The 144,179-nt window shown below is 36.6% G+C and overlaps 1 protein-coding gene and 1 non-coding gene across 2 annotated transcripts; both read left to right on the plus strand.

Annotated features, from left to right (window-relative positions):
• The first annotated feature begins 3,117 nt into the window (after positions 1-3,117).
• SMC2 (structural maintenance of chromosomes 2) lies at positions 3,118-60,394 on the plus strand. The gene is made up of 25 exons (XM_077752256.1): positions 3,118-3,248; positions 4,288-4,516; positions 5,424-5,573; positions 7,489-7,611; positions 8,637-8,675; positions 11,386-11,496; positions 11,681-11,725; positions 12,828-13,061; positions 13,268-13,417; positions 16,000-16,233; positions 17,778-17,937; positions 21,251-21,368; positions 22,068-22,206; positions 22,575-22,694; positions 24,443-24,647; positions 32,262-32,397; positions 34,528-34,652; positions 38,811-39,004; positions 39,973-40,116; positions 42,396-42,590; positions 44,520-44,720; positions 46,864-46,980; positions 52,583-52,743; positions 56,677-56,824; positions 57,820-60,394. The coding sequence occupies exons 2-25, from the start codon at positions 4,349-4,351 to the stop codon at positions 57,976-57,978; spliced, it is 3,576 nt and encodes a 1,191-aa protein (XP_077608382.1). The 5' UTR covers positions 3,118-3,248; positions 4,288-4,348; the 3' UTR covers positions 57,979-60,394.
• On the plus strand, positions 30,597-30,722 carry LOC144221769 (U6atac minor spliceosomal RNA). The gene has a single exon (XR_013332176.1). It is a non-coding gene; the product is annotated as a U6atac minor spliceosomal RNA (small nuclear RNA).
• Positions 60,395-144,179: the final 83,785 nt, after the last annotated feature.

Below are 144,179 nucleotides of genomic sequence, written 5' to 3' on the forward strand. Positions count from 1 at the left end.
AAGTCATAATGAAAGAATATAGGCAGATTTCACAAAGAACCAGACAGAACATGTAGTACTGAAAACGGTATTGTCACTCTGACTGGTGTGAGGTGGTATCTCAGTGTGGTTTTGATTTGTATTTCCCTGATGAGGAGGGATGCTGAACATCGTTTCATGTGTCTGTTGGCCATCTNAACGGTATTGTCATTGGAATGAAAATGAATGGGTCTAACCAGATCCCATAAGTGAATATAGTCACCTCTTTTTTCCTCTTTATTTTGAATTATGCTCAGCTATATTTCTTGCCAAACAGGTTATATGTGGTGTATTCAAAATGTGGTGCTATGCAATACAACTTTACAATATGAACCTCCTGTCATTATCAGTTTATGCCCTTTAACTCCCTGTTAATCTCTCTACAGAATGAATCAACCTTTCCTTATGTCTGCAGTCAAGGTAAAGTCCTTTTATTTTTTTCTTCTGTCCTAAATTGCAGGGTGAGAAGATTCATCTACATCCCAAGAGCTACTTTAGGACTCTAAACTTAGAAAGGTGAGTTCAGGGAAAGGTCCTTTCCAGTGCCCTAGAAGAAAATAAGACCAAATCTTTTTCCTATGTCCCTCTTATGGTTTGATCAGTGCCCCTGTGGATGCCGCTGCCTCTTACATAACGACTAAAAACTCCACTAGCCTGCTGATCTTGAAGCTTTCGAAAGATCTTAGTCCATGGTAATGAAACAACAGTGCTCTATTTTTACTACATTTACCCTACAATCTATTTTTACTTTCAGCCTTTCCCTTTCCAAATTAGGGGAGTATTAGTGGCTTTGTGCCTTGGTCTTCTCCACTTCCCTGTGATCTCAGGAGGCAGTTGTAAGTAAGCCTTTTGTTATTTCCTCATCATTCCGTACTAACAGAAATTCCTTACTCTTCCTGGCCTGCTGGAAGACAAAAACGGGTATATATCTCTCCCTTTATAAGCAATTTTCATTTTAGTAAATCCTTTCAGGTATGTATAGCCTTATAACTACTCAGAAGTGCTCATCCAGCAAAAGTGTATTTGCATATGTTTTCATCCATTTGACTTAAATATATAAATGAATTATCAAATAAGTGCGAAGGCTAAGTGTCCATTTTCACCCCAAAGAATTATTTATTTCACAACTTGGTAAAACCCATTTTTAGATTTGTTGGAAAATGAAAATTCTTTACTCATAAAGTGATGGAGACATAGTTGAAAATAAATGTATATAAATGTATATTAAAATTGAATTTGTAACATATTAGGATGGAGCCAGACACTATAAGGCTAAGTGAAATAAATCAGAGAGAGACATACCTTATGATTACACTCATGTGGAATTTGAGAAACAAACGAGCAAAGAGACAAATGAAACCAAGAAACAGACTCTTAACTAGAGAACAAACTGATGGTTACCAGAGGGAAGGTGGGGGGGGGCATGGGTGAGATAGGTGATTAAGGAGTGCATTTGTTGTAATGAGCACCGAGTGATGTATAGAAGTGTTGAATCACTATACTGTATACCTGAAACTAATATAACAATGTATGTTCACTATACTGTAAAATTAAAAACTTAATTTAAAAATTGAATAGAACCAACCTACGTGAGCTGTAAAATGTAGGGGATGCAGAAATCAAGGCAAAGATAAATGCTTAAATGAAAGATGTTAGGCCAGTAATCAGTGACATTATAGAAGGGGGTGGGATATGAGAGTAAATAGTTCTTTAGTAAACCTAACCCCCTCGCAAACTTATTTTGTCCTCTTAGAGAATAATTTCAAAACATAGGCCCATTATTGGCGGTTCTTGAGAGTTTTACTGGTGTCCAATGATGCAAAGCCATTCTTGGGTGAAGAAAATTTAAATGGTTTAAATAAGAAATAAGAAAATAAAATGGTTTAAAACAGCACACCAGCTACACTATCTTTTTATACATCACACAGGAATAGATGACGCTATCCTCCCTACTTATAGGAAGTATGCTCAACTTGAGTATCAGTATGCTCAACTGTGAGTAAATTGGTCAGTTTTGAGAACAGCACACACTGATAAATAAAGAATCTTATTAATGGTACTGGATTCTGAACATGAAGAGGAATAGTATATAACCATTTAAGAATACGCGATATGAAGCCAGACTGCTTGGAAACAAATCCCAGCTTCTCCACTTATTACTTGGACTAAGTTGCTTGACTTGTGTTCGCTCACCTGTAAAATGAGAACAATATGACGGATTTCAGTCACTACAGAATTTGAAAGCCCTTTGAACCCAGCCTGGCACACAAAGCTCCATAAATATTACTGTGCTGTTTCCAAAGAAATTCTGTAAAATGTTAGTTCTGCCATTGCTTTCACTTAGTGCAGGGAACACCTCTTTGCCCACCACCTACTGCAGGCCCCACACAGTTTCTCTTCCGGGATGAGCACAGCTCTCGAGTCCTAACGAGCGAGTCCTAACGTCCCTCCCACACGCAAAATTTGAGCTGAAAAAGCCCGCCAGGGATCGGAGCAGCGAGGGGCGGAGCCAGAACGCGCCCCACAGTGCCCCGAAGTTCCGCGCCTTCTAGCACCGACAAAGCACAGCTTCCATTTTTGATAAATCCGAGACAAATCGGGCAAATTCTGAGACTTCTGAAATACATTCCTAACACCGGTAAGAAGCATTCCCGCCTCCTGGGCTCCAGGGCTGTGAGAATGCTGCAGTCCACACCAGGCAGTCCCCCAAAACCCGCGAGACTCTGGACGGGGCGGAGCCTCCACGACCGCCGAAGGCCAGATGGGACCTGATGTGGGGCGGGGCCGACGAAGCGCGAGGCCCCGAGGCTGCGGTATGGGGCTGCCCGAGGAGTGCCGGACGCCGAGCTCATCATATGCCACTTTCTCCTTTAGTCCTCAGGCCCCAGCTCTTGCATCCCTGCAGTTGCTACTGTCGTGGCGCTCTTTCCTATCCCCCTGTCACTTTGAGTGTCTGATGGGAGGGAAAAATGGAACCTCTAAGTCAGGCATCTCGTAGGCACCAGCCAATGAAATAGGCAGGGGAGGTGGGGTCCTTTGCTCGCGCCGAAATTCAAAGGTATAAATATTTCCGGCCAGGGTGTAGATCGCGGTGAGAGTGTTTTGGCCACTATGTTGGAATTCGCGTGGTAGCGCCCGAGGCCGGGCAAAGGTGGATCTGCTTTTCGTTTTTGTGACCAGGAGTAGCTTCTGGGGAATCTTAAGCCAGGAGGGCCTGGCGCAGCGGTGAGGTAGGTGGGTGAGCGGGGCCGGTTAGGCCTTGTCTGGCATTCCTGGCGAAAGAGGAGGGTAAGGTTTTATTTGTGTGCGCGGAGGGAGAGGTTAGTGTGAGACTGGCCCTCAGACTGAAATTAGCCCTAAAGAGTTCCTGGCAGAATCGCTCCTTCCTCTCCAGCCTTGGAGTGCTGCAAACAAGTTTTAGAAAGGCCTGCTGGGGCAAGGGAAGAGGCTGAGTGAAAACAGAAGCTTGAAGATATGTGGGATTCATCTATTTAGTAAATATTGACTGACACCCCGGTTTCCCCGCGCTCTCGAGTCATACACTATTAGGGTGTACAGCGTAGATGTAGGCGAAGATTTTACAGGAACTTCATTATGGTAGTTTGGATAGACGAATACATAAGTACTGTGTAGCGTCATACTTTTTTAAAAAAATTTTAAATGTTTGTTTTTGAGAGAAACAGTGCGAGCTGGGGAGGGGCAGAGTGAGAGAGAGAGAGAGAGAGAGAGAGAATCCGAAGCAGGCTCCAGGCTGTGAGCTGTCAACACAGAGCCCCATGCGTGGCTGGAACCCACGAACCTGAGATCAGGGTGCTTAACCGACCAAACCACCCAGGCGCCCCTGTTTAGTCTCATCTTTAAGTACAATCAAGGAAAAAGCAGAGTGAGAGGTTGGGGACAGGTGCGTTTTTATATAGGTAACATTTAAGCAAAGTCTGAGTGTAGTAAAGGAGAGTGAGTCATGTCAGTATCAGGGAGAAGGACATTATGGGCAAGAGAGTGAGATATGAAATAATCAGTTTCAGTTAAGAGTATGGTAAAGATGGAAAGTAAGCCTGGAAAATTAAGTCATTGACTTCCAGGTTGAAATAATGGTTAATTAACTTCTAATTAAGTTGGAAAAAGTGTCTTTACATCAGAGGAAAGAGCTCAGCAAGTGGCTTTTTTAAATTTCTCTTAAGCTATTAAGTCATTTTTATGTTTTAGTCTTTCTGCAGACATTATGATTTCAGATTTCTGTTCCACGTATTGTATTTCTGTTTTGTACAGAACTGCTTTGTGGCCTGTTTGATTCCTAGCGGAAGTTTACCTGTCCAAGTCAGTAGTGAAGATGCATGTTAAGTCAATCATTCTTGAGGGATTTAAGTCCTATGCTCAGAGGACTGAAGTCAATGGTTTTGACCCCCTCTTCAATGCTATCACTGGTTTAAATGGTAGTGGGAAATCCAACATACTGGACTCCATCTGCTTTTTGCTGGGCATTTCCAACCTGTCTCAGGTAAACTTGCTGATATATGTGAACTATAAGTTGAGGAGCCTCAAGAGACTCCTCATTGAACTTGGAGACTATTGTCAGTGTTCTCTTCATTTGCATTTTATGTTTATGTGAATTATCTTTTTTTTCTTCTATTGGGTTTTTATTGGACTTAACCTACCATTCTTTGTTTAAAATTAGACTAAAGTTGAGTTTTTTATAATCCAGGACACTTTTAAATGAAATATAGTTGACATTATCTAGGGCACTTTTAAAAGCCTTGGCTGCATTCACCATTAGGAGGGGGCTCAGTAAAGTTTTTTGTAAGAATCAAATAACTTGTCTTATAATATCAAACAGCTTACAAGTACTTTAGGACTGTTATGTATCAAGTTCTGAAATAACCATACAGAATTATTCAGTATGTTTTCATACAGAGTTTAAGTACAGTGAATATACTTCACTGCAGTCCTTTAGAGGTAGATATTATTTCTCTATTTTTTAGATGAGAAAATAGAAATTTAGTGTTGCCTAAGGTTCATCCCCTTAAGATGTTTGGGGCAACCCTCAAACTCAGGCATTTGGCAGTCTTATTCCAGAGGCTATATTCCTACCTACTCACCGTGCATTATAATGCCTCTTCAGGATTTTATGGGATTGGATGAGTATTGAAATCCTTAGGTGCTGTCTTCCTAAATCTTTCAAATGAACCCTAGCTAAGAAACGAATAGAAAACAATTCATGGCAGGGTTGGAACAGTTTTGTGGGGAAAGGCACTCGGTTTAGGTGGTTTCCCATTTTCCTTGCAATCCTTGCCTGGCTGGCTACTTAGTGAATACATCAGTGGTTTTCTAACAGCAAGAAATCCATTTATAGTGCCATTTTATGCAACATGGGGTTTTGTAATTGACAAACTTTTCTTTTGTTTTAGGTTCGGGCTTCTAATTTACAAGATTTAGTTTACAAAAATGGGCAGGCTGGTATTACCAAAGCCTCCGTGTCAATCACATTTGATAATTCTGACAAAAAGCAAAGTCCTTTAGGATTTGAGGTTCATGATGAAATTACAGTAACAAGGCAGGTGAGTGACAACTAAATATTTGTATGTCTAAGAACTTCTGATACTTTTTTTTTTTTTGGCAATAAGCCTTTGCTGAAGAAAGTTGATGAGCAAAATTGATCAAAAACTGACTAGATTTCTTAAAAATATCTTTTTTATGTGAAAAATTTGATCATGCAAATTCCACCATTTACCAAGAAGGTTGAAAGGTATCTAAAAAGCCGTCAGTCAGGATGAGCACTAACTGCTTTAAATCTTGAACCATACTTGAATCTTCTCTGTACTGGAATACCTATAGGACTTGGGATCTTGGGATCTTCTGAGGTAACCTATTCTGTCACTGGACACGTCTAGTTAGAAAGTTACTCCTGTAAAATGAGCTGAAGTACTGTCATCAGATTTTACACATTAAATCTGATTCATTGGGAGCATCAAAAAACAAATCTAATGTTTTCCATATTTTAATATTTAGGTGTTTAAATATTTAATATTTAAGCTAAATCTCTCTAGGTCTTTCAGTTGATAATTGTTTCTATTTCTTTCACTTGTCTGATCACACCGAATACAAATTTGCTCCAGTTTTTTATGCCTTTTTTAAAATTATTTTTAATGCATGGTACCAAAAATTGCACGTACCAGATCTGGTCTCCTAAGGACAGGATTAAGCTGAATTGTCACTTCTTTCATTTTACGTACTCTCCAATTTACCCCAGTATGTCTTCGGAGGGTTCATAATACATTATGAATTCATATCCACTTAACTTAAAATCATTCTGATTTTATAGATGTGTGTTATTAGCTGTGTTACTGCCATTTCTGTGTGTAAGCAGGGTTTTGAAACCGAAGCAGGGAACATACATGGTCCGTTTTTCTTACTATAGTCATACAGTGTTTCTACTTTGTCAGTTTTATTTTTTAAAATTCTGTTAAGTCCTGTTGACTTTCCATCTTAGCATTATGTAACTTATAGATTCCCTTTTCTATTTTAATAAAAACCTCTAGTTAAAAAAAAATAAGGCATTGACTAGTTTGAGACAAAATCCTGTTCTGTGTCCTTAAGCATCCATCAAATACCACCTTTTAGGAATTTTTAGTAAGTCTGTTACTAATCTACCTAAAATTCCAGTCCTCATATAGCCCATATGCCTGTATTTTCACCAAAATTTGGTTAGAAGGACTTTGTTAAAATACTTATGTGTATCCTAGGTTTATTGTTCCAAATGTAGTATATGATTTATCAGCTTAATACTTCTGTCAAGAAAAGAAATGAATTAACACTTACTTAGTATTTTATTAAGTGTTTGGTGTATGCTGGCAATCTTGAAGGCCCTGGGAAATACAGATAGAAGAAGAACCTCAAAATAGGATGAGTGAGATGATTATATCCAATAAGTGACAATGTAAGTGCTTTAGTAGAGTGTGACCCTGCTAGTGTCTGGTTGGTATAAGTTGTTCTTTGAAGCTCCATAATCTCTCTTTTTCTCTCAAGTATTCACAAGTCATGTCTTTTTTGACTACTTTTAGAATCTTGTCAAGGATCAAACTATCACACTGCTATCAAACTATGTGACTTCTGTTCTTTGGAAGTTAAAAAGTAGAGGAAGGGGGGGTTAACCTCTGAGGGTGAGAAAATTCCAAAGAGTGATTAGGGATAGAATATGTTTTATACATACTAGGAAACAAAGTCAAAAGACCTTAGAGCTCTAGTCCAGTGCCTGAGAGGTTAGGCTTGTGCGTGTAATGTCCTTGGATTAGAAACCAATTGTCCTGACTCTGTTCTTTTTGACCATGTCATACTGCTTCCATTATTTATTCAGGACTGATTTTATTTATCATTAGTCAGACAGAACAAACAAGTGAAATATATTTGGAAATGTATCATCTTACTTCAAGACATATATATTCATTTATATCTTTTAAAATATTTCCGTTTTAGGTGGTTATTGGTGGTAGAAATAAATATTTAATCAATGGAGTAAATGCAAACAATACCAGAGTACAAGATCTCTTCTGTTCTGTTGGCCTTAACGTTAACAACCCTCACTTTCTCATCATGCAGGTATTTTGTTTGTGGCCTTCATATAAGCTTTGACATTGTTTATTTTTTAAGTTACTATAATAGAGGAATTGCTTCTTTTGGGTTTTCCATTTTTTATATTCCATTACACTGCTGTTTGGGCACCTGTTAGGAGGTTGATTTAGTTATATGTACTGATGCGTTCTAATGTATACATTTGAAGTTTGAAGAATGTCTAGAAATAATTTTCCTTGATTTATTTTGTTATTATAAGAAGAATACATGGTCACAATAAAATTTTTAAAAAGATGTTGTCATAATATATTCTTTTTAAAGTGTTGGACTCTAGCATTTTATTGTTTCAAATATAAAATTTTAAGTAATTTTCTTATATAGAGACCTCAAATGAAAATTAAGTGCTAATATTATCTTGTCCTTACTTTACCTTATTTGAACCATCCACCTATCCTCTTAGAATGTCACTGCAAGGTCAAAGGCAGGATCCTGATGGGACCAAAATAACATTTTCAGTATATCACAGCCTCAGAGCTGGAAATTTACTTCAAACGGATCTAAAGCCTAAGTAATGTGATGCTCTGAGAGTTGGGTAGTGGGATTTTGTTTCTGGGTTTTTTTTTGGTATATTTTGGCATTGAAATAAAACATTTTACTATTCTATATGAGGCCCAGAAGTATGCAGTCTATTTCTAGAAATTATCTTGGAGCTCAGCAAGTAAAAAATAAAAAATCAGGCAATGTCCAACAATTATGCTAAATTGTATATGTGTATGTATTTATATACTTACTGGAGATTGGAGACTTCTATATCATTAAATTATTTCAGAAATATGGTCTGAGTTGACTTTGTATTATTTAATAACCGCATATTACTGATAAATAAAAATGTGAATAGCACAATTCTAGAAGAGGCATCTTTTCATGTAGGTAAGAGAAAAAGTCCGCGAAAGATTGTGTTAGGATGTAACAACTTCATTGCAGGTGAATATGTATGCCTTTAGGTGACTCTAATTTGTTATTATTATAGTAACTGCCATTTTATTTTTCAGGGCCGAATTACAAAAGTATTGAACATGAAACCTCCAGAGGTAAAGATACTATTTATAGACAATAAAAGTAATAATTGTAGATACTGTTTTAATCTTCTTAATCAATTTTTAAACAGTTTCTTCCATTCTTAAAATTCTTAAGAACATTAAAAGTGACTTGTAAAAAGTTTTTTTTGTTTTGTTATTATTCGGCACCCTACCTTTTTAAAGCTATATGACATAACCTTCTGAGCTTTAGTTTCCTCATCCATAAATTAGAGTCAAGAATCCTTACCTCAGGTATTTTCTGAGGATTAAATGGAAATGTACAAGAAAAAGCACAGGCAGGACATTGTCGAGCAGACGTTTTTAACATTTTTTTAATGGAGGTATAAGTGACCTATTTGTTTCAGGTGTGCAAAATAGTGATTCAGTATATATAGACATTGCAAAATGATCCTTATAAGTCTAATAAACATTCATCACCACATAGCGTCAACTTTTTTCTTACAACTTTTAAGGTTTACTCTCTTAACAACTTTCAAATATACAGTACAGTATTATTAACTGTAGTCACCATCCTGTACATTATATCCCCAGGACTTTACAACTGGAAGGTTGTATCTTTGATCACCTATACCCATTTTGCCCACCCATTAACCCCCATTTCTGGAAAACCCTAATATGTTCTCTATGAGCTTGATTTTTTTTTTTTTTAAGCTTCTCCATACAAGTAAGACTATACAGTATTTCTCTTCCTCTTTCTGACTTATTTCACTTAGCATAAAACCCTCCAGTTCCATCCACATTACAAATGGCAAGATTACATTTTTTTAGTAGCTGAATAGTAGTCCATTGTGTATACGTACAACATTTTCTTTATCCGTTCATCCCGACGCTTAGGTTGTTTCCATGTCTTGGTATTGTAATGCTGCAGGGAGCATGGGGATGCAGATTTCTTTTCAAGTTAGTGCCTTTGTTTTCTTTGGATAAATAACCCAGAAATGTAATTGCTAGGTCATATGATAGTTCTATTTTTAATTTTTTAAGGAACCTTCATAGTTTTCCATAATGGCTGCACCAGTTTACATTCTTACCAACAGTGTACAAGGTTTCCCTTTTCTCCACATTATCTCCAACACTTGTTATTTCTTGTCTTTGTGATAATAGCCATTCTAACAGAGGTAGTATCTCATGGTTTTTAATTTGCATTTCCCAGATGATTAGTGACGTTGAGTACCTTTCATCTGTATATCTTTTGTGAAAAAAATGTTCACATCCTCTGCCTGTTTTTTAATTTTTTTTTTCCGATTGAGTTATATATGTAAGTTTTTTATGTATTTGGATATTAACCCCTTAGCAGATTCATGATTTACAACTGCTTTCTTCTATTCCCTAGGTTGCCTTTTCATTTTGTTTATGCTTTCCTTTGCTATCCAGAAGGTTTTCTGCTTGATATAATCCCACTTGTTTATTTTTACCTTCGTGGCCTTTGCTTTTGGTGTCAAATCCAGAAAAAAAATCCTCACCATGACCAATGTCAAGGAGCTTAATCTCCTGTGTTTTCTTCTAAGAGTTTTGTTGTCCTGTATTAAAAGAAATTTTGACTGTATAAAGCAGCCTTTCTCAGCCAGTGTTCCATGTCAGACTTAAACCCTGCAGAAAAAGATTTGAGAGAAATTAATTCTTGCATTTAGTGGATTGCTTAAGGTATTAAGACTAAGTTTGTTTCTTGGAGCCCCCTTGTATGAAAGGGGGTATGAAAGAATGAATGTTTTCTACAAGAACAAAGGCTCTGTAGTTACTATTTTCTATTGAGAAGAACTAAGGAGAAAACTGACAATTGATAATAGCAGTCTGATTTGAACGAAGGTCATGCATATTTTCTTTAGACAAAGTCTTAAGGGAAACTTCTAACTTTAAACCTGCCGAATACATAGAAATCAGAATAGTTTTGAGAGAAATAATCCTCTTGAGATAAGGATTGATGGTGTGTAGAAGCTTCTGAAAAAGGAGTGCTGGTAAAATTGTTTTCTTTAGAAAATTGTAATTGATAAGTACTTGCCTTTTTCAGAGTGTTTTTCACATGAATTATTTTGTGTGATTCTCAACAGTGTTGTGAGATACTATCCATACCCTATGGATGAAGAAACTGCAGCACAGAGATAATTGTTACTTGCCCAAGCTCTTAAAGCAGGTGTCACAGTTGGGATGCACATGTTATGTCATGCTTCATCCTGTTGGCACAAAATGGCTGAGGTCTCTTGGAAAAATTTTAAGTAGAAACTTTTAAAATGAAAACTGAATGTTGGCAGGTTTTACTTTTTTTAGACTTATGTTTGAAGGGAAAGAGGAGAGCGGAATTATTGACTTAAATTTTTTTTATTTTTGAATTTTTATTTTTAAGTAATATACATACCCAATGTGGGGCCCAAAGTCAACAACCCCAGGATCAAGAGTTGCACACTCTACCTGCTGAGCCAGCCAGATGCCGCTGGCTTCAATTTTGAAAGAGATTTATTTACTCTGCCTCAGTGTAGCATGAAGTTCAATTTTAGAATTGGAGTAAAGGCCAGAAATGTTTCTTGAATGTTAGGGCTGTGGGTAATATATACATTTTTTTATGTACTTAATGTCTCTGGTCCAGTTGGGCCATTATTTTGGTAAAAATACTTATTCAGGTTAAGACCTTAAATGATATACATAATGTAAACTCCAGTGAGATTCTTTATCTTGTATTCTTGAAACATTAATATAATTGTCTTTCCAGATTTTATCCATGATAGAAGAAGCAGCTGGAACCAGGATGTATGAATATAAAAAAATAGCTGCCCAGAAAACTATAGAAAAAAAAGAGGCTAAGCTGAAAGAAATTAAGACGGTAATTAAATTTATATAAGCTGTTTTTAGAGAAGAGAGCAATTTTGCATCTAGAGTTTCTCTGCTTTTATAAAGAGGAAATTTCCCCTGGCCCAGTTTTCCTTAAACTTCCATGCTACTTTTCCTTTCAAAATTTTTAATAGTACTTTACATACTGAAAAATTTGATTTTCCTTTGTTTTCCAGATACTTGAAGAAGAGATTACTCCAACTATTCAAAAATTAAAAGAGGTACATACTGTGTATGTAAGGACAGCCAGCTAGAATGTCTCTGAAACTTGGTGACAGTTTTTCAGTGTATTCAAGATCATGCACATAGAGATGAAATGTACACCACTTCTCAGGAATTTTTCTATGGGATGAGATAAGGAGTTAGAGTTGGTACTTGTTAATCATACTTCTGCTTATAGAGGACATGTTCTTCATATCTGCTAATCATAATGATTTTGGAGATTGCTCTTCATAATCTCAGAAAATGATCTCCCAGATTATATTACTTTGTGAAGAGAAGTCTGGATTTTCCTGGAGAGGTAGAATTGAGCAGAACAATATATCTTGAGGATATGGCCCTCCTAGTAATCCTTTTGGTAGAGTGAATAATTTCTAGAATAATAGGGGCTACCACTGCAATTACTGCTGTCAAGACCATTGGTAAGTGAAAGGTACTGAAACAAATGTCCAGGTTTTCCTATCATTTTAGCCTCTGACAATATTTCAGTGAAAAAATGCATTTACAGCACATTGGTTTTAAAGTTACACATTTAGAATTTCATTAAGTGCTGATTAAAACTTGATACTTCTCAGTTGTTTTCTGAATCCATATAGTAATGTGGATGTTATTGGAAAATCTGAAAAGTTGTGGTTAGGGATTTTAGTTATTACCCTGTCTGGCCTAGCAGGTCCTTATCAGAATCAAGTTTAGTAATGTGTGGGCAAATGTTTATAAATAGTTACATGATTGAATGTTGGGTAGGCATCTTGGTAACTAGTACTTCAAAATACATGTAATAATGTATCATTGGTGGTTGTGTACTTTGTAGACTGTGTACTACTCCCAGTCTAATGCACCTTATGTCTACATTTCTTTGTTAATCCCAACTGCCTGCTTATATATTAGAGGAAACAACCACATAGGATTCACTGGAGATGGTATGATGCTATCTGAAAAGCCAGAAGTCTAATGTTAAAGATTCTATAATCCATAATCAGTAATCTAAGACAAAATCTATTATGTGATGGGAAGTTTTATACATGTTGTTGTAGTTTGAGTCTTTATAAGTTTGTTTGAAAATATGAAGTTTGAGTTATGCTTTATTGGTGATTTCTCTTCCAGGAAAGGTCTTCCTACTTGGAGTACCAAAAAGTAATGAGGGAAATAGAACATTTGAGTCGTTTATATATTGCTTATCAGTTTTTGCTGGCTGAAGATACAAAAGAACGCTCAGCTGAGGAGTTAAAAGAAATGCAAGATAAAGTTGTAAAGCTTCAAGAAAAATTGTCTGAGAATGATAAAAAAATAAAAGCACTTAGTCATGAAATAGAAGAGTTGGAAAGAAGAAAAGATAAGGTGAGACATATGTAAGAATAGATCATATATTGTGAAAAAATTTGCAGTAACTAAAATTTACTGACATTGTCTTCTGTAATGATTTGTTAATCTTAACATGTGATAACATAGCTTATAAAAAGTAAATCTTACAGAAGTCCTACAGGAAAATGATGACATGAACAAATTATAAGTATGCTGATTGGATTGGGTGCATTTGATTATAGGAAATTGGAGGTATACTACGATCTTTAGAAGATGCTCTTGCAGAAGCTCAGCGAGTTAATACTAAATCTCAAAGTGCCTTTGATCTCAAGAAGAAAAATCTGGCAAGTGAAGAGAACAAACGGAAAGAGCTAGAAAAAAATATGGTTGAGGTAAGTAAATAAGCTCGATTTAATTTCACTAGGGTACATTTATCCATTTTATTAATATTTATTGAGTGTGTGCTGTGGAACAAGTTTGGTTGTTAGGGCTGGGGATATAGCAGTGGACAAAATGACAGATGGACAAGAAGCCTTTTGGGTCTTCATTCTAATGAGAATGATAAAATAAGGGAAATCTATAGTGTGTTATATAGTGATAACAGATTTGGAGAAAAAGCAGGGGACAGTTTTAGGAATATAAGGGAGATGGGTACAGCGTGGGATTTTAAATTGGATAACCATTGAAGGTCTCATTGAGAGAGGGTGATATTTCATTAATAAGACTTGAAGGAGGTCAGAGAACTATGTAAATAAATTGGCTGTGGGAGAAGATGTACCAAGGCTGAGCAGCAGTTGCCCCGGGTGCCAAAGGTATTGGAAATACAGGGAGATCAATCAGTGTGGCTCTTTGGCACTAAGGAGTAGGAATGCAGAAAGATAAAAGGTGTAGGATCACATGTGATTTTAGAAGACATGTGAAGGACACTGACCTTTATTCTGAGTGACATGGGAAGACACTGGAGTTGGCTGAGCAGAGGAACATTTTTTATATTTTATATAGTACTTTTTTTGATGTTTAGAGAGTAACCTGAAGATAAAGGGAAGAATAGGGAGGGAATCCAAGAAGTAGGTACCAGTCTGGATGATAGCCCTTGGATAAATGCAGTTTAAGTGGGTGTATTGAGAGAAGTTTCGGAATTTTATGAGTATTATAAAGGTAGGTCCAACAAGATAGACCTGGCAGGTTGGTTGTTGTATTAGTTGTTGAAAGAAGGGATTGAAGGATGCTTCAGATTTTTGTCTTTGACCATTGGGAATATCATTACCATTAGCTTAGCAGAGAATAGGAAGAAGTACAGTGTGAACATAATAGGCTTGAGGTGCCTTTGAGACATCTAAGTAGACCTGTTGATTAGGTAGTTGAATATAGGAATATTGAAGCCAGTCTGGAAATACAAATCAAAATAACATGTTGGCATGCCCCGAGGCTAGGGCAGACTTCTTTTATATATACTCCTTTCTTAGCTAATCTCCGCCAGCCCTGTAGCCCTAAAATATTATTTGTATGTTGATGCCTTTCAGATCTATAATTAACCTTGACTCCTTTACTGAATTCTAAATTTATTTGTCCAGTGATTTAATTGACATTTTTACATAGATGACTAACAAAATGTCTAAAACTTAACATATCCAAAATAAAACTCTTATCTAAACCGCCTTGAGTTACTGAATTTTCCCGTGTTAGAAAATGGCATCACTGTTAACTTAATTGTTCAGTCCAGAAATCCTAGAGTCCTCCTGCATTCCCCCTTTTTTCTCAAACTCTGTATCTAATCAATCAGTAAATTCTCTTTACTTTAAATGTACTTCCTGAATACAGCCACTTTTCATCATGTCCATCACTGCTAACCTGCAGGCCATCCCCTCCTGTGAGGGATGCTGTAGTGGCGTCCTTATTAGTTGCCCTGCTTTTACTCTTGCCACTGTACAATCTGTTCTTTACAGAATCTAAAATATAAATTGGATCACATCACTCTTGTGCTTAAAATTCATTAATGGTTTCAAAGTCACATGTGTAATTAAATTTAGTCTTTACCGTGGCCTACAAGACCCTGGTCCTTTCCACTTGCTCACTGCGTTCCACCACAGTTCCTCAAACACCCAAGCATATTTCACAGAGCTTGCCTAGTGTGTGTCCCCATAGTATTAGCGTGATCACTCCTTTTATTTCACTTAGGTTTTTTTTGCTCAAAATGTCATTACGAAAAGGCCTCCCTTCATTGTTCTTAAAATAGTTCCCATCAGTTTCTGTCACGTTACCTTGCTTTATTTATTTTTTTAGTATGTCTGCTTCTTTAAAATATATGTATGGTCTCTGAGGAAACTGTGTCTTTAATGTCTAAAACAATACCTGGTACATGCTAAACTTCTAGTAAATATCTAATGAGTCATGAATTAAACATATGGGCCAAAATTTCTGGTCACTTTCATGTAAATAATATAGCTGGATTTTTTGTTGTGTTTTTTTCCAGCACTGGTCTGTTCATGTTTATGGTGTTAGTGTATGTAACTTAAAAGGTGTTAAGTATTAATAATGCTGTTTCCACAAGTATTTAATATTTAAACTTTATAGTTTTAATAGTTTATAAATATGTTTTCATGTACATGCTCTTTATCCTACAATCTCTACTTTGAGGCTTGGAGTAGGATGGTTATTCAATTTTAGAGCTTTAGAAAGTGATTTTTAGTTGCTTCAAATAGTTTGTTTATGCTATTTTAGCTAATTTCTAGATTAGACCATCACACACAGAATGGACGTATTTCCAATAGTAAAAGAATACATTTATCCTAAAAACAGAGAGGGTGGATTTCAAAATGAGCATTAAGTATTTAAAGTTGGGATGGTTAAATTATTTTCCTTTTAACCATGCCCAGTTCAAATTGCTATGAAATTTGATGACACAAGGGTAGATTAGAAAAAATGGATGTATTTCCTAAAACATAATACTTTTCAATCTGAAACTCTCCTAAAGGATTCTAAAACTTTAGCAGCAAAGGAGAAAGAGGTTAAAAAGATAACAGATGGGCTGAACGCCCTTCAAGAAGCAAGTAATAAAGATGCTGAAGCTTTGGCTGCAGCACAGCAGCACTTCAACGCTGTTTCCGCTGGACTGTCTAGTAATGAAGATGGAGCAGAAGCAACTCTTGCTGGTCAAATGATGGCCTGTAAAAACGACATAAGTAAAGCTCAGACAGAAGCCAAACAGGTAAATATAGACATTAAACACTGTGTGATTGCATTTTTTTCAAAAGCTGCTTCACATTATGCTGTGATCTGATTGTTTTCAATGTTTTGTAACAATTGCCAATGTCAAGAAATTTGTTACTCTGCTACTCAGTAGCACTCAACACAGTGAAATTCAAACATGCTAACTGCTAAATATTGATGATAGTTTAAGATGCTGTAAAATATTAAATACCCGTATAGGTTAGTTGAAATTGTAAATGCAATAAATGCTGCTTTATTCTATTTGTAGTATTATATGGAATATTTGAGGTTGATTTCTTCTTTTCCTGGCTCTCTCTGTTGACAACATTAAGTCGAAGTTGTAAGCTTTAACAGGAAAACAAACATCCTCTCCATTTCTATGGCCACCACACTTGGTTCTTACCTTTTATCCTTGGAAGTATCTCTGCCTCCCACTTACCACTTCTAGTCTACTGATTTCATAACCTTTGAGGCTTGTCAGTAAAGGCTTTCTAATTTGTTTAGAGAGTTGTGCATCTTTTAAATTTTTTTAAAATGTTTTATTTATTTCTGAGAGAGAGAGACAGAATCTGAAACAGGCTCCAGGCTCTGAGCTGGCAGTCAGCACAGAGCCCGACACGGGGCCTGACCTGAAGTCCGATGCTTAACCAACTGAGTCACCCATGCGCCCCAGTTGTGATCTTTTAAAGTCCTGTGAATGTAAGAGTTTTGATGACAGAAAAACATTTATATACACACACATTTTTTTTTTTTAACAGAGGGCTTATCTTGACATACATACACATGTTCGTGTGTGTGTTTGTATCAGTCCTGCTCAGCATTTTCTGTTACATATATGCAACTTTTCCACTCAACAATGAAGGTCACAAAAAATTTGTGAGAAATCAATAGCAGAAAAACTTTCAAATCCTCAAAGTTTTTCTGTTACTTATTAGGAAAAAGCCACCAATAATTCAGTTTTTGGGGAGAAGAGACATCCAGCCACATCTCAAGGTTCATGCTTTCAAGGAACAGTACTCATTTATATAAACTAGCATTTGCATGTCAGACTCCTAGCATTGAAACTTCTCTTGTCAGCTTAGGTTCCCTTTCCTGCATAAGTTGCTTAATGTTCAATACAGTTTCTCCACTGTTAATTGAACAACACTCACAAAGGGTATCCAAGTACAAATATGCATACCCAAGTGGAAAGGAGAGAACTAGAGATCTATTACTAGCTTTCTGTTGTGTTTTTAATTTAACAAGCTAATGACAATTACTCTTTCATATAATTTTTGGACTCATTGATGTCATCTTTTGTAAGTATTAAAAATATGGACTTAAATTATTTAATGATTTATGTTAAGCATATATTCGTTTTATACTCTGAGTAGTTTTATGAGCAGAAAATACTGGGAAATGATTGATCTCTTGAGATATTAATGCAAGTGACCAAACAGTTAACATTTTCCAGGCTGAAGTTTCTTAAGCCAATCTGCATCTGTGATCATTTAATCACTAGCACTATCTGCCTCACATAGTCTATTAAATTTTCAATAACAGGCTCAGATGAAGTTGAAACATGCCCAACAAGAATTAAAGACTAAACAAGCTGAAGTTAAGAAGATGGATGGTGGCTATAGGAAGGATCAAGAAGCTTTAGAAGCTGTGAAGAAACTTAAAGAAAAACTTGAAGCTGAAATGAAAAAGCTAAATTATGAAGGTTTGCATTGAAACACATGATATTAAACCATTAGGAGGTAGTGATTGTTGATAAAGAACAAATAAAGGAAATAGCAAGTGGGAGTTTTGTTTTTTTTCTTACCCTATTAATGGGTGTTAGTATAAGAAATATTCATAAATACAGTTGATCCCTGAACAACAACATTTGAACTTGCATAGGCCCACTTACTTGAGGCTTTTTCGTTTTTTTTTGTTTTTTGATAAATACATTGAGTACTGTAAATGTATTTTCCTTATGATTTTCTTAACATTTTCTTTTTTTAGCTTACTTAATTGTAAAAATACAATATATGATACATGTAACATACAATATACATGCTAATGTTCATGGTACCAGTAAGGCTTCTTGTCAACATTAGGCTATTGGTAGTTGAGTTTGGGGATCAAAAGTTAAACATAGATTTAGGGGCGCTTGGCTGGCTCAACTGGTAGAGCATACAGCTCTTGGTTTCAGAGTCCTGAGTTCAAGCTCCATGGTGAGTGTGGAGATTATTTTTTAATTTTTTTTTAAGGTTTTATTTATTTCTGAGAGAGAGAGAGAGAGACAGCGTGAGCAGGGGTGGGTCAGAGAGAGAGGAAGATACAGAATCCCAAACAGGCTCCAGGCTCTGAGCTGGCTGTTAGCACAGAGCCCGACACTGGGCTCGAATCCACGAACCGTGAGATCATGACCTGAACCGAAGTCTGACACTTAACCTACTGAGCCACCCAGGCGCTCCTTGTGGAGCCTACTTTATAAAAACAGTTAAACGTGACTTTGGAACTGTGTAGGAACGGGGTGTCAGTGCCCCTGATCTCCTGCCAAACTACCCAGTTGTTCAAGGGTCAACTAAGTTATAAAACAGGTCTTTGATTTTTTTATTTTTCTTATTTATTTTTTTACAGTGCTATATTAGTTTCAGGTATAAAACACAGATTCAACAGTTCTATTCATTACTCGGTGCTCATCATGATAAGTGTACTCTTTATCCCTATCACCTATTTCATTTCACCCATCTACCCACCTCGTCAGTTTGTTCACTATAGTTAAGGTCTGATTTTTGGTTGTCTCTCTTACTTTGTTCCTTGAGTTATACATGTGAGTAAAATCATATGGTAATTTTCTTTTCCTGACTGATTTATTTTACTTAGCATTGTAATCTCTAAATCCATCCACATAGCAAATGACAAGAATTCATTCTTTTTTATGACTAATATTCCGTTGTATATGTATAACACATCTTTATCCATTCATCTTTTGATAGACGTGGGCTACTTCCCAAATTTGGCTATTGCAAATAATGCTGCAATAAATGCAGGATGTTTATGTTTTTTTCAAATTAGTGTTTTCATTTTCTTTAGGTAAAAACCCAGTAGTGGAATTACTGGGTTTTATTATTATCTTTCTTCTGTATTACATGGTAATTCTACTGGTAATTTTTTGAGGAACCTCCATACTCTTCCACAGTGGCAGCACCACTTTGCATGCTCGTAAACCATGCATGGAGGTTTCTTTTTCTACATATCCTTGTCAATATTTGTTTCTTCTGGTTTTGATTTTAGTCATTTTCAGATAAGAGGTGGTAACTCATTGTGATTTTGATATGCATTTCCCTGGTGATAAGTGATATTGAGCATCTTTTCATGTGTTTATTGGACATCTGTATGTCCTAATTAGAGATATGTCTGTTGATGTCTTCTGCCCATTTTTAAGTGGATTATTTGTTTTTTTTGGTGTTGAGTTATATAAGTTCTTTGTATATTTTGGATACTAACCCTGTACTGGCTGTGTCATTAGCAGATATCTTCTCCCTTTCCATAGATTGTCTTTCAGTTTTATCATTTGTTTCCTTTGCTGCACAGAAGCTTTTTATTTTGATGTACTCCCAAGTTGTTGTTGTTGTTTTTTACTTATTTCCCATACCTCAGGAGATTTATCTAGAAAAATGTTGCTGTTGCCTATGTCAGAGAAATTACTGTCTGTGCTCTGTTCTATAACTTTTATGGTTTCAGGTCTCACATTTAGGTACTTAATCTATTTTGAATTTTTTTTTGTGTATGGTGTAAGAAAGCATCCTGTTTCATTCTTTTCATATAGCTGTCCAGTTTTCTCTACACCGTTCTTTGAAGAAACTGTCTTATACATTGCATATGCATTGCTCCTTTATTGAAGATAAATTGACCATATAATTATGGGTCTTTCTGGGCTCTCTCTTCTGTTGCTCTGTGTGTCTGTTTTAGTGCCTGTACATACTGTTTTGATTCCTATGCCTTTGTAGTATGTGTTGAAATTTTTGGGATTGTGATATTCCCAGTTTTGTTCTTCTCTTTCAAGATTGCTTTCACTATTCAGGGTCTTTTGTGGTTCAATACCATTTTTAGGATTGTTTCCTGTAATTCTGTTGATATTTTGATAGGTATTACAATAAAACTGTAGATTGCTTTGGGGTAGTATGGAGATTTTAATGTCATTTATTCTTGTAGTCTATACACATGGAATATCTTTCCATTTGTCTTCAGTTTCTTTAATCAGTGTTGTATAGTTATAAGAGTACAGGAGTTTCATTACCTTGGTTAAATTTATTTCTAGGTATTTTATTGTGGTACAGCTGTAAATTTTTCTTTCTGCTGCTTCATTATTAGTATATGGAAATGCAACAGATTTCTGTGTATTGATGGATTTTTGTATCCTGCAACCTTAGTGAATTCTTTGATCTGTTCTAATAGATTTTTGGTGGAGTCTTTAGGATTTTCTATATATAGTATCATGTCATCTGCAAATTTTACTTCTTTCTTACCAGTATGGATCCCTTTATTTTTGTTGCCTGATTGCTGTGACTAGGACTTCCAGTACTATGGTTCATAAAAGTGGTGAGAGTGGGCATCCTTGTCTAGTTCTTGATCTCAGAGGAGAAGCTCTGTTTTTCCCCACTGAATATGATAGCTGTGGGTTATTCATATAGGGCCTTTTTATGTTGAGATATATACCCTTTAAACCTACTTTGATGAGGGCTTTTATCAGGAATGGATGTTACACTTTGTGAAATGCTTTTTCTGCATCTATTGAAATGATTACATGGTTTTTATCCTTTATCTTGTTGATGTGATGTATTAAGTTCACTGATGTGTGAATATTTAATGTCCTTTGCAACTCAGGAATAAATCCCCACCTGATTGTGTTGAATGATTTTTTTTTTAATGTATTGTTGAATTCTAGGAATGCTTTGGAAATAGAGGTTACTGATAGTTTCTTTAAAACAGAATATTTGTATTTTTAAATTTTCATTACAATTTACTTGTGATTTACTATTCAGAAAACAAAGAGGAAGGACTTCTGGAAAAGCGCAGGCAGTTATCTCGTGATATCAGTAGACTGAAAGAAACATATGAAGCTCTTTTAGCCAGATTTCCCAATATTCACTTTGCCTACAGGTAAGAGATTTAAACCTTAAATTTTAGTGTAGTAATAGCCAAGATATATTTTTATTTAAGCTGGGAAGACACTCTGGACATTTCATTTACATCAAGTTTCTTGTATGAAAAATATCGTAAGCTGCTTTTCCTTAATTTGTATATTTTCCCCTAAACATTTATTGAAATGTTAACCAAGATATATTTTCATTAAGCTGGAAGGCAGCCTGAAAATTTTGTTAACATTAAGATTTTTGTATGAAAAATATTGTAAGCTGCTTTTCCTTAATTGGTATTTTTTCTTAAATGTTTATTGAAACGTTTCAAATGTTGGCAGGAGGAATTCTCAAGACCAAAATGAGGGAAATTTAATCTCAGTCCAAAATTTCTGTAAATATCTGCATTAACATTTTACAATTTGTTTTACTGCATGGGTTTTTTTTAATGTAATACTTAGATTAATATGTGCATTATAATGAATAGGACATCAACATTATTTTTGTTACATTGAAAATAATGTGTACTGAAAGATTTTTTTGATTGACTTAAAGCAGTAGCTGACCAGTCATCTGAAACATTTAAAATTTTTTGTTTTTCTTAAAACTGTATATGCATCTCTTTCAATTTACTGTGTTGTCAGAAAGAGCTCTTGACTAGGAAAATATCACTTTATCTGTTTTATTGTTTTAGATTAATTATTTGTCATCTCTTCAATTTTAGGGATCCAGAGAAGAACTGGAATAGAAATTGTGTGAAAGGACTTGTAGCTTCTCTGATTAGTGTGAAAGATACTTCTGCAACCACAGCTTTAGAATTAGTGGCTGGGGAACGGCTCTACAATGTTGTAGTAGACACAGAGGTAAATTAATTATAATTTTAAAAAATTTACAATTGCTCTTTAGCTGGAAAAATCATGAGCTGCTAGATGGAGTACTTTCTTGATGTTTTAAGCTGTTCCTAAGGTTGCTTATCTTTACAAGCACAGTTATTCAGATAATGACTTTTATTATATTATTGATTATATTGTATTTGATTAACTGTTCCCAAAGAAGTCACATGCTTATTCAGGAACCCAGAATGCATATTATCAATCTTAGACTTTTGATTGTTCAGGATGGTAGGCACTAAACGTTTAATTGTGGATTCCTAAACTTGTACTCTTTCCATCTGAATATTTTCTGTCATTAATATTTTATATCTTTATTTCAAATGCACAATGTTTTTTAGGTTACTGGAAAAAAGCTACTAGAAAAGGGGGAATTGAAGCGTCGATACACTATAATTCCACTGAATAAGATTTCAGCCAGATGTATTGCTCCAGAAACTCTGAGGGTCGCACAGAATCTTGTAAGTCTTTTTATTTATATGTTTTATCCCCTATATCTTACTTGGTTTATTTAGTTAGAAGACATTAACTTGGGGGACATAATCATATGTAGAACCACGAAATTGTATTGTTACCATGCTTTAAACAGTTAAGCTACAAAAAAAAATAAGAGTTGGCTTATGTGAAATTAGATGGAAAGAGAATAGAAATGGTGGAAGACAAACTTCCTTTGATATTTCAGAGTTGTAAAGTTAAAATGTCTTTAAACCTTAAGTGAGGTCACATGACTATCATTAAATTATCACATGATAACATTAAATTTCTGATCTCTGAGATGTTAGATTTACAGAGCTTATAAATACCAAAATTTTTAGTTTTTTCATGTCAGGCACAGTTAAAACTGTCCACAGTGCAACTATTTTGGAAGGTATATATCAGTCTTGCAGAGATGCTTCTATTAAAGTATTTCTAGATTGCCTTCCAACCTCTGGGCATAGAAAGGCAGGAACTGGGATACCTAGTCAGCTGCTAAGGTGGACCTAAAGTGGTATTGCTATTAAATAAATACACCCCCCCCCCCCCAAGAGGAGTACATTAAAAGGCTGTAATGGTTGTGTGATTGTAGTAATAACATGAAGCCAATCCTAATGTTCAGAAGTGATACCATTGTTTTTATTGAGCATCAGTTGAAATGGCAATTAGGAAACCTAGAAATGCATTTGTAGTTAAGATACTAAATGGGTACTCCGTGTTCTTGTTGATACTGAGAAGCCTTCAATGAAAATTATTTGTAAATACAGTTGTACTGATATGTATATTATTAGGAGAAAGAAAATGAGTGCAGAGTAATTAAAAGGTGGTATTCTAGTTAGTACTTTGTTTACTTTGAAAAATCACCAATGGGTCTGGAAGGTTTTGGAAGTTACTTCAGCTTTCGGACTAGTCCCAGTGTAAGTAGTAAATTTTGATTTCAGGTAATGGCAAAAATACTTATATCCACATCTCTTAGACTTTGTAACGGTAGCTGCTGTGTCGGAGGACAGTGCTGAACATTTGTTAAACAGAGCTGCCTTCATTTTGATTTCTTTTGCTAATACTAAGCTCCTTAAAGGATGCTTAGCTATTTTAAAAAGATGAGCAGAAGAAGACATTATAAACAAAGGTTGAGAAAAGGTAGTTGGATCAAAAAAACAAAAAACAAAAAACACTGAGGAATTAAAAAAATTTTTTTGGACTCTTACAGTTGTTAGTTGTGTTTTTACTTCAGTGATTGGTAGGTGGCTGCCATAGCATGTGTTTTTGTTGGTTTGTTTGTTTATGTGCCCTAGCGTGTTTAATTTGAATGAAAAAGTATTCACTATAGAACAGCCAAATTACTAATAGTTGAAACAAAACATTTTATTTTGTTGATCCAGCAACTGCTGTACTTTAATTTAAGAGAATGTATCCACATAGTCCATTTTGAATTTAGAAACTTGGTACTGGCTCCTGCTTAATAGACACTTTCATAATGCCTGATGCTTTAGCTGAATATTTTATGTAGCTATAGAACTTTTAGTGTTTAAACTTGAAAGTTTTTCTAAAACTCTTAAATTCCCCATAGCTTTTAGAAAGTTCAAAAGGAGTTTGAACCTTCTAAATAATTAGCGCCTTAATAGTGCTAGGTAAGTATTATTTAAATTTCTAGTATAGCACTTCTGTTTTATAAAATAATATCCGAAAAGAAAGGAGTGGTATGTACTGTGATATATCTGTTGCTTTTTCACAGGTTGGCCCTAACAATGTTCATATAGCTCTTTCCCTTGTTGAATACAAACCAGAACTTCAGAAAGCAATGGAATTTGTCTTTGGAACAACATTTGTTTGTAATAATATGGATAATGCAAAAAAAGTGGCCTTTGATAAAAGGATAATGACTAGAACTGTTACTCTAGGAGGTGATGTATTTGATCCTCATGGGACATTGAGTGGAGGTATGTTGTTTATGCGTTTTGTTTTTTTGCAAAGAATAAAAATAGCTAATATTAATTGAATTCATGTTATGACAGGTGCTCTACAGTTTGGTCTTTTTTTTTTTATTTTTTTTTAACATTTATTCATTTTTGAGAGAGAGACAGACAGACACACAGAGCATGAGTGGGGGAAGGGCAGAGAGAAAGAGGGAGACACAGAATCTAAAGCAGGCAGCTCCAGACTCCGGGCTCCAAGCTGTCCACAAAGAGCCCAATGTGGAGCTTGAACTCACAAACCACGATAACATGACCTGAGCCGAAGTCAGACACTCAACTGACTGAGCCACCCAGGCACCCTTATATACATATTTGCTTTTTTTTTCTCATTCCTTATAGCTATTCTATAAAGTAGGAATTTTTTCCCATTTTTTAAGGGAATTAGGAAAATTTAGTAATTCACTCAGTGGTAGATAGCGTTAGAGCTAGTATTTTAACTCAGTTGGATTTCAGAGCTAATGTTGAAATACTACTATGGTTTCCTCTGTATGTTTATTGAGAGCTTATGATATGCCAGGAACCATGCCATTAATTCACTTAACGTTTCAATAGCTTATCTGTGAGATAGGGAAGATTATAAGAAGTAGAAGTAGAAAACAGTTATTAAGCATACTCCTCCATCACCCAGTGCTCATTCCAATAAGTACACTCCTTAATAATCCCTGTCACCTATTTGACCCATAACCTTACCAACCTTCCATCTGGTAGCCATCAGTTCTCTGTAGTTACAAGTCTGTTTCTTGGCTTATCTCTCTTTTTTTCCTTTGTTCCTTAAATTGAACATATGAGTGAAATCATATGGTATTTTTCTTTCTCAGACTTATTTCACTTAGCATTATACTTTCTCGTGCCATCTATGTCCTTGAAAATGGCAAGATTTCCTTCTATTTTATGATTGAATAACATATCATTATATACACACATACCACCTCTTTATCCATTCAACAGTTGATGAACACATGGGCTGGTTACATAATTTGGTATTATAAATAAAGCTGCAATAAACATAGGGGTGCATGTATCACTTTGAGTTAGTGTTTTTGTATATGTTTGGTAAATACCAAAATCGCACCCGTAGTGCAATTGGTGGATCATAGGGTAGTTCCATTTTTAACGTTTGGAGGAACCTCTATACTGTTTTCCACAGTGACTACACCAGTGTACATTCCCACCAACAGTGCAAGAGAGTTCCTATTTGTCCACATCTTCTGACACACTTGTCTCCTGTGTTTTCATTTTAGCCATTCTGACAGATGAGAGGTGATACCTCATTTTAGTTTTGATTTGCATTTCCCTGATGATGAGTGATTTTGATGAGCATCTTTTCATGTGTCTTTTGGCCATCTATATTTCTTTGGAGAAATGTCTCTTCATGTCTTCCGCTAATTTTTTAGTTGCATTTCTTTGGTTTTTTGGGTGTCACATTTTGTCAGTTCTTTATATATTTTGGATACCAATGCTTTATCAGATATGTCAGGTACAAATATCTTCTATTCTGTAGATTGTCTTTCAGTTTTGCTGATTATTTTCTTCATTGTGCGGAAGTTTTTTATTTTCATATAGTCCCAAATATTTATTTTTACTTTTATTTCCTTTGCCTCAGGAGACATATGTAGAAAAATGTTGCTGTGACTTATGTCAGTGACATCACTGCCTGTATTCTCTTCCTGGGTTTTTATAGTTTCAGGTCTCACAGCTCTGTCTTTAGTCCACTTTTGAGTTTGTTTATTTCTGCTCTAATATTTATTTTCTCCCTTCTAGTTTGGGGGTTTTTTTTGTTTGTTTTTTTTTTTTTTTTTTTTTTCNTTGTGTTTTCATTTTCATTTGTTTCCATGTATTTTTGGAATTCTTTGATTCCTTGGCTCACCCATTCATTATTTAGTAGCATGTTTTAACCTTCCATGTATTTATTGTTCTTTCTAAACTTTTTTTGTGATTGATTTCTAGTAACATAGTGTTGTGGTCAGAAAAGATGCATGATATGACTTCAGTCTTCTCAATTTGTTGGGACTTCTTTTGTGGCCTAGTATGTGATTTATTCTGGAAAATTTTCCATGTGTACCTGAAATGAATGTGTATTCTGCTATTTAGGATGGAATGTTCTAAATATATTTGTTAAATCCATCGGATCCAGTATGTATGTCATTCAAAGCCACTGGTTACTTGTGGATTTTCTGTTTGATCTTTCCATTGATTTTAGTGGGGTGTTCAAGCCCCCTACTATTATCATATGACTATTGATTAATTCCTTTATGTTGTTATTAACCATTTTATATATTTGGGTATTCTCATGTTGAGTGCATAAATATTTACAGTTGTTAGGTCTTGTTGGATAGCTGCTTTTCTTATTATATAGTGTCCTTTGTCTCTTGTTACAGTCTTTGTTTTAAAATCTTTTTTGTCTGGTATGTCTACTTAGGCTTTCTTTTGACATCCATTTACATGATAAATGTTTCTCCATTCTGTCACCTTTCAACCTTCAGAGGTCTTTAGGTCTGAAATGTGTCTCCTGTAGGCAGCATATAGGTGGTGGGTGTCTTTTTTTTTTTTTTTTTTTGCATTCTGTCACCCTATGTCCTTTGATTGGAGCATTTAGCCCATTTACATGCAAGGTGAATATTGATAGGTATGTACTCATTGTCATCTTATGTCTTAAATTTTTCTCTCATGCTTTCTCTTCTTTGTCTTTCATGGTGTGCTGGTTTTCTTTAGTGATATATTTGTAATCCTTTTTCTTTATGCTTTGCATGTCTATTGCTTTTCTATGTGGATACTATTAGGTTTGTGTATAACATCTTTTGCATGTGATGATGTGATTTGCTTAAGTTTGAACCCAATCTTTACTGCTGTCCTCCCCATCTTTTAGGTATTTGGTGTCATATTTTACATCTTTTTATTTTGTGAATTCCTTGACTGATTTTCTACAGAAATATTTATTTTTGTTACTTTTGTGTTTACCACTTCCATATGGTCACTTTTAGTCTTTTCTTGCAGTTTCCTGCAGGTCTGATTTAGTGGTCATGAAGTCCTTTGATTTTTGTTTCTCTGGGAAAGCATTTCTTCTATTCTGAATAATAGCCTTATTTCATAGACTATTCTTGGCTGTCTGTTTTTTCCATTTAACACTTTGAGTGTGTTATGCCACTGCCTTTTGACCTGCAAAGTTTTTGCTAAGAAAGCTGCTGATAGCCTTATGGAGTTTCCCTTGTATGTTACTGTCATTTTTTTTGTCTTACTCCTTTTTAAAATTGTTTATCACTACATTTTGGCATCTTCTTAATTACAACATATCTTTGTGTGGATCTGCTTTTGTGGAGTTTGTTGGGGGTTCTCCATGTCTCTTGGAAATGGATATGTTTCCTTCCCAGATTTGTGGTTTTCAGGTATTATTTCTTCAAAATTTCTGCCCCCTTTTCTCTGTCTTATTCTTTTGGGATCCCTGCCACACAGATGTTATTACATTTGATAGAGTCACTGAGTTCCCTAAGTGTATTCACTTTTTGCATAATTCTTTTATCTCCCTTCTGTTCAGTTTTATTATTTTCTGTCCCTCTGTCTTCTAGGTCACTAATTTGTTTCTTTACCTCTTCCTTACATCATGGGTGTTTGTAATCTCATTTATTGTACTCTTCATCTCTGATTGGTTTCCTTTTATATCTGTGTTAAGGGTCTCACTGATGTCTTGCGCTTTTTTCTCAAGTGCAATATCTTTTTTTTTTCCACACTAAGGCATTTATTTTTTTAATGAATTTCATTGTTTTGTTTATGTTTTTTAATAGTTTATTGTCAAGTTGGTATCCATGTAATACCCAGTGCTCATCCCCACAAGTGCCCTTCTCCATGCCCATCACCCCCCTTCCCCTCTCCCCNACCCCTATGAATCAGCACTCCTATATCCCTTGGGTAAATTCCTAGTAGTGCTTTTGCTGGGCCCTAGGGGAGTTTTATTGTTAATTTTTTGAGGAACCTCCACACTGTTTTCCAGAGAGGCTGCACCAGTTTACATTCCCACCAACAGTGTAGGAGGGTGCCTGTTTCTCCACATCCTCGCCAGCATCTAGAGTCCTCTGATTTGCTCATTTTAGCCACTCTGACCGGCATGAGGTGGTATCTCATGTGGTTTTGATTTGTATTTTCCTGATGATGAGGGATGCTGAATCGTTTTATGTGTCTGTTGGCCACCTGGATATCCTCTTTGGAGAAGTGTCTGTTCATATCAAGTGCAATATCTTTATGATTATTACCTTAAATTTTCTATCAGTCATGTTACTTGTATTTGTTTTGCTTGGATCTCTGGCTGTGGCCTTGTCATGTTCTTTCATTTAGGATAAATTCCTATGTCTTCTCTTTTTGTCTAAGTCTCTACCTGTTTCCATGTGTTAGGAAAGTCAGTTACATCTCCTATTCTTGATGGTAATGGCCTGATGGAGAAGAGGTCCCTGTAATGCCCAGCAGTATAGCATCCCCTGTTCTCCAGGTTTGGAGTCTCTGGGAGTGTCAACAGTGTGTCATGTGTATGTTCTGCCATTGTGTTCCGACCTCTTTATGCTTAAGGCCAGTGGTCTGCAGCAGCTCTCTTTGCCTGTTGTGGGCAGTGTTTGGTCTCTGGCCCGAATGTGGAGCATTTAACTAGGTATGCTCTGGTCTCCTTCTGAAATAAGACCTACTGCCAGTGGAATTGAGGCTGTGTAAAACTCCTAGGTCTGGAGATCTATGTTGGCAGGGGTGGGACTGGTCTTTTCGGGGTAGGAGCCTGCAGTGATGGGACTTAAGGCAGGCGAGACTGGGAAGGGTGCATACACCTGAGCAGGGGAGATGGCGCTTGGTATAAGCATGTTAGGTAGCAAGTGTCTGTGCTGTATTGGTTCCCACAGGTGGCCCTGTGTTTATGCTGCGGACCAGGGGAGGGAAATGGTGCCTACTAGTTCTTTGTCCTAAAGGGATCTCTGTGTGAATGCTGCCTCTCTGGGAAAGCTTCCAGATGAGCTCACAGCCTTCCCACCATGTGCCCCAGATGCTCTTCAGAAAGCAGTTACCGTACTATTGGTCAGCTTGCTGTTTGCCTCACTGTCTCCAGTGAGCAGTTCTAATACCCTTGGGGCTTTCCCAGAGCCAAGCATGCTGACTTTTAGAGCTCCACGTTTTAAGCCCTACTGGTTGCCACAGCTCACAAAATTTGGTCCCTCTTGCTTTTGAAGCCAGTTGCTATGGGGATTTGTCTTCCCTGCATGGCCTCCCCTATGTGCTAGTCCACCTCTGTGACTGCAGCTCCCACCCCACCACAGTGGCCACAGTCTATTTCTCTCCCAAACCTTGTCTCTACACTTCCTACCTTTTTTGATGTCTCTTCTCTCTGCCTTGTGGAGTTTGTTCTGCCAGTTCAGGTACATTTCTAGGTTATTTTGGATGACTTGATTTGTATACAGGGGCCAAAATGAGCCTAGGGTTCTCCTACTCTGCTTCCATCTTCTCTGCAAATCTTAAAGGTAGGTTTTATATCATTTTGAATTCAGAATTCTGTGTGGTAAATAGGATGGTGGTGGTTGTTTTGTTTGTAAAATAGGAAATTGTGGGTTTGGAATGAGTTAGTCCAGAGTTTTATTCCTAACTTAAGGATTGGGTTTTCTTTTGAATACTTACTGTGTCACCACTACTTAATAACACTGAAAAATTATAGAGTCCTAGCCCTCAAGGAGCTCACAGTGTAGTATCAATCTTGCTGCTTTCTTTTATTCTTCTCAAGTACGTCTGTTCCTGTTTTGTTTTGTTCTTACATTTTGCCCTATTAGAATATTCTAGCCACTGGGAAAATTTTTTTTTTTTATTAAGTACGTTTTTATTTCACCCACATTTTCAGGAAACACTAACTTCTAATTTTTGTGTATGTCACTTCTCCTTTCAAAAGTAAAACAAGTGTTGTATGAAAGAAGAGAAGGTTAGCACTCCCCTTGACAAGGATGGAAGAGGCCCTCGGGCCTGACAACACGCATACGGTTAAGGCATTGCCACCTACTTCGTGGCATCTAACCAACGTTTTTTTGAGGGTGTTATGCTTAGTGAAATAAGTCAGGCAGAGAAGGACAAATATCATATGTTTGCACATATAGGGGGATTAGNAATTAAATCTACCATTGAATAAGTTACTGATCATGTTTTTCTTATATTTACCACATTGAATTTGCAGATCTATGTTGAGTGAACAAATAAACTGAATAGTACTTAGTTTGGACCAGGCAACACTATAAGACTGTGCTGTCCAGTACAGTAGCCATATGTGGGTCTTTACATTTAAATAAGATTAATAAAAATCATTTCCTCTATTGTACTCGTCACATTTCAAGGACTCCCTGATTAATAGTTAGTGGATAACTGGGCAGTACAGCTAGAGAACATTTTTATCATTTAATGAAGATCTATTCTCAGTGCTTTTTCGTCCTTATAGCAACCATGTGGGGGGTGTTTTGCTATCATCTCCAGTATGCAGTTAAATAACTTGCTGGTAAGTGGCAAAGCCCAGGAGTTGAATTCAGCTAGTCTGTTTTTACAGCTTTGTGCTTTTAACCAAACCGAGAGACTGTATAATGCCTATTAAGTTACTAAGTGACATTTCTTTCTAGGCCAAGAAAACAATAGCCTACAAAGAATACAGTAAGAGGATTAGTGTCTGCAATTGGAGGATAAAGAGAGATCAGATATTTTTAAATATCTAAAATAGGAGAAACTTTTTAGATTTCATTGATTTGGATGTTCTTGAAGCTGCTACTTTAAGAATGCCAAATAGGGGCGCCTGGGTGGCTTAGTCGGTTAAGCGTCCGACTTTCACNGCCAAATATACAACTCTGTATCATATTAACAAATAACAAAGTGCTCATAATAGCATTGCTAATTGACCTTTGTATTCTCCCATCAAACCTAGAGGAGTATTGCCAATGTAACCTATTACTATCAGACATTCACAGTTGTTTGTAAAGTGAAACCAATTTACCCTGCTTCCTCTGCTATATTAAAGTTCAGGCCAGGTTTTGATGTGGTAATAAATAGTTCCCAAATTTTAATGGCTTACAAGTTTATTCCATAATTATGCTGCTTTACCTGCAGATTAGTTATCTCTGTCAGTGTTATTCTGGGACCCAGACTGAAGGAAAAATAGCCCCTATTTTGAACATGCTTTTATCATTGGAGAGGGGAGACAAATGGTGAGTTATGTGCTGCCTTTTAAAGCTTACTTTCAAAAAAGGCACATTTTACATCTCACTGGGCAGAGCAAATCATATGGCTAAGCTGATATTATTGGAAAGAAAAGTGGCCCTGGGGGGGGGGGGGGAGGGCGCAGNGCCCAGAAGGCAGGGGCAGTGATTATTTGAATAAATAATCCATCACATCTTAGAAGTATTTCTTATCAAGTATGTATGTCCTGAGATGCCAATGATGCATTGAAATAGTTATCTTCATAAGCTTACTATAAAAGATTTGCTGTTGAATCTTTTCAACTATGATTCTCTTAGAAAGTTTTTTTTATTGTTTACTAAATATGTGGTAACTTAATGTCTAAGGTCTGTTTCAATTTACTTCTATCAGGTGCTCGATCCCAGGCAGCTTCTATTTTAACCAAATTTCAAGAACTGAAAGATGTTCAAGATCAGCTGAGAATTAAGGAGAATGAGCTACAGGCTCTAGATGAAGAATTAGCAGGTCTTAAAAACACGGCTGAAAAGTAAGACTTCTGTTGGATTAAGTTGTATTTTTAAGTTTCTTTTTGGTCAAAGATTTGCATGGTAGAAGATGAAAGAATTTTAACTAAAGAAATACAGCTGCTGACTTTAATTAGTTTTTTCTGATAAAAATAATGTCATTATAAGAAATTAGGGAAAGCTAATTAAACAAAAGGAAGAAAACAATATCAGCCAAATATTTTTCTTTTCCTGTTGAGACACACAGTTAACATTCTGCTGGGATTGGTGGGGAAATCCATACTCTGGAGACTGATACCAGAGTCTTTGATTTGAAAGGGTACACAGGATAGCGTTGATCAGATATCAACATTAAGTTTAGCACCATTGTGGCTATCCTATAGACATTAAAGATCGCTGAGTTACCTACTGAGGCATGTCAGAAAGTCACTGTTAAACTGTTTCCTTACAGTGTTTCTTCTGTGTGGGTATGGATATGTATGTGTACTTTTCAATATTACTTCTGTTTGTGTAGTATATAGGTAAATACATATTCTTTTTTTTTTTTAATTGGGATCATGCTATTTAATGTAACCTCTTTTTGTCACTTAACGTCATTTACTACTGAGTGCCCCCTGTGTGCCAAGTACTCTTGTAGGAGCTGAGAATACAGCAACAAACCAGACAGATAAATCTCTTTCTTCTTCTTGTTTCCTTCTTCTTGTTTTCAAAGTTAAATTGGTAAAACAGGTTAAATAATGCTAAGTTCTAAGAGGAAAAATGCCACAAACCTGCAGTCTCCAAAGATGACAAATGGGAACTGAGTTAAAATTAAAGTCAGACATTTTATTCAGAATTCATAATACTGAATAAAGATTAAAAAACATGTATAAAAAACTTCAAAATATATGTGGTTTTGTTAATTTTAAGCATTCATCTTTTGAAATTATCAAAACTTAGAATGTTCCCAGGACTTTTTTGGAATATTATATGTATAGAAGAGATGCTCATAATTAGTCAAAGTGGTCATTCCAGGATAGACATTATATCGAAATGTCCACTTTCAAACATATGAAGACTGCTTTTTACCTTCATTCACATAAATTACCAAAAAGTGAATGAACTTTTCTTTGTGAAAAAAATGGGGAGAAAATTTCTGAAATCTGCGGAAGCTCTGGCAAGGCATGAGTTTGCAGTTGCATGTGGCTTGGAGCTGTTACGTGTATTCGGTAGTATTGGGTCATTTATTTTGCAGAGTTGTCTGGTGGACTGATAGTGGCATGGAGGTCAAGGAAAGGAAATAGAGTTTTAAAAATATGAGAGTGGAAGTATCAACTAGGGCCATTCTTTCATGGACCCTATCAGGAAAATAGCTTTTACATATATTTTTTAAATTTCTATACTCCCTTTTTTTAACTGAGTTGAAAAATGGCTTTAAAATTAGTTTTAATTGCTGTCAAGCATCCTTGGCCAAGAATACTCAAGGAAGTATTTATGTTTTATAAGATGCTTCCTTTTTCCTCAGACCTCATGAATTCTAGTGTCAAACTGCCTTGTGAATTTATTACAACTTGATATTTCACTGTGGCTGAATTAGCTAAATACCTTTCAAAGAAAGAATTTGAAGCAGCTAGAAATGGGCTTGATTACAGGATTTGCAAGAAGAGTACCCTGTATGTTTAGTTCAGTACTAGGTCTTTTAGAACTATCAGTCTCATTGCAAAATCTTGGGAAACTTTTTTTATTAATATTTGAAAATAGGAATTAATAACCAGGTTTTTGAAATTTTGTGTGATTATTGCATATTTATGTATTCTTGTGGTGGGGAGCTATTGTGGACTTGGGGGCTTTTCTTCTTGATAAGACTCAGTAGAAGAGACCATTTTCAAGGAAACCTATTTATTGAAAGTTTAAATTTAGTGCTTTGTAAAATTAAGAGTGTTTCTGTAAATAGTTGTCAGTCTTGGTCGTTTAGAGTATTTACCTTCAGTGATCAAATCATACTTGAAGCTGACTCCTCAAAAACAGTCATCAAAACTATTCTTATAAGCAGTAGCATCTTAACATCATTGATACTGTATGTGAGTTTATTTTAGGTAAGAGCCTATAGTTTGAATGCACATCTCAAATATCAGAAAAGTTGTGGTCATTTATTGTAAACGTCTTTTTCTAAGGTATCGCCAATTAAAACAGCAGTGGGAAATGAAAACTGAGGAGGCAGATTTATTACAAACCAAGCTCCAGCAAAGCTCCTATCACAAGCAACAAGAAGAATTAGATGCTCTTAAAAAAACCATTGGTAAGATAAAAACATTCTGTGTTTTATCTGTTTATACTGATAACCTTACTTTAGATACTTAGATTTCATATTTGTTGTATATGTATTTGAATTAGTTACCTTAATAATTTTAGTTATTAGATATTTTTATATTGCCAAGTTCTCCCCCTTTGGAGCAGTATACATTTTCACCAGTGGCATATGAAAGTTGTCAGTTCTCCAAATCCCTTCTTTTCTAGAAAGTCTTTAACACATCTCTGATCTGATTGTTATGAAGAGGTAGCACATTACTATTTTAACCTGCAGGTATTGCTGGTGAAGCCTAGGATAGATTTGATCTGTTCCTCAGACTTTTTGGTTTCTACTTCTATGAATATTCTATTTCATTCACCCATTTTTCTGTTGAGATGCTTTTGGTTTCTATTGTTCTCATTACTTAAGACTTATGAGTACCTTTTATTTATGTGCTTGTCTTTTAAGTTTGCTTGTAGTGTATTTGTGAAACAGATTTTGAATGTTCAATTTATAGCTGCTTCTACCCCTAATTTTAAGAATTTGCTTAGACTTTTAATTAGAATTGTACGTGGTAGTTTTAGTTTTTCTCATTCCATAGGACAATATCCACTTACCTATTCCCCACTAATATGTTTTCTTTTTAATAAAATTTTTAAAAATTACCCATGTTGTTTACTCCCTACCTCTGGCAACCACTAATCTGTTCTCTGTGTATATTAGCGAAGATTTTTAAAAATTGGTTAAGATTCCACATGTAGGTGATATCAAATGGTATTTATATTTCTGTTTCTGTTTTCAGTTAGCATAATGGCTTTGAGGTCCACCCATGTTATAAATCTCAAGATCTCATTCTTTTTATGGCTGAATAATATTCCATTGTATACACACACATTTTCTTTATCCATTATCCATGAGTAGATGCTTATTTAAGTTGTTTCCATATCTTGGCTATTGTAAACAGTACTGCAATGAACATAGTGTTGTGTATGTATTTTTGAGTTAGGGTTTTTGTTTTCTTCAAATACCCAGAAGTAGAACTTTTACATCCTGTCTATTAAATTTTTTGTGCCACTTTCGTACTGCTTAACATAGTTGCTGCACTTATTTGCATTCCTCCCAACAGTGCATGAGGGTTCTTTTTGCTCCACATCATCTCCAAAGCTAGTTATTTCTTGTTTTGTTTTTGATAATAGCCCTTCTAATATGTCTATCTATCTTATTTTGGTTTTGATTTTCATTTCCCTGATGCTTAGTGATGTTGAGCATCTTTTCGTGTACGTGGTGACTATGTGCCTTTTGTAGAAAAGTGTCTATTCAGATATTCTACCCATTTTTTAATCAGACTCTTTGGCCTTTTCTTTTGAGTTGTATGAGTTCCTTACATATTTTGGGTACTAACCTCTCATTGATACATGATTTGCAAATATTTCCTCCCATTAATTAATTTGCCTCTTCATTTTGTTGATTTTTTTGTTGTTGTTCTACAGAAGGTTTTTAGTTTGATAATTGTCCCAATTATTTTTGCTTTTGTTGTGTTTGCTTTTGGTGTGAAATACAAAAATATCATGGTTAAAACCAGTGTCAAGGAGTTTATCACTTATGTTTCCTTCTAGGAGTTTTATGGTTTCAGGACTTCCACTCAGGTCTTTAATTCATTGAGTTGATTTTTATGTGTAGTATAAGAGAGTGGTGCAGTTTCATTCTTCTGCATGTGGCTGTCCAGTTTTCCTAGTACCACTAATTGAAGAAACTGTCCCATCTTCATTGAATGTACTTGTCTCCTTTGTCTTAAAGCCATGCATGAATGGTCAGTTAACTTATTTTTGGGCTCTGTATTGTGCCATTGATTGGTGTGTCTGTTTTTAATGCCAATTCCATACTGTTTTGATTATTATAGCTTGGTATTATAGTTTAAAACAGGGAGTGTGATAACTGTGCTGTTGTTCTTAAGATGGCTTTGGCTATTCCATACAGATTTTAGGATTGGTTTATTTCTGAAAAAATGTCATTAGAATTTTGATAGGGATTTTAATAGATCTGTAGATTGCTCTGGATAGTATGGACATTTTAACAATATTCTTCCAGTCCATGAGCACTGATTATCTTTCCATTTATTTATATCTTTTTCAATTTCTTTTATCAGTAAGTACATTATAGCTTTCTGTGTACAGGTTTTTCTGTTTCCTTGGTTAAATTTATTCCTAGGTATATTATTCTTTTTTGATATAATTACAAATAGATTATTTTCTTATTTTCTCTGATCGTTCATTATTAGTGTATAGAAATGCAACATTTTTGTACATTGACTTCATATCCTGCAACTTTATAGAATTTGTCTATTCTCACAGTGTTTTAGTGAAGTCTTGAGGGTTTTCTATATTTAATACATCATCTACAGATACAGTTTTACTCCTTTCCAATTTGGATGCCTTTCTTTTTCTTTCTTTCTTCCTTTGTTGTTGTTGTTTTTGCCACATAGGTCTGACTAGGATTTTAGTACTAGAAAGCAGAGAGACTCAGTCTTGTCTTGTTTTTGATCTTAGAGGAAAATTTTTCAGCTTCTCATTGTAGAGTATGATGTTAACTGTGGGCTTGCCTTTTATGGCCTTTTTCATGTTAAGATTCATTTCATTTGTACCCACTTTGTTGAGCTTTGTCATAAATGGATGTTGAAATTGGTCCAAGCTTTTTCTGCACCTATTGAGAGCATTCTTTTTAGCCTTCATTTGGTTAATGTGGTGTAGCCTTGCATCTTTGGAATAAATCCCACTTGATCATGATGTATCATCCTTTTAATGTATCGTTTAATTCAGCTTGCTTATATCCGTTGAAGATTTTTGTGTTCGTGTTCATCAGGGATATTAGGCTGTAGCTTTTTTCCTCTGGTATCCTTGTCTGGTTTTGATATCAGGGTAATGCTGGCCTTATAGAATGAGTTTCGAAGTGTGCCTTCCTCTTCTGTTTTTTGAAAGACTGAATTCACTAGTGAACTCATCTGGTCTGGGACTTTTGTTTGCTAAACAGAGATTTTTGATTACTGATTCAGTCCTTGTTAGTAATTGGTCTGTTTAGATTTTCTGTTTTCTCATGATTCAGTCTTTGTAGGTTGTAGGTTTGTAGGAATTTATCCCTTTCTTCTAGGTAATCCCATTTGTTGGCATATAATTGTTTATAATAGTCTCTTGGGATCCTTTGTGTTTCTGTGGTAGCAGTTGTCATGTCTCCCTCATTTTTCTGATTTTATTTGATTCCTCTCATTCTCAGGCTAGCATGAGGTGTGTCAATTCTATCTTTCTAAGAAGTAGCTTTCACTTTCATTAATCTTTTCTATTTTTTAGTCTCTCTCATTTTACTTTTGCTTTGATCTTTATTTTCTTCCTTCTACTAACCTTGGGCTTTGTTTTTTGTTTGCTTTTTAGTTCCTTTATGTGTAAGTTAGGTTGTTTGAAATTTTTCTTCTTTCCTCAGGTAGGCAGTTAGCACTATACACATTACTCTTAGAATTGCTTTTGCCGCATCACATTAAGTTTTGGTATGTTCTGTTTCCATGTTCATTTGTTTTAAGGTACTTTTTAAATTTTTTTTTATGTGATATTGTGCACTGAAAAGTAGCATAGGACTTATGTAGTTAGGGTCTCAAGGGTTGTATTTGTATCTATATTCTAACACAGTTTATGGCAATTGTGACAGTAATGTACTCATTTTATCTTGCTTTTTTTTCTTATATAAATTAGAGCTAAGTAGGCAAAGAATACATCGTAAGTTTATAAAATTAACTAAGCTTTTTGTTAACTAATTAAAGGAAAAGTATCGTACGAACACTCTACGATTTTGGTTTAGGAAGCATGTTAGAGGTATATTAAAAAGATAGTCTATGATCTCTTTAATAAGTTAAAGTTTATGTTACTTAGTTTCATATGCTGGGAAATAATTTCTTCATAGTCTCTAGATAATTCCAGTGTGGTTCTTAGGCAAGATTTGTGTTTCTCAACATAGCATTTCTGGAATAAGGTTGAGACAGTTATTTTTAAATTTTAGCTTCCATTTTTTCAGATCATATCCTCTATTAAGAGGTGAATTCATAAGGCATTTATAAACCATTACCTATAACTGCAAATAGTTTGAGGACCTCATTTAGCTACATTTGCCTGCTTTATGATGCAGAGGAAAGTGAGGAGACTTTAAAAAACACCAAAGAAATTCAGAAAAAAGCAGAAGAAAAATATGAAGTATTGGAGAATAAAATGAAAAATGCAGAAGCTGAAAGAGAGAGAGAACTGAAGGATGCTCAGAAAAAACTGGATTTTGCCAAAACAAAAGCAGATGCTTCTAGCAAGAAAATGAAAGAAAAACAACAGGTAATACCTTTCCTGAAATGGAACCAATGTTTAACATCAATATAGAGCTGAAGGTAGTAGAGCATCTTTGGTTAGCCTTTCTCATCAGTACATCACAAAATCTAAAAGCACAGTGTGTTTCTTTAGGCAATAATTATGCATTTTATAAGTCAAATTAAAATATATTCCTTTCTGAAAACTCTGTAATGGAGGGTCATAATTGTAAGGATGGGTTGCATTGTCTTGCTAATTTTAGAGAAAGAGCAAAATTGCCTTTTTCTAAATGCTTCACTTAAGAGTAGACCAAAGCTTATATCATGTGGTGGAGTTACGTCCCGTCATCTCGAGTGCTGACATTTCTATTTGGTGATCATCTACATGAGTGGCTCCTGTGAAAGATTGATATAAGACAAAGCATGTTAAATTTACAAAGTACCATTCAGTTGTAGACTGGTGATATCTGATTTTATCTTTTGATAGTGCCATAAATGGAATTTGAACCTAGCCTTTTCTGTCTCCAAAGGCTTTGTTCTAAATCACTTTTCTATACCATTCTATTTAAATCTACTTTTCTTCATATTCTGTCACTAAATAGCTGCACAAAGTATTCTGTAACAAACTAAAGGCTATAATGGGAACAAAGAAAATTGAGCAGTGAGATTTTTTGACATTTAAAAAAGGCTTTCCTCTGCTAATTTATTGGTTATGTAGAATTCTATATTGTTTTTCCCTGTAGGAATGAAAAAATAGTTTATGCCCAGTTCTTTGAACCTGTAAATACTGTACATACATTTGTCTTTTTTTTTTTTAAGTATAGGAAAATAAATATCCTTTCTCCTCCCTTCTTATGGGGAGGCAGCTTACATGTGTTTTGGTAGTTGAATGAGCTGTAGGTCTTAGCTGCTTGAGAATCTTAACTGATTTTGTTGATATGTATATATTTATTTTTCAGTAGTTAATCTGTTGAATGTCTAAATAACTTTCTGTAGGAAGTTGAAGCTATCACTCTGGAGCTGGAAGAGCTCAAGAGAGAGCATGCATCCTATAAACAGCAGCTTGAAGCTGTAAATGAAGCTATCAAATCCTATGAAGGTCAGATTGAAGTAATGGCAGCTGAGGTGGCTAAAAATAAGGTAAGATTTACTTACAGTGTTAGAGAAATTACAAATGTTAATCCACTTAAGAATGTTGGCTTGAAGATGTCTGACTTTAGAGATCTTGGTCTCTTCCATTCTTGTCTTTATTTTTGAGAGAGAGAGAGAACATGATTGGGGAGGGGCAGAGAGTGAGAATCAAGTAGAGTCCAACCTGGGGCTTAAACTCACAAACCCTGAGATCATGACCTGAGCTGAAATTTAGAGTCAGATGCTTAACTAGCTGAGCCACCCAGGTGCCCCTCTTCATTCTTGTCTTGTTGAGAGGCAAAACAATGATTCCTGATCCAGAAAAGAGTCCTGAAATAATATTACTAATTGTTTTAGTCTGGGTCTACTCAGAAGACAAAAACTATACAGTAATTTGAACAGGTAGAGTTTAAGTAAAGAATTTAACTACAGTAGGAGTTTGGAATGTTATGGGATGATCACTAAAGAATAAAGAGAATTCTGAATTATATAGGAACAGCAGATACAGGGAATAGCCATTACCAGCCATAGGGCTGAGGGCATGCACCCATGGAAAGAACAAATCCGGGAAAGAGCCATAGCACCAGTAGGCTGAAAACCAGAACTAGTTGAAGATGTAACTGTGGCCCCCTGGTGGTGAAATTTGCTGGAGTGCCAGGGGAAATCCAGCCATGTGAACATGTTGCAAAGCCCTGTTCCCCTCTCCCCATCCACTGGATGCCAGGGAAGCCATGTAGGTTGCTAGCCCTTGCACATGACAAACTTGCCTTCTGGAAAAGCACACCAGAACTGGGAAGTAAAGCCTCTTCGTTCTACAGTTTCCTGACAGCATCCTTTACCGATGAGGCTTACTATACTTGTAGCTGGTTGGGGGGGAAATGTTCTGCTATCAGAAGCAGGGAAGAGAGGAATGGATTCAGATCTTAGGGTATGAAGACATTCTGTCACCTGTAAATTCATACTGTGGTATGTCTTTATTAGAGAGTGTCCCTAATAAGTATTGGATACCCTCTAGCCCCTTCCTTTGATTTTTGCCTTTGAATTTTGTTTCATATTGAGGTATAATTGCTCTGTATTAGTTTTAAGTGTATAACATAATGATTTGTTTTTTGTATATGTTGCAAAATGACCACCTTAAAAAGTCTTGTTCATCTCTCACCACACAGTTAAATATTTTTCTTGTGATGAGAACTTCTAAGATATACTGCCTCAGTACCTTTTAAATATACAGTATCACTGACTATACTCACCATGTTTTTTAAGGTTTTTATCATGTTGCTAATTGATACTGTCCATAAATAACATATATCATTGATTTTTATGTTAACTGAGTGTAGATTGTTTTCATTAGGGGAGTTCCATACAGTTTCCATTGTGGTATTTTTGCCTTGCTTATGTCATCTACTTCTACATATTCTTTCATGTTTTTTCTTTGAAATAATTGTTGTGATTGTAGCCTGTGGTGTTTTGGGGAAGTTGGTCTTTCCTCTTGATTCTCTTCATGGATAAATTCAAGTTTTTTGTTTTTAACACATTATCAAATCAATAGCAGGATAACAGTTTTTAACTACTTTTTTTGAAATTTAGAGAATAAAATGCTTCTCAGCTTTGTGTTCTGCGTTACTGATGAAATTTTCTAGTATCTGTTCACTTTCTATTTTGCCTCCAAAGCAAATTTGCAGGGCAGGTTGGTAATAGACTGAATTGCAGTTATAATTACCACTTCGGAGATTGAGTAGCTCCAACTGTGTGAGGTAAAGGGATAGTAAAAGTCAAAGCAAGAAACTTTTTATTTTTCTGTTTTGACCCCTGTGCTAGAACCAAACACTGTGACCTTTCATTGTCACTGATAAATAATGGCTTATATCTACAGAAGGGAACAGCAGAAAACCCAGCCTGCATCCTTTCCCTCCTGATACATGACATGGGGGGGATCTGGCATATTATCTTGTTAACTACCCAGAAATGCCACTTTACTCTGACCTCACAAGTCAGTTTCCTATAGTTCTCTTCCCTTTCAGTTTATCCCAGCTACACTGTATCCCCCAGAAACTTTGTTGCTTCCATCATGAACACTATTTCCCACCTTTTTTCTAGTGGTAGAACAAGTTTTCTCCTGTACATAAATTAGTCATTTTAATGGGGATATAAAATGTAGAGGATTAGGGGACCATCTGCTTGTAATCACATTGCTGTCTTGCCCAGAAATTTGTTAGATGATCTCTTAATAAACTAAAAATATGCCCATATTACCTTGCTATATATCATCTTCTAATTATTTGTTTCAGGAGTCCGTAAATAAAGCTCAAGAGGAGGTGACCAAGCAGAAAGAAGGGATAACAGCCCAAGACAATGTAATTAAAGCTAAATATGCCGAAGTAGCAGCACACAAAGAACAGAATAATGATTCTCAGCTTAAAATTAAGGAACTGGACCACAACATCAGCAAACATAAACGGGAAGCTGAAGATGCTGCTGCAAAGGCACGTTTGTGTTGTTTATTTTTACCCACAATCAGATTTTTGCTTCTGAGTCGTTGAAACATGCTGGTAAACTGCTCAATGGAGAATTCAGTATAAATGGCAGAAATGCCGTGTAACAGAATTTTGAGGCTTACAGCTATTTTATTGGCTTCTCAACAATGCTTATTTTCACCAACTGGCACAAATATTTCTAAATTTCAGTTATTCCTATCTACAAGATGTTTTAGTGGTCTCCCATAGAACTGAACATTTTTTAATCCCCAAATATTTATATAACGATTAACATAATAGTTGTGATTATATATTTTATTGCCTAGGAGTTTTCAGTTTATCTTGAAAATAAGGAAAATAACATGTATTTACATGTAATCTTTAAAAAAGGATTTAATTGGCTTCTGGATGTCCTTATGAGGATCACTATAGTCAATTTTGCAGCCTCATCTGAAATCTGATGTTTTGCTAAGCAGCTATCTTTTTGAAGTTATCTCAGTTTTTTGTTCATTCCTAAAGGCTTCTTTCTGGGGCTTCTTGGTGGCTCAGTTAAGCATTGTGACTCTTGGTTTCAGCTCAGGCTGTGATCTCACAGTTTATGAGTTTGAGCCCTGAGTCGGTCTCTCTGCTGACAGTGAGGAGCCTGCTTAGGATTCTGTCACCCCCTCTTTCTATCCTTCTCATCCCCCTCAAAAATAAGTAAGTAAACATTAGAAAAAAAGTTTTTTCCTTCCATGTATCCACAGTACCGTAAGTAATTTAAAGAGAATACATGCTTTTGCAGAAATTCTCTGCCTGGTTAAGTAAGAGGCTGTACCCATGAAGTCTTAGTAATTGCCCATCATGTTTTCTTATGTGTGTGTAACAGTTTGATGCTTTTGCACATCTTAAAAGTATAAGAGATTTAACTTAAAAAAAGTCAGAAAATACAAAATAGTCACCCCACCTGTGTGCCTGTTGAGGTTAACACTTAGTTTAAAGAAAATGTTTTTTACAGCCACATCAGTGAAATATTACCAATGTTAATATTACTGTTAATAGTTTTTCGGTAATTGAAAGCGCTCGTAGTGGTGTTTGGTAGGGGATTTTATTTATGGTTAAGGTGACAAGGAGACTTGAAAGTAGAACTGCTAAAAAGTCCAGGATTCTTTCAGGTGTATAGTTTATCAAATATTTATTGCATACCAGCTAGTATCAGATAGTAGGCCAGTCACTGATGATAAGGATGAGCAACATGGACCCAGAATGCCTTCATTGAACCTATGGACCAGCAGGGAAGATAGTTTGGAAATGATCATCTTGGGATCCTGGAGGTGAGACTGTACCCATGGAATTAGTGAGGATAAATAGACTGACAAGGATTAGACTCTAGCAGTCAGAACCAACCTTAAACAGTTTTAGTACAAGAAAGTCTTTCAGCACTATGCTCTAAATTTTTTGACTCTTTCTATATAAATAAGTATACTACTGTGCCTTGTCAAAAGAGGGTGACTAGGGAATGGAGTCAAAGTTTAGGGCAGCTTTTTATTTACCTAGTACATTTTAGAATTTTAATTAGGCTTTCACAAATTTACCAAATCTATGACTTAAGTATTCTCATGAGAGTTTTGATTTTCACAAATTATTTTTGAAGCAGTAGATTGAAGGAGCCTTATCTTACATTTCATTCTAATGGAAAGGATTCTCATGTACGGATTTCTCTGACCTAGCTCTTTTTCTAATGCTTAAGTAATCTTTTTTCTTCTATTTAGTCTATTCTCCAGGTAAAAATATTCATACTTAGTATATGTTTACTATTAACAGTGAACCTCATTTTTGAAATGAGTCATTGTGGGGCTTTTCTCCTAACTACTTAAAATTAGTAAACGTTTAAGAAACTAGTTTTTAAATGTCGATTTGTAAACAATGATAGGTTCTTCCATTATCCTATGTGGCTAGGTCTCCAAAATGTTGAAAGACTATGACTGGATTAATGCAGAGAAACACCTCTTTGGGCAACCAAATAGTGCCTATGATTTCAAAACCAACAACCCTAAAGAAGCTGGTCAGAGACTTCAGAAGTTGCAAGAAATGAAGGAGAAACTAGGAAGAAACGTCAACATGCGAGCTATGAATGTATTGACAGAAGCTGAAGAGCGGGTAAGTCCTTTTCCTTGGACTGTCTGGCCTCCTTAGGGCATGAGTAGCACTGATAGCTCTCTGTGACCCCGGTGGCAATTACTAGAGTCAATCTTTCGCTTGATGCCCTTGATACTGGATTTGTTTTCTTTTTCTCCCTTTTCAGTTCTCTCTTATTTAACTGTTTTGCATCAATTATTTATATATTCTATTGTCTCTTGAATAACTTTTCTACTGGCTTTGCCCAGAATATGGTCTATCATTTTCTTATTCTTAGTATAAATAAAAACTTTTTTATGTTAACTCCTCCCATTTCTATCATTTCTTTCAGTTGCCTTGAAAAATAAGGCATACTGTTGTCTGCCTCACCAGTCATTCCATAAATACTGTCTTCCTTTTGACTCTAGGGTATACTAAAACCATTACATAAATAATGACTAAATTGTTACTTGCATAACCACTCCTTTACTAATCTGTAAATCCAGTACCATCTTCTGTTTCGATGCTTACTTACGCGATAATGTTATACATCTCCCCAACCCTGACAGAACTTTTAGAGTCTGCTGTGTCACTACAAGAATCCACAGGGAAAGCAATTTATTGCTTTATTCTTGACAGCTCCATAGGAGATAGCAGCCTGAGTAATTTTACGTTATGCCTTATACTTTAATTTTTGGAAGATTCTGTTTGAATTTGTATCAGAGAGTTATGAGAACTCTCTAAAAGTGGTAATACTTATGAGCTCAATTACATTTAAGAAGTTTTGCTGTAATGGGTTTTTTTTTAATTGTTATTGACATTAGTATCTACAAAGAATCTGTATTATGTTAGATACCAAACAGGCTAATAATGCCCCTGTTGTGATCTATCTATAAATGTTCCTGCTGGTTTTTATTTCTCCATTAAAGCTTGGCAATATATGTTTTGTGGAAGAAAGTCTTTGGTCTGAATTTGAAATGCATATCATCGTGAAACTTGTTCACTTACGTGCTTTTATTAGATAATGATAATTTTTTTTTTTTTTTTTAAAGAATTCACCAACTGCCATTTCCTTACCAGAGGGGAAGGCCCTATTGTTAAGCAAGATGGCCTTTTATTTTATATTTGTTTATTTTGAGAGAGAGAGCATGGGGGAAGGGCAGAGAGCAGAAGACAGAGTATCCTAAGTAGGTTCCTTCCTTACTGTCAGTGTAGAGCCTGATACGGGGCTAAACTCACAAACTGAGATCATGACCTGAGCTGAAATAGAGCTGGATGACTGACTGACTGAGCCACCCAGATGACGCTTGTTTTGTTTTTTGTTGTATTTTGTATCTGTCCACATAAGAAATTACATGGAATTATGCAAGGAATAAGAGGAAAAGATAGAGTGGGTTTTAGGAGCTTGGCTCTAAAGGAGAGAGACCGCAGGGAAGCTAGTAAGACTGGCTACAGTGTAATATAAGGGAGAATTTGCAGCCTCCTTGAAATGCGAGGCTTTGAGGAGAAATGAGTGAGGATTTTTATAAAGTTCTACTGCTACCCATGGTGTAAATCTCCCTTTGCAGCTTCCGTTAATTTTTTTTCAGTGAGTTTCTACATTCACCAGGAAAGACTACTATGATGTTTGAGCTGAAACCTGAAGGACCAATTATGTCAGATACAGAAAAAGAGCAATCAGGAAAGAGAACAATGCAAGGGCTATAAGGCTATAATGAGCTTATTATATTCAAGGAACTGAAAAAAGACCATATGGCTGGAGCCTGGGGAGGTTTGGGATGCCAAAAAGTCAGAGATAAATAAGGGCCCAATTATGTAGGACTTGTACATCCCAGTGAAAAATTGAAACCTTGTGTTACTGCTAAGACGACTCAAGGAGAAAGCATGCAGGGCTACTTTGGAGTTTACATACATTTTCTTTTTTGCCTTGGCTGCTAGAAAGATATGGGTATATTAGTATAAAAATACTTCAGGAGCCTATCCTATAAATTCTCAGTTATAACAGCTAAATTTTACACATAGATGATATATTTACCTTCCTCATAATTTGGTTTACGTTAGGACTTTTAATGAAGTAAATAGAAATGTATATGTTCTATATACAAACTAAACCTCTATTCCTGACTGAATTCCAGAGTAGAAAACTTTACATTTTTTTAATTAAGCATGCTTTTTATCTTACCAGTATAATGACTTGATGAAGAAGAAGAGAATTGTAGAAAATGATAAATCCAAAATCCTTGCAACTATAGAAGACCTTGACCAGAAGAAAAACCAAGCCCTAAATATTGCTTGGCAAAAGGTATTTGAACCAAAACTATTATCATTTATTCTATATGATGGAGAATATTATCAACGGGTTTATACTCTAAGATGAATTTGAAATGGCTGAATGTGTTTGAATGAGGCACATGCCTCAATTAAATCCTGACTTTTAAATTTTGTCCTTTTGGACTTGACCACTGCTTGTATGCAAAGAGGTAGGTTTGTGTCCTGCCTTCATAGTCTCAATAGCCTATTTCTCTGGTCCCTACATTACATTAAATGTCCGACTTTCTAGATTTCTTTATTTTTCATTCTTGTTTCTAGGTCTGTGTTACCTTTAAAGGAGAGATACTATTTGTCTGAAACCTTAGAATCTATCCAATATGTGCCGTACCCCACTCTCGCTGCTTAAAGCCTTGGGCAAGCTTAGTTTTGCACTGGGAAATCTCTGGTCATTGGAAACTTCCCAGGGACCCCTTTGGTTCTAACTTCCTTGATTTCTCTTTCCCAGACTCACAGAGGTCAAATATTCATTCTTAGGACATCTCTCTAACAAGATTGGCATATTCCTTACCACTCACAAGTTAATTAATTGTATTTCAGAATTCACATTTATGCATTCTGTAGTTTTGTGGCAAAGCGTTTTATACATGTTAATGTTAGTTAACACATATGAAGTAGTTACTGTTTTCTCTTAAAACAATTCCATAACTGATAGTTAACCATCCATCCATATTTTATAGATGAAGAAATCAAAGCTCAGAAAGATTAAATAGATTCTCAGCAAGATACTAGCCAGCCAGATCCAACAATACATTAAAAGAAATATTCACTACAATCAAGTGGGATTTATACCAGGGATGCAGGGCTGGTTCAATATCTGCAAAACAATCAGTGTGATACATCACATCAATAAAAGAAAGGACAAGAACCACATAACCCTCTCAATAGATGCAGAGAAAGCATTTGACATGATATAGCATCTTTTCTTGATAAAAAGAAAAGCATCTTTTACTTGATAAAGTAGGGATAGAAGGAACATACCTCAAGATCATAAAAGCCATATATGAAAGACCCACCACTAATACCACCCTCAGTGGGGAGAAACAGAGCTAATCCCTTAAGGTCAGGAACATGACAGGGATGTCCACTGTCACCACTGTTATTCAACATAGTATTGGAAGTCTTAGCCTCAGCACTCAGACAACACAGGAATAAAAGGCATCCAAATCGGGAAGGAGGAAGTCAAACTTCCGCTCTTCGCAGATGACAGGATACTCTATATGGAAAACCCAAAATACTCCTCCGAAAAACTGTGAAAACTGATCCATTAATTTAGCAAAGTTGCAGGATACAAAATCAATGCACAGAAATCATTTGCATTCATATACATACACCAACAATGAAGCAACAGAAAGAGAAATCAAGGAAGCGATCCCATTTACAATTATACCAAAACCACAAAATACCTAGGAATAAATCTAACCAAAGAGGTGAAAAATCTATATACTGAAAACTATAGAAAGCTTATGAAAGAAGTTGAAGTCACAAAAATCGGAAAATATTTTATGCCCATGGATTGGAAGAACAAATATTGTTAAAATGTTGATACTACACAAATCAGACTACATATTCAATGCAATCCCTATCAAAACAACACCAGCATTCCTCACAAGCTAGAACAATCCTAAAATTTGTATGGAACCAGAAAAGACCCTTAATAGGCAAAGCAATCCTGAAAAAGAAAACCAAAGCTGGAAGCATCACAATCTCAGACTTCAAGATGTATTACAAAGCATAATCATCAAGGCAGTATCGTACCAGCACAAGAATACGCAAAACAATGGAACAGAATAGAGAACCCAGAAATGGACCCACAAATGGCTATCTAATCTTTGACAAAGCAGGAAAGAATATCCAAGGGAATAAAGACCGTCTCTTCAGCAAGTGGTGCTGGGAAAACTGGACAGCAACATGCAGAAAAATTAACCTGGACCACTTTCTTACACCATTCACAAAAGTAAACTCAAAATGGATGAAAGACCTAAACGTAAGACAGGAAGCCATCAAAATCCTCGAGGAGAAAGCAGGCAAAAACCTTCTTGACCTCAGCTGCAGCAACTGCTTACTCAGCACATCTCTGGAGGTAAGGGAAACAAAAGCAAAATGAACTTTTGGGACCTCATCAAAATATAAAGCTTCTGCATAGCAAAGGAAGCAATCAGCAAAACTAAAAGGCAACCAATGGGGGGCACCTGAGTAGCTTAGTTAAGCGTCAGGCTTTGGCTCAGGTCATGATCTCATATTTTGTGAGTTTGAGCCCCTGTTCTGACAGCTTAGAGCCTGGAGCCCGCTTTGAATTTTCTGTCTCCCTCTCTCTCTCTCTCTCTGCCCCTCCCCAGCTCTTGCTCTCTTTCAAAAGTAAACAAACAGTAAAAAATAAAAGGCAACCAACAGAATGGGAGAAGATATTTGCAGATGACCAATCAGATAAAGATTAGTATCCAAAATCGATAGAGAACTTATCAAACTCAACACTCAAAAACAATCCAGTGAAGAAATGGGCAAAAAACCTGAACAGACACGTCTCCAAAGAAGACATCCAGATGGCCAACCAAGACATGAAAAAAATGTTCAACATCACTTAGTCATCAGAGAAATACAAATAAAAACCACAATGAGATACCACCTTACACCTGTCAGAATGGCTAGCATTAGCGACTCAGGCAACAACAGATGTTGGCGAGGTTGCAGAGAAAGGATCTCTTTTGCACTGCTGGTAGGAATGCAGACTGGTACAGCTACTCTGGAAAACAGTATGGACGTTCCTCAAAAAAATTAAAAATAGAACTACTCTACCCTGTGTGTACACACACACACACACACGCACGCACACAGGAGTATTACTTAGCAATCAAAAAGAATGAAATCTTGCCATTTGCAACTACAAGAATAGAACTATAGAGGGTATTATGCTAAGTGAAATTAAAAAAAGACAAATACCATGTGGCTTCACTCATGAGGAACTTAAGATACAAAACAAATGAACATAAAGGAAGGGAACCAAAAATAATATAAAAACAAGGAGAGAGATAAACCATAAATACAGAGAATAAACTGAGGGTTGCTGTAGGGGTTGGGGGAAATGGGCTAAGTGGGTAAGGAGTATTAGATAAGATACTTGTTGAGATGAGCACAAGGTGTTAAACACAGGATGAATCACTGAAATCTCCTGAAATCGTTATTGCACTATATGCTAACTAATTTGGTTGTAAGTTAAAAAATGGGTGGATAGACAGATACAGATAGATGAAATAGCCTAAGATCATATAGCCAAAGGTGGAAAAACTGGATTCTCTTTTCCTAAATTTAGACCAGTTAAAATTGCCTTTAGTTGCTAACTTCTGTCACACTTGTTGCCCCTAAATTTTGGGCAGTAAACAAGGTGGTTAAGAATTCTCTTTCACTAGATTCCCATTAAACAAAATCCCAAGTATGTTTTGTTTTAGGACAACTTTGGCAGATTTCACGGTTCTTTACTTTTATTTCTACTTCCCTAGAAGTAGAAATTTGCATATATTGCAAAATTGCATATATTTGTCTCCTTTAGGATAATTCCTTAGCCTCTTAGGTAGAAGTTTTCCAGATTCCAAACACAGTTGCTGTGCTGTTTGGTACTTTAACTCTGGAATTTCATTTGATACCTTGCCTCTTTTTTTTTGCTTTTTAATTCTGTAATTACTCAGAATTCTGAATTCTAAAAACTTCACTTTTAGTAATGGTAGTACAGTCACCTGGTTTTTAGTACCCTATGACTTATTTCAGTGTTTCATCTCCCTGGGGTAGTATTTGTCTCTTTAAATGCATGCATAAAGTTGGCCCCATTCTTGTATAAGTGTGGATTTAACACTAGGTCTGAGAGGTTTTTGTTTTCCACATGATTCCTGGATTTAATGCAAGTATACATTTATCCTTTAAATTGATGTTGCCCCAATTTCCAAAGTTTTCTAAAAGCAGGTAAATTTATTGAGTGTTTATTATATGCTAGGAATTATACTCATTAATTTTCTCACTTAATCCTCACAGTAACCTGTTGAGGTAATAGTGTTATTATCGGTATTATATACTTCATTCTGGCTTCCAGCATACTCGATTCACAAAGCCAGAGTATTTTCAGCACTGGTTGTGTCTTTTATTTTTCTGTTTCCTTCTTAACCATATTAGATTTTCAGAATTTAATTGCATTTCATCTTTATATCTATCCATGAATATAATGCATTTCCTATTTTGAATAGGGCTATATTCTTCTCTGCCTGTAACTGATAAGCTTCTCTTTTCTCCTTTGGAGGAATTTCCACTTGGGTTCTAGGTTTCGTAGCATTCCACTATTTTAATCCTCTCTTTAGTGCCTTTCTCCTACCTGGCCAAAAAATTAAAGAAAAGCAAAAGAACCAAAACTGTTTATGAATACTCTGCTATCTTCATCATTCTCAAAAAAGATGGTGGTCCTCTCCATTGTGGTGAACCTCACCTAGTTGTAGAAACCTGTCCCAGATAAAATTAAAGCCTGTTTCCTCTTTGTAGGGTATTACCCAGCATGTATTTAGTTGCTCTTAAAACTATGTTCCTTGATAAATCTATATTCAGTAGCACTGATTGCTAGTATGTATAGGTCCGTATTATTACAAATATTCTTGAACAGTTTATTTGCACTTGAATTTAAAGATTTCTCTAGAGAACATGACTGTCAAGTTCCTCATGGGTTCTGCTTGTGTATGTATACACTCTTAGATTTGCTGAACTAAGATTATTAGTCATGTATTTGAAGACGGGTGGCCAAATTTTCAAATCATTGATCAAGTGTGTATGCACAAAAATTACCCAATTTCAAACTAGAATATGTTGAAAGTCTCTAGGTTACTACCTATTACGGTTTGATGGGGATAAACCAGTTTGTGTAGTCTTTTTCTGTTGGGGTCCCGTCCTTTTCCTGTCTTCTGACAACTTGTTTGGCTGAGACAAAGGCTATAGAAAAGGACCATTCAACACCTTGAACAGATCTGGTTATTTGATTTCATGCCTCTATTTTTCCGAGACTTTACCCTGAACTTACACTTTTTAAGATTAGCTGATAACCACTGACTTATCAAAGCAGTCAAAAGAGAACAAGATTTATAACAGAACATTTTATGCCAAAAAGTTTTTTTGTTTGTTTCTCCAACTGAAAGCTCAGTGTCTTACACAGTTGTAGGTCTGAGGATTCCTGCAGTATGGCCTACAAAGGTATCAAACCTTCAGGGTAAAGTGAGAAGTATAGCCTCTAGTTCCCCTTGGAAGTTAGAGCAAAGCTCAGTAAATTAGTTCTATAAGGGAACAGGTAATAAACATTTCTGACTTTGTGACCCATATAGTCTTTGCTGCAATTACTAGATTATTGCTTTAGTGCTAGCAGCCATAGACCATACATAAACGGATGGGCATGGCCAGATGTGTCACACAAGCCATAATTTGTCAACACCTGAGTTAGTAACACAACAAAATGCATCAGGTGGATTGAATATACACATATCAAAATTTGATTCTTTGATTTTTTTTGTATAAGTGTTTTTTTGTTTTTTGTTTTTTTTTTTTAAATCCAGGTTAACAAGGACTTTGGGTCTATTTTTTCTACTCTTTTGCCTGGTGCTAATGCTATGCTTGCACCACCAGAGGGGCAAACTGTATTGGATGGTCTGGAGTTCAAGGTTGCTTTAGGAAATACTTGGAAAGAAAACCTAACTGAACTTAGTGGTGGTCAGAGGTAAGTAATCCCTCTTTGCAGCATTAGAATTTCTCATTCCTCTTATTAAAATCTATCATCTCATTGCCTACCAATTTTCAGTTTTAGTTTTGCTTAGCTATCTTTATATGTAGAATTTAAGGAGCTTAATATGTAAGACTGCAGATTTTGGTTAGAACTTTCGATTAAAATAGGCAACAAAGGAAATAAGGGTAAACGGCTAGAAAATGAGATGAAATATATGGGAAATAATTGTTTTTAGACATTGGGAAATTAGTCGCTCAGGAGTATGAAACCTGTGAGCAATGAAACAAAAGTGCTGAGCTCAGGGTTCAACTCTGCGTTCTCCATAGAATTTCTGGATTGCAGATGCAGGGAGGGGAATCAACACAAATCCTAGTAGTCTCACTAAATAAAAGAAACAGATTAGAATTTTGGGAAGCCCCAGTAAGCTGCACCCTAGCATTCAATGTCCCTGAAGTGAAGGCTAGTCTGTACACACATCAAATTTCATTATATGCCTTGAAGAGGTCAAGCTGATCCTCGTGTAACTTAAGCGTTTCTCAGAACGAAGCCCAGTGCTTTTAAAGAAAGACAACAAAATTTGAGACTCTAATATAACACAGTGTCTGGCATCTGATAAAAAGTACTGGACAGAAATCAAGAAAATGTGACTTAGAGAAAAACTATTCAATGGAAACAGACCCAGAAATGACCGGTGATGAGAATAGCAGACAAGGAAATTACAGTATTACATTAAATAGTTCTAAGAATTACAAGGAGAAAAGAATGTAATCAGAAATGGAAGCTATAAAAAAAATTTAGGGGGCACCTGGGTGGCTCAGTCCTTTAAGCATCCGACTCTTGATTTCAGCTCAGGTCACGATTTCATGGTTTGCGATTTCGAGCCCAGTGTTGGACTCTGCGCTGACATCGCACATCACAGAGCCGCTTGGAATTCTCTCTCTCTCTCTCTCTCTCTCTCTCTCTCTCTCCTCTCTCTCTCTCTCTCTCTCTCTCTCTCTCTGCGCCTCCCCTGCTTGTGTGCGCTCTGTCTCCAAATATTTTTTTAAAATTTTAAAAGAATCTAGTAGAATTGCTATATTAAAAAATATGCCTGAAAGGAAGAGCTCACCACATGACATCAGCAGAATAAGCAATGTAGAAGAAACAGGAGTGAATTTGAAGACACAACAATAGAACCACTTAAAGCTAAACTGAGAAGCACAAAACTNCCCTGCTTGTGTGCGCTCTGTCTCCAAATATTTTTTTAAAATTTTAAAAGAATCTAGTAGAATTGCTATATTAAAAAATATGCCTGAAAGGAAGAGCTCACCACATGACATCAGCAGAATAAGCAATGTAGAAGAAACAGGAGTGAATTTGAAGACACAACAATAGAACCACTTAAAGCTAAACTGAGAAGCACAAAACTGCTGCAATGACCTGTGGGCAATATTAAGCCGTCTAACATATGTGTAATTGGAATTCCAAAAAGAGAGGAAGAGGTAAAACAGAAAAATACTTGAAATAATGGCCCCAGTTGTCCCATTTTGGTGAGTTCTATAAACCCAGACTTAATTTCTATGAATCCTTGGTAGGATAAACACACATAACCCCTCCCGCAAACATTACATACAGTAACACAGCAAGCCATGTTATATGAAATGGTGATTTATCTTCAAGCAGGCAGAGGAGGCATAGTATTACATGCCAGGGAACAAATATAAAAATGGCTTTATGTTTATTGTCAAAAATTATGCAAGCCAGATATCTGGAACGACATCTAGAATGTGCTAGAAGAAAAACGTGTCAACTTAGAATTCTATGTCTCATCAAAATATTCTTCGAATTGAAATCAACGTAAATTTTTTCAGAAAAACTGAAGCTGGAGGAGTTTACTCCCAGCAGAAACATACAAGTTAAAAGTTTTTGGTGAAGGGAAAATGATACCAGATGGAAACTCAGATCTACATAAAGGAATGAATAGTTTTGGAAATAGTATGCTCTAAACTTCAGTAAAGTTTTTCCCCAGACTTACATGGTGATTCAGACAATCAGCATACTAAGGAAAAATTTAGGAGGTCATGTGGACTAACTCCTTACCTGCAGAGAACCAAATCATTAAAGCCTACTGAGAGAAAATTGTGAATATTTACATAATTAAAGATGGTTATTAATTTTGTATTTTTTCCCCTGCAGGATGTACAGTCTGTAGTTCTTAAATTGTTCTCATGTGCCCTGTGATGCCATCATGTAACTTATGTATGTAGAAAATACTAAGACCTATTAATTTTCTTTATGAAATCCTTTGTCATTTTTATGAGTAGAATAGTACTCCTCTGATTATATTTCATTATGGTAAAATTCCTAAATATTTTAACAGCCTAAGACACTTTCTGGTGCCTGTTAACTAAAGTTGAATTCTACAGTTCAAATCCCAATATGTAACTTTTTTGCCAAAGTCCCAGAAAATGTTTTGAAGAGCATAGTAAATATATGCTTATTTTCCTTTTGAGACCTGAAAATTACTTCTCTAATTAAAATGATACAATTTTCAGATATATACCATTATTTTAGATGTATATCCAGCATACTAGTTTTAACTCTTGGCAAGATTTTTTTTCTGCAAAATTAAGTTGAAAGAAAGCTCAATGTCTTAAACATTAGGCACAGAGAAAGCCAATAAAAATAGCTTTAGGTTGCTTGAGAGACCTCAGCTTGCCTCTATAGAGGTAGATGTCAATCTCACTGTTGTTGATCATAAAGAAAAAAATAAGAATTATGAGTCTTCATACCAGGTTAGAACAAAACCAGCTGCAGTTATGGGGATGGTTAGCTAGAAGAGAACTGAAAAAGAGCTATAGAATTTCAGATGTGTAACTACAAATTTTAAATAAGGTGTATTAGTCAGGGTTCTCCAGAGAAACAGAACTAGTAGGGAGGGTGGGTGGGTGTGTGTGTGTGAGAGAGAGAGAGAGAGAGAAAGGAATTGGGTTTTCTTATTGTGGAGGCTGAGAAGTCCCACAGTTTGTTGTCTGCAAGCTGGAACCCCAGGCAGGCCAGGGGTGTAATTCAGTGCGAGTCTGAAGGCCCAAGAACCAGGACCACTGAGGCAGAATATCCATGTCCCAGCTCAAGTAATGAGGCAAGAAAGAACAAATTCTTTCCTCTACCTTTCTTAAGATTCAGGCCCTGAGTGGATTATGTGATGTCCAGCCACATTGGAGAGAGCAAGCTGCTCTACTGCTCTACCAATTCAAATGCTAATTTCACCCAGAAACACTCTCACAGACCCAGAAATAAGTTTAGCCTAATATCTGAGTGCTCTGTGATCCAGTTAAGTTGACAAACAAAATTAACAGTCATAACAGTTGTTTGAAGTTCTGTCACTAGGAAATTAATTCCCGTTAATCCCAGTATTTTGGGATTACTGGGCCATATAATCTATACAATTTACTCTTAAATGGTGCCAATAAAAAGTGTGTATATGTGGGGATGTGCGCACGCACGTGTGCAAACATTAGTAAAAGTTTGAAAGAAGGTACCTAAACAAGTTCTATTTACAAAGATTGTAGCTATTGTCTTAACAAGTAAGTGTAACAGCCCTCACTTGCCTGCTACCTAGGCATCTAATAGCAATTGGGGAAGGAAAGAAAAAACTTAACATGCTCTTTCCTTAAGGGTAAATGCCAATTACAATATCCTGATTATCTGATGGGAAAGAATATAAATCAGTTTCAAAATAAAACTCATTGGAGCGAAAAAAATGAAAAGCTAAAATAAACATTTTAATATCAAAAAAGTGTTTAAGTTTGAAACCTCAGATTATTTCTATGGCAGTCTTTGAGCTAAATTTGCACTCTTCATGATAGAACAGCAGATTTGCTTCAGTATTTTGGTGAAAAGTGGTAAAGTCAAGTTTTAATGACTTTTCTTCTGGTCTTTTCTTAGGTCTTTAGTGGCTTTGTCATTAATATTGTCCATGCTCCTATTCAAACCTGCTCCAATTTACATCCTGGATGAGGTAGACGCAGCCTTGGACCTTTCTCACACCCAGAACATTGGACAAATGCTGCGGACTCATTTCACACATTCTCAGGTAAGAACCAGAAAAAATGTCTCAGTGATAGTTTTAATATAGTATGTTTTTTCTAAAACTATTCTTTAGTAATGGCCAATATGAAGATATTTAGGATTGAAGAATATGAAAGCATTGTGTATCTCTTTATACAGTGAATATTTACATCTACTTACATACGAATAAGGAAAGAAGGTTTGGTTTCCTCTTAAAGAACCAGGCATTACAATTGTTGGTTGTACCGTGAGGGAGAATCTTAAGTTTTTCATAATTAGAAATTAAACATGGTTAATGTCATTATTTTCTCTAGCTAGCTGCCAGAGGATGCACAATGAAAACAAGACTGGTTTAGGAATATACCTCAGTATCAGAAAATCATGTAGTACTTGATAGGGTGCTCGTCACTTTTCTGGGTGGGAAGTAGAGTAAAGCCCTTTAAGCACAGCTTTTACAGAACTGTCGCTGCAGGCACTGGGGCTGCCAAGTGCGGTTATATAGCTAACACAGTGTACAGTTTGGGGGCTCCGCTTCATCATAGCACACACGGTGTTTGTTACGGTCCTTTTTTAGCAGGTAACAGTGAAGTGGTGCCTATTTTCAACTCTATAAATGTTCCATTTGACTAGAGGTAGTGCTGTAGGAACTTGTAGCCTTTGATATTTTTCAAGTATCCCAGAGAAAACGATTTCACCGGAGCATTTAGAGCTAGCAACACCACAGTGATGGCAGCTTCAGAGGATAGCAGCAAGTAGCCAACCAGCAGGAAGTCATCAGCTTGGGTAATGAAGCACTCAGGGTAAAATTAAGACTCCTAAACCCAAATATAGAAAGCGAGAATTCATTTAGGTGCCTCATATTATATCTGTTTGTTACTTGCATTCGCTTTGAGCCAAGCACTGGAAGGAAGGAATAACAGAATATCTCTAGATAGTTCTTAGTCCCAGAATAAAAACAAGAGTGCCTTTCTTCAAATTACAAAATAACTTCCATGCTTTTTTTTTTCTTTTTCCCTTAAGTTCATTGTGGTGTCCCTCAAGGAGGGTATGTTCAACAATGCAAATGTCCTTTTCAAAACCAAGTTTGTGGATGGTGTTTCTACAGTAGCCAGATTTACTCAATGCCAAAATGGAAAGATTCCAAAGGAAACTACATCCAAGGCAAAAGGACCCAAATGACTACCTTTGGAAGTTTAAAGTACAGATTTACTCCTTTACCTTGACCTGTTTTTTAAACATAAAGACCTTGGGATTTACTTATTTATGTAAAAATGTAATGTTTTGTCACTTAACCTGTATTTTCCTTTATGTGATCACTTATAAATGAGCATAGATGCCTCTTAATCAGTGTAACTATGGTCCAATTACTGTGATTGTGATTTTATACATGTCCTCTAATGTTTTTTCTTACACAATTCTTTATACTAGGGAACCTGAGGTACCTGGTTGGTGGTGAATTCTGTTTGTAAAAGCAAAAAGTAAAAAGAAACAGATGGAATTAAGTTATAAGATAAATATAGCTGATAGTCAGCTTTTAATTAGTTTAATTCCTAAGGTAATATTAATGTGTTTTCTGTTGTTAAGCAAGTCATTTAGGTAAGAATTATAAAGCAGGTATCTGGACCAACAAAGGGAACACAAAGGAAGCTGTTGGACGTGCACCGAGCTTTGTTAGTTCTGTGAAGATACAGTGGCAGAGCCCTGGTTGAGACTCAGATGGGAAACATTTTGAAAGATTTCTCTCACTTTAATGATGTTTGGAGATCATGTTTCTATATGCCTCGTCATTGGTCTGTGCAATCTTAAGTTTTTAAAAAATCTTTATGAGTATTTTAACAGAGCCTCGGAGAAGGTGTGTTGCGTGCTGCCCTCCAAGTTTATCTGAAGTCTCCTGTTTTCAAAGATTTTTATTAGCCTTTTCATAATCTAATCAATAATAACCTATTGGTGAATGAGAATGTAGGAGCCAGCAGACTAAACCAAATTTATCTTTTTCCCTTAGTCTGATAAATATATAAATATACAGGTCCATCTGTTCTACCAAAAGAACTCAAAATTTGATTATTTTTATATTTCTTAGTGTCTTTTGCTTTCAGTTCAAAAGGTTAAAGTTCCCTTAAGAACCCAAAAGCACTAACAAATACCATTAGATTAATATGTGAAGTTCTTATAATCTTTAGGTACATCACCAGAGTGTCTCCAAACTGAATCTTGAAAGCTCTCACGTGATCTAATCTGATCTTGAGTATTTTGGCCCTGTATCCCTTCTTGATACTTGAGTCTCAGTTCCTTTCCCTAATACATGCTTATGGTTCTTGGCCTTGGCTTTAACATTCCTTATCTTTCTCATACACATCTGAGGATGTCAGATAACATCCAGGTAACTGATACAATGGGACACATTGAAAAGGATTAAGTCTGGAATTAATTCTGTCTGCTGTGTTTTCCCTCTTCTCCCAAAGTTATAAATGCTGTGTCACAGGAAGTCTAATATCACCTATAACAGGAGGTTTTTTTATTTCCTTTCAAGTGTATTACAGATTGTTTGCTGAAACAGTTCTATCAGTTCACGCTTTCACTCAGATCACATACCTGTTGACCACAACCCAGTCAGCACCGGCTGTTAGTTGTAACACTTCTGATTTGCTAATTATAAAATGGTACTTCATTGCTGTTTTAATTAACATTAGATAAATAACTTGTGAGGTTGAATATTTTGACATCTGAACTAATTTTCTTTACTACAAATTTTCTATTTGCTTCCTTAATTTTTGTCTTATATATAATCTTGCTTTTTGAGGAAAATCCTCAAACATACTAAATTTTTGTGAGTCAGGTCAGTATATTTTGATTAGAAGACGACATGAAGGGGAGATGGGGACCTTTACTTCAAAGGTCTGCAATAACATGAGTAACCTTTACTGAGCTCTTTCTAGACATCAGATGCTATTCTCATTTGCACGTTTTCACATTTGAAGGAAGTACTGTTGATCGCCATTACATAATTAAGGAAATTGAATGGAGCAGAAAAGTTAACAGACTTGTCTGTGGTGATAATAGTTAGAGGCAGAGCCAAGACACTAGTCTTGACAGCTGGACTCCAGAATCTGTGACATACTACCTTTCCGACAGTTTGAACATTTGTGCTCATTGTACATAATAAATTTAAGACACACCTAGGTGAGCAGTATGCGCAACATGAGAAAATTATATCTAGGAAGAATGTCAAACATTTGAAAAGGATTCCTTATGGGGTTTTTTTTTGTTTGGCTTGGTTTTGTTTGGGCATTTCAGGTACCCTAACAAATGCAGAAGCAAAAACTTGAGAATCCCTCTTCCAATACGGTGAAGTAATCAAATAGGCCAACCACTCCTGCCATCAGGTCATCTACAAATCAGGACAGGTTTCCTTCCTTTTTGACCTTTGTGCCTTTATTTCCCTTTCTTTCTGTACTGGCTTGAAGTTCCAGCACTGTGTGGTATAAGAGTAATGACAGCTGGCATATCTGCCTTTTCCCCAGAATTCTGAGGAAAGCATTCAGTCTTTTACCACCTAAGTTTAATGTTAGCCCTGGGCTTTTGGTTTGTATTCTTTATCAAGAATTGTTCCTAGTGTGGTCACTTTTATCATGGACGGGTTATTGAATTTTATTCATTGCTTTTTCTGCATTGATATGATCATGTAACTGCTTTAGCCTATTAATAGTATGAATTACATTTCTTAATTTGTGAATATTAAACCAGCCTGGTATTCCTGAATTAAACCCTATGTGGTCATGGTCTATAATTCTCTTTATGCACAGGCATACCTCGTTTTATTATGCTTCACAGACAACTGCGTTTTTTTACAGATTGAAGGTTTGTGGCCTCCCTGCATCCAGCAAGTCTGCCAGCACCCTTTTTCCCCCCACTGCATTGGTTCACTTTGAGTCTGTCACAGTTTGATAATTCTCACATACTTTCAAACTTTTTCCTTATTTTATCTGTTATGATGATCAGTGATTACGACTCCCTGAAATCTGATGGCTAGCATTTTTTAGCAATAAAGATATTTTTAAGATATATGCATTTTTTTAGACCTAATGCTGTTGCACACTTAATAGATTACAGTATAAATATAACTTTTAAATTTTTGTTAACATACAGTGCAATATTGGTTTCAGGAATAGAACTCCGTGATTCATCACTTACGTACAACACCCAGTGTTCATCACAAGTGTCCTCCTCAGTACTTATCACCCATCCCCCCACCCACGGCCCTCTACCAACTCTCAGTTTGTTCTGTATTGTTAAGAGTCTCTTGTGGTTGGTTTCCCGCTTTTTGAATATTACTCAGCCATCAAAAATGAAATTTTACCACTTGAACAACATGGATGGAGCTAGAATGTATTATGCTAAATGAAATAAGTCCATCACAGACAAATACCATTATGATTTTAAGAAATCAAAACAGATGAACATATAGGAAGGGGGATAGAAACAGAACTTTTACATGCACTGGAAAACCCAAAAAATTTGCTTTGTTTTACTTGCTTTATTGTGGTAGTATTGAACTGAACCCAAAATATCTCCAGGGTATGCCTGTTTTATAGGATTCTATTTGCTAATAGCTTGGTCATGATTTTTGTGTTCATGAGGGGCTTTGGTCTGTACATTTGTTGTTTTGCTGGCTGTTTGGTTTTGGGGTACTATTAACTTCATAAAATTATTTGGGAAATGTTCCCTCTTCTATTTTCTGTATAATTATATACAATTTCTGTTAATTCTTCTTTAAATAGTAGATAGAATTTTCCTGTGAAACTGTCTGGGCCTGGGGATTGAAGGGTGGGATGGGGGCAATAAAAATAGTTTCTTTAATAGTTATGGGGCTCTTTAAATTATTTGTTTTACAACTGGTGACTTGTGATAGTTTGGGGGTTTTTGCTGAATTGATCCATTTCATCTAAACTGTCAAATTTGTGTGCAGCAGTCATGGTATTTCCTTATTATCCTTTTGATGTCTTCAAGTTCTGAAGTGATTATCACTTGTTTCATTCTGGATATTGGTAATTTTTGGGTTTTTTCCTCTGCCAATCATGGAGGAGATTTGTCAATTTTATTTTATTTTTTTAATTTATTTTTGAGAAAGAGACAGAGCATGAGTGGGGGAGGGGCAGAGAGAGAGAGACACAGAATCTGAAACAGGCTCCAGGCTCTGAGCTGTCAGCACAGAATCCAATGCGGGGCTCTAACCCACAAACTGTATGATCAGGACCTGAACCGAAGTCTGACACTTAACCGACTGAGCCACCTAGGTGCCCCAATTTTATGGTCTTTTTTAAAGAACCAGTTTTTTGTTTCACTGACCTTATTGTCTTTCTGTTTTCATTCACTGATTTCTGCTCTTCCTTTTTTATGCTTTCTTCAGGCTTATTTTGCTCTTTTCTAGTTTTATTGTTGATTTGAGGTCTTTTTTCCTAGCAATTAATGCTACCAATATCCCTCTTAAGTAATCTGTTAGCTTCATCTCAGATTTTGATGTTGCATTTTCATCTTTAACTTCAAAATACATTTAACTTTGCTTTGACATTTCTTCTGCTTTGACATTTCTTATGACTATTGAGTTCTTTTGGAATGTATTTAAAATTTCCAGATTCTGGGCTTTCCAGGTAGCATTCTCTTACTGATTTCTAGTTTATTCTGTTATGTCAGGAATCAGGTTTTTTAATTGTTAAAAAATGATAGATTTGGAAAACAATAGGTTCAAATTCAGTGGTCTAAGTTTCTACCTCAATCTATATTCTATAAAAATAAAAAAGTAAACCCAAATTAAATAGAAAGGTGGAAATAATAAAAGATAGAAGTCAACAAATACAGAACAGAAAATGGAGAAAATCAAACTGATATATTGATTTTGTTCGAGAACCAGGTATCTATACCATTCAGGCAAACCAGAGAAATTATAAGTCACTAATATCAGGAATGGAAGAAGAGTTGTCACTGTGGCTCTTAATCTAATTTAAAAGGATGCAAAATTATGATGCTTTTCATGCCAGTAAATTCAATAACTTAGACAAAATGGAAAATTGGAAAACTAAAACTCACTAAAACTGACAAGAGTGGACAAAACCTGAATAGCTTCACAGCTATTCATGCAGTTGAAATGATTAAATATCCTCCCACAAGGAAAACTTTAGTCCCATGTGGTTTCACTTGTAAATCTCACCATTCAAGGAGAAGTGGGGGATGGGGCAGGGGAGCACTTCCAACCTGTTTTATGAGGCCAAGGTTCTAATACTAAAACTTGACAAAGACATTATGAAACAAGAAAATTACAGCATGGTAGTCCTGCTTCTAAGAGCAAAACCCCTGAAAATATTAGCAAACTGAATCTCATACCATCTATAGAAGATAAAACGCCATTTTCATGTTTAGGAAAAATAAATATTGCCTTTCACAACATACACAAAAACTAAAGAGGAGACATAGGCCTAGAAGTAGTAGTTATAACACTTAGAGAAGAAAAAATTTTGTGACCTTAGGCAGATTTCCTAGGACACACAAAACAAGCCTCCAAAAAAAAAAATGAACATTAAAATTTTAAGAATATTTTCAACAGACACTCTTAAGGAAATGAAAAGACAAAGCACAGAACAGGAGAAATTTGCGATGTTCAGAGCTGACAGTTGCATGCAGAATGTGTAACTCACGTGTTGACAATGGCCTGAATGGTGGATGGAACTGTCCCCTAAGCATAAACTAGAGAAGGTAGCGCTCTGTGCTAGTAGCACTGATTACATTTTTCACTGCATTTGAAGCTTACATTTTTAATGGCAAGCTCACTTAAGACTTTTTGATGAAGCTATAAAAATTTTTTATCTCCTCCTGAGTACGTCTTTAATAATCTGATAAAATGGGAGTCCTATGTAAAACACTTCTACATACCAAAACAGAAATGCTCTTACTTCAGCTGCACTCTGAAATAACTTTTCATGGAATATGATTTTTCCTTGGACAGGTGACTAAGACAAACTATGGTTATTAAGTCTGTGGTATTTGGTTAGACATTTCTTAAAAATGAACAGAATGAACCTGTCATATTAACCTGACATTTGTTGCAAACACTAAAATTGTAGCTTTCAAATGAAAATTAGAAATCTGGCAAACTTGTATTTGTCATTGTGAGCTGGACATCTCAATAAAGACTTCTGATAATACTGGTGGTCACAGCAACAGACGGGTTTTTTTTATAGTGTATTGTAAAATGTGTTAACATTTTGAAGCTGTGCATAACCCAGTAAATGGTATTTTTCCATGACCAATCTGTTACTACAAAATCCTGCAGAAGTAAAATAGCCATTCTAAGTACAGGAAAGACAATTAATTTTAATGTTATAGAGTACAATATTTTTATTGATAGTTTCAGATTCCACATGGCAACTAATTTAAGAAGCAACCTTTGTTGCACTGTGTTTCTTAGTATCAAGAAAGAATATCTACATTCTCTAATACTCCTCCCTTTTCAACTACATATTTATTCTCAACTCAAGGTATGAAACATGAATAACTTGTCTAAAGTTACACAGCTAGAAATTAAGGGGTAGGAAAGGGGAGCCAGGATTTAAATTCAGACTGTCCAGATAAAGAGCCCATACTCTTAGTCCTTATAATATAACAAACTATGAGTTAGGTATACTCCTGTGTTTGTGCCTGGAGCTCAGGTAACATTCACCTCTGCCCTGAATGAATAGACAAGGATACTTGTCCCACATGGGTGGGAGCAAGGAGAGACACACATCCATCGTAGAGAACAAAGATTGTGATTTAATCTTAAAGCTCATGCCACTGGTCATTTTATACCAATTTAGTCAGATAACGTGGCTACTAATCCCTTAATTGTATGACAGAACAGTTGGCATAAGCTGCCCCTTTTCTTGCCACCAGTTAAGGGCCAGTTTAAGAGTTTTCTTTGATAGGTTGAGGTTTTACATATTATCCTTTACGAGACTTTTCTTAACATGGTTTGTAGGATGGGCTCTTACTTGATGGCCATAAGCATCTTCTAAAGTTTGGCTCAAGGCTCACTGCTCCTTTCTGCATCTTGCACCTCATGTACATTACTACCCCACTCAACAGTTTGGCATTCTAAGCCTCTAACCGTCCACTTTATGGAGTTCCAGCCTGTCCTAAACTGTCTTTATGAACCCTCCATGCCACCCAGTCGGCAACAGTTGCCACTCCTGAACACAGCTTTCTTCTTTTTGCTCCTGTTCTTTTCAGTGTGGAATAGTCGCTCTATCTACCATTGCTATCAACTGCACACCCATCCTCCCAAGTTATACTGAGACCACCTCTCTGGATCATTCTCTATTCCCATCCCCCTTTCACAAGGCATCGAAGAGTATTGCATAATACTAGTAAATGAACACATCTTAGTTCTAGTAGATTGTAAACTACTAGAGTACAACTCTTTAGAGCCTGTAACCTATTAATGGCTTGATCTCAAAGATGATTTTCTTAATGAGAGTATAAGAACTCCTAAAAGTTAAAGATGTAATAGACCATGGCATTTAGCTCATGTACCACACTATGGATTAGCAAACTGACTAGAATGAGATTGTTTGAACTATACTCACTCTGAAAAGTTACTATTAGGGTTTTGTCATACAATGATACTTATAAGGAAGTCTCATAGTAAAATTTTATAAGCAAAGATTTCATGCCAGAAAGAATTAATAGAATCTATAATATCAGTTTTATATGTTGTGTCTATTAGTTCCTACTCTATTTTTGTAGGTGTGTAAAGTCTAAACTATGGTGTCCCAAAGGTGAAAGGTTTTATTTCACATTTGTCAACTTTAATGAAAAATTGAATATGACACAAATAGAAATATGTTTCATGCTCCTGGACTGGAAGAATGCATATTGTTAAAATGCCCATACTACACAAAGCAATCTACAGATTCAATGCAATTTCCATCAAAATGCCAATATGGCATTTTTCACAGAACTAGAACAAATGATACTAAAATTTGTATGGAATCACAAAATAGAGCAATCTTAGGTAACAAAACTGGGGGTATCACAATCCCCAATGTCAAGATATATTACAAAGCTGTTGTAATCAAAACAGTGTGTTATTGGCACAAAAGTAGACCCATAGATCAATGCAACAGGATAGAGTGCCCAGAAAACTCATGCTTATCTGGTTGATTAATCTGCCACAAAGGAGGCAAGAATATATAGAACTTTAAATCCCTTAGTAATTTAGGTATAGAAGTTTGCTTTTGTGCTAATTAGGATTAAAACTTCAAGGCATGTTTGAAGAAGAGAAAAAAAAAATCTCAAAATTATTATCTGAGATTGCTTTCAGCTGAGGTATTAGCTGAATAACAGTAAGCAGGTATTATTTTTTAAATGTAATTTATTGTCAAGTTAGCTAACATACAGTGAATACAGTATGTTTTCGGTTCCAAGGGTAAAGGAAGCAGATATTAAACATACCCTGATTACTTTGGCTTTTAGGGACCAGGAGGAACATGAGTAATATATTGATAGTTCCAATACTTTACGCCATATTTTCCACTCGCTCTCCATAATTTCTATCATGGCTGAATGGACCAAAAATGCACTGTGCTAACCCAGAGTCCATGTGATCCCCTGGTTGCTGCTGAACATTTTAGATTCAGGATAAGAAGAAAGAAGAACACCAGCATACACTGACTGCACCTAGTTTCATCTATGACCTGATTTTAACAGCTCAACAAAATTGCCATTATTTTCACAGAATGAGAAAACACTGGCTCAAAGAAGTTACTTGTTCAGTTAAGGTGCAGCCAATCAGGATTTGATTATCTAATTCCAACGTTCCTGGTCTTTCACTACACAATTGTTTCCAACACACTGTTTAATAATGTAAAAATCATTTAAAGGGAGAAGCTTTTCATGCAAGATTTAGATATGTGTGAGCATAAGCTTTGCACTAAAATCCTTTTGCTTCCAATCTTATAAAACCAAAATAAATGAAAAATACAAAATATAAGCACAAACCACAAAAAAAGTTTAGCTCAACAACATTTATCTACTTATGCAGTGGAAGGGTGAAATAAAGTTGTAGCTTAGAATGAGACTATGATGCTACCTTCTACAGAGTAAATTCTTTTAATTTTAGCACATTAATATGAACCATGACTAATTTTCCCCATCAGTTCCCTCACTATGCACCACAATAAAACCTTGTACAGGGTACCATAATGGCATTTAGTCATGTATGTATTAAGAACAACTCTGTTCTCCTCTTGCGCAAGGGAAACAAACAAACAAACAAAAAACCATTGAGACAATACCAAAATAAAAAGCTTTGGCGCAGCGAATGAAGTCATCAGCAAAACAAAAAGGCAACCAACCTGCTGAATGGGAGAGACATTTGCAAATGATATATCCAATAAGGGGTTAATATCCAAAATCTATAAAGAACCTAGGCAATTCAACACCAAAAACAAACCAATAATAAATAATAAATAATCCAATTAAAAATGGGCAGAGGACCTGAATATTTTTTCAAAGAATACAGATAGCCAACAGACATGAAAAGATCCTCAACATCACTAATCACCAAGAAATGTAAATCAACACAATGAGCTCACTTTACTCCTGTCAGAATGGCTAAAATCAAAAAGAAAGTGTTGGTGAGGATGTGGAGAAAATGGAACCCTCATGTACTATTAGTGGGAATGTAAATTGGTGCAGCCACTGTGGAAAATAGCATGGAAATTCCTCAAGAAGGATTCATTGAGGTAGTGTCTGTTAATAAAACCTTGAAGAATGGGTATGCTGTTGGTAAGAATGGTATATATAGAGTGATTGCTCCACATTGAGAAGAGCATGAGAAAAACCAGACTTGAATCAAAAATCAGTGTCATTCCAAGCAAGAGGGAAGACCATGCATAATGCATGAAAACAGGACACAATGTTGGGGAAATTTAAAATGTTTTCTAGGAGGAGAATGTCTGTCTGTCAGCACAGAGCCCGACGTGGGGCTCAAACACCTTAACCACAAGATCATGACCTGAGCTGAAGTCAGACACTTCACTACCCGAGTCACCCAGATGCCCCAAAAAATCATAGTAATTTTTTTACTGTGTATTCATTTTTGAGAGAGAGAGACAGAGTGCAAGGGGGGAGGAGCAGAGAGAGAGGGAGACACAGAATCGGAAGCAGCTCCAGGCTCCACAGGCCTCAAATTCACAAACAGGAAGATCATGACCTGAGGCAAAGTCAGAAGCTTAACCAACTGAGCCACCCTGATGCCCCAAAAATAATGGTTTTGAAGATAACATTGTTAAAGAAGTCTAAGAACAACAATAGTTACTATCTGAATTGGATGCTAGGACACAAAAGAAGTTAAAGATAACTGATTTAATATAGAAGCTGCCTAGTGAGTAGTATGAAATTTTTCTGCTTGAACTATCCTTACCTCTATTTTCCAAATCAGCCTAGTCTGAGCTGATCATACATAGTTATAGTAATTTATTAGCCATCATCTGAAAAAAGGAAGATTCTAACAGCAATGAAAGTGAATAGAATGTCTAAGAAATAATCACCTACATATATGAGTAGCACTAGGATGTCAGAAGCTTCTAGGAAACAATAACAAAAAAATCACTTAGAATATTATATATGACATGATTATGCAATATAGTAATAAAGTACTTATAATACAGAGAAAATATGCTTCAGAACTTTTAAAACAATACTTAAAAAATCAGGAATTAGGTAATTCCTTTTCCCAATATGTATGAAACAAGAAAAAAATTTATAAAACAAAATTTGATTAAATGAAACAAGAGCTTGAAATAAAATAGTACTGAGGCAGACAAATGACAAGGAACTGCATAAGATGAGAACATTTATAGTGACACTAAAAAGCAAATAGAATTAAAATTTACATTACAAGCAGTTAAGGTCAGTCTGAAAAATCAAATCAGTATGACAGGAAAAAAATGTAAGGTACTCTTACTTAAAGAAAGAGCAGAGGAAAAGAAAAGAATTAGAATAATAAAGTTAAGACAAAAGAGACTTAATACATAATAATTAGTTCCTGAAGAAGAGTCCAGAACACCTGGACCAAAAAAAAATACATAAGAGAATATCTTCCATGAGGTCAAGAAAGATTTGACCTGAAAAGTTCTCACTGAATGTTTAATTCTTAATAAAAACACATGGATAAATCCTTAAAATATATAAATAATATATAAATATATAAATTTAAATGTAAATAGATAATATATAAATATTTATTTAAAATATAAAGAATTTATATGCATTTTGGCAAAGATGCTGTACAAAGGGAAAAACTCTGGCCTTTATATCTCCTTCACAACAGTATATATAAGGTATTTAGAATCTACACGGGAAAAAGTTGTAACAGATGAACTCTATATTCAGTCAATTTGTTACTCAGGTGAGAAAGTATCTCAGGTATGCAAAGTAAAAAATACGTGTGTGTGTGTGTGTGTGTGTGTGGAGAGAGAGCATGCGCGAGCACCTACTTAGTCTTTCTGGGAAAGCAAAATAAGCCAACAATGAAATGCCTTCAGTAAATAGTCTAGCTACTCAAGGGATAAATCAAAATACAGAATCGGGGTGCCTGGCTGGCTCAGTTGTTTAAGTGTCCAACTTCATCTCAGGTCATGATCTCATGGTTCCTGAGTTTGAGCCTCTGTGCTCTCGGATCAGAGCCTGGAGCCTGCTTCTGATTTGGTGTCCCCCTCTGTCCTTCTCCCACTCACACTCTGTCTCTCTTTCAAAGTAAATAAACATTTAAAAAATTGTTTTATAAAAACTCAAAAACCAAAATATGGAATTCAATAGGGAAGATGCAGTTTAAGATTTTAATGGTGACCACTGAAATCATCATCATTGAAATTATTCTAAAATAAGATTACAAAATAATCCAAGTGTAAAAATAATTACTGAAAGAAGGCAATCAATTGACTATGAGATGTACCTGGCCAACAAAGAGAGCACTGGAGGCAGAATTATTCTGGGACGTGTGCCAAAATACCACATACTTATATTAAAGAATTATTTATCAGGAATGTTAGTTGGATATTGTAGGGAAGGGCTTTAATTCTGCTTCTATAGATGTATGCTAACAAGTACTGATGTCCTATTTGTCCATAGGAAACAGGATAAAGTGGATAGAAATTTTTTTAGTTCATATTGTGTAATATCTCTCCTAGGCACTTTACTGTCTGCACTGGGTACTGTTTCTGCATGCTTAATTCTTACATCCTTGAAAGGTCGTATCACTGAGTCTGCTATACAAAAGTAGACAACAGCTCAGAATCTGGAACCTGCTTTGGATTCTATGTTTCTGTCTGTCTCTGCCCCCACCCCCAACTCAAACTCTGTCTCTCTCTGAAAAATAAACAAACATGAAAAAATTTTTTAAAGAATCAGGGTGTTTAAGTAACGTGGCCAAGGTTGTATGGGTAATAAATGATAGAGCTGAGATTTGAAAACAGGTCATGTTATTCCCAAACCTGGGTATTCCCTGTCCACTTATACCATTCCTATCAATGTCCAATTAAATGATTTCAACAATCACTCAAGGTGGAAACTTTTTATCTTCAGCTCATCCTAGGCTAAGCTTAACAGTTTAACATTGAGACACCTCCCCTTTTCCTCATATACAGTGTGTAATTTATAAGTCATTCTAAGGTTACACCTGTTTGACCAGTTTTAAAATCCATGTTGACTGTTCTCACAAATCATCACAGAGAACCATACACCATATATATCACCTTAAAACAGACAGTCTTATTGGTGATTTCACACAGCAAAATAATTCCAAAGCAAAGTTTCCATTTAAAATTGCATATAGTCTGCAATCTACAGACTTATTGCAATCTCTGTCAAAATACCAACAGCATATTTCACAGAACTAGAACAGAGAATCCTAAAATTTGTATGGAACCATAAAAGACCCCAAATAAACAAAGCAATCTTGAAAAAGGACAAAACTGAAGGTGTCACACAATGCCAGATTCAACATATACTATAAAGCTGTAATAATCACAACAGTATAGTACTGGCACAAATATAGACACATAGATCAATAGAACAAAATGGAGCACCTGGAGATAGACCCAGGATTATGTGGCACATTCTTCTTCAATCAAGGAAGCAAGAACATGCAATGGGAAAAAGATAGTCTGTTGAACACTGTTGGGAATACTGAACAGCTAGTTACATGCAAAAGAATGAAACTGCCACACTTTCTTACATCACATACAAAAATAAACTCAAAAGAGACTAAGGACCTAGACGTGAGACCTAAAAAAAGAAGAGAGTACAGGAAGTAATTTCTCTGACATTGGTTATAGCAACATTTTCTAGATATGTCTCCAATGGCAAATGAAACAAAAGCAAAAATAAACTACTGGGACTACATCAAAATTGAAAGCTTGTGCAGTGAAGGAAACAATAAAACTAAAAGCTAACCTACAGAATGGGAGAAGATATTTGCAAACAACATATCTGATAAATAGTATCCAAAATATATAATTTATACAACACCAGAAAAAAAAAAACAAAAATAATCCAGTTAAAAAATGGGCAGAAGAGGGGCACATGGGTTGGTTAAAGCGTCCAACTTCAGCTCAGGTCATAATCTCATGGTTCATGAATTTGAGCCCCACATCGGGCTCTTCTTGGGATTCTCTCCCCCTCTTTCTCTGCTCCTCACCCACTTGCATGTGCTCTCTCTCCAAAATAAACTTTAAAAAATAGGAAGAAATGAACAGACACTTCTCCAAAGAAGGCATCCAGATGGCCAACAGACACACAAGATGCTCAACATCACTCATCATCAGGGAAATGCAAATCAAAATCACAATGAAATGTCACCTCACACCAGTCAGAATGGCTAAAACCAAAACACAAGAGACAGCAAGTACTGACTGGCAAGGATGTGGAGAAAAACGAACCTTTGTACACTATCGGTGAGAATGCAAGCTGGTGTGGCCACTATGGAAAACGGTATGGAGGTTCCTCAAAAAATTTAACAAGACAACTCTCACGTGATCCAGTAATTCCACTACTGTGTATTTACCTAAAGAATACGAAAACATTAACTTGAAAAGACACGCACTCTTGTCTTTACTGCAGTATTATTTACAGTAATCAAATCATAGAAGCAGCCCAAGTGTCCATCAATAGATGAATGCATAAAGATATTGTATACATACACAATGGAATATTACTCAGCTAAAAAAAAAAAAAAAAAAGACCTAGAGAACACTTGCAACAACATGGATGGATTTAGAAAGTATAGTGCTAAGTGAAGTAAGTCAGTCAGATAAAGACAAATAACACATGGTTTCACTCATATGTGGAATTTAAGAAACAGATGAACAAAGGAAAAAAGAGACAAACAAAAACAGAGTTTTAACTTTAGGGAACAAAGTGATGGTTACCAGAGGGGAGGTGGGCAGGGGGATGAGTGAAATAGGTGAAAGGGATTAAGAGTACACTTATCATAATGAGCACCAAGTAATGTAGAGAGTTGTTGAATCACTCTATTGTACACCTGAAACCAATATAGCACAGTATGTTAACTATATCGGAATTTTTAAAAATTTTAATTGCATATAGTCCTTATTATATGCAAGCGGTGCCCAATTTAAATGTTTTTCCTACTGATTTTTAAATTTGACATACTACCTGAACAGAATTCAAATAGGTTTTATGAGGCAACTGTGTTTCATAAAATAGAGAACCTATATAGCATAGTAATGTTTACTGCATTTCCATTAGAAGTCTACATTCTAATTATTACGTGGTCACAAATCTGTATTTCATGCAAAATAAAAATTTGTTATAATCATAATTATAATTTTGCTACCTTAAATTTATTGGGGCTTTAAGTTTTATTAGAAGCATTAAAATGAAATTAGAAACAATTTAGCTCTCACTATACTGACATACTGTTAAAGAAAAAGTCAACTTCACAGGCCAAATTAACTCCATGTGTGCATTTAAGTATTAATTAAGTACATGTGGTTTAGACTGGTGCCTGTGGATCTGGATTTAGGATGAATACTTCAATGCCATGAACTTGGAGACAGTCATTGTCTGGCATAAATCACTCTGGTCTAAAGCTAAGGTAACATTCAGAAATGCAGGAACAGCATGGATGGAACCAAGATTCAGATATTGATACTATAAAGTTCAAAAGACTTATAAGTAATCATCACATATAGTCACCAATTCAAACACAGGCAAACATGCATACTCCATCTTCCATACATAGGTCATAAAATAGATGATATAAATTTTTATTGGCCTTTGCAACTTCATAAAAAGAGGGACTATATTTTTCAACAATATTTTCTCTTTACAAAAATGTGGTTCACTATCAAAAACATATTAAAGATAATAAAAATCACTTGCAATATTATTACCCAGTTATAACCACTCCATATGGTCACATTTTGGTACTTCTGTTATATATATGGTATATACTTCTTTTTTTTATTTTATTTTATTTATTTCTGAGAGAGAGAGAGATACAGCATGAGCAGGGGAGGGTCAGAGAGAGAGGGAGACACAGAATCCGAAACAGGCTCCAGGCTCCGAGCTAGCTGTCAGCACAGAGCCCGACGCGGGGCTCGAACCCACGAACCGTGAGATCATGACCCGAGCCGAAGTCGGACACTCAACCGACTGAGCCACCCAGGCGCCCCTATACCTCTTTTTTTAAAGCGCATATTTTTACATTATATTTTCTTTAACAACACATAAACAAAAACATCTTTCAATGTTCTTTTACTACATAATTTAGAATTATATGTATAATTAAATGCATTCCATCAGTTATAGCTTTTATTTTAAATGCAACAATTTAATGTACACATATATGTTTCAGTATACATGTATGCTGTAACTATTATAACAGCACTCTAACTGGTCTTAAGGGTTAACTTGCTTCAAGCTTATGCACTCCTTGCTTGTTGACCTAAGTCTCTTGATCTGTAGCAGAACTTACTTTGAGATTTGCAGATCACTGGCCTCTGAAGAGTGATGGACCAGACTTCCCCAGAAGATAAAGTCTGACTACATTCTCAAACAGCAGCTGAAGATGCCAGCAAGTCTGTTCAGGGTCATGCCTGCGTACAAGTCACCACTACCCGGGCACCTTTTTTTCTTACATGAGCTCCATTTTTTCCCATATCTTTGCCTTTAAAACCCTCTGGTTTTGCCTGGATGGGGAAGATGGCCTTTGAGACATTAGTCCACCATCTTCCCAGATTGCTAACTTCCTGAATAAAACAGCTTTACTTTCCCACCATCACTTGTCTCTTGAGTATTGATTTTTAAGCAGCAAGCAGCTGAACCTGAGTTTGGAACCAGATAGTTCTCTATCTGGTAACGGGATGGAATGCATTTACATTTAAATGACAAATAATTATGGAAATTGTTCATATTCTGTAAAAAAAAATTGAAAAAAGAATAAACAAAAGCCCTATGTCTTTTAAAAAAGAAATTGTATATATATATATTATATGTATAGTATGTATGTATAAAACAGAAAAATAGATTTTAGGCAATCTAATAATTGTGGGTCCTTTGATTAATTGCAGATTTTTTAGTTATCTGTAACTGTGCAATGAACAGTACTATAATTAAATCTTTGCACACATCCTATATATCTGGTTTTTTCACTGCTTCGTACATGATACCGTATCTAACAGGTGTTTATTATATAAATTATTTTCAAAGTCTTGATAGATGTAATTTCAAACATATCATTCTGCCTTTGGTAAGATCTTTCCAATACTGAAAATATGTTAAATATGATAGTTCTATTTCTGAGATTTTTGCTATGGCCTTGTAAGAGGTCTCATCTATTTTTCATGAGTGCATTTCTCACTCTACTTCCAGTATCCTTCTAAAATGCAGAACTGATCATCTCATTCCCTTAAAATTCTCTATTCATTCCCTATTATCCACAAACTAAGTATACAAGGCAATCATATTTAAGCTGTGGTCTACACTGCCAGGCCAGCCTCTACCACAGGCTCCTGTGCTCCAGCTCACCTTGCTCCAGGTTTGGCGTGATGCGCACACTCCTTCTTGCCTCACACCCCAGGGCAGCATATATTCCTCCTGATCACTCATTCTAGAAAGCCCAATGGAAGCATGCCTTTCTTTGCATCATGCATTTCACCATGCAGCCAGGCTTCCAAGATGCTAGTTCTTCTATTATAGCCCTTACAACTCTAAACAGTATCTATTTGTTTATATTTCTATATCCTAAATTAGAGCATCAACTTCTTGGGTTCAAGAACAATCTTTTCAGGGCACCTGGGTGGCTCAGTTAGTTAAGCATCCGACTTCAGCTCAGCTCATGATCTCACAGTTCGTGGGTTTGACCCCCCACGTTGGGCTCTGTGCTGACAGCTAGCTCAAACCCTGGAGCCTGCTCCGTATTCTGTGTCTCCCTCTCTTTCTGACCCTCCCCTGCTCACACTGCCCCTCTCCCTCAGAAGTAAATAAAACATTTAAAAAAAGAACAATCTTTTCACTTATGTTTCCCTAGCACCTTCATGACAATTACTGAATAATCATATTCTTCAGTGTGGATTCAGAATAAACAGAGTAACTACAATGTTTTACAGACTTCTGATGGTCTTTAGTGCCTTGCTTTCAGTAATCAAAGTGACCAAATCCTATTATACTGTGCAGAGCAGAACTGGTAGTCTCAGGAACTTGGCATTTATAAAGTCCATTTTTTTTTTTTTTAGCAAAGACAAGACACCAATGGACTTCCGTAATTCATCTATCTCCAGTTTCAAACAAAATGAATTTAAAACGTAGCCTCTGTAATAGGGTTTCATTTGTTTTTCTTTGCTTAAGCTCTGTATTCCTCTTTGTGTGAATGGGAGATAAGTACACACACACACACACACACACACACACACACACAATATTTAGAAAGTATGCCTCTTAGTAATCTCATAGCATCCTAAAGCAAAGAGAATTAAAGTTCTATCTAGGATAGTGTGGTTTATGTAGATTAGGGTTATTCAGTCTTCTCATGATAGAACTTATCTATAGACAATTTTTACTCATCCTCCAGATTTATCACTTAAATGAGCTTTCCTGATTCATGGAAACTAGTAACCTTTTCACACTGTGAATTTGCTCACCCCAGCCACCAGGGAGTCAGGTCAAGATGAACTTTAAATAACAGTGCTGAATATGTTTTATGACCTGCCTCAACCGTAGAGAACAGAAACATTTATATTACGTGAAAAAACATTTGACATGACTATAAAAGGCTGATTTAGTCATATTGGGGTCAATACAAGATGGGTGTTCAAGAGGGCACAGGAAGTGGGGCAGGGACTACAAAAACTGACCCTGACACAAGCTGATTCTTCAGAAGGCCCTGGGGTGGAAGAGTCCTTATTCTGTCACCTGGAGATGGCAATTAGGTAGTTACAGACATAGCAAGGGAAACCCAAGCATGATGGAATACCTGGGGTCCCAAAAAGGCTGTGGAAGCATCTCATTAGAAAAGTTTCGGGTAGCCATTTTATAAAAATCATTGCTGGGTTTAACTAAAAGGCAAGACTCATCATCTCTGGGGGCTTTTCTATCTATTTGCCTTCTTTGTACAAACACACACACACACACACACACACACACACACACACACACCTTTCTGTGCCAGAGATCAGTTTATCCAACCACTCTGAGCAACTTTTATTAGTCTCCTCAACCATCTAGACTTTTTCTTCCCAAATCTTATTTCCTTTAAAATATAAAATCACCTTTTCCACAACTGTGGTGTTTTGTACTCAGCCCTCTTGTTATTTGCTTATATGTTTTACCCTAATAAACATCTTGTTAAATATAACATGGTAAAGAAAAGTACACAAGTCATAAGGATATAGTTTGATGACAGATTGAATGCATCTGCCCAAGTGGCTGGGGACCTGCTGTCTCCAGAATATCTGTAGGGAGCAGTGGAGACTGGAAATATTATCGGAAAGAAAGGAGAGTAGTCCTGGGGGCATGACTTGAAGGAAAGCAGAATATGATTAGTAAATATAATAGTAATAGTAAACTCAGTCCTAAGAACTGGGTCAAAGAGGGAGTGAGTAAGGAGTGTTATGATTCAGTCTGAGGGACACCAAGATTTATCGCTGATGTGCTTAAGTATTCTGGCTAACAGTGAAGCCTAAGAGAAGACCGAAGCTAGGAGTTGTTGGGAGGTAGGGTGAGCGTGGGGGTGGGGAGAACAATGGTGGAGAAGGAAGTTCTGGGAAGTGTGGACTGAAGAGACACAGGAGCAAAGATAAAAGGAAGTGCTAAAATGAATTACAAAAGGCAAGTAATAAGTTTTCTCTATTTCTACACTGGTCTTATTGCCAGTCTTGCATGGAGGGAATAAAAAAAGTAAAAACAGTTTATTTTTTCAGGCTTAAGATATAATTGGCATACAACATTGAATAAGTTTAATGTATACAACGTGATGATTTGATATAGATTGCAGAATCATTACCACGATAAGATTAGTTAATACATCCATAATCGCACGTGATTACCCTTTGTGTGGGCGTGGTGAGCTCATTTAAGATCTACTCTCTTAGCAACTATCAAGTAAACAACACCGTATTGTTAACCATAGTCACCGTGCTATAGATTAGATCCCCAGAGCTTACTCATCTTGTAGCTGGAAGCTTGGACCCTTTGAACAACATCTTGTCACACTGGATCTCCTCTACCAGTTTTCACAGGTTTGTTTGGTCAGGGAAAGACCTCCAGTCACCTCAGCTTGGAGCATCCACAAGCAGGCAGGGCTTGCTGTTGGGGTCTCTAGTCAGGTGAGGCTGCTGCCCATGTTCTGAGGTGGGAAGAGACCCTCAGTGGACTCCTCAATCACAGCTGATGGGTAGGAATGGCCAACAGTGTTCCCCAGCCTGGTGGTGCTCTGGGTGGAATTCCAAATTTGGATAGGGCTGCATTCTAGGTAATCCTGGCTGGGTGGGACCTCAGGCTTTGGTCCCCAGCTGGATAGTTCCACTGGCTGTACTGCACATTCAGGTGTGGCTACAGGCAAGGTTTCCCAGTTGGACAGGAATACAGGCTGTGCTCGGAGATCAGACTGGGCCACAGGTAGCCTCTATCACTTGGGCAGAGCCACACCCTAGGTTTACTGAAGAGGACGGCAGCTGGCTATGCTCTGCATTTATTTATTTATTTATTTTAATGTTTTATTTATTTCTGAGAGAGACAGAGAGATAGACAGAGAGAGAGAGAGAGAAACAGCGTGGGTAGGTGAGGGTCAGAGAGAGAGAGGGAGACACAGAATCTGAAACAGGCTCCAGGCTCTGAGCTAGCTGTCAGAACAGAGCCCCACATGGGGCTCGAACCCACGAACTATGAGATCATGACCTGAGCCAAAGACGGAAGCTTAACCAACTGAGCCACCCAGGGGCCCCTATGCTCTGCATTTAGAGGAGGTTTCTGACTGGGCTCTCTATTCAGATGGGGCCTCTAGCTCTGCCCTGCAATTTAGTGGGGCTGGAGGCTATTATTCTGGTTGGGTGGGGTCAGTGGCTGGGCTCCCTGCCTGAGAGACCAGAGGCTGGGTGTAGTATTTGCGCAGAGGTTTATCCTGGGCTGGCTGCTGGGGGAGCTGTAGGCCAGGCCCTCTACAGAGTGGGTTTTTGTAATGTTGTGATTATAGGACATCTGTATTTGGCCAGGTCCCCATTACTGGCACTTAGAATTTGTTAAATGTTGAAAATGATCAAGGTGTCTTTTGTTATGTTAATGACATGACTTTAGAACTGCCTCTGGTAGGTAACCTAAGGGGTGAGGCTGGTTGCCTGGGGAGGCGACCATGTGAAACCAGGGGAGGGTGGGAACTTTCAGCCTGCACACCCCACTCCCTCTCCAACCTTGGAGGAAGGGAGAGGGACTAGAGAGTGAGTTTGATTACCAGTGGCCAGTGATTTAATTAATCAGGAAGCCTCCATAAAAATCCAGAAGGCTAGGCTTGGGCAGGCTTCCAGGTGCTGGAATTGTGGAGGCTCTGGGGGAATGAGTGATGCAGTGGGGTGGGCATGGAAGCTCCAGGCCCCTTACCCACACCTTGTCCTTTTGATCTGTCCATATGGCTGTTCCTTCACACCCTTTAAAATCCTCTGTAATAAACCCATAAGTAAGCTGGTAAGTAAGTAAACTGGTTTCCTGAGTCCAGTGAGCAGCTCTAGCAAATTAATGAAACCCAAGAAGGTTGTGGGACCTTTATAACCGGTTCAAAAACCTAGGTAACAGTCTGGACCTGAAATTGATAACCGAAGTGGGGGCAGTCTTGTGGGACTGAGCCCTTAACCTGTGGCATCGGACACCATCCCCAGGTAGACAGTGTCAGGATGGAGTTAAATTTGGGGGGCGTGGGGTCAGTGTCCACAGAGAATTGAGTTAATTGCTTAGTGGTGTGGGGAAAAAAATGCATATTGAATTGGTACCACAGTTTGGGCCCCTTGGCTGCCTGGAGTCATTTCCCAGGCTCCCTAGTCAGGTGGAGCTGGGGCCTCGGCTGGCTCCAATGTTGGGCAGGACTTTGCCCTGGTTAGTGCAGTGGCCGTAGGACTAGCAGATTTTGCTTGGGGTCTTTGACCAGGCTGCCTGGTCAGGAAGGGCTGGAGACTATGTTCAGCAGTTTGTAACACATTTAAATATTTAATATATTTCCATCAACATTCTTAATTCAAACTATTTCCCACTATCCCCTTAGAAAACGGGCTTAACTTGCTCTCATTCTATATTTGTATTTATTCCTATCAAGCACTTAGAGATGAGAATTCTGAGCTATATGGATTAAAATGAGTAATTGGAGAGAGAATAGATGTGACTGGGATTTACAGTATCTCACTGAAACACACTTAGAGAAACCAAAACCAAGCAGTGAGGCTTAAGCAAATCTGCCACAGAAGTGTGTCCTTCCCTGTGGTCCATGAGACTTTGTAGAAGCTGCTAGGACCTTATCTGCTCTCAGGGCAGATAACATCCTTAATCTTGTCTTGTTACAAGGCAGGCCTCTGACTCTCACTATTTTAATGAAAATGTGACAAAGAATAGGATTTGTGATTTTTGCTCAGTGTAATGATAGTGTGTTGTTCTGGCAAGATTTTTACATAAGAGAAAATGGGAGGCGCTGAAGAAAGAATACATTGCACACCAACACCACCATTTAAAGAAGCCACAGGATGGACAGATGAACTAACTTGCTCAGAATGGTGGTTAGTAAGAAACAGAATAGAGGAAGTTGCTTTTTTTTTTTTAATTTAAATGACATGATTGAGACAAAACATTTATAGGAATTTGAAACGGTAGGAATTTATAGGAGGCATGACAATTATTAAAAGCGAAGTTGTCCCTTTTTATTATGAAAACTAATTTAGTATATCATCAAGGCATACTATTATTGTCAGTGTTCTTGCTCATGATGGTACATTTAAAAAAATATTTAGCTGCACACAGAGCATATAGATGCTATTATATAACTTATTGTGATGCAAATGCTAAAATCATTTTTTGTTACAAAGCAATTTGTATTCAAAAATGACTAAAACCCTTAACACTGAAGGAGTCATTTTGCTTAGGAAGAAAAATACGGAAAAACTAAGAAAACTTTACTCTTTGTACTATAAATGTGAAACAACTGCATTTATTCATAAATAGGTCAAATGAGCCATTTGTCAAATAAAACACTTAAAGTATTATAACAAGGAGTGGTGAAATCATTAAATGCATGAGAGGAACTGAAGCTATAGGATAATTCAAAACCCACCCAACTAAGTAAAAATGATCTAATAAGAAAAGATTACTGAATGTTCCTGACTGTTACTTTTTTAGCTTTCTTAAATGTCATGACCCTAATTTAATCAAAATAATAATGATTTAGTAATGCTTAAAAATCTTTTGTGAGATTGACATTAGTTTATTTCCAAATTTTTTAAACCAGTTTTGGGGTTCAAATTCTAGTTAGGATGGAGTGAACATACTCCACCCTATTGCTACCACTTATTAAAACTTATTAATTAAGAATTCCACACCAAATAGAAAAAGACATTAACTGAGAAGTCTGAAAAGTAAATAATAGCAAGCAGATTTGGGAAAGAAATAAGAACTCAAAGAATAACCAAGACAGCCTTGAATTTCCTGTTTGTTTTTTCTCCCATGACTCCTACCTTAAGTTTTAGGGTATCCCAAAGGTGTGGGTATTGACAGATACATCACCAAGAAGTTCTCTCTCCTTTTCTGGCCAAAGGATGAGGAAAGGGAGCCCTGCTAAACAGCTGTAAAGGAAATTCCAGTAAAAAAACAAAAAGCACCTCTCCCAGCCTTGCCCGATGCAAGCCCCAGCCATGAAGTTGCCCTTGCTTAGCAAGGATAGCAGTGGTGACCCCTCAGGCACCTAAAACTCTGAGGTAAAATCCTTCTTTCTGACCAGAAAAAAAACAGAAAAGAAGTCTCTGTGATCCAAAGAGTGTGGGATTCAGGTTATTTTCCTTTTGTTCTCACACCACTTTGCTGCAGAGATAGACCCAATCCTAGGAAGTATATGATAGCATAGGACACTAACATTTTAGCTTAATGGTCAGAGATTCAACAAAAAGGATCTCCTGAAGACAGAGTTGGAGGTGGGGGAGATCACATAGAAGAGCAATTTCTAGTAAGAGACCTCAGTCTGTGTATACTGTCCTACACTCACCCTCTGAACTGCACAAAAATCTGACCTGAGGTGGGCTATCACACAATAGTTTAAACCACTGACCAGTTCCCAAATTGCCACAAATAGCACTGTGTACACTTTGAAAACTAATATCTACAACTAAACAGACATCTAACTATGGCCCCCAAAATACAGGTGAAGACCTGCATTTGAACCTAATGGGGTTGGTTGCTACCAAAATAAAATCAACATTCTCTGAAGAATTTAACAAGCTCACAACATAGTATATAAAAAATTCTGGATACACTTGAAAAGTACTTGATGAGAAGTACCAGTAAAATCTCAATAAAACTCACAGATGTTAGAAAACTCACAGATGCTAATCCTTTTCTTTATTTATACATATATTTTTTTACAAATAGTTTATTGTCAAGTTGGTTTCCATTTAACACCCAGTGCTCATCCCCACAAGTGCCCCTCACCATGCCCATCCCCCCTCCCCCCCACACACATCCATCAGTCCTCAGTTTTTTCCGCATTCAAGAGTCTCTCATGGTTTGCCTCTCTCCCTTTCCCCCACCATTTCCCGCCTTCTTCTCCCCCATGGTCCTCAGTTAAGTTCCTCCTAATCCTCCTNACAGATGCTAATCCTGAAATGACCCACATGCTAGTATTATCAAACAACTTAGAAAAGAAATAACCATGTTTTATGAAGTAAGGGCAAATATTCTTAAAATTAATGGAAGATAAAGTTTCTCAGGAAGTAGAAGCTTTATAGAAAAAATATGGAAATTTCAGAATTAAAAAATATAATAATTGAATTTTAAAATATTGCTTAACTAGCTCACTTGTAAACTGGATATGACAGAGGAAAGAAACAACTAACTTGAAGACAAAGCAATTGAAATTTGCCAGTCTGAAAAACGAAAAAGACTGGAAACTATGGACAAAGCCTCAAGGACCTTGTGGAACAATATTAAAAAGTAAGTATTCATGTCACTGGAGTCCCAGAGAGAGGAGGAAAATCAATGCAGAAAATTTGTTTTAAGAAACAATGGGTTAGGGGTGCCTGGGTGGCTCAGTTGGTTAAACATCTGATTCTTGGTTTTGGCTCATGTCCTGATCTCATGGTTCATGGGGTCGAGCCCTGCATCAGGCTCTGTGCTGAGAGTGCAGAGCCTGCTTGGGATTCTCTGTCTCTCTCTTTCTGCCCCTCCGCTGCTTATGCTCTCTTGGTCTCTCTCCAGATAAATAAATATACTTTAAAAAAAAAAAAGAAACAATGAGTTAAAAGTCCCAAAATTTGGTGAAAGACTTAATTGAGCAGATAGAAGAAATTTGGTGACACAGAAGCAGTACAAATGCAAAAACAAAAAGCAAAAAACCCAAAACAGACTATATCACAATATGTAACAAACTACTAAAACCTGAAAATAAGGGGAAAATAATTCTTGAAATCAGCCTAAGGAATAAAATGCACGACATGCAGGCAAATGCCAATTTGAATGACCTCATTTTTTTTTTTTAATCAGAAACCAGGAGGGACAGAAAACAGTGAAAAGTATTTTCCAAGGACTAAGACAGAAAACTTCCTATGCAGAATTCTCTATCCAGAGAAAAATAGCCTTCAGAAATGAGGAAAATAAGGACATTCTAAGATGAAATAAAATGAAGACAATTTGTCTTTAGCTGATTTTTTGCACAAGAAGGAAGTTGTATAGGCAGAATAATAATACCAGAGGGAAACTTGGTATTTCAGAATGAAGGAAGAAACAGAAATAGTAAATAAATAAACTTTTTTTCTTTTTGAGGTTTTTGAAGTATGTGTGAAAGTTTATAAATTTCTCTGATAGGGTTTTCAGTTGATCTTTTTGATCTTAAATATACGGATCTTCTCCAATGCACAACCCCCCCTCCCCCACCTTGGCAGCCTCTAAGTCTTTCTTAGCCACAGCCAAAATTATAAAAGAGGCATTTTGATAAGTGAAATAAGGAGCATGTGTGGTTGGGATATTATTACATTTGATAGGAGGAATGAAAATAAGAATTTTAATGTCATTTAAAATCTCAGTGTTTAAAAAGAAATAGCTGAGGTGTCTGATGACTCAGTCAGCTGAGCATCCGACTTTTGATCTCAGCTCAGGTCATGATCTACGGGTCATGGGATCTAGCCCTGCTGTTGGTTTCCTCGCTGAGTGTGGAGCCTTCCTGGGATAAGAAAAATATTTGTTTTTATTTATTAAAAAAATACTAATAGTTGAATTTGTCTTTTTTTGTTAATAAGCCTTATAAATATTAAGAGGTTAGGTACTTTTTCACTGCTTCTTTTTCCAGGGTCTTTTTCCTTTAGTTCATTACTTTCTGGCTCATGTCCTCTTCCCTCTTCCCCCACTTTCTCTCCTCCTACTATTTACATATATATAGTAATTCCTACAGCAATTACTAACAAAACCTAAGACATAAAATCAAACGGCCACATTAAAGTGAAATACTAAAATATACTCAAGTTTTTGGTAAGAGAAACAGAAAAATGAAAAACAGGACAAAGGGAAAACCAATAAGCCAAAATCCAAGTCTATTAATAATACTGTTAAATGAAAATGATGCAAACACACCAATTAAAGGACAGATTTTCAGATTAAATTAACAAAGATGACCCAAAGATGACCATAGGATACTCATGCCGTTGGGAAAGGTAAATAGCCAAATATTTTATGCAATGATGAGTAAAGAATCTGAGTTAAAGTGATACCTGGAAGCCTCAAGTATCATCATGATCTGTTAGAGGCATATAGAGTCTGGGTAATAAATGAAACTGGCCCATAGGGGGACCCCGGGTACGTGGACCCACCTAGCAGTCCTTTTCCTGTTTCCAAATGTATTCAGAATAGACATCCTTGATAATGACATACTGTCCACATTGGGTCCTTGGCCTGTGGGGTAAAAGCCGTTCTAATGTGAAATTCTAAGTGGAAGCTTCTGACACTGCAAAACTCCCTTCCCAGACAACAAATCAGAAGTCCCATATCCCATGAGATTGGTAGCTATTAGTGCCAGTTTTAATCTACAGAGTGCAGGGTTGGTGGTCCAGCCATTTCTCCATTTACTTCACTAGTCTGGCTCCTGCCAAAATCCACATGGATTCTAGACATTGGCACCAGACTATGGCAAACTCAACCAAGGAGTAGTCCTAATTACAGCCACATTATGTGGGAGATCTTTGCTTGAGCAGATTAAAAGAGCCCTAGGTATATGAACTGTAGCTACTGATTTATCAAATGTATTCTTTTCTGTCACCATCAGATGAGGGAGTCAGAAATAGTTTGAGTTTACAGAACAGGCCAACAGTATATATTTATAATTTAGCTCAGGATTAGGTTGTTTTCCTTCTGCTGTCATATTATAAAGAGGTCTGGACAATCTAAACATCTTGCAAAATACCACATTAATCTACTATACCAATGACATCCTGTGAATTATGCTAGAGGAGCAAGAAGGGCTAATATGTTAGGAAACTTGTTAAGATATATGTGCTCCAGAGGATGGAAGATAAACCCTCTGATGATTCTGGTAGGCTGCATTAGTAAAATTTTAGTGATTTAGTGATCACAGGTATTGCAGGACATTCTTTACAAAGTGAAAGATAAATTAATGCATCTTCACGTTCCGATACAATACAAAGAACAATGGCTAATAGGTCTCTTCAGATTCTAAAGGCAGTATATTCAATGACTAGATATACTGTGTTGACCCATATACCAAATGACACAGAACCTTTGAGTGGGTCCCAAAACAATGAAAGCTCTTTAGCAAATCCAGGCTATGGTGGAAGCAGCTTTGTCACTTGGAACATGTGGTAATACCAGCTATGGGGGAAAAAATGACATGTTGGAACTGACCACAAGCTCCAACCCTATTCATGACATAGACCCATAGGGCAGGGTCAAGTCACCTGTAGCAGAGACTCCAGTCTTCTGAAAAACAACTTCTGGTGTGCTACTGAGCCCCTGTAGAGATGCAGTACCAAACCATGGGGTACAAAGTGACCATTTGGCCCAAATCTCCATCATTAGTTAGGTTCTGTCAGACTCAAGTCAAACTCAGGTGGGCCCAGCAAAAATCCATCTTAAGATAAAATTACAACATCAAGAATCAAGCACAACTCTCTTATCAGCTAGCACACAACATCCAATGTAATTTACCACTAATATATTCCCCTCCTCGCACACATCTGGTCAATCTCATCTACCCCTGTTCAATCTCAGGAGACCATGTCAAAGTGATTTCCCTACACCAAACTTTCCCTGGCCCAATGGTCAGAGGCATACTGTGATGGTGGCTCACCCCAGGGGCTGGCAGGGAGTGAGGAACACATGCAAATACCTAGAGTCTATTGCCTTTCAGGATGGCCAGGTCCCAGGATACAGCACACCCTACAGGGATGAAAGACTTACCTCTGGCAAAGTCAAAGTCTGCTTCAACATGATAGCTTGGTTATACTATCCTCGGTGTCAGTTTTATCTCCCAGAAGCTGCAAGGTGGCTTGAATTCATTACAGGAGACCATTGTTGTCTGCTATCTCTGGCATTCCCCAGACAACTTCAACACAGTCCTCTCTCTTTCCACCCACCCCAACTGCCAGCAGCCGGAGATGGAGGAGCTGGCCCCTCCACCTAGGCACCTCCATCAGGAAAGGTTCTCCTTCGAACACCATTAGTGATATTGGAAACAGAGCCAGGGAAAGGAGGAAAATGTGAAGCTTCCCAGAAAAGCAAACAGGAGCCCAAAGTGTGAACTACGTGACTTAAGGTGTGTGGGAGAGTAAGTGTGGATCCAATGGAAGCACAGCGAGGGGATGGTCTGGATGCATTGAGCATCAGCTCAGAGAATGGTGGAATCAGACCAAAGGTACCACTGCCATGACTACTCTCCATGGAGGAAGCCTGATCTTGTGGAATCTTGGGAAATATAAGGGAATTGGGAGAGGGTGGCAAGAGAGTCCTGGGATGAGAAACACTTGGGTTCTCTGGATGCCAGATGTCTCTCATTCCAGACTCCTCCTTTAAGTCTGGCTCCTGCTACCTGACACAATAGCGCATACTACAGAGTACTCCATGCTTATACCCAGTAGGATACATTTTCAGTTATCATTGCTGATTGAGCTAATATTGCTATAGGGGTATCTAGAATGGAGAATGCTGGTGTACTGGTGGAGGGAGACAATGAGTATCAGTTGTGGTTCTAAGGCCAGCTGAAGTGGCTACAGTTTGTCCCACCAACTTTCCTCTCCTGCAAAGTTCATGCAAAAAAAAACAACGTCTACTAGAATTGTATAGAAGTTGCTCCCAAATTGTATATGAAGTAGATTCAACTTGCATAAGGGGTGATTTGTAAACACTATGATATATCATTAGATCTCCCTTAAGTGAAGAACTATTGTCCCAGTTGTTGGGAATGATGCTGATTGACAGCCTTCAGCTGTGAGCTAGCTCAGGGTCTACCTCAGTTGCAGTGAGTCATCCTGCCCAAGGTTGCATCCCTTCCTGGGAGAATCTACATCTAATGAACAATTGCTAAAAGTGTATAAAGGCCTGGCCATCTTGACTCAACACAGGACAACTTCTAAGGGGTATTCTAGCTCCAGAGCAACTGTGGGAGTAGGCTGAGGCTGCCATTTGTCCTGCCTGACTCATAACTCTGGACTTCTCTCTCTGCTTGTTCTTACTTCCTTCTCTTGCCTTCCACAGGGATTGTCTCCAAGGGGACCGCTTAATAAGCATTCAGCAAACTAAACCCAGTCTTAGAGTCAGCTTCTGGAGGAACCCAACCTGTGACAATATGTCACATTCAATTTGAATTTTTCTGTTGTGTGTTTGTTAACTTCTGTCATTTTATGTTAAAATTATTATTGGGTAAGGGCACCTGGGTGGCTTAGTCAGTTAAGCATCTGACTCTTGATTTCGGCTCAAGTCATGATTCCAGGGTCATGGGATTGAGCCCTGCACTTGGCTCCATGCTGAGATTGGAGTCTGCCCAAGATTCTCGCTCTCCCTGAGCCCCTCCCCTGCTCACATTCTCTCTCTCCCTCTCCCTCTCTCTCTCTCCCACCTCTCTCAAAATAAAGAAAAATTTAAAAAAATTATTGGGTAACTTCTTGTCTGCGTCTTATACTCTAGACCAGAGAAATTTAGGACTGAAAGAAACATTACTGAAAGAAAACATTAGTTTTCTTCTTGTGTACATTTTCCTCCTATAATGTTCTCAACCTCCACCTGTTTGAATATTTTCAATGGTATCTGGACTAAACAGTAATGCACAGCTCCGTTGTTTACAAAGACTCCTGGCACGATGAGTAGAAATCTGCCTTCTCTTCTTGTGTCTGGTACCAATTTGCCTGTGTTTTTGTTTATTAATCAGCTTCCATAGGACAGTTTCAAATAAATGAAAACACTGAGCATGTCCTCTGCCAAATCTTCTTGAGGCCAAATAAATCCAGTTTCCTCAACCACTCCTAATATGTTTCAAGACTCCTTACCATCATAGATCCTCTTCTCCTGTAAACTTTGTAAACTACTCCTTCTTTAGCGTAAACACAACTCAACTTTTTGTACTGTTCTGTCATCCCCTTATCAAAAACATCTTGTTCATGGTGGATATTCAAACAAACAAACCAGTGTAGATTGACTGGACAGATAATACTTCAAGTTATTTAATCCTTTTCAAGTACTAATATACTTAAAGAAATATCCAAACCTTTCAATTTAATCCCCCTAATCCATAAATATAATGATCGGCCCATGAATGAAAGGGAATTCTGGTCCCTTTGTTGGACTAATATGATTTATTAATAGTATCATTACTCCATGGAATAATTTGACAAATCAGAGGTAATTCACTTTTTCATTCTTTTAGTTAAAAGTGAGTGACTGATTCTTATTATGATTGGCATCACTAGTGACAGTGTGAGATTCAGCATTCTCTGCTCTGCTTCAAGGACAGCAAAAGGGTGAACTGGCTGCCAACTTGACTGACATTTTATGCAAGTGACATGAACCAATATATCGCTTGTACATGGGTCATTGAAAATTATAATTGTGTATTTAAAAATGTATACAAGCCATATTTTATATCGGTAACATGTGTTTTGCAGAGCAGGTAACACATGACAAGAAACGAACATCCTTAAGTTGCTGAGGAAATCAGGCTGCTGTCAATGTTAACACACATAATTTGTTTTTGAGAATGAAAAGTGTCCACTTCAATGAGAAATTCTAATTATTAAATTCTGTTTTTAACTCTGGGTTCCACAGAGGGCTGCAATCCACAGCTTTTGATAACTTAAATGGCAATTTGCTTTGGAAACTACAATGATATGAGGCTTATGTTATTAGGAAGAAAAACTCATTAAATTAATTCCCAGTTCCTAATTTACTTTAAGAAATTATTAATGTTGAAAAGATTAGTTGGGAAGAAGATTGATGAGTTTAGTTTTCTCACGGAACACTGAGGTTATAAAAAAGTCAACTGATTTATCATTTTTATATTGTGTGTACTTTCTATCTTAATGAACAAGTTGACATTTTGTTCACTCGATTTTTATTATTTCATAGTTCGCTAAGAGAAAAAGCTTTCTAAGAGTTTCCATATTTGACAAGGAGGTAAATGGCATAGTGAATAGGAGTATGGGCTTTAGAGTCAACCAGAAGTTTTAAATCCCACCTGTGCTGCCCTATTAGTTATGTGGCCTTGGTCCAGTTTTATTTTACCTTTATCAGTCAAATTTTTCCTCTTCAGAATGGCAGTAATAATCACTTAAAAGAGTTATAAGCATTAAATGAGGTAGTACACCTATACACCATAGATGTTCTCAAATGACCATTATATTTTGGATGTAGTAAGATTCAGGAGCTTTGGTGCAATTAATGCCTTCTAATATCTAATTTAATTAATTGTTTTCTATATTAATAAGAGAAAAATGACTTTAACACAAATGTTCATTAATACTTGGAAAATAGTTAAAGAGGAGAAATTCAAGTATTCTGCCTCCAAAGGCCATTGTTCCCACATATTAGCACCAATCACAATAGAGTATTTTATGGAGAAAACGTCAGTGATAACTTTTGAGAGAAAGATGCAGTACAATTTTCTTTATGGCACCAGGGAGAAAAGCTACAGGAAGACTACACTATAAATATTTGACATAAAGAAATCTCAAAATGAGAGGGAAGGAAAATGTAATTGATTTTTTACTGTATGCCAAACTCAGTGATAAGTATTTGTTTAAATATCAGTATCGCTATCACCATCTCATCATCAGGATGACAGTGGTGACAGCTGTCATAATGAAGGACCTATTATATATAGCAAGTACTTTACATATGCCATCAAATTTAATTCCTGCAATGACCTGATGAGGTATATGTTATTTTATCTAATTTATTGATGAGGAAAGCAAGGCCTGGAGAGTTGAAAGAACTTGCCCCAAATCATGTTGCTGGTGAACGTTGGCACTAGAATTGGAACCCACTTCTATCCAACAAGGACCAAAAAGAAGCAGTGACTGTTCTGTTTCAGTATGCTTTTCTTTGGGTTGTGTCAGCACAACGCAAGATCCTCTCATACATTTTGTATTGTCTCCTAAAGGCAAGACCTTTGGAAAAGCATTGCAGGACCTGCAGTGAGAGACTGACTGGGTGAACTCCGGGCGAAACGCCAACAGTCGTCAGGACCACCTCCATGATTTTACAATCCCCTTGAATTTTGTTCAATGTCTGTTGGACATCACTCACCAACCACAGAGGTATGTCTTCCACTTAGGTCTGCACTTAATACTTGTGTTGCTATAGCCCAGGGCACCAAGATTGTCCCAACCACAGCTACAACCTCAGCTGCTTCCAGGTTGCTGACTGCTCTGGTAGCTCCTTGGCTAGCAAGAGCTTTGCCCCCAGAGAATAGCTGGAGAACACTTACATTATGTAGCAGAAACTGTATCTTGTGGTCTTATGATACATTCAGGTGCCTGTTCCTCAAGTGGAAGTTCTACAATTGTCTTGGATTTTTTTTCTCTTCAAATACATACTGTGCAAGCTTCCCCAGAAATGAGAAGTTTTGGGCTGTTACATGGTTTACATAGGGGTTTCTCTAATGGAGACTCTCTAGAACCCATAGGAACCGATCCAACCTATAGTTCAAAAGCCTAATAGGTTTTTTCCTCCTTATCAAATTGCCTCTTAAGTGAATTGTAAAAATACTGCTGTAAAACAAATATTGAAAATAAAATATTGGCCTCATAATTAAAAGGTAACATTTTAGGTGCTAGTTACATTTATAAACATGGTCTTTAAAGCGATTTGGACTTTTGGCAGTATTATCTTTTGTATTAAATCTATAATGCTGCTATTCAAAGTCAGGAGTAATTAATTAGAGGCACCAAGAGACACTCAGGGATCTCAGAAGGGAAAGTCTGTTGAAAAAACTGGCAAACAATGTATTATGGCAATAATATCTTTTCAAGGTACAGAAAAAATGACCCAAGCTACCTTAATTGGTTTCTTACCTGAGACTCTGAGATCTCAATTGTGAAAGATATTTTACTGTGGAGGATAAAAAGAAAACATTCTGAGGCTCCAGTGAGTGAAAGGGAAAGGTCACTAAGGCAATCAAGGTAAGTGAATGATGTTTGTAAGATGCCCAACGTCTAGACTGGGAACAAGAGGGACCCAAGGTTTTCTTATTTCAAGGCAAACCTGAGCTTAGCCAGTGGGCTGGAAGGTCAGTGGAGACCTGTGGTAATCACATGCAGTGAGTCCCGATGCATAACTGTGATACTTAGAAGAGAAATTTCCATTTGGCAATGGCTTCCTTAAAAGCAATTAAGCTAAGTTGTATCACAATGTTCTTGGTCTCTTTCTCTTTCTCTTTTTTTTTAATTACAAAAATTTTTTGAATTTTTTTTAAATGTTTGGTTATTTTGAGAGAGAGAGAGACAGTGTGAGCAGGGGAGAGGAGGGTCCGAGAGAGAGGGAGACACAGAATCTGAAGCAGGCTCCAGGCTCTGAGCCGTCAGCACAGAGCCCAATGCGGGGCTGGAACCCACGAACTGTGAGATCATGACCTGAGCTGAAGTCAGACGCTTAACCAACTGAGCCACCCAGGCTCTCCCCGCCCAAAAAAATTTTTTTAAGGAGGCTCCATGCTCAATGTGGGGCTTGAATTCACAACCCTGAGATTGAGAATCATATGCTCTACCAGTTGAGCTAGCCAGGCTCCTCTTGGTCTCTCTTTGACCCTGTATCACAGCTCAGCTGGGACTACAATATTTAAAGCTACTTGGAAAAAGATGCTGTTTTATGAGAAATGGGAGAACCAGAGAGGCTTGAGCTTAAGTCACAAGGAAAGTTTGTATAGAAAAGTTGAAAAAATGAGAACATACAATTTTGTAACTTGAAGGTACCTTAAATAGCCATCCTGCCTCCTATTAGTTATAGTCATTGTAACCCAGAAAGTTTTACTCCATATCATAGGTTCAGAACTTGGACTGAAACCCAAGTCTTTTTAATTTCTACTGCAACATTTTTTTTTCCAGTCAAGGAAATGCTAGAGAAAATTAAAAAAGGGAAGGGGGGCACTGTAAAGGAAAATGGCCAGGAGCTCACGTGACATGCTGGAGAATTTTCCTATGGTCAGGTATAATTTGCTAGCATATTCTTATTTTAACAAATATTTACTATGAGCCAGGCACTTTTGTATTTAATCCTCACAATATTCTTATGAGGCAGGAATTATTGAATTCTTGAATAATTACACTAAGTCTCTAAGAGGTTAACTAACTTTACCTAAAGGTATAAGGCAATGACCCAGCCAGGTTCCAGTCCCCATGTCTTTTGGTGTACCTTCCCTGAATATTTAAAAATTGGGTTTCGTGAGTAGCTATGACCTGGCTCCAGCATACTGGTGCCCCAGTCAGTTTCATAGGGAACTCTAGAGTTGAAATAGAAATTCAGAGATTTTTATAAATTGAGGCAAGTGTTTCAGACATTTTTCAGCAAATGTCTGGCATCAACCAGCTATCGGGTGTCAGCTACTGCCTTTGGCCAGGATTATTCCCTGGAACATTAATACATGGAAGCAATATTTCTATAATTGCACTGCTACTGAGGCATTTTCAATAATTCAAACTAAACCAGAGGGCTGATGACTTATACCTGTATAAGAAAGCAAATATGGATTATTTAACTGAGTAGCTGAAAAAAGGACTTTAGCAGAAATTGCTTCAGATAGTTCAAATGGGAATTCAAAAACCTGTTTGTTATGGCAATGTGGCTAAATGGTCCTCCTTTTACTTTAGACGAACACTCTTGAATGTTGGCTTTGACAAGGCTCTCCTGATTCTGGAGGAAGAAGTCTTACATGAAAGGTGAAATTATTTATGTCAGTCATCTCAGTTTGCTGATTGGGTGTAGGCAAGGCCTGTCCTAAGATCAGAAACTGGAATTCTTTTTAAAATTTATTTCTGAGAGAGAGAGACAGCGTGAGCAGGGGAGAGTCAGAGAGAGAGGGAGACACAGAATCTGAACCAGGCTCCAGGCTCTAAGCTAGCTGTTAGCACAGAGCCTGACGTAAGGCTCGAACCCACAAACCGTGAGATCATGACCTGAGCCTAAGTCGGATGCTTAACCGACTGAGCCACCCAGGTGCCCCAGAAACTGGAATTCTTATGTCTGATTAATATTTTAGAAAAATTTAAATACATAAAACAAAAACCATCCAGGAAAAAACAAAAGACCTAGTCACAGTATCTTGAAATAAAAGCCGTTGATCTTTTTTCCAAGAACATAATAAGTTTTGTTTTATTTGTTTTTTGTTTTTTGTGTTTGTTTTGTTTTGTTTTGTTTTGTTTTGCTTTAGAGAGAGAGCAAGGGTGCAAGTGAGCAAGGGGCAGAGAGACAGAGAGAGAGAGACACACACACACATAGAGAGAGAGAGAAGCAGAGCTCACCCAAGGCCCATGTTTTTACCCAAAGTGGGGCTTGTGCTTACCAATGTAGGACTCAAACTCACCAACTATGAGATCATGACCTGAGCCGAAGTCAGATGCTTAACAACTCAGTCACCAAGGCGCCCTATAATAAACATTCTTTTAAACTTTGCACACACCCATTACTATTTCCTTAGGATAAATTACTAGAAGTAAAAATTTGGGGTCACAGTTTATGCAGAAATTTAATACATTGGGTATATTACAAGACTGCCCTCCAAAAGATTGTGTGAACTAAATATTCCTTTTAGCTTTGTCTGTCAATGTATTAATGATGTAGTCTTTTGCATTTTTTCAGGGAAAAAAACAGGTAGCTTCTTTGTGGTGGAGATAACTGGGTCCCAGGAATGGAAAGAAATGCACCTGAACTTTGGGAATATAATGACATTATTTTGACTTATTTGTGAGAACCATACTTATGGAGAATCTGAATCTAAAGATTTGGGAGAACAAAATGAGAACCTTTGGTGAGCCACTCAGCCCTACTGGGAGAGTTGTGTGAGCATGTATGTGTTTGTGTGTGTGTGTGTATGTGCACAAAATGTTATATACTCAAAACATGGAGGGTCTAATGGTTTGAACAGAGAAGTATTCCTTTCATTTTCCTAAGCTGCCTTTCCTAAATTTTAGATAAAGCAAGATATTATTGCAATATGGTATAATTTATTGACTTTTTATAATTGTTGATTGAACACTAAGTGAAAATATTGGTGTTCCAGAGTTTAGATCAATTAATACAAAAAAACCCATATTTTTCCTTCTTTCCATTTTATTAAAGCTATGAGAAGTGAACTGCTGTGCAGAGATGACATGTGCTTTGGATAGAATAATAAAACTGGCTGTACATTTCTGGAAATAAGTAGTGTGTTTCAACAGTGGATAAAAAGTACATAAAAAGAAAGTGTTTGAATGATTTTGGCTTTGAGAAAAGAGACAACATAACAGACCCAAGATCATATTAAATAAACAAGAAGATTGCATTATTGAGTATGAGACTCTGGTGCACAGACTCTGGTGCACATTAGCTGAAGCAGGGGCATCTAAAGTAAATGAGGAGTGGGCTTCTCTCTGGTTCTTGCCAGTGGGAATGCAGAGGCTTTCATAGCTCATACACCTATCAGGCTTAGTTATACCAAGAATTTCTGTCCTCGAAGCTTTCAGTGATAGTGGTAGTAATGGGGAAATAAATGGTAAGTATGATATGATCCCCATCTTTAAAGAAACTTCAGTTGAAGGATGTGAATGAGGAAGTGGTGGGGGTGGGCGGATAGTCTTGAGAAAAAGCTGGATCAAAATGTTCAAAGTGTTTGAAATCATATATTTTGAAAAATGCAATTCTCTGATTATAAAAATAATGCAGTTTGCTATTAAGTATTTTGAAATAAAAGCAAAGGATTAAGAAAGTAATAAAGATTACCCACAATCTCACAGCCTTTTGACTTACATGCTTATATACATATATATTATATATGCATAAAAAGTTTATATCCTAAGTTGGAAATATGTACAGAAGAGATAAACAACTCAAATAATTACTGTCTTAGTTTCACTAGAAGTTTGGAGGATAAAGTTATTAATATCTTATTATCAGTCTCTATGCCCTATGATTCTCACAAAATTATTGGAAGTGTTATTCTCACCTCTGAGCTAAGGATTTATTAATATAAAATCTTTTGTTGTGAAATTGTTAATGTGCATTTGAGCATTATCTAAAATAACATTTAAAAAAAGAGCTTATTAAAGATGTAGGCACAAATTGAGTGGTTTACTCAGTATCAGCCTTATTTTGCTTAGAGTTATTTGTTAATTGGATATTTGAGGTTAATGCCTCTAAAGATATAAAGATAATTGACCTAATGTTAGACTAGATGCCACACGGTTGAGAGGTTTCTCTGCCTACTCTCAGGAAGAATCTTTAATCTTTCCAGAGCTAACGTTGCTATCTCTATTTTCCTGATATATAATGTACACATATAAATGATGTTTATTAGTTCAAAATATGTAAAGAATTTAAAGCATTATTAGAAGTTAGTTTTCATTTTTGAAGACTTTGAACTTTGTAAGAAATGGTGTTTCTCCTTTTTTCTTGATCACAGCAAAGCTCAAATCAAATGGTATCATTCCTTTAGTACATAGAAGACATAATTAATGGCTTGTATTTGGATTTAAGCTTATCTTGCCTTATTAGTCTACCTTTATATCCCTTTCCCTCATCTCCTTGCCTATTTTATTTAATTTGGTTATGTATAAGTTTAGCTAGATTTAAAGCTGAAACCCCAGTGGCTTACCACAACAATGGTTTATTTCTTGCTACGCACATCATGGGTTGGTGCAAGGGTCTGCTTCATATGTCACTCAGCCACCCATGCTGAAGTTTTACCAACCGTAGCTGCACCATCTGGAATATGCAGTCTCTGGTTGTCGTAGCAAGAGAAGAGTCTGGAAAGATGTACGTGCTATTTTCACAGAACTCACTTTTGTTCATCTTTTTGTTGTTATATTGACCATACTTGGCTGCAAGGCCCCACCTAATGGCAGGGGAGTCCGGAAAAGAAATGGTTCGATTAGAACACTTGGTGAGCAGACTGCCTCTCTCTCAATGTATTTTGACAGGATTGTGGAGAGTAGTTTTAGAATGAAGCAGAGTATAAATAATATAAATGTTGTCATTTTTTATAGGTCAAAAATGGTTAAATATCAGCAGTTTTATATAGTTCAGTTTAATAAATGAATGCATAATGTCATAGCATTTTACTGAGTTAACACTGCCCTTGCCCTTAAAAAAGAGACTGCCTCTCAGCAGGAACCCGTCTGCATACAAATAACTGCCATTTCAGAAACTCATGGCAATAGGGAAGAAAGCATGACTAGTCATCTAATGGCTTGTTAAGGGAGGCGCCACTTGTTAATTGTTGATGGTCATCACAAGGAGAAAGTAACTTCTAGACAGAAGGAATGACATACAAAGAAGCTTAACAGTGAGAAGGGGAGCTTTGTTTAGAAAAGTCTTGTAACAGGGGCGCCTGGGTGGCTTAGTCAGTTAAGCGTCCGACTTCGCTTGGGTCATCATCTCGCGGTTCGTGGGTTCCAGCACCGCGTCGTCTCTGTGCTGACTGCCAGCTCGGAGCCTGGAGCCTATTTCAGAGTCTGTGTCTCCCTCTCTCTCTGACCCTCCCCTGCTCACGCTGTCTCTCTCTCTCTCTCTCCTAGAAATAAATAAAAATATTAAAAAAAAAAGAAAAGAAAAGTCTTGTAACAAAAAAAGTAAGAGAAAGGCTAGCTTGAAACGAGGTCATAAATGTAGATGTGATCAGGCTAGAGGCGACTTTGTGTGTCATACTAAGCCATTGCCACTTTTCGCTGATGGCAATTTGAAGTTACTGCCGGCCTGGGGTGATGGGATCAGATCCGTTTAGGGGATGAGGAAGGAATCACACTGTAGGAAGTACCACATGTTTTAAAAAAGAGAGGTTCTTAGGTACTTTTGTGTTTCTTTTCAATGTGGACACATCCTTTAAACTATACAATAAAATCTCCTAAACTTATAGTAATCAAATAACAGAAAAAATTTAGACAAGAAAGGAGATTGATGGGTATGGTGCAGACTAGGTCTCTGGCTAATATTAGGGAGGAAAATGGCTGGTGAAATACTTACCATGGTTCTAGCTTATAACCTGAACCTGGTATGCTGACATCTTCCAATGTTACTGCTATATTTAAAAAAAAAAAAATACTGTTTTTGGAATCTTAAGAGTTAGATGAGACCTTAAGTGGTTTCAAGGTCTAAACGTGTTTTCTATTTAAGAATTTCCAGAGTGTCTGAGTGGCTCAGTTGGTTGAGCATCCAGCTTTGGCTGAGGTCATGATTTCGTGGTTTGTGGGTTTGAGCCCCGCATCCAGCTCTGTGCTGACAGCTAGCTTAGAGCCTGGAGCCTGCTTCAGATTCTGTGTCTCCCTCTCTCTCTGATCCTCCCCTGTTCACTCTCTCTCTCTCTCTCTCTCATTAATAAATAAAACATTGAAAAAAAATTTTAAAGAATTTTCCTTGTATTTAATAAACTTGAAAGTAGCCATTGAGTCTTTGGCTTGAATAGGCCCTTGAGGATCTAATTTATTCTCAAGACAGATCATTCCATTAAAGAACAGTGAAGAGTGTTTTGCTGTTGTTTGCTATTACAAAGAATACTTGAAAAATGGGAAGAAAAATAAGAGTCTGGCTAGCAACCCCAAATAAGGGTTTTCAATTTTAAACTAAAGTCCCTATAATGATACATGACTCATCTTAATGGAAAAAAAGGAAGTTATTTAAAACAAAAATGAAAAATAACCACTTCATCCTTTTAATATCTTTGTGTACTGGGGAGATAATTTATATCAGAATGAAAACAAATCTCTACACTGTCTTCTTCTATGGAAAAGTTTAATGGGAGGAGTGAGAGTGAACAAATGATATTTCAAAGCATCTGCCAGTTCAGAGTAACAACCCTAATGAAGATAACACTAATTATGATATGAAGGCGCTAGAGATGCAGAATCAGGAAGGGCCAATCCGCCCACATAAGAAAGTCTGCGGGATTGTGTTGAGTGGGAAAGGGAGGATGAGCGGCCCTAATCTCTCATTAAAGTCTGCTGCCCACTCAGATGCTTGTGTGACTGATAATTTAGAGCTTTTCAAAAACATTCCGTTAGCTTTGTAAAAAATGTGAGAATTCTTCGTATTTGGCAATGGCTTTTGTTGTTCTTCATGATGTGACAGAGATGTCAACTGAGATAACCTAGTACTTGAGACTGAAATTAAAGCGACTCAAAGTGAAATTTGCCTGCCATAGGATTAACCGTCTGCTTTCTCAAGAGAGGCCTCGGGGGAACTGGAGAACCATTCACATTATGGTCTGTAGTAAAGATGTCCTCCATTGTAACACAGACGTGTACCTCTTATCCACCACACATGCTCACCACAGATGATTCCACTTCCAAAAGGGTGGATATTTGTTGTTACTGGGGATGGGTAAGGGAAGGAATAAAAACACTCTTACTTTTTTATGTATGAAGCACAATTATACATACAGTACATAAATGGACATACGGTATATCTGTGGTATTAAAATTTCAAGGAAAAAGCAACAAGGAAAAGAATATCTAAAGACTCCTTAAGACTCCCTACTGGTTTACACTGACTGTGATGTGCAGGCCGCCTCATATTGTCCAACATGGTGGCCCTGAGTGGGAAGGGATTTGTGACTCTCCTGAGTCATGGAAGGTTCTGAGCTACTGCTTCCCTTGAACTGGATAATTGTATAAATCATTCCTCCATGGCATGTATGGTGTCCCTCTTTCTTCCAGCGTCACTCTTGCTATGGAATGCCATTTTACCTTTTCTTATCTCTTTAAAAGACATAGGAAAAAAACCTTCATCATTCTCTCATCCACTCCTTGGTTCATAAACATAAGGTCTATGACACTTTGAAAACTGGATAAAAATAAAATGTTTTTTACATATTTATATATTTTGCATGAAGCCTATTCTACTTATAAGAAATGAGTCCTCTCATTTCTTTACCTCCTAGAAATTATTTTTGCACCACAAAAATTCTAACTCTTGAGATTATTCTGTATTTTTCTTACCCTTTCTTCTAGAATTTAAACTTCCTAGCATCAGAAGCCATAATCTTATGCATCTTCAGAGTCTCTTTCATGTCTTGTATGGTGCCTTAACTAACATCACAGAAATCAACTCGGTCTAAATCTGGGAGGGGAGGAGGGCGGGTGAACTTTGGAGCAAGAGAAGCTTTTAATAATGGATTTAAAACTCATCAGATTGAGATGAATAATGACTAATGTGATATTAAAATGCAGTCCTTCTGTTAGGGAAGAAATAATCTATGTTTACTTGTGAGCAAAATTATTCAAGTCCATTTTAGCTATATATCAAAAATGAGAGGATAAAACATAAAAGTGAGAAAGGTTATGAAACACATGTATTTAACTCTTCAAAGAAAAAGGAAGAGAGGCACAGGGAGACTTTAGGTGGTAGACTCTGAGCAGGCTTCTACATGGTGCTGTGGGCAGTTGCAGGAGAATAGGGTTCAGCTCCAGCTGTACGTAAATGGTATTGCTGGCTCTTTATTTTATATTTCTTTGATCTACCTCTAACATCTACTTTATTTCAGTCCTAGGTCCCTCTACATTGCTTCCCCAAAAGTCCACAGTCTTTAGAACCCAACTTGCGTTTCTCCTCAGTTTAATTAAACACATGAACTGAGTGCATTATGTTTCAGGCTGTTTGTAAGCCGTGAGGAATACGTAGAAGTGTAAGACACCTCGCTTGCTTCAAGAGGGCTTCACAGAGGAAATGGCTTTGAACTTGGCTCTGAAATGTAAATTGGATAATTCGATCCGGAAAAGGGAATAAAGGTATTTCAGGCCCAGGGAACAGCTCAAAGTCAGAGCATGGACTACATGCCCAGACACTAGATTGACACAGTTTGCTTGAACCACGCAGGAGGCTTGAGGAGAAATTGTTTCCGGGAATCCAGCTAGTTTATGCTCTGTTGGCTGTCAGAAAAAAACCTGCCTTACAGAGTTCTTCTTTTCTAGTGAATCTCTGCTCCCTCTGCCTTTCCACTTTAATTCTGAATGTTCGTTCCTTCAGTTGTTCCTAATCCTAATTAAGTGGCATTTGGTAACTCGGGGGAGAAAAGTCATCTCTTTTTTATGGACCAATAATTACCATAGTTAATTAGCTTACATTTATAAAGACAATGCATGCCTAATTACATCAAATATAGCCCCCATTCAACCAATTAATTATTGAAGCAAATGTTTAGGGGCACATACTCTGCATCTAGAGTAGTTTCATCATTCAGCCCTTCAACTCAAGGAATTGAATAACTTATTTTTACCCTATCTAAATCTCACTTTTTTTTCCTTTTAAAATGACAATTACTATAGCTATCTTATAAGATAGTTTTAAAAATTAAAAGACAATTTTATTGTCTTAAAGAGAGAAAGCATGAATTGGGGAGAGGGGGAGAGGGAGAGAGAGAATCTTCAGCAGGCTCCATGCTGAGTCCCAACTCGGGGCTCAATCCCATGACCATGACCTTAACCAAAATCAAGAGTCAGAGACTCAACTGACTGAGCCACCTGGGCATCTCAAGAGGTAATTCTTATAATGCATCTGTTGCTTTCTCCCTCCCTGTTCTGTCCATCTTCTCTGCCCTTCTCCAAGCTCTTCTATGCCCCAAGGCTGATCCCTACACACTGTATCATCTGGACTCCCTGGGCTGGCTGATTTCTGGTTGCTGTGCTACTGCTGCTGCTGCTGCTGCTGCTGCTTCTTTTTATTTTTATTTGAGAGAGATAGAGAGAGAGGATCTCAAGCAGGCTCCATGATCAGCGCAGAATCTGATGCAGGGCTCGATCCCACCTGGGATCATGACCTGAGCTGAAATTGAGAGTTGGGTGCTCACCAACTGAGCCACCCACACACCCCATGGCCAATGCAAAGCACTAATAGGAGACAGGACACTCTTTAGGTGTCCTTGTTCTGGCACATTATGGTGAAAGATTGGACCCTCCTTCTGTCCCATGGCCCCTCCTCCACAGCACAGGCTCTTACTTGTCCTTCTGGCCTAAGTGTCATAATTAATGGCTTTCACCTGTTTCTAGCCCTTGAGTGTCCATTGTTGGTTCTCTTTGCCCAGTCCTCTGTAAAGAGATGCTTCTTTTTTTAAAATTTTTTTTATGTTTTATTTATTTCTGAGAGAGAGAGACAGAGACAGAGCATGAGCAGGGGAGGGGCAGAGAGAGAGGGAGACACAGAATCCGAAACAGGCTCCAGGTTCTGAGCTGTCAGCACAGAGCCTGATGTGGGGCTTGAACCCATGAACCATGAGATCATGATCTGAGCCAAAGTCGGACGCTTAACCGACTGAGCCACCCAGGTGCCCCAAAGAGATGCTTCTTTAAAGGCCCCTGAGTTGAAATCATCTGGGGGGAATTTTGCTTCTTGCAGGACCTTGACTGATGGGGCATGTTGCCAGTTGGGTATACATCCTGCACATAGTTTGTACTCATCAAATATCAGCCATTTTATCTTCATTCATTCTTTTGTCAGGCTTCTTTGGTAAATGTGTCTTTCCTGTGCTAAGTTCAATAAATGTTACTTACATTTATAAAATGTTACCTTCTTCTTTCTCAAATAGCCACATTCCTTGGTGGTTTGTGGATCAGGGACAGGATATCTCTCTGAAACTTAACCCAAGGAGGCAGTGAGCATTTCTATGAGAACTTTCTCCTTTACATTTCTGAAACAATTGAGAAAGAGACTTTGAAACCAAGCTTTTATTTCTTTCAGCTTTAGTTTTGGTAAATAATCTGCTACTAGGCTTGCTACATGGAGGAGCCAGGAGAGGAAATGGCAATGAATATGTGTAACCAGTAGGGCAAATGGATCCTTAGAGAAAGTCAGTGGTCTTGCCCCTGGTCACCCCCTTCTGTTCAGTTAGGGTCTTCATTTGCTGGCTAGCTGAGTCACAAGGAGAGGACAGAACATATTCTGCTAACACTTTCAAGAAGACGGTAGTTCCTATTTTACAATTAGATGCAGGGATCATGGGGTGAGGGAGAAGATTATCCTCCCTACAATCAATAATTGCAAGAGGGAGGCCTGGGTGGCTCAGCTGGTTAAGCATCTGACTTCAGCTCAAGTCATGATCTCACGGTTTATGAGTTTGAGCCCTGCATCAGGCTCCATGCTGACAGCATAGAGCCTGCTTGGGATTTTCTCTCTCCCTCTCTCTCTCTGCCTGCTCCCTCACTTGTGCACTCTTTCTCTCTCTCTCAAAAATAAATAAATAAACTTAAAAGTAAAAAAAGAATTGTAAGAAAAAATACTTTCAGTATGCATATTATCTCAATGAAGAAAATGCCTTTGGAAATCTGTGTTCATGAAACTGCACACCAGTGAGATGGCACCCATCCAAACTATCTTGGAAATTCCTCATTTGGTACTGCCAGAGACTTAAAATTTTATACCATGGTTTTACACCACAATCCTTCTATACCATTAGGATATTCTCCCCAATCACTCCTGCTCTTGCCTGAGACTCTGAAGCATTTTGCTGAGCTACTTCATGCCTACGGGCACAAAGGCTACACACTCTCTTACACTATCAGGGAGAGTAGGTTCTTGGGAGACTGTGTTCTACTCTGTAGCGAGGCAGGGAAAAGAAGCACATGTGTTGGTGTCAATAATATTCAAGATGATAGTGATGCAGGAAGAAACTCTAACCCACCTGGGAAGTGACTCTAACACCTGAGGCAAAAGATGAAGGCAGAATTTGGAAGAAGAGGCCTGAAGCTCAATACCATGAAACTCCTGAAGGCTGTCTGATCAGATGCTCATCCACAAGGACCCAAAGCTGTCTTGCACCTGTGTCTGCTCCAGGTGAGAAAGTGCAAGCTGTCAAATGCTGTTAAGTTAGAATTCTTGAGGTGCCCTTTGACCTATATTTTATGATAATTCTTTCAGGAAACCTTTAATTGCATTTCTGCCACCATCTTTTCTGTTCGAACTTGCAGTTACATAAAGGACAGTATGCCTTACTGCACTGATCCAACAGCCTATAAATAGACAAAACTACTTATTTGCTTGCTTGCTTGTTTTTCAGACATTGCGACAATATGACAGAGCTGCTCAAATGTATAAATGTAATGTATACAACTGTGCTTGGTTGTAAAATTTTCTGACGTCTTGTCTCTGTTCATTATCAACGGCAACATTGCTGAATAAAATATAAAACTTTCACATATCTTTATTGGGATAAAAAATCAATATTTCAGGACTTAAAATGCATGACAATACCAAACCACTTATTTTCTCATCTTTTAAGAAATTTTTTATGTTTATTTATTTTTGAGAGAGAGAGAGAGAGCACAAGTTGGGGTGGGGGTGAGGGCAGAGAAAGAGGGAGACAGAATCTGAAGCTGGCTCCAGGCTCTGAGATGTCAGTACAGAGCCTGATGTGGGTCTTGAACCCATGAACTGTGAGATCATGACCTGAGCTGAAGTCAGATGCTTAACCGACTGAGCCACCCAGGTGCCCTGCAAACCACTTATTTTCATAAAAGAACCAAAATGTGTGTGTGTTTCCCCCTAGTGCTTCCAACAACAAAAATTTATTCTCGTCTAACGATTTCTGTTTAAGGGCTGGAAATTACTTAATCTCTACATATTACATTCCTATTTGCACCATTTATTGATTCTGGTAAAACTTCATACCTATTTGATCATTCAATTTTCTAAATTAATTTGCAACATAGAAAATAAAGGCATCGGGGCGCCTGGGTGACTTAGTCGGTTAAGCATCCGACTTTCGCTTAGGTCATGATCTCGTGGTTTGTGGGTTCGAGCTCCGCATCGGGCTCTGTGCTGACTGCCAACTCAGAGCCTGGAGCCTGTTTCAGAGTATGTATCTCCCTCTCTCTCTGACCCTCCCCTGCTCATGCTGTCTCTCCCTCTCTCTCCTAGAAATAAATAAAAATATTAAAAAAAAGAAAAGAAAGGCATCATCAAAAACAGAATGTTTATTTTTAAATTACACCAAAAACCTGAATAGGCCCACAGAAGTAAAAATCCAACCTCTAACCAAAGTAAATAAAATAAAAGCTAAAGCCTCCAATCACCAAATTCCCGATTTTCACAGTATTATTTCCTTATTTGGGTGTAATCATTGTTAATAGTTTTCTCTGTAGGTGCCCAGAACTAGACACAGACAACTGTGTATATACATGTACTCATACATAAATATACAAATTTTATACAAATATGACTATAATTAATGCCCTGATATGCAACCTGTTTTTTCATTTAACAATAGTGCATAAAAATCTTTGTCATTCTTTTAAGCAAATGATATTTTACAGGAAAACAGTTTATTCTATTGATGGACATGTAGGTTATATTTAACCCTGGTTTTTATTCAGTCAAACAAATTTTTATTGATTTCCTGTTATATGCCATATTTCCACTAGGTAACAGTGGAACAGCTAACAGTGAACAAATCAAATACAATCCCAGCCCTTCAAGAACTTAGATTCAAATGAGGAAAACAGAAAGAAAGTGAATCAATAATTACATGACATAATTACAAGTTGTGTTCAAATACCATGAAGTCAACACAGATGAAAAAGAGGTAGAGAATAATGGGAAGACCCATGTTAAGTAAAGTATTCATGAGAGATTTCTGTGAAGAATGGATATTTGGCATCCTAAGAGCAAAGAAGCATCCATTTGAAAAGTGGGGAAAAGAGCCTCTCAAACATAGGGGTATCCTGTGCAAAGGCACAGGGGCAGGAGCGTGGCGTGTTCAAAAAGTGAAAGAATGCCAGTGGTCTAGGGGGTGCTGAGAGAGGCAGAGTGTTACAAGCTATTGCAAAGGCACCAGATGGCACAGCATCTCAAATGCCACAGTAAGCTGTTTAGATCTTATCCTAAATGAAATGGGAAGCCATTAAGTAGTGGATTGATATAATGTCATTTTGTCTAGCTTTACGCATATATAGCTGACATATTACATAAATTTAAGGGGTACAACATGACAATTTGATACATGAACTTATTGCAAAATGATCACCACAATAAGGTTCATACATCCATCAGCTCACATAATTACTTTCCTTGTGTGTGTAGTGAGAACATTCAAGATCTACTTTCTTAGCAACTTTCAAGTGATATACAATATAGTACTGTTAACTGTGGTCACTATGCTAACCACTAGGCTCCCAAATCATATTCATCTTATAACTGGAATTTTTTCCTATTTGATTAACATCTTTTCATTTTCCCTAACCCTCAGCCCCTGGCAACCATCATTCTGCTTGCTGCTTCTGTAAGTCAGCTTTTTTAGATTCCACATGTAAGTGAGATCATACAGTGTTTTGTCTTTCTCTGCCTGACTCATTTCACTTAGCATGATGACATAATATATTTTTAAAGAAGATATTTAGCTGCTATGTAGAGAATGAACTAGGAGTCAAGAGGGAAAACCAGGAAGGGTGATTGCAGTTAAAAATTATGATAGAATTGCCAAGTCTAGTAGTTGACTCTTCCAAGTCAGCAAGGCTCCAAATTATGAGACTCTCAGTCAGAGTTCAGGCCTCAGCAGAAAACATCTCATGTGCTATATTTCATTCCACCTTGCAGATAGGCTCACTTAGCCTGAGCTTGCTGGAGGATTATATTGTGTCTCAGAAGCACAGGAGAATGGTGACAAAGTAAATACTTGACTCTTTGGGTTTTCTTTTTTTTTCCGTAATAAGTCCACACATGCTTCCTAGGTTTCTAAGTTTCCAAATAAATATAAAGAGTACATTAAAAACCTCATTTTAAAATTTTGTTTAAATTAAATTGTAGCAAAATCTATATAACTTCAGTGTTATCTATTTGTAAGCATACAGTGTGGTGGCATTAAGTGTATTCACATTTTTGTCCAATCATCACCAACACCCATCTCCAGAAATCTTTTCTTCATGCAAAGGTGAAAATCTATACCCATTAAATAATAAGTCTCTATTCTCTTCTCCCCCAAGTTCCTAGAAAGCATCATTTACTTTCTAGCTTTATGAAGTTGACTATTCTAGATACTTCACTTAAGTGTTATCATACAATGCTTTTCTCTTTGTCACTGGTTTATTTCACTTAGCATAATGTCCTAAAGATTCATCCATGATGTAGCATGTATCAGGATATCCTTCCATTTTAAGACTGAATAATATTCCACTGTGTATATATACAGTAATTTGTTTATCCATTCATCCATCATCATGCAACTTGAGTTGTTTCTATCTTCTGGCCATAGTGAATAATGCTGCTTTGCACATGGGTATAAAATATCTCTTTGAATTCCTGCTTTCAATTCTTTGGGGTAAAAACCCAAATGTTTTGATATTGATTTTTCCATAGTAAGAGCTCCACATTTTTGTGCTGCCTAATGAATGGTATCAAAATACAGATCATGAAAATGAGGGATCTGAGAGACAATGTGATGTTACTATACATACACATTATAGTCAAAACACTGTATAGAATATAAATTCAGCATAAAATGGGTGAAAGTCTAGGTCAGTTCTTTGTAGCTTTTTGATCCAGGGCAAGTTAACTTTTCTGAGACTAAATATTCTCAAATGTAAAATGAGATAAAAATGCCTATCCAGGGGCACCTGGGTGGCTCATTGGTTAAGTGTCCAACTCTTGATTTTGGCTCACGTCATGATCTCACAGTTTGACATTTCAAACCCCACATCAGGCTCTGCACTGACAGTGTGGAACCTACCTGGGATTCTCCCTATCTCCTTCTCTCTCAGACCTTCCTGTGCACTCTCATATTTTCTCAAAATAAATAAATAAACTTAAAAAAAAAAAGCCTACCCAATGCACCATAGAACTATTATGAAAATTAAATGGGAAAATATAATTAAAATACTTTAAAAATTGAAAAAGCAAAATGTAAATATGTAATATTAGGTGATAGTTCAGCAACCATGTGTATTCAAAAGCTCTCTAGTTTCCACTATTAATATTTATTTTTGTCTTGATTTAATAGATTTACCAATAATTTGTCAATATAATCTTCATATAATAACTGAGCATATTTAATGTGTACAATTTAGTAAGTTTTATATTCCTATGAAACCATTATTACAATCAAGATGATGAGCGTATCCAATCATCTCCAAAAGCTTCATCACCCTCATAATCTCTCTGCCCTGCTCCCCCAACCCCACTACCATCACCAGCAAATGATGATAGGCTTTTTGTCTCATAGTTTTGTTTGCATTTTCTACAAGTTCATATAAATGGAATTATTCAGGGACACCTGGGTGGCTTGGTCAATTAACTATCCAACTCTTGATTTCAGTTCAATCACGATCTCACAGTTGTGAGATTGAGCCTCGTGGAAGGCTCTGTGCTGAGCGTGGAGCCTGCTTGGAATCCACTCTCTTTCTCTTTCTCTCTCTACCCCTCCCACCCCACCCACCTCTCTCTCTCAAAAAAAAAAAAAAAGAAAAGAAAAAACGGAATTATTCATGTATAGTCATTGGTCTCTCAGGATGGAATTGCAATGCCCTAGTTTCCTTCTCACTTCTTAAATGATGCTTTATGGCCCCATCTGACCCTGCTGACTTCCTCATAAAAGAAAACCAAGAGAGAAATAGGGGCCCAGAACACCCTGAGAGAGAGAGGAGAAGAGAGAGAGAGAGAGAGAGATCATTAACATCATAGGTATTTATAGCCATATCATTTAAACTACAAAAACACCTGAATCCTATTCTAAGAGAATACTACTCTGAGATCAAGGGTAGAAAGGAGATAAACTGATAAGAATGCAAATGTGAAGGCACCAGAAGGCTCATTGCAACTTGAAACAGAAAAAAATAATTGAGAACTTAAGCACTCATCAAGAGGTGGTTGATTAAATAATAATTTAAAACCATGTAAGGACATATTCTGTGTTCATTGCCATTAAAAGATATCATGACTTTAAAAAAAAGCAAGCTGAAAAATAGTATGGGTGACATGATTTAAATTATATAAAATTATCCACAACAAACTCTCTACTAACATAAACTGATCACAGATGCATTCTGGAAGGAGGACCACCCCAATGTTGATAGCAGCTCTTTTTATATTTGGGTAATGAGATTGGTGATAGTGATGACAAGGGGGTTCTTTTTACTCAATAGCATTTGAATTTTCTACAAAACATATTTTCTTTGAAAGCAGATAGATTCAACAACAAAGAAAATAGTCCTTGAAAAGCATGAAGATGTGCTGCTGTCCCAGTCAGATCTGCTCTCAGCTGAGCATTAACTTTAAAGATATAAACATAGAAAATGGTTGCAAAGGTTATATATTAAAATATTAGCAATGTTTAGTTTTGGATATTGGGATCATGGATTTCTTTTACTTTTAAAATTTCCGTATGACCTTTTTTTTTTTTTAAAGCCTAACCCTGCATCAGGGATATCAGTAAATACCTTCCATTTTGAAAGTAGAATAGTATGAAAAGACATTGTAACCTGTATTTCCAGTCAATAAGGTAAAAGAACAGTTCTGTATCTTTGGATTGTGGTAAAGGGAAAAAATTGTTTTAAACTACTTCTGGTATAATAATGGATATATTTATGCTTCAAACATCTATTTCTATCCAGTACTTAAAGAATTCTCTAAATATAATGGTTATTTTTATAACAGAAATGCCAGCAATTGTCATAGCATGGGAAATCAATATCAAACTCCCTAATTATTGCAGTACGAAACTCATTCATTGTAATGAATTCTCTGCTGTTATTGAAGAACTAAAAATTTAATAAGAGTATCTATTCATAGTCAGTTATTGACCCCAAACTGCCAAGTCATTTAGGACAAGAATATAGGCCAAATAAAGAAGTTACAGGTATGAATAGCCACCCTCTCCTTTGTTTAAGCCCATAAAAAGATTTTTTAATATATTGAACATGGAAAAGACATTATGAAATGAATGAAAACACTGCCAGGGTGAAGAATTTAAAAAGGTGTATGACTAAATCAGGTCTTAGCTTCATTCATTACTGAATAAAGCATCAGGGAGGTGTTTTGTTTTGTTTTATTTTATTATTTTTTGAGAGAGAGAGAGCAAATGAGTGAGGGGCAGAGAGAGAGAATCCCAGGAAGGAGAGAGAGAGAGAGAGAGAGCGAGCGCAAAGAACGGGGCTCATGCTCACCCGAAGTGAGGCTTGACTTGACCCTATGTGGGACTTGAACTCACAGACCATGAGATCATGACTTGAGTTGAAGTCGCTGATAACAACTGAGCCACCCAGGGGGCTGTATAATTTTAAGTCGTATTTTGGCCGATACAAAATTGAACATTAGGAAAATTTCTGGAACCGAATGATATATTTCTGAGGAGTTTTGTGATATTTAAAAAATTATCTTTAAGGAAAGAAATCACCCCTCAATTACTGTGAAATCTTAGTTTTAGCTAGGCAGAACTGTTAAATAGCTGAATAAATACATTGGGAATTTATTGATTAAATATCTAATCTGCTGAATAGGCATTACAGTGGAATAGTGATATTACCAATAGTATTAAGGTGTTCTCTCATTGGCCTACTTTAATTAAGCTTCCATTCTTTCTGTCCCACCAAAACTACTTTTGCTGTGATCACCAGTGGTCTCCAGCTTGCCAGATCCAGTGTTCCTGATTTTACCCTGTTTTACAGTTTTTGGTAGGCTGGTAGATAGGTTTTTACAGTTTTTGGTTTTTGCTCTTTCTTTCCTGAAATTATTTTCTTTGCTTCTATGACAAAACATTATCATGTTTGCTCCCAGTCTCCTCTGTTTACTTCTGCTCTTCCAGTTAATCTGTAAATGTTAATGGACTTGGCAACCAACACTTTCCCTTTTGTTTCTTTCTTCTCTTCTCACACCCCCTTGATCTCAATCACATACTGATTTCTCACTTATATATCCTCACAGTGCTGATTTCTTCCCTGTATTCTAAAGTCAGCTATCCAACTATCTACTGGACATCTCAGCTAGAATTCTAGTAAGCATTTCAAAATTAACATGGCTCAAAGAGAAATTTTGATTTTGGATTCTGCCTCCAATCAAAACTGCCCTTACTGCCAGTAAATGCTCCCACCTTCCACTCACTATCTTGGGTCAAAAATGTAGACTTCATCTTTTATTCTTTTCCTTCCTTCATGGTCTCACAACCAACCCACCCTCAATTCATGTTTGAATTGGAAATATGTACAAAGTCCTTTATTGTTTCTTTGCCTCCAAATTATCACTTTTGTTCAAACACCGTATTTGTCTTACACTTAAGCAGTTGTCCCCTTTGTTTCCACTTTTTACATCCACGTTCATCTCCAATGTATTTTCCATAAGAAATGGCATTTTTAAGATATGAGTTAGATATTGTTGCCCTGCTTAAAATTTTCCATGATCTTCTACTTCACTTACAATAAAGTAAATTGTTCATACCAAAGCTCACAAGGTCTTATATGATTTTGTTTCTGCCTACCTTCCCGGCCTCAACTTCTACAATTATCTTCTTACTATGCTCAGCAGACCCACTGTATACGTCTCTGTTCATCAGTTTGCCAAACCTAATTCCACCATGAAATCTATGCATTTGCTACCATCTCTGTATATAACAATCCTCTCACCCACATTCCCCTTTTCAGGATAGGCCTCTATTAATGATTAGAGTTCGCTCAGATGTTACATTCTCAAAGATGCTCCATGACCAGAATGAAAGCTCCATGAGAGTCAGAATTCACAAGTTCATCTTCTATTTCCATTAAATTGGTAATTTTTATCATATTTATCTATAAAAAAGCTTCATACAAGGGAGAAAAGAAAAAATCTTTAAACATTCATTCATTCATTCAACATTTATCTATTGCCTGGCATTGTGCTAGGCACTGAGTATATGGGGTGAACAGAACAGACTTGGTGATCACAGTTCTCATGATGCATTGAAATATATACAGAAAGATATAGATATAAAACAAATACACAAGCAAATATAATTACCAAGTATGACCATTATTATGAAGGAAAATAAATGCGTTTATGAAAGACAGAATAACTCTGGATGAGTTGGGGATGGAATAATTTCAATTGAGTCAGCCAAGTCTTCTATCACAAAATGACAATTTCAGGTTAGAGCTGAGAAATAAGTAGGAGTCCAATGAATAGGTAGACATGTAGATTGGGATTTTAATAAAGGAGCTATTAGAACTACAAAATCTTATGATGAAACTTCATATTAAAAGCTATCTAAAAAGGGTAGCCATCATTCATATAATTTATAACCTATGTATTCTGCCATAGAATCTGCCATATATTATTGACCTCATGGAAGGACTTCTTGAACCATAATCTGGTCCAGTTGCAGACTTTTCTATTCTGGTCCCCACTCAAACTGGTAAGTTTTGTTTGTTTGCTGGCTTTTGTTTTTACAATTATAGTATAGAGGTCTGAGTATTATTCACAGTGTGAAATATGCTACTTCCAGAACCCAGAGTGGCTTGCCACACATTGGGCTTCCTTCTCTGTGGTGTAAGATGCACTGTGCAATAATTTGATTTTACTTTTTGAAGGGATGTCCCACTGTGCTCCTAATAATTGCCCTAAAAATTTGACAGATGTGGCAAGCCATAAATATTTGTAGTATTTACCTCCTATTCTTTGGAGAGCTATAAAATAAGGGTGGAAAAGTATTGAGAAAGAATAATAACTTTAAACACTATTTAGACATATGGGAAATTCTCTATGTTAGCATAGTAATTGAATTGTCAGTATAAAATGGTATTTATACTGATTACAATTGTAAAATATGATATATGAAGACAAACACTAGATGGTAAAATATGACAGAAAGATTACTGAGAGTAATTGTTCATTTTCCCCTAATATTTTAAAAAACTTCTCCTACAACCAAAGAAAAAAGTAACTTCTTGCATGTCTGGCAAAAAAAGCAGCAAGGACTTCACATACAGTTCCATGAATTACATTCTTGTTAGTCTAGTGCATTTACTAAAAATTTTTTTTCTTTACCATTTCACAATACTTGTGCTTCCTCTGTTACTTTGCCATATTATAATAACACTTTATTTGTCCTATGACTTTTCTGATTGGGTATTGGCTTCTTTTGTGAAAATAGTTACATGTCCTTTTGGGAATTGGTTAAGATTTTGAGAGGTGGGGAGACAAAGACTCTTTCATTTCCTATCCATATGGTTTTTGTAAATGTCCTAAATCTCCATAAAACTCCTTCATCCACATGTCAAAGCCATTTCATCATCACTGATTTTCTGGAGTTTTCTTTTTGCACCTGATACCAACAAATGAATGGTGAATGAATGAATGAATGAATCAGCTACACTTTATATCTCCAGGTGCTAAAGATACTGTTGTTGTTGTTTTCTTAACTGACCTTTTACATTTGCCCTGAGAGCACCCTTTCAGAAAGTCTGAAACCATATGGCCATGCTGGGGCACAGGGTCAAGGAATTAACTCTTGAAGATAACCCATAAATGACCCCAATGGCATTCGTCAGTAAAATGAGCCCCTTAGTCCGGTTGTTAGGAACCTAGTTCACCACCTATGAGGATATGATGATGATGTTACAAGAATCACAGGACTGCACAGTATGTGCTGGACGATGACCTGAAACCCCTGGCTATGAGACATATGGAATTTGCCTTCATGCTTACAAACTCAAAACTTGATCCAACGAATTTCATAAATGGTAAGAAATTTTAAATCCCAGATTATCCCAGAATCAGCTCCTCTCCTTGACTAAATGCAGCATCAGCTGTAGACCTCAGGGAAATGGAAAGGGGAGATGGGTGTGTTGGCCTAAAGCCTGCAGCTCTGATTTGAGACTTCTTGCTGTTGATCTTCTCTGACCTTAGTTACCTCAGTTTCCCATCTCATCTTACATCCCTACGTGTGAAGAGAAAGGGATAAGTTTTATAAAATGTTGAACATCTATTATGTTACAGTGACTAGTAAACACACATTTTATATAATGTTATTTCATTTTCATCATATCCCTTCTGTTTGGCTTCCTAACATCCATAAAAGTGGTGAAAATGTAACTTTATAGAGGTAAAGAGCTTTCTCAGTGAGTGCAGAGCTGGATTATGAACCCAGAACTCTGTGACTCTAAAACTGCTCATTTGATATGCTATGTCTTCTATCGCAGCCAGTAGCCAGTCATATAACCTCTGCCCATTTTCTCTGTGCTCCAGTGATTTAGCGACTGCCATGTTCTCCAATTCCTATTAGAGGCTAGATTTCTTACTTTGTACCCAGTTCTTGGATGTTCTTCCTCTAGGGATCTCCCAATTACTACTCAGAGCTGGATGATGTCTTGCACCTTGGATCATTACCAATAATTTGCTTAATATGTTCTTAGATAGCTCTGTGGTTTAGCATGTGTGATGGTTAATTTTATGTGTTAACCTGGCTGGGCTATAGTACCTAGTCATTTAATCAAACATTAATCTAGGTGCTACTGTATACGTATTTTGCAGATGTGATTAGCGTCCGCAATCAGTTGACTTTAAAGGAGATTGCCTTTGAGAATGCAGGTGGGCCTCAGCCAATCTATTAAAGACCTTTAAAACTGAATGCAAAAAATGAGGTTTTTAGAAGCTCGGTTTCAAGACTGAAGTTTCAATACCTCACATCAACAAGAAAAAGGATAAAAACAATATAATCATTTCAATAACTGCAGAAAAAGAATTTGACAAATTGCAACACCTATTCATGAGAAAAACCCTCAATAAAATGGGTTTAGAGGGAATATACCTCAACTTAATTAAGGCCATATATGAAAACCTCACAGCTAACATCATACTCAGTGGGGAAAAACAGAGCTTTTACTCTAAGGTTCCGGAACAAGACAAGGATGTCCACGTTCACTACTGTTATTCTACACAGTATTGGAAGTCCTAGCCATAACAATGAGACAACAAAAAGAAATTAAGGTCATCCAAATTGGTAAAGAAATAAAACCTCCACTATTTGCAGATAACACGCATGATACTATACACAGAAGAACCTAAAGATTCTACCAGAAAAACTCTAGAACTGAGAAATGAATTCAGTAAGGTTGCAGGGTACAAAAATCAATATACAGAAAGCTGTTGCATTTCTATCCGTTAATAATGAAGCAGTGGAAAAAGAAATTAACAATCCTATTTATAATTGCACCAAAATAATAAAATACCTAGGAATTAATCTAACCAAGGAGAAAAGACTTATACTCTAAAAACTGTAAAACACTGATGAAAGAAATTGAACATGACACAAAGAAATGGAAAAACATTCCATGCCCATGTGTCGGAGGCCGCGCCGGCTCCGACAGGTCCAGGGGTCCCTGAAGGATGGACGGTGTCGGCGAAAAAGAATGAGAGAGCCCCGAGATTCTTTCTGATCACCAGGCAGGCATCTCTGTCCTGTCGGTTTTGGTATCTTTATTTTAAGGTTCAGCAACAAGATGAAGTCATAGAAAGGAATTTCTTACAATGGGAGGCCTTTTGTGATATCAATTAACAGAATGTTCATAGTGAAAAACAGCATAACATACAAGTTAAATTGTATATAGATAAGCTAGGAGTTATTCTGTCTGGCCCTCAAGAATATAAATGTCTCTGAATTGGTTTATTTGTGGAAACTAACATGGGGGCCCTAAATTGTCAGTCTTTGCACCTGGGTTTATGTTTTAGCTACTCTTATCTATCCTCATCCCAGTTGCCAGTGTAAGGGAGGGTGTTTGTGGAATGCAGGCCTTGAGGGAGGGGCTGCTATGCTTCACCAATTAGCAAAGATATATGTAGTAACTTATGTTCTGCCCTGAAATAGGCTCTTTGTCTCAGGGCCAGGCTCAATTGTAACTCTTGTGTTCCTAACCCCTTAAGTCTTGGATCTGCAAGGCCCATAGGAAGAGCCTTTTGACAATCGCCCATAGAGCTTTCATCTAAAGTCTCTTTTGTAAAGGCAGGAATATGCTTTTCCTTATGAGGTATCTGTATTCGGAATATGGGTCTGATATGGAATATTGTGAGGCCTGGTCAATACCAGCAGGCTCATTTTCAGCATGAGCCAGTAGTAGCAGAAGGAGATACTAGTCTTCATTTCTCACAGCAAAAGCTGTGCAAACATTGCCATTTCCTTGCTGTGACTGCCATCCAGAGAGGCCGGTGCGGCTCCTGGCACCCATGGATTGAAAGAACAAATATTGTTAAAATGCCTATACTACCCAAGCACTTTACAATTTAATGCAATCCCTATCAAAATACAAACAGCATTTTTCACAGAACTAAAACAAATAATCCTAAAATTTATATGGAACTATAAAAGAACGCAAGTAGACAAAGCAATCCTGAAAAAGAACAAAATAGGAGGTATCATAATAGCAGATTTTGACATATACTACAAAGCTATAGTAATCAAAACAGTATGGTACTGGCACAAAAATAGACACATCTCTGGGGAAAAACTGAGAGCTTTCCCCCTGAGATCAGGAACACGACAGGGATGTCCACTCTCACCACTGTTGTTTCATATAGTGCTGGAAGTNGAAACTAATTTGACAATAAACTATTTGTAAAAAAAAAAAATAGACACATCTCGTTGGAACAGAATAGAGAGCCCAGAAATAAACCAAAAATTATATGGTCAATTAATCTTTGGCAAAGGAGGAAAGAATATTCAATAAGAAAAGCAGTCTTTTCAAAAAATGATGGTGGGAAAAGTAGACAGCTACATGCAAAAGAATGAAACTAGACCCCTTTTTAAAGTTTATTTATTTGTTTTGGGGGAAAGAGAGAGAAAGAGAGAGAGAGAGTAGGAGAGGGGCAGAGAGAGAGAGGGAGAGAAAGAATACCAAGCAAGTTCTACACTGTCAGTACAGAGCCCGACATAGGGCTTGATCTCATGAATTGTGTGATCATGACTTGGCCTGAAATCAAGAGTCCGAGGCTTAACCAACTGGTCCATCCAGGAGCCCCAAACTAGACCCACTTTCTTATATCATACACAAAAATAAACTCAAAATGGATTAAGGACCTAACTGTGAGACCTGAAATGATCAAAATCCTAGAAAAGAACACATACATTAATTTCTCTGACATCAACCATAGCAACCTTTTTTTCTAGATATGTCTACTTAGGACAAGGGAAACAAAAGCAAAGATTAACTATTGGGATTTCATCAAAATAAAAAGCTTCTGCTCAGTGAAGGAAAAAAATCAACAAAACTAAAAGGTAACCTTCGGAATGGGAGAAGATATTTACAAACAATGTATCTGATAAAAGGTTAGTATCTAAAATACATAAAGAACTTATAAAACTCAACACCCCCCAAAAAACAAAAAAATCCAATTTAAAAAAGGGCACGAACAGACGAACAGACATTTCTCTAAAGAAGATATACAGATGGCCAATAGACACATGAAAAGATGTCCAACATCACAAATCATCAGAAAAATGCAAATTAAAACCACAATGAAATATCACTTCACACTTGTCAGAATGGCTAAAATCAACAACACAAGAAATTCCAACAAGTGGCAACGATGTGGAGAAAAAGGTACCTTCATTAAGGTTGAATGGAAATGCAAACTGGTGCAAGCCATGGTGGAAAAAACATGTTCCTCAAAAGATTAAAAATAGAAATACCATTTAATCCAGTAACTCCACTACTAGGTGTTTACCCAAAGAATATAAAAACACTAATTCAAAAAGATATATGCAGGATCATATTTTTTTACTGCAGCTTTACTGCTGCTTTACTGCAGCATCATTTACAATAACCTAGTTATGGAAGCAGCCCAAGTATCTATCAAGTGATGAATGGATAAAGAGGTGGTATAGATATACAATGGAATATTACTCAGCCATAAAAAATGATGACATCTTGCCATCTACAGCAACATGGCTGGATCTAGAAAGAATAATGATAAATGATATAAGGCAGTCAGAGAAAGATAATACCACATAATTTCCCTCATATGTGCAATACAAGTAACAAAACAAACAAAGACAAAAGAGACAAATCAAGAAACAGAATCTTAACTATAGAGAACAAATTGATGGTACCAGAGAGGAGTTGGGTGAGTGGATGGGTGAAAAACTTGAAAGGGGATTAAGAGTACACGTATCATTATGAGCACTGAGTAATGTATAAAATGTTTGAATCACTATATTATATACATGAAACTAATATTACACTGTATGTTAATAATATATTGGCATTTTTTAAAAAAGCACTGCAGTTTGAACTTCTGCCAAGTATCTAGCCTACATGTTTCTGCCTTACAGATTTCAACCTCAGAACTACAATATCAACTCCTGCCTCAGTTTCTGCCTGCTCTGCATGTTTTTTACTCACCAGTCCCTATAAACTCATGAGCCAATTCCTTAAACTCAATCATTTATTTCCTTCCTTCCTTCCTTCCTTCCTTATCTATCTATCTATCTATCTATCTATCTATCTATCTATCTATCTATCTATCTAAATTAGTTCTGTTTGGAGAACCCTGGCTGATCCAGTATGTCAAATTTTATTATTATAACATTATCTCCCAGTATCTGATTTATGACATTGATTTTGCTTCCATATTCAGAATTCTTGTCTTCACCCAATTAAGACAATTTGTTTGGACATCCAGCCCTCTTTGTTCTGATTAATCCTATGTACACAAATAATGAAGCAATCTTCTCAGAATTAATATTATATAGTCCCAGGTTAGCCTATGCTTTGTGTATATCACACTGATTATTGGATAAAAGAGGTACACTAAAAATTTCAGAGAGAAGGAAGTAAAACAGACAAAAGTCAATATGTTTAAATTCCAGTTAGTTAACATACAGTGTAATATTAATTTCAGGTGTACAATATAGTGATTTAGCACTTTCCTACAATACCTAGTGCTAATCACAAGTGTACTTCTTAATCTCCATCCACTATTTACCCCATTCCCCCATCGCCTCCTCCCTGGTAACCATCAGTTTTTTTCTCTATAGTTAAGAGTGTGTTTCTAGGATTGCCTCTCTTTCTTTCTCCTCCATTTGCTGGTTTGCTTCATTTCTTAATTTCCTCAAAGGCCTAAATGTGAGGACTGAAACCAGAAAAATTCTAGTAACTTCTTTGACATCAGCTGTAGCAATTTCTTTCTAGATATGTCTCCTGAGGCAAAGAAAACAAAAGCAAAAATAAACTATTGAACCTTCATCAAAATAAAAGCTTCTGCACAGTGAAGGAAACAATCAATAAAACTAAAAGGTAACATAAGGAGTGGGGGAAGATATTTGCAAATTACATAGTGGTTAAAGGGTTAGTATCCAAAATATAAAAAGAATTTATAAAACTCAACACCCAAAAATGAAATAATCCAATTAAAAATGGGCAGAAGACATGAACAGACATTTTTTCAAAGAAGATATCCAGATGGCCAACAGACACATGAAGAGATGTTTCATCACTAATCATTAGGGATGTATAAATCAAAATTACAATGAAATATCTCCTCACACTTGTCAGTATGGCTAAAATCAATAACACTAGGAAAAACAAGTGTGTCAGAGGATGTGGAGAAAAAGGAACCCTCATGCACCATTAGTGGGAATGCAAACTGGTGCAGCCACTGTGGAAAACAGTATGGGGCTTCCTCAAAAGGTTAAAAATAGAACTTCCCTATGATCCAGCAATTGCACTACTAGGGTATTTACCCAAAGAATACAAAAATACTAATTCAAAGGGATACATGCCCCCTGATTATAGCAGCATTATCAACAATAACCAAATTATAGAAACAGGCCAAGAGTCTACTGACTAATGAATGGATAAAGAAGATGTGGTATATATACACAATGGAATATTACTCCGTCACAAAAAAAAGAACGAAATCTTGCCATTTGAATGACATGGATGGATCTAGAGAGTACTATTCTAAGCGAAATAAGTCAGAGAAAGACAAATGCTGTATGATTTCACTCATATATGGAATTTAAGAAACAACAAATGAGCAAAAATTAAAAAAAAAAAAAACAGAGAGAGATAGACAAACCATGAAACAGACTCACAGTTACAGAGAACAAACTGATGGTTCCCAGGGGGAAAGATGGAGGAGGGGTGGGTTAAATAGGTTATGGGGATTAAGGAGTGCCCTTGTGATGAGCACTGGATATTGGAAGTGTTGAATTGCTATATTGTACATCTGGAACTAATATTACACTGAATGTTAGTTAAATAACTAGAATTTAAATAAAAGCTTTTTTTAAAAAAAAAAGCTTAATTTAAAAAAAAAAGCTTTTTTTAAGTCAATGTGCTGACTTAGTTAATAGACAATCTGTTGGTAACCCAAAGTTTGAAACACTTTGGAAAAGTAAAAAGATGATAAATCTGTAAAATTTATCATATCTATGTGTCAGTGATTTGTTTATGCACAAAGAAAGCACTAAACAATTTTAAGAATTTTAATTGAAGCAAATTACTCTCCTTATTTATCATATTTTATGAAAATTCAAAAATAATTCATAATACATCATTCAATTAAAAAGGTTAATTAATCTGGATTAACAGAAAAATATTGTCATGATGCTGAGACGTTTACTGAGAATTATTCATTATATTCTCAGCCTAGATAAGCACCAAATCTTAGTATGTTTCAACTCAACAGTCCTTTTCTGTAGATTGATATGCCAACATGTCTTGTGGTTTGATTGATTCCCTCAATCATATATTAACATATCAAATGTTTATTGGTAAGTTTTATTGTAGACATTGTGCTATGCTCTAAGGACTACAACAACGAGAACAACGACCCTCCCTCTCCTCAGACCCAGCTAAATAAGATACATCCCAGCAATCAGACCAAGTGAGGTGAGTGTTATAGGATAGATGCTTTGGTAACACTTGAGAAGGCAACTAACCTGTAACTTGGGGATCAAAAAGGCCAAGGGCAAGAAAGAAATAACTTGAAACTGATCAATGAGTAAGAGCCCAGTTAAGGGGGTGGGGGAACATTTGTCCTGGGAAGAGAGACATTGACTGGTGAAGACCAAAGGATGACAGAGTACCTAGTGTGCTCAAAAAATGGCGGATCTATCTGGAGCATATAAAGAAAGGAGGGGTGGTAGAGGTGGGCAGAATGGTAGTAAGAAAGGAAGCTGAAGACAAAATCAGGGATAAGGCTGTAAATGTCACATAAAGGCGTTTGGACTTAACCCTGATGGTGATCTAGACTCTAGAGCCTTGTATCTCAGACTGAACCGGCAACACAGCATGAAAGTTTATTCCAGGCACAGCCCCACCCGACTTACCTAATCAGAATTATGGTAATAAGATCCTCACATAATTCATACACACATTAAACTTTGATGAGCACTGATCTAGAGCCGCTGAATGACTTTGATCAGGACGTGCTGAAGCATGACCTAATTAGGCTCTTGCTGGGGGTTCTGGTTGGCCCTGAAACTTTGTCTCCCAGGAAATTCCCAGGTGGCTTTTGTCTACCTTTCAGACCTCATCTGCTCTTCCCTTCCCTACTCTCCGACTATTGTAGACAGACCTGCTTCAGTAAGGCGCCTTCTTAAGGAATTGTCTTTGAATATAGGAAACATGTTTCAATTGCAGGGACTTAGCTCTGGCTCAAGATTCTGCCTTGAAAGCTCTGCTCCAGATATCTACACTTATTCCCATGCTTCATTCTAGCCTGTGCTCAAATATCACCCCCACAGAAAGACCCCAAAACCTCCCTTTCCAAAATACTTGCCCTGTCTCTCATTCACATTTACCTTAATTTTTATCATAATATATATCATTATATGACAATACATACTATGTCATATGTCACAAATTTTCTTTTTTAATAAATAGTTGCTTGTTTGTTTCCTACTGGATTTGCCCACTACAATGTAAGTTGTAGTTTTCTGTCATGTTTATTGCTGTACTTCAAGCACCTAGGTACTCAACGGATATTTGCAGAATGAATGGATGCCTGAATAAATGAATTAGAGGGTTAGTTAAAACAAGAAGAATCAAACACCAAATGCATTAAGGCCTGAAGTTACCTATCACTGACTCCCCCAAACAAATATTCATTCTGTGGTGCAAAAGAACTAAAACCCTCTAAGTTTAATGGCACAGTGAGAGTGAGAGCTCACAGAAGAAATTTTCTGACACTCAGAAGTTTCCACATTCACTGGAAGATTTAGAGATCCTAGGGTCAAAAGTAACTGCAGAGTGTGCAAAAGCTTGCTACATTTTAAGTACAAGGATGAGCTGAGCATCTAAATTAAAAAAGAAAAATCAAACAGAAATCAACCACTGCTGTTAACATAGGGGAATCACAGAATTTATCTTCAAGAATCTGAAGAAAAGAAGCCATTATCCATAAGAAATCAGGCTAACATATTGATCAGTCACTAAATACTCAGTAAATACTGCCTGATTGATTGTTATGCATCAGACTCTATTGTAGGTATTGGAGATAAAAAAACAACAACAACACTGAATTCATACAGTCAATGACTTCATGTTTCTTACAGTCTGGGATGGAATCAAGGGGACTTCACCATGTAGGACTGAAGTAGTTCTCTTTCCAATTGTTGTCTCCCTCCCCACCTTTAACACACATGTATCTGCTTCATATGCTAATTTATTAGGATTATTATAGCTAAAATATGGCTTATTTTGTAAGACTGTATTGAGGTAAATGACATAAAATGAGATTCAAAGATTTTAACTGTAGATTCTGATGGATATTGACATATGTATATACACATCTAAACACCACCACAGAACACTTTCATTGTACGTTTATTATTTTGATGTCTTTCTGATGAAATGACTCTCCTATCCTTATTAAATATCCTCACTGTCTCAGATAACACTCCTTGTCTTTTTTTTTTTAATGTTTATTTATTTATTTTTGAGAGAGAGAGTGAGTGTGAGCAGGGGAGGGGCAGAGAGAGAGGGAGTCACAGACTGAAACAGGCTCCAGGCTCTGAGCTGGCAGTCAGCACAGAGCCCGACGCGGGGCTCGAACCCATGAACCGTGAGATCATGACCTAAGCGAAAGTCGGACGCTTAACCGACTAAGCCACCCAGGCACCCCAACACTCCTTGTCTTAAGGTTTGTTCTGACAAGCCTGGTTAAAGGTATAACTCATGTAGGATGGCTAGGGTAGTCTCTCTCTCTCCATATTCATCTGACATTTAAGTACTTAACTCAGGCCAACTGACTTGAGCACAACAGACCCAAACCCAGGAGGAGAATGCTCTATGAAACTCTTACCCTTACCATAATAAAGTTATGCATCTTTATGTGCCTTCTTCAATCCTTTTTTCAATTCTTCCATTTCACTTCCTGCTTTGTACATGTATGACTTTAAGCTGCTTACTGCCCTTCTTGTATTCAGCTCTATATTTAATCTTGTCTTTGATAGCTGAGATGTGTCTCTGACTTTGTTTTTGTCCTTAAACATAAAAGTTTGTAAAGTTTAGGCTCGATCAGCTTCTGGTTTCTCTAGGTAATTACTCTGCCAGATTCAGCCTTGGCTGTGATAGCAAGTTAGTATTGATCTAAATGGACAATGAAACTTTAGCAGGACCTCTGGGAGGAAAGATTGCTGCTGGAGACATTTAGCTCTCAATTTTGGTAAAAAAAAAAAAATGAAGAAAATCTTTTCCTTGAGCTTTATTTATAGTCCAAATTTAAGTACACATCCTGATTTCCATGGTTGGCTTTGAGTGTTTTCCAAGTTTCACTTAGCAACACATTTATAAATTAACCTTTAGTCTGGTCACTTTTGTTCCTGCCTACTCTTATCCAATTTGGTGTTGATTTTTAGCAAACTTGTAGTGGGTGACTTTATGTCTAAATTCTGAGGGTAATTTACTTTATTTCACAATAAACAGGTATTTGGGGATTCTACTTTGCCATCCATTCTGCTAAACACAAAGTTCAATAGTTAGGAGAAAAGTTATACATGCAAACAAGTCATTGTAATGCACTTTGAAAAGTCCTTTATGATACAAACACTCAAATTTCCTTATCCTGACAAACATCAAAGCTTTTCAGTGATGCAACTTGTAGCTTCCCAAGTAGCCTAATGTAGCATGTAATGTAAAAGGCCAATGACAAGGGTTCTCAGAGAAGTACAAGAAGGTGTTCTAAAGAATACGTAATTCAAAAATTTCCACAAGATCCTTGAGCATTCTATAAAGGTGAAATATGTCACTAATGGGCAGAATAAGCACATCTAAACTTGTTTGCATTATTTCTCTTTGGTTATCCAAAGCTACAAGGTGGAAATTGTACATTTTTTTCTTCTTCTTTTTAAATGTTTTTTTAAATTTATTTTTGATAGAGAGAGAGAGACAGCATGAGCAGGGGAGGGTCAGAGAGAGAGGGAGACACAGAATTCGAAGTAGGATCCAGGCTCTGAGCTAGCTGTCAGCACAGAGCCCGACGCGGGGCTCAAACCCACGAACCACAAGATCCTGACCTGAGCCAAAGTCAGACGTTCAACCGACTGAGCCACCCAGGCATCCCTGGAAATTGTACATTTAAGGAAGGCTTTGTGGTCTTGAGTTTCCTAATTTGTAATTGTTTATAGTTCCCTTACTCTGGAAGAATATGCTGATGCAAATGATTAAAATTCTGCCATTCTTATTAATGTCTTTATGAAATCATAAAATATACAAGGATGTTTCATGTACATTGGAATAACTGTTCTTAAACAAAGTAAATTCCTTTGAGCAGGTCAAATGTGAAACCCAACTCTTTTCAGCAATACCAGAAAATAACTCTAAAGAAATACAATGCCTACCTGTTCTCCAATGTAACTACATGTCATTATAGGCATGCATATCCTGTTATACAAGGTTATGATTTTTGTTTTACTCTGAGATAGTAGTTGTGTCTTATGAATAATGCCATACCCTGAGGATAGGATTACCTCTTGGTGGATAAACTGGGTGTGAAAAAGCTTATTCTTACAGGCAATAAGGAACACCTAATTATTACATTATATCCCAAAATCTTGGAGAAAATTCTAACTGTAAGTAGAAAATTGTAACTCTAAGGATAAAATTGACATGAACCAAGTCATCCTTATATGTTTTTATTTTATTTTGTTTTGTTTTGTTTTTAAAGTTTATTTTGATAGAGAGACAGTGCATGAGTTGGGGAAGGACAGAGAGACAGACGGAGAGAAAGAATCAATCCTAAGCACTGACAGTTCAGAGCTCGACACGGGATTCAATCTCATGAACCGTGAGATCATGACCTGAACCAAAATCAAGAGTTGGACGCTTAATTCACTGAGCCACTCAGACGCCCCATTATCATATATTTTAAACCATATCATTTTTAGCTGTTATTTAAAGGAAGAAAAAAAATCATATTTCTTGATTAATATAGAAAAAAAGATGACAATCTTGTTATCCATCTTCTGGGGGAATTACTCTGCTCTTGGTGGTATATGTATATGTGTGTGTTTGTGTGTGTGTTTTCATTCTTTAGCTCTACAAAGGTGATTTGTTATAGCCATGTTATGAATGACAGTCAGGTCTGTAGGAGAATTGGAAGGAGAAGAGACTGGTCAGATGGGCAGAAACCAGATCTCTAAGACTAGATTTTCCAGCCTAAGGAATTTGGATTGGAGGTAAGGGCATTTGCTGGCATGGCAAATTAAGTTTCAGGTATTTTACAAGGTGGATTGTGTAGAAATTGAAAATAGTAATAAAGATGTACAATGTTCACATGAGAGAATCTGAGGGACTAAGTTGACATAGAAGCACTGGAAACAGAGTGGGAAAGTAAGGGGATGAAAAGCGCATAGATAGATAGTGGAAGTAGATGCAGTGAATGTAAAGAAGAGAACTGAGAAGTATTTTAAACTATCTGTATGTTCTTTAGGCTGTGGAGTTTAGGCTGAGATGTACTTTAAGCTGTCTGTGTGTTCTTTAGGCTGTGGAGTTGTTCCTTTGGCCACATACATGCGAATCTACAAGAAAGGTGATATTGTGGACATCAAGGGAATGGGCACTGCTCAAAAAGGGATGCCCCACAAACGTTACTATGGCAAAACTGGAAGAGTCTACAATGTTACCCAGCATGTTGTTGGCACTACTGTAAATAAACAAGGGCAAAGATTCTTGCCAAGACAGTTAATGTATGTATTGAGCATATTAAGCACTCAAAGAACCAAGATAGCTTCCTGAAGTATGTGAAGGAAAATTATCAGAAAAAGAAGGAAGCCAAAGAGAAAGGTACTTGGGTTCAACTGAAGTGCCCGCCTGCTCCACCCAGAGAAGCATACTTTGTGAGAACCAATGGAAAGGTGCCTGAGCTGCTGGAACCCATTCCCTATGAATTCATGGCATGATAAATGCAAAATAATAATAATAAAAGACCTGAAGACTGAAAAAATAATATAAAATTGATTTTTTATTAAAAATCTTAAAAGTAGTATTATGTATTCCCAAATCAATGTCATACACCAAACCAACAAAACAAAGGATAAAAATCATATGATCATCTCATTATATGCAGAAAAAGAAAAGAAGAGTTAGTACCTATTCTTTTCAAACTATTCCAAAAAAAGAGAAGAGGAAGGAAAACTTCCAAATTCATTCTATGAGGCCAGAATTATCCTGATACCAAAACTGGAAAAAGACACCACTAAAAAAGAGAACTGCAGGCCAATATTCCTAATGAACAGAGTTGTGAAAATCATCAACAAAATACTAGCAAACTTTGTCCAACAGTACATTTATAAAATCATTCACCACAATCAAGTGGGATTTATTCCTGGGTTGCAAGGGTGGTTCAATATTCACAAATCAATCATTGTGATACATGACATCAATAAGAGAAACGGTAAGAGCCATATGATCATTTCAGTATATGAAGAAATAGCATTTGATATAGTACAACATCCATTTATGATAAAAACAAAGTAGGTTTAGAGGGAACAAACCTCAACATAATAAAGGCCATATGTGAAAAACCCATAGCTAACATCTTTAATTTGGAAAAAAATGAAAGCTTTCCCCCTAAGATTAGGAAAAAGACAAGGGTGTTCACTGCCACCACTTTTATTCAACATAGTACTAGACGTCCTAGCCACAAATGATCAGAGGAAAAAAAGAAAAAAAGAAACATCCATATTGGTAAAGAAGAATTAAACTGTCCTTATTTGCAGACATGATACTATATATGGAAAAATCCTATACATTTCACCAAAAAAACTACTAGAAGAATTAAAAAATTCAATAAAGTGACAGGATACAAAAGTAATGTCTAGAAATTGGTAGTGTTTCTACACACAACAATAAAGTCTCAGAAAGAAAAAAATTTTTTAAAACCCACAATACCATTCACAACTATAAACAAAATACATAAACTTAACCAAAGAGGTAAAAGACCTGTATTCTGAAAGTATAAAACACTGATGAAAGAAATTAAAATGACACAAACAAATGGAAAGATATTCCATGCTCAGGTATTGGAAGATCCAATATTATTAAAATGTCCATATTATCCAAAGCAATCTACAAATTTAATGCAATAACTATCAAAATACCAACAGCATTTTTCACAAAACTAGAATAATATTAATATTATTAATTAAATAATTAAATAATATTAAAGTTTGTATGGAGTCACATAAGACCCGGAATAGCCAGCACTCCTAAGGAGAAAAAAAAAAAAGCTGAAAGTATCACAATTCCAGATTTCAAGATATACTACAAATAATCCATTGGAGAAGTGGGCAGAAGACATGAATAGACACTTTTCCAGAGAAGATATCCAGATGGTAAACAGATACATAAAAAGAGGCTCAACATTACTCATTCATCAGGGAAATCCAAATCAAAACCATAATGAGATATCACTTCACACCTGTCAGAGTGGCTAAAATTAGCAATCCAGGAAACAACAGATGTTGGAGAGGATGTGGAAAAATGGGATTCACACACACACACACACACACACACACACACACACTGAAATACTAGTAGGCGATTAAAAAGAATGAAAACTTGCCATTCCAATATCTGCGCATGGAATATCTAACTTATGTTAACTAACTTGAGAATAATAATAATAATAAAATATATACTACAAAACTATAGTAATCTACAGCTATAGTAATGTTATTGGCACAAAAATAGACACATAAAACAATGGAACATGATAAAGACCCCAGAAATAAACTCACATATATATGGTCAATTAATCTATGGCAAAGGAGGCATGAATATCCAATGGGAAAGACAGTCTTTTCAATAAATGGTGCTGTTGAGAAAACTATACAGCTACACGTAAGACAATGAAACTGGATTACTTTCTAACACCATACACAAAAACAAACTCAAAATGTATTAAAGACCTGAAACCATAAGAATCTGAGAAGAGAATACAGGCCATAATTTCTCTGACATCAGCCACAGCAACGTTTAGATAGGTCTTCTAAGGCAAGAGAAATAAAAGCAGAAATATACTATTGGGACAACATCAAAATAAAAAGCTTCCACACAGCACAGGAAAGCATCAATAAAACAAAAAGACAATGTACTGAATGGAAGAAGATATTTGCAAATGCTTATATACAGAGAACAAACTGATAAAGATATTTGCAAATGCTGTATTAATATCCAAAATACATAAAGAACTCATACAACTTAATGCCAACAGACATACACACACACACACACACACACACACACACACACCCTCAAAACTATACAATTAAAACATGGGCAAGGACCTGAATAGATATTTTCCCAAACAGGACATACAGATGGCCCATAGATGTTGAAAGATGTTCAACATCACTAATCAACAGGGGAATGCAAATTAAAACCACAATGAGATATCATATCTTACTTATTAGAATGGCTACAATCAAAAAGACAAGAAACAAGTGTTGGTGAGGATGTGGAAAAGAATAAAAACTTGTGCACTATTAGTGGAAATGTAAATTGGTATAGCTAATGTGGAAAATATTATGGAGCTTCCTCAAAAAATTAAAAATAGAAATACCATGTGATCCAATAATTCCACTATTGGGTATTTACTCAGGGCAAATGAAAACACTAACTTAAAAAGATATATGTACTTCTATGCTTACTGCAGTATTGTTTACAATAGTCAAGACACAAAATTAACCCAAATGTCCATCAATAGACAGATAAGGAAAATGTGGCATATATACACAATGGAATAGTACACAGACATGAAAAGAATGAGATCGTGCCATTTGAGACAACATAGACTTAGACGATATTATGTTATATGAAATAAGTCAGATTGAGAAAGACAATACCATATGATTCCACTCATAAATGAAATCATCTTCTAATTAGAAAATAAGTTTTGAACTATGAAAACAGGAAAATGATAGTGTAGCTGGAGTAAATATCACTATTGCTAATGATTTTTCTATTATGTCTTTTTGTCTAAGGTTATTAATGTATCTTTCAGCAATGGTTCCTTTTCATTGAATAGTCTACTGCTGAACACTTTCCAGGCCCTGCAAAACTCTTGGACAAAATGGAAATTCATAGGTATTAATCTTCAGATACTTTCTTCTTTTTTTTTTTAATGTTTTATTTTTTTTAGGAGAGAGAGAGAGACAGCGTGAGCAGGGGAGGGTCAGAGAGAAAGGGAGTCACAGACTGAAACAGGCTCCAGGCTCTGAGCTGGCAGTCAGCACAGAGCCCGACGCGGGGCTCGAACCCACGAACTGTGATGAGATCATGACCTGAGCGAAAGTCGGACGCTTAACCGACTAAGCCACCCAGGCGCCCCAATCTTCAGATACTTTCAAATATTCTAAATAATATTGCCAAAATAGTTCCCACAAAATACACACACACACACACACACACACACACACACACACACACCCCACAGGGATGCCTGGGTGACTCAGTTTGTTAAGAGTCCAACTTTGGGGCAGTGGCAGTGCGGCGCCAACGGCGGCGGCTTGGGCCTGAAGCTGCTACGTTCCCCAAATGCACGCGGGCATGGAGGCCTCGGATCCCAGGTTGTATCGCTGCTTGACACTGGCAGATCTGAGGCTGTGACACTTCCCCCACCCCCCACTCAATCCCCGGCTGCAGGGAAGCAGCGACCTGTGGGACTGTTTCTGGCTGTATAAACAAAGTCCGCGGACGGACTGGGACCTGGAAATGAGGCAGGGCGTGGGGAAAAACTGAGAGCTTTCCCCCTGAGATCAGGCACACCACAGGGATGTCCACTCTCACCACTGTTGTTTAACATAGTGCTGGAAGTCCTAGCATCAGCCATCAGACAACAAAAGGAAATCAAAGGCATCAGAATTGGCAAAGAGGAAGTCAAACTTTCACTTTTCGCAGATGATATGTTACTCTACATAGAAAACCTGACAACAGTGTGGAGGTTCCTCAAAAAATTAACAACAGAACTCCCCTATGACCCAGCAAAAGCACTGCTAGGAATTTACCCAAGGGATACAGAAATGCTGAGGCATAGGAGCACGTGTACCCCAATGTTCACAGCAGCACTCTCAACAGTAGCCAAATCATGGAAAAAGCCTAAGTGTCCATCAACAGACGAATGGATCAAGAAGATGTGGTTTATCTATACCATGGAATACTACATGGCAATGAGAAAGAATGAAATCTGGCCATGTGTAGCAACATGGATGGACCTTGAGGGTGTTATGCTTAGCGAAATAAGGCAAAGAAAACAGATACCATATGTTTGCACGTATAGGTGGATTAGGAGGAACTTAACGGAGGACCATGGGGGAGGAGAAGGGGGGAAATAGTGGGGGAGAGGGAGGGAGGCAAACCATGGGAGACTCTTGAATGCTGAGAACAAACTGAGGGCTGATGTGGGAGCTGGGGGGGAGGGGAAGGGGGGTCATGGGAATGGAGGAGTGCACTTGTGAGAAAGAGCACTGGGTGTTATATGGAAACAAACTTGACAATAAACTATTTAAGAAAACAAATTAAGACTGTGTCACAATATTTTTTAAATGAAAAATATAAAAGAATAACATTTTCATTAACTTTATAAAAGTGTATTCTATTTTATTTCCCTTGAAAATATGATGCATTTGGAAATAGATTACAATAATTGAACTAAATACTGTACTCCCGGGTGACACTTTAATATGAGTTCCCAGTTTATTTTTATTTATTTTTTAAAAATATTTTTATTTATTTCTAGGAGAGAGAGAGAGAGACAGTGTGAGCAGGGGAGGGTCAGAGAGAGAGGGAGTCACAGACTGAAACAGGCTCCAGGCTCTGAGCTGGCAGTCAGCACAGAGCCCGACGTGGGGCTCGAACCCACGACCCGCGAGATCATGACTTGAGCGAAAGTCGGACACTTAACCAACTAAGCCACCCAGGCGCCCCATGAGTTCCCAGTTTAAACTCGTGTTAAGTTTGGACATTAGCAGGTTAGGAAATAATTTTGTGAGGTTTTTTTTAATGTTTGTTTATTTTTGAGAGAGGGAAAGAGAGAAAGTGAGGGAGGGGCAGAGGGAGAGGGAGACACGGAATCCGAATCATGCTCCAGGCTGTGAGCTGTAAGCACAGAGCCTGATGCAGGGCTCAAACTCACGAACTGTGAGATGATGATCTGAGCCAAAGTTGGACTCTTTTTTTTTAATAGTTTTTTTAATAGCACTCCTGTATCCCTTGGGTAAATTCCTAGCAGTGCTATTGCTGGGTCCTAGGGAAGTTCTAGTGTTAATTTTTTGAGGAACCTCCATACTGTTTTCCAGAGGGGCGGCACCAGTTTGCATTCCCACCAACAGTGTAGGAGGNAAAGATTAGTTGGCTGTACATTTTTGGGTCCATATCTGACTTCTCTATTCTATTCCATTGGTCTATGTGTCTGTTTTTGTGCCAATACCACACTGTCTTCACGATGACAGCTTTGTAGTTGAGGCTAAAGTCTGGGAGGGTGATGTCTCCTATTTGGTTTTCTTCTTCAATATTACTTTGGCTATTCGGGGTCTTTTGTGGTTCCATACAAATTTTTGGATAGTTTGTTCTAGTTTTGAGAAGAATGCTGGTGCAATTTTGATTGGGATTGCATTGAATGTGTAGATTGCTTTGGGTAGTAATGACATTTTAACAATATTTATTCTTCCAATCCATGAGCATGGAATGTTTTTCCATTTCTTTGTGTCTTTTTCAATTTCCTTCATAAGTTTTCTATAGTTTTCACCATACAGATCTCTTATATCTTTGGTTAGGATTATTCCTAGCTATTTTATGGTTTTTTTGTGCAATTGTGAATGGGATCAGTTCTTGATTTCTCTTTCTGTTGCTTCATTGTTAGTGTATAAAAATGCAACCGATTTCTGTATGTTGATTTTGTATCCTGCAACTTTGCTGAATTCACGGATCAGTTCTAGTAGGCTTCTGGTGGAGTCTGTCGGGTGTTCTATGTGACACAGTCTTAAAATATATCACTCCTTAAATGATACCTTCCCAAGATTGCTATCTCCAAAATTATGCACTTTGAAGTCCCTGCCTTTTGATATCTCGATAGACAGGAATCTGATCTAAGATGTCTTGGACATATTCTCAGTATTTTCCCATTCTGGGTGGGATTCACCTCTCTTCTTTTTTCCCAATCTTCTCCTTACTCTCAGCTTCAGTATTGGCTATGAAGAAGATACTGCAATCTTAGAATGTATATTTACATACTTACATACTAATTGTATTTTATAGAAGTTTCTCTTAGTTAAGCTGTACATGTAGGCCATGAATAGTTTTATTTGTTCTTCTTGTTAATCTGTATGTCTTTTGGAGAATGCAGGTTGAGATTCGGATTAAGAAGACTGCTGTTATCTTATGTGATAAGATAATTGCATGTGATCATGCAATTTCACAAGGAACATTGTTTATTAATCTTTATGTTGAAAAAATATTGGGTCTTTGAAGCCCATCATATCTGTATTAATATATTTAGTGTATTGCTTACTGTCTATGTAAGCTTAACCTTCATGTCTTCGCCTTTTAAAGCACATAATTATCTCAAACAGTATTGTTAAAGCTAAATGACATAATAAATACAATGCACTTAAAAGTGCATGTCAGTATAGGATATTTCCTTTCCATTTAGAGAGCATAGGCTTAATAATAAATGCACATGCTAAGTGGAATAAAAAAATGATAGCTATAATGGGTTAGGTAAAATGATTTTTAAAAGTATTATCAATTACCTGTCATTGAACATATAGACTGTTATTAATGAAGAGAGCCCTGTCACTTTAGCTACACTTGTAATGGAGGTCATTCTATTGATGTAACATATGACTACTGGGTGGATTAAGATATTTATTAATTTGATTTTGATAAAAGGAACAATCATGATGGCAGATTAGAATATTATGGGAAAACATGTCTGCTCTAGTGAATGGTCTCCTTGAAATTGCTTTTCAAATTTATTGTTGTTCTATTCTGAAAGTCTGACATGAAATATACTATCAAATAAACGATTTCTTAGCCACCTTTATTCACAAGTACATAAGCAATAAGATGATAGCAAGTATTGTGGAAATCATCTTTTGTCCTTTGGGATCCTTCATGAGTCAATGCTTTTTGAGCAGTATCAATTTTAAGAATTAACTTTTTTCACCCCTTATTGCACTAACAACATTAACCCAAATCAAATGGGAAGAAAACCATCCAACACTCCTTACAGCACAATAAATGAAGTGTTTTACCTGTTTCCCTTGTGTTTTGGAAATATTTTCAGGACTTTAAATGTAAGGATTGTGGCATAGAATCACTTTTGTAATTTGCCTTTACAAAACAATTCAAAGCATACTCTAATTAGAGTGATATAAACAATGTAAGTATACATGGGCAAAGACTAAAAGAAAATAGTAAAATTGTTTAGGAAGATGTAATAGTTAGTGGTATTTACCCCTTTTTCAAATATGCTTTAATGTTAAATTTTGCTTCTTATAACGTATACACTAAGAGTTAACATATATTGAGCATATCCTAGTGCTTGCTAGACACTATTAAAATGTTTTATATGCAGTATCTTATTTAATTCATAGATTTTTGAGAATGAAGAAAATGAGCCACAAAGAGGCAATATAATTTGATTGGGGTCATACTTCTGAGACCAATTTTCCTTAAATATGATACTTAACAGAATTTATAATTATCATGTTAATAATTAAGTCTTAATAAATTATATTAAACATTTCCCTATTATTGATATTTAATTTGTTTTCTACTCTAAATTATCGTGAGAGAAGCACCTGTTGTGTCAAGATCTGAGTATCATTTGGCAACTGTTTATGCATGCAACACATAATATTTCTTAGTTTAATCTGAAGACAGAACCTGTGTAGTAGTGATAATAATAAGGTATAGCATTTATTGAGAATTTACTCTGTGCCAGCCACTGAAATACCATGATATAGGTTTTGGTTCAGAGTGATGAACACCAACTATATGCGGTTCAGGACGTCAAAGAGCAAGCCACTAAGTTTGGGGTTTCTTAGTTTGTATGTTCTATTATTAGGTTAGTAGAGAGCCTCTGTATTCACCTATATCCCATAACTCCATACAATTCTAGGTTTGATAAGTTAATATGAAAATAAATAAAAGGAAACCTCACTAAAATGAAGCAGGAGGCTAGAAGGAGAGGCCTTGTCACTCAACATCAGTTATAGGAAGAACTGTCAATCACAGACCCTAACCAGAAGAATCCTCAACAGGAAAGAATAATCAGTGAGAAGCCCCAACAGGCAATGATGTACACTGAATCTTCTACAAGAATTCAACTACTTTTGCAACTCAGCCAATGAAAAAATGTTACCACCCTGAGCTCTTGCTTTTCTTCAATGTCCTTTTATTCAAAACATCTCCCCCCAACTTCCTGCTTCTCCACAAAATAGTGTTCCTCTCTTTTGCTTGTGGGACTTGCCTAAGGTTTGGTCATAGTTTGCATGTCTTGATTGCAATTCTGCTATTCTCAAGTAAGCCCGCTTTTGGCTGCTAAAATAACTTTTATTTTGAAGGTTAATACTATCTGGAGAGATCAAGTATATTTTGCAAATTCATCCTTAGATAAGAACTTGTCTTCTTGCTAGTGGATCTCATCAGAGTGTTTACAAGGATATTGTATCAGAGAAGTAGTACTTTGCGTGTTCCAAAGGACAGACAGGATGAATTAACATCCTTGTTAATTTTTTTCTCTCAGTGCCCCATTTTTGGTGAGGCTAATGGCATCAATACCTACAAAATATTTGGCCTTGGTAAGGACTGCCATAGGTTTTGGGCAGTACTAAGATTTTAACCATTTCTCTTCCCTGCATTTAGATTAAGTGTTGCCATCTTTGACTTTGATTTTGGTTACTTTAGGTAAAGTTTCAAAATGTGTGTGTGTGTGTGTGTGTGTGTGTGTGTGTGTAGACCAAAAACTTTAAAATAAAAGATAAAGGCATTTGTCATGAAATATTATATTTTTATTAGGATGAACATCTTTCATATAAAGACAATCATGAAATATTTACATTTCTGGCCACAAAAGAAAAATGAAAAGAGATCATTTTTTGTTCTGTTTTGTTTTTTATAGTTTTTACAGTTGAAAAAAATCACTAAGTTTATCTGATACAAATCTTTATTTCAGGCACATCCCAACAACTGGCCATTGAGCTTTCACTTAATATTCCACTAAAGGTAAATGCATTATTTTACGAGGCAGCCCATTTTTCTTTGACCAACTATACATCACAGATTGCATGTAGATAATTTCTCTTTGACTGTAACCACTCGGTTCTCATTTTGTCTTCCAGAGTTGCCCCATATGAAATAAAATCTCTATACCATGTTAATTTTTGAGAAGACATGGGGTATAGTGAAAAGAACACTGAACTAGGAATTAAGATACTTGAAGTACTATTGCAGCTATATCATTAACTAGATTTTTAAACCATAGTATCTGTTATTTCTTTTTTTCTGATATCTAAAGTTGTAGGATGGTGACAGTAATTTAAATGATTCTGAACCCCTGTGAAGATCTTTTCTGTGTGGCTTTAGCACTGCCTCATATCCCAGGAAATGTTGAGAAGAGTCTTTCATGTGCCTTGACAAGTTGTTGCTGTCCAATATTTCTGTTTGTGGGCACACTGACAATCTTTCCCAGGCCCCTTGCAGTTAATGAGTCTGCACCTGGATTCTCACCAAAGAAATGTAGATGAACAAATGTGAGGCACCACTTCCAGTCCTACGAGGCTCTGAACGTTACAGCCTCTTCTGTCTGTCTCTTTCTGGTTGTCTGTATGTCTGTTTGTCTCTGTTTTGTCTCTCCTTCTCAGACATACACACACATATCCAAACACTTTTCTTATCTCTTGACCAAATGGAGGGACCAATAAAGGGCATCAAGGCCCTAGAAGACAGAGAAACTAAAGGGAGAATATATTTGCCTGTATGCCTAAATGACCATGGGAGACAGAACTTTCTGACTGTGATGTAAGTGAAAAATAGATCTTTATCTCATTAAGTGTCTGAAATTTTAGGGTTGTTTGTTAGAGCAGTTAGTCTAGTCTCTATCTAAAAATAGTATGTAAGGAGAACTGAAAAAGCTCCACTTTTTCCTTACCCTGAAGGTGAATATGGGCTTAAATAATTTATGTACCACTTACTCATTTTCAGAGAGCTCCTCAATTATAATTAAGAAATTGTCACAATCCCTCATGGGGAAAGATGTACTTTCCTTCCCATTTTAGGCTACAGAATTTTGGGCGATGAAAAATGAATTGCAGCATATTCAAAAGCAATAACTATTCCACCAGGGTACAAAATTCATTTGTTAGGAATCAAAAGCTAGAACTCCCATGTTTTATTTGTATAATGCCCAGGTTCATTAGCAATGCATGAATGGCAGGTTTTTTCTGCTTCATATATATATTTTTAAGTTTACTAAGGTGCCCTTTTTGATTAATGCCACTTCTTTTTTGACCATTATGCCACATTTCTAGATGAAGTATATGACTAGGCAAGTAGCACAACCATGTTAAAAATGCCAAATTGCATAATTTTTTTAAACCTTAAAGTTCTCACACACTTTCATTTCCAAAATAAAATAGGAATGGTAATTTTACATCTAGGAAATGCAGTGTCTTCTAATTACATTTTTCTGTCACTAATACGTATTAGAGATTAAAAACTTCATATTGATTGATTATAAGCAAATAAAAATTATAAGCAAATAAAAATTATAAGCAAAAAAATATATATATTCTTCAATCTCTAGTGCCTTCCTAGAAGAGTAGATTCTGGTAACTGGAAGTTCAGGGCAGCAACCAAACTAACTTTTCCTGAATGAGAACAGGAAATTAGGCAGAGTTGGGGAAAGACTTGGAAACAAGGAAAAGAAAGGTTAGACAGTTAGATACTGGGTTGAGAAAAGGTGAAGATGGAAAACTCCCTGGCTATTACCAAAGTTAGAGAGTCTTCAAAAGAAAATTTGTGAGGTACTAGTGAATATGTCAGAGAAAATTCTTCCTTTCCTAGCCTATGGAAGCAATGACTATAAGCTGACTATCGTTTCTGCTGGTGATGGAGGAAGTTCTAAGTCCTGACTTCATGAGTGTGTGAATAATAAAATTTATTGTTTATTAGCTGAGTAATAAAAATAATATATTAGCTCTTATTTCTTAGCTTAGTAAATCACCCTGTGCTTATTTCCTCAAGACTCTGTCTTCGCCCAAAACTCTTACAGAGGCTTGTACCTTCTGATAGACTGTGATCTCGCTCAGCCTTCTTTCAACCCCTTAGACTCTTATTTCTTAACATTTTATTTATGGCACAATTTTATAACAAAGAAAATTGAAAAAAAGGAAAAGCAGTCCCAGCATCTTAACATAGTAGTAGTTTCATTTTTTCTGGCCTTGTTTACTCCTTATTCTCATAAATCAACATTTTATATGGCTGTGCCTATGCTATACACACACTTTTGTCTTCTGCATTTTAAAATTTAATATGCATCATACAAATCTTTCTGTTTAAATGTTGCTATGGCATCTTTATAAAAAAAACCACAATATTAACTGTTGTAGTAATCCAACAGATTGAAATAAATTTCAGGTTCTTTTCATTTTTTCTTTTTCTTTCTTTCTTTTTTTCTTCCTTTCTTTTTAAATATTGTAAAGACAGCAGTGTTTTCTTTACAATAGACCTAAAAAGTTCTCCCTAGTTTCCTATGTGAGAACCATAGTTTGGTTACTTTCTTCTGTCTAGTTTGGAACCTGACTCATCTGGTCCTTCTACATAAAATCTTTGTTGGCTAGATACCTCCAGACCTTTATCCTTAGTAGTCTCCTGCTACTCCTTCAGGTTGATTTGACAGTTTATGCCCTAAACTTGGCCTCAGAGCTCAGCCTTAGATTAAACAAAAAGTAAAACTGTTAAAAATGACTGGATTTGGCATGGTTAGCTAGAAGTTCATAATAAACAAGTGAATTCTGGATATCTATTTAAATTGTTTTGAATGGGGAAGATTTACTTTTACTAAATATCACAAAGAAGGCATTGTATGGAGTGTAGAAATACAAAATTTCACTTGATTCCTAATAAACCTTAAGAAATATATATTATTTTCATTTTTTAGAGAAGAAAACAGTGCCACAACTTTAATGTGCCCAAGGATACACTGCCAGGAAATTGCAGAGCCATAGAAACTTGAGTCCATTTCTATTTTAAATTTCCATTGTATATTCTTGTATTGCTCATGAATCCCCATGGATTCCAGATGTATGAATATCTCTTTTACTTTCTATCTTCCGCAATTTTGTACAGATATTGATGAATGATGGGAGAAATGAACTTGACACTGTTAGCTGGAGGAGGCTTATAGCAGCCATTGAGATCTCGTAGGAGTGTTTTGCTATGAAAACTGCTGAGAAAAATGTTTCCAATTACCTTATTTTGACATGCTAATCACTTAAGGAGTGCTCTGAATATCTTGCTAGTTGTTGAAACCAGGAGATGGGCACAAGAAAGTTTCATTAAAATATTTTCTCAAGGTGCCTGTGTGGTTTAGTTAGTTAAGTATCCGACGTTTGATTTCAGCTCAGGTCATCTCAGTGTCATGAGATGGGGTTTCATGTTGGGCATGGAACCTGCTTGGGATTCTCTGTCCCTCTCCCCCCCTCCTCCACCCCCATGTGCACTCTCTCTCAAAAGAAAATTAAAAATAACTAAAAAATGTTTATTTTCTCTACTTTTGCATATATTTGAAGGCTTCCTTAGTCAGATATTTAAAATAATTATCCTTTTAAGATTTGATATCCAGGGGGCACCTGGGTGGTCAGTCGGTAAAGCATCCGACTTGGGCTCAGGTCATGATCTCACTGTTCATGGGTTCGAGTCCTGCATTGGGCTCTGTGCTGACAGCTCAGAGCCTGGAGCCTGCTTCAGATTCTGTGTCTCCCTCTCTCTCTGACCCTCCCCTGCTCATACTCTCTCTCTCTCAAAAATAAATAAAACATTAAAAAATTAAAAAAAAAAGATTTGATATTCAGGCTATGTTTAATGCCTTTAATTATTTAAATTCTACTTGAAATTCAGACAATGTGTAGTTCTGACATGCTACTTTGTACCAGGTATAGCGTTGATTCTTATTTGTGTTGCTCTCAGAAGATAACTTTTCTCCAGGGTTTGGACTGCTTCGCTGTTGTCCCTCAACTTCGAACAAGAAGGAGAGAAGAGATGGGGTCATCTCTTCATGGGAATAGAACAGAATGAAGATTACTGAGTAGGCAGCAATGACAAGGATAGTGCTGGTGTTTCTAATAGAATTTTTGGTTCATGGGATATCTCCTAGACTCAGAGGATTTGGGAAGTCTGTCAAAGTATCTAAATATTGAGAAATAAAACATTCAAGTTGCAATTATTGACATTGGGGTGTGAAGTGGCAGTTTCTGAATACAGGAATGGGCAAAAGGCCAGTTGGTTAAATTGGAATACAAGACAGGATAAGGACTAGCAGCATAGAGTAAAAGGGGAAAAAAAGAGAAAAACATAATAAGCAAAATGCAAGAAAATACATATAAATAATAAGATAAAGCACCACATATAGTAGTTATGATAATAAATTTAAATAGATTATTAGGCTGGGAATAACTGTAAACACAAGAGTGAGGGCAGGAATGTTAACATAAGCAATGTATTTACTTATCTCTATAAAAATTAAAAACTTTTACAAATAAGCTCCCATATTCAAATTTTTAATGCAAAATCAAAGTAGGAAGAAGAAAGATTTATAATGAATATGAAAAATATGGGCTGTATTTTCTTAATATAAAAGAAGACATTATAACTTGATAAGGAAAGAATAAGCATAGCAGTTGAGAAAGTCAAAGGCATGTAGAAAGAAGCAGTTCCCTAAAAGGAGAGGTACCAATAGCCAGTATATATATGGGGTATTGTTTATTCACGTGTGAGGTTGTCTGTTCTTTTTGTCTGTTTCCTTTCAGGGTGACATGGCTCATCAGTCTTCCTGGAAATGGACACCTCTTCACACAAACTAGGGCAATCAACATTCTTTCCAAAGAAAAAGTCAAGGTTGAGTTGTTCAAACAGCACCACCTTCAAGAAACTCCCCATCAGTTCATGCTTCCTATATCTCCAGAATCACCCAGTTTCAACTGAAATCAGATTAGTCAACTGTATTTTCAATGTTGTAGGCAATCCAGTATTCTTTTTAAAAATTCTTTTGTTTGAGCTAATCAGGGCCTATTTAAGAGCTTAGAATAAAATCAATCTAATAAAAAATAAGGGAATAAATTAAAAGACAAGAAGACACTACTTTTTCTATAAATGTCAAAATTAAATAATAGCCAGGGGGCACCTGGGTGGCTCAGTCAGTTAAGCTTCCTACTTCAACTCAGGTCATGATCTCACAGCCCACATCGGGCTCTGTGCTGACAGCTCAGAGTCTGGAGCCTGCTTCAGATTCTGTGTCTCCCTCTCTCCCTGGCCCTCTCCTGTTCACACCGTCTCTCTCTCTCTCTCTCAAAAATAAATCATCATTAAAATTTTTTTAAATAACAGCCAGAAGTTATTATAGTCAGGGGGACAAGAAAATGTGCCTTCTTAAAAACTTCTAGAAACTGCTACAAGTTTTCTGGAGTTTGATTCTAAGAAGATTTCACCCAAAAAACTGCTAGAAGGAAATATGACAATATGTTAATTTGTTTTGTTTGTACTTTAAAATGTTTATTTTTTTCCTAAACAGAACAAGTTTTACTTTTAAAACCAGAAAAAAATTATATAACTCAAAATTAATGGGTATAAAGATACCCATATTTCATCTAATAAGCATGCATTTTGTGGCCAGATAGATCAGATTTAGAATCCAAGAACTATTACTACCTTCATCCCTTTGGTCTTAGTTTTTTCATCTGTAAATGGGGATAATAATGGTACCAACTTCCTAAGTTGATGAAATGAGACAATGCACTAGCCACTGTGCCTACCATCTAGTAAGTTCTCAAAAAAAAAATTTAGTGGCTATTATTTATCATAGTGGCTTTCTCATATTTAGATAATTAAAGCTCTTTGGTATGCTGAATATTTGGTCTTCATTTCTCAATTTCCTGGTTACAGTTTTTAGTTAATTTTAATGCAGTGTTTTACAAATGTGTCAGTTCTATGATAATAAATCCTGTGATAGCATTTAGCACAAGTGCAAACAAAGCCTTCAGCTTTCCCTGTGGGTACATCACAGTAATGGTGGCATCAACAACAGCATGCTTCTTGATTAGATCAATTAATTCAGGCAGACAAGATATTTATTTTTGCATTTTTCAATTTTTATGCTCCCTAGTTGATTTTCTGTTGTTAAATGCTTGCCTCTTACAGTTTTTTCCCCCAATCCGTACCACTGAATGGTGTAATCAACTTTAAATTATATATATGAGATTAATTTATCTAACACCAACTCACAACTGAAATCATGATCTATGAGATGAAAGAATTAGGTACTAAAAAGGGGGATAGAGAACATTATAACTTCATATAACCTTTCAAAACCTTCTTTAATGCTTAGAAGTATTATACAGTTAGGAATTAGAAACTGAGAAGATCGAACCATTTTTCAAGTTTATTAACCATTTGAATATTTATTTTAAAAATTTTATTCATGTCATTTGCTATTTTAAATTGTTTTTTTCCTTTCTTTCCTCCCTTTTTCCTTCCCTTTTGCAAAGAAGAGGAACAGATCAAAGAACATAGAAGTATCTCACACAACTAAACAGTAAAAAATGCACCTGAGTATCACAAAGGTCTAGAACCAGGAACCACAGAGTATGGATTCTAAATGTCAGCAGGGAGAAGTCCAGTAGGGAACAATCTATCATAGTCTCTTTCTAGTCTTTGCCATAGGTAAAGAAATGCAGGAGAGACAAAGTTCTACCACTATAATTAAAGCTGATATACAGACCCTAACTACTGAAATCTGGACCATAGATTTTTAGCAAGTTGTGCTGGCATGGATCCAGAGCTCCTTCTTTGCCATCCAGGGAGCAGTATCCTCTCCTAAAAATCTGCATCATTATTTTGGTAGGCCTCTCCTTTGGGTGCTATTTCAGCTCTAGGGGTAGTGACTGCTCCCAACATTGTTATTCTTATATTCTTTAGAATTTACCTCTTGCAAGCCAACTCCTCATCATTCCAATTCCAATTATACTTAATTATTTTTCTTTTAAATTAAATATTTCCTGTTCAAATCACTGGATGGTTTCTTTTGATTGGACTCTGATATACCCCATTCCCAATTCTAATTGAAGTCACCCTAAAAGTCACATTTCTTATCCTCTAAAAAGCCCAGTCACCTCTTTGTCACTTTGGTTCCTAATATTAAGTATACTAATATTATAAATTGTTAACTACTATTGATTTTTGCCTTTTTGGTAAGATCAGGATTTTTCCTTCAATGGCATTACTGACATTTTAAACTGGATAGTTCTTTATTATGAAGGACTTTCCTGTGCATTGTAGCCTGTTTAAAAGCATCCTTGGCTTAGGATGTAGTGAAAAACTACATGTAGTAAAAACTATATGACTATAGCACCCCACCCCCTTCCCCAAGTTTTAATAAGCCAAAATATCTCTAAACATTGCCAAGTTTCCCCTGGAGGACAAAACCACTCCTGGCTGGCAAATATTGAATTAGATCATCTCTCCTCTATTTTTTAATACATTTAGTCCTTTCATCCATTTGGAATATATTTTAGATTTTGAAAAGAAAGCAGAAGTCTATTTCATTTTTATCTTGCATATAAAAGCCATTGTCCCAACATAGATTATTGAACTATGCTTCTTTCTCCACTGATTTAAAATGCTGCCATTATCTTTGATTTCCTACACATATTAGTTTATGCTTTAGAACTATTTTTCCATTCTGTTAATCTTTCATTTATTTCTACAATGTTTTCATTTTAGTTCTATAATACACTTTAAACTATCAGAGAAATTGGGTCTATAATAACTCTTCTTTTGTAAAAGATTTACATACATATTCATTTAAATGATTTTGTAAAGGTCTTTAAATGTTTAGATTTTGAATGAATTGCCTTAAACCTATTAATTACAATAACAAGCATTGACACTGTTTTAAAGAGTAACTCTTCTTATATGAAACATGTTAGTCCTCATTTATTTATATCTCCCTTAATGTACCTCAGTTAATCTTTGTAGTTTTCTTTATAAAAATCCTTTGTATTTCTTATTAAGTTTACTTCTAGGTATTTTCTCTGTGATTAGGAATAAAATTATTTGTTTCAATATGTTTCCTAACTATTTGTTGCTAGTGTAAGTGAAAGTTTTAGATTTCATATATTTGTTGTGTATCTGACAAGTTGAGTTCTTATAAATCTATATTTTCAGCTAATTTTCTTGAGTGAGCATATCTATTTCAATGTAAAAATTTTAGAAAAATATAAACTTTCTATGAAGCTATTATCTCTTCATATAAAGTAAAACCATTATAATTTTATAAGAGCTTAATTTTCTTATCTCATTCAAATCTCAGAGAGAAGTACATGTTGGAAGAAGATAAGGTAATAGTTGTTCCTGGACATAAAATACAGTGCAGTACATTTTCTTCTCCTTTTTCCCTTCTTAATATCTCAAGGCCAGTTCCAAAATAGATTTTTTTTTTTTTTGAACATAGGGAGACCCTGTCACTTCACTTTGGCTTAGCAAACACTGTCGAATATATTTTATGCACCAAACTCAATCTTGGCCTGGGAAGAAAAGAAAATAAACCTATCCTAGGCATTATCCTAAAGGAACTTATTGCCCAAGAGTAGAAAGGACACAAGAATAATTTCAAAATAATACAGTGCTTGATATGAAAGTGAAATGCCCAAGGTGTGATTGCTGAAAAATCTTAAATCAGGGTGTGTTAAGCCAGCCCAAGGGGAAGCATGGATGGAGATAAGTGAAAGATTTTCCAAATAAAAGTGTGTCTAAGCTGGATAAGGATGATTTGTCCCAGTTAACTGTGTATGGGGTAAGGATTGGATGGGAGTAGTTGAGATAGAAGGTATGACATGAGCAAATTTATAAATTTATGTGATTGGGGGAACAGAGACTAAATACAGTGCAGAATTGCTAAATTTCAAGGCAAAGAGTAATGGACATGAGGCTTATAGAGGTACTGACCAATCTTAAAGGTTTTTGCATCAGGCTAAAGTACTTGGGCTTAATTGTGTGGGAAGTATGGGGCCTATGTGTGTTACTACTGTCAGATTTGACTTTTACAGGAAGAGCTGAGTGATGGGTCTATGAAGGATAGATTCAGGGATGTGAGGTGGATTGGATGCAAGAAAACAGAAGAGGCTACTGCATTAGGAATGAAGTTATTATAAACTGAATGGGGTTATATCAGCAAAAATGTGGACAAAACAGAAATTTTAGTAATTGGCAGGATGGTGGGGCACCTGGGTGGCTAAGGCAGTTAAGTGTCCAACT

The sequence above is a fragment of the Crocuta crocuta genome, unplaced genomic scaffold (genome assembly GCF_008692635.1).
Source record: "Crocuta crocuta isolate KB4526 unplaced genomic scaffold, BGI_CrCroc_1.0 scaffold211, whole genome shotgun sequence".
Classification (NCBI taxonomy): Eukaryota; Metazoa; Chordata; class Mammalia; order Carnivora; family Hyaenidae; genus Crocuta; species Crocuta crocuta.

What these genes read in the sequence shown, in the direction of transcription:
- SMC2 (XM_077752256.1), top strand. Translation starts at nt 4,349, where the DNA reads ATGCATGTTAAGTCAATCATTCTTGAGGGATTTAAGTCCTATGCTCAG. An exon ending in CTATTCAAAAATTAAAAGAG is followed by an intron (nt 11,726 to 12,827) that starts GTACATACTGTG and finishes TTTCTCTTCCAG; the next exon opens with GAAAGGTCTTCCTACTTGGA. An exon ending in TGGAAAGAAGAAAAGATAAG is followed by an intron (nt 13,062 to 13,267) that starts GTGAGACATATG and finishes ATTTGATTATAG; the next exon opens with GAAATTGGAGGTATACTACG.